Genomic DNA, 142,449 nt, shown 5'->3' with positions numbered 1-142,449 from the left:
CGGGGGGGCGGGCGGGGAGGGGAGGGGCTGTGGGCAGACGAAGACCGCGCACACCTGACTGCCTGCACCCCACTCCCCACTCCCCTTTGTTTCCTCACCTGCACCCCCCACCACCCCCGCGCTCCGCACCACTCACAGCTGTGTCTGCCGAATTGTCTTGGCAACCAGCCCTCATCATCAGCCATGATCTATCCACTGCTGGATTGGATGAAGGCCTTCCTCCCAAAGCGGGTAAGGTGATGTAACAATCAAACCAAGCTCATACACACGCGATCTGATCACATCGCTCCATCTCAGCGGTGGCTGTCCTCTCGTGCGTGTTCAATCCTGTGTGCAGCCAGACTTTATTGCCATCATCATTATATTCTCTCTCCACTGCTGAATGAAGGCGTCATCATCATCTAATGTATGTCCACTCCAGTATACAATAATCGTATTCACGTCCTTTGTTTATCCAGGAAAGCCTTGCTGACTCTGGCATTCTTTTGCAGGTTCCTGCTTTGTGTTCATTACATGAGTGGTTGGCGTGTCGAAATGAAACCAGAGTGCATGGAGAAAATCCCATGCATGCCGGGAGGTGATACGCAGGACTCCACGCAGATATATAGAACGCGTGGCTGAACTCCACACCTACCGATCAGCTCGCCTACCCAAGCCTGTAACACCTGTTATTTCCAGGCAGCCTCCAATGCAAGTGCTCAGCCGGTTCAACGATGCCTCTGATCTCAGAAGCTAAGCCGGCCTGAGCCTGTTGATTGCCCGGGAATCTCTCGGCGTTGTAGGCCTCGGCTGAGAGCTCAGCTGAGAGGTGGACAGGATATCACCATTACATGATTCAGAATCCGTATTTAATTATCAGAATCCGAATCTGTATTTATCCTGGAGGATTTGATGATTGAATCCGACTGTGCAGAGCTCTATGAGCCGCACGGTGGTGGCTAGGCACGCCGGTGATCCAGCAGGGTGGATGCAGCGAGGGTTGGCGGATCGCACGTAGAAGTTGCGAAACTCCCTTTGCGTGGGCGCCGAGGAAGAGCCACACCCTGACTAGCCAGGAGAAGGCAGTACAGCAGAGTGCGGAATAACTTCCAACTGAATTCCAGCGAGCATATACGTGGACTCCACTTGTTCTGTCCGTATAGGATAGAGTGTTTCTTCCTCGCACGCGTGGGGTTTTTCCGGATGCTCCGGTTCCTTACCACATATTATAAACAACTCGTTCAGTGGCCGATAACATCTTAATACATAGAGGACGGCACAGCCTGGGCAATTGTTGGTAGTTGCCGGCTCACCGCGTGGCTGCTGCCTTGAGACTCAGCGTGGAAATGTTTTTGGGACTGGAAAGGCCGTTCATTACAATTATGTGTGGGAATTCAACAGTTGATTGCACTCGATGTACTAACTCCCGCCGTATGAATGTGGAATTTCCACCGCTGGCTCGAGGTGCCCTCAACAGAAGATGGGCGCTCGAATGAGTGAGAAACCTCTTGGACAATTGTGACATCTCACCCTCGGGCCCGTGTGAGGTCAAAGAGTGTTCGGGCCTCTCTCTTGGGCTGCAATGTTCCTCGACAGCTCAGCATGGGCTATTGCATAGCGTTGTGTTATTGATTCATGTTTATTTATGTATGGGTTAGGTCGTTGTGTAGTATTTTGTCAACTTGCTCCGACATCCATGCTCCCCACCTTCACCAACCCGCACTGAGCAGTATGGTGAGGTATGGGTAAATAACTCTCGCTATCCACACGGCGTGGGGAGGCCCTCATTCAGCAGTTGATTTACAAAGGGGCTGTACGTGCGCTATGTTTTTTTTTTACTTTGTATTTGACCATGTAAGGCCCACTGAGATATATTCCTCTTTTCAGAAGCGACCTGGCCACAGATTATAGCTCAACGATGGGGCTAGATTGAAAACTAATTTCTTTAAAATATCTTTTTGTATTTAGTTTGTTGTCCTTCCCGCGCACCTCCGATGATCACGGTTGGCTACTACGGTGCAAAAGAAGTTCAACATACATACTATAAACGCATGTTTTTGAACGTGGAGGGAAACACTGGGAGACCTAGAGACAAATCCACGCGACCACGGGGAGAACGTTCAAACTCCAAATATACAGGCGTCAGGGTCGGAATCAACGCCACGACCTCCTGCATACCAGGTGAGGTAGTTAACATATCGCCACCGTGGCACTCACATGTAAGTCTGGCAAGGCTGCCAGTCGTGAGAGTTTTGTTGAGAGAGCGAGAGAAATGAGAGTGATTATGAAGGGGGTTGGAAAGGGAGACGAGGAGAGAGAGAGAAGGAGAGAACAACATCTGCTCCTATTTGTTTTTCAGCGAAAAGTGGCCGGATTTTCCACAGCATTGGCAATCCTATCAGCACATGTGACGTGCTAATGGGCCAAACAACAACCCACTCCACCATCTACACGGCGACACTCAGCATCCTGGCCAGCCTCCTCGATCAGCACCTTGGCTCGTGCTCATCCACACCCACTGGTAGCTATCCACGGTGCAACCCACTCCACCATCGATACGGCGGCCTTCAGCACCCTGGCTAGCGCCCATGCACAACTCAGTGGAGCTGTCCGCGGTGCTGAAACGTCACCACTGCCGATCACTGGGCAGTTTATCCCTCATCCCCTCACAGTGATTCCTGTCCAAGATACATTATTGAAACCAATCATTCACCTTCAGCTGGAAGACAACCCAGTCAATGCTTATTATTACGTAAAAGCGATGGTAATTATGCTTAGATTCATCAATTAAAATCAATAGATTTTTTTCTTGATATACCATATTTGTCCGTGAGCCCAGACCAGATATTCTTCATTGTCGATATCACCTGAGGTGACATAGCTTTAGCGGCTCAAATTTCTTTGTGGCCAATACAAGTGAATTATGTAATGATCATGTCAAATGAGTGCAGTTATCAAGTAAATTCACTCTTAGTGGCCCTGTAAATCAATCGAGACGACTTAAGGTTTCCTACCTTTGGTGGTACCAATTTCTGTCCTGGCCCATGAACTAATGTATCCTTTTGGCCTGAGTAGGAATCAAATATGTTTTGCTTCTCAAACATTCCACACCGATATAAAATACTAAGACAAATATCCTGGCGGGAGCGCGTCGGCGAAGTTTGTTGTGGGCAGTAGTGGGCAACATCACAACATCCCTTGCTCGACTGTACTTATATGGTCCCGGTCTATGCTCCCTTGCCGCCATCGACACTCACTGACCAGCGTGGTGAAGTATGGTCAAATGTTCCTCATGGCCCGCACAGTGTGTATGTGTGTAGGGGGGTTGGGGAGCGGTAGGGTAGCGGTTAGCGTGCTGCGCTACGAACCCAACTACCTGAGTTTAATTCCCGCCCATGACCAACACCAGTGACGATTATCTGAACTGGTTCTGGGCCTCCCCTAGATCAACTTAGCCTCAAATGAGTACCTGGTGCGATGTGAAAACATCGCCACTGGGAAGACAAAGGCGGCCGAGCGTAGTGCTGACCACCCTCCCCCTCGTGTGCAGTGCCGGTGGAGAGGTCAATTCCGATTAGCACGGTTGGCTACGTACGGTGCGAAAGAAGTTCAACACACACACGTGATATATTCATTATGGATTCACGTGGCTCATGTGGCCACTGCAGGCGCTGCATTCACCACGGTGTTACGAATATTTCCGTGGTGACGTTGCTGTTGCCACTGCCTTAGCAGTGGTGCAAAGGCACAAATAACAAAACAAAAAGTCAACACATTTGTCAATCATAACACTGTGGCCTTAAATGGAAAATACATGATTTAATAGGCGACGTTTCGAGCAATGGTCTTTATTAATATCCTATGAAACAGTATAATTGCGCAAAAAACACAACTACATATATTTATACATGTTATCCCTCAGGGCTGGCTCAGGTGAATAAAAAAACACATTTAGTTCATGTTGTTTCTATTTTCACAGATAAGGGGCAACCGGGCCGGTACTTAAACCTCACTACACACAACAAAATGGCTTGATCACGCATCACTCAAACTGGGAATTGAGCCCAGGACCTCTGAAATGTCTGCGTATGTGTGTCCGTGTAGTGATGTAGTAGTTAGCTAACCAATAACAGTAGCTAATATTTTAACCGGTTCTGAGCCTCCGCTAGGTCGACTCAACCTGAAATAAGTACCTTGGTGGGGTGTATAATCATCAGCTTTGGGGATACAAAGGTGGTAGGGTTGGCCATCCACCTCGTTGTTGCCGTGCCAGCCTTCATAAGTGTTCGCTAGCAGCACTTGCCCCAACACTGTTAAGGCGACACGGGGGATCATTGTCTTTGCATGTACATGCGTAACTAGTATGTGTTTGTGTGTTACAATGAATCGACTCTTGAATGGAATCATGAGCCTGAATCACGACAATTCAGCAAATTGTTTTCAACCACGTATTGTCGACAAATCACGTTACAGCCGGTCTTTATGGACGACTGTCCGTCATTACAGGTGCGTGTGTGATCCCATCCGTGGACTCTGAGTTGGCTTCAAACTGGACCCTCGGAATGAGGATCTGGGAGAGGACGCTTGCAAGCTCCGAGGACACCATCCAGGGCTCGCATAGTCATCTTACCTCATAATGCCCCAGTCTCAAGATGACCCAGTCTCAAGGTGACTCAGTCTCAAGGTGACTCAGTATATGACCCAGTCTCAAGATGGCCAAGACTCAAAGTAACTCAGTCTCAAGATGACCCAGTCTCAAGGTAACTCAGTCTCAAGGTGACCCAGATGTCAAGATGACCCGGTCCCACGTCGGCCAACCCCTGGCCCCAGGAGGCCTCAGAGCGTGTGCTGGAGGTTGGGGTGGTCGATGACGCGGCTGCGGTCAAGGGTCGTGTTGAGGTCGCGGGGCATCCCGCACTCCCCGAGGTGCCGCGAGAAGCTTTGCGACGCGGGGCGGTGGACGCACGGCGCCGCCTCGGGCCCGGGGCTCAGGGCGCCGTAGTCGTGCGCCGTGGTGCGGTAGAGCGAGGAGGCGGGCGGCGCGGCCCCGGCGCGCACCGTGAACACCGGGTTGCCCGGGCTCGGGCTGCCGAGGCCCGGCCCGGCCGGCCCCGTGCCCGCGTCCGACATCATCACGGCCTGCAGACCGAGATGTTTACATTTGGTTGCCAAGACGACGCGGGGGAGGGGGCATATGGAGCAGGGGGGGGAATGGGAGGGGGGAATTTGGGGGATGGGCGAGGAGGGGAGTGGGGGGAATGGGGAGGGGGCGGAGGTGGGGGGAATGGGGGGGGGTCTGCCCGCGGTGACGTAACTCGCGGCCACGTGACCCGTGGCGCCTCACTCCATGTTACTCGCAGCCCGGGGGAGGCGAGGAGAGGAGGAGACGCGATCCGAGCTCAGACGCGCGACGACGACGGCGGCGGCAGCGTCGGGGTCCCCCATCCATCCCACCGCTCCGCGAAGGCGTGCAAGCCGCTCCGTTAACCGACTCCGCCCCCCCTCCCACGACCACCCGCACCCGCCTCGGGTCTGGCTCGGTCTGCCGGCATCGGTGAGGGTTCTCCCGGTAGGGCGGCTAGGCAAGCGTCGGGGGTTCGCGCGCGGCCAGGCCGAGGCGATTTGCATTCGCAAGTAAACAAAGGGGCGAGCAGGGGGGAGGGGCGAGCGGGGGGAGGGGCGAGCGGGGGGAGGGGCGAGCGGGGGGAGGGGCGAGCGGGGGGAGGGGCGAGCGGGGGGAGGGGCGAGCGGGGGGAGGGGCGAGCGGGGGGAGGGGCGAGCGGGGGGAGGGGCGAGCCCAACGACGGCCTGAGACGTCCACGGAGGAGACGGAGTGACGAGATCAGCTCGTGGGGGGTCACGCAGGGTGAGACGCGTGCGGGGTTGATGCCCGTAAACAACGACGACAACGACCTACCCCAACATACTGAGTGGGGGGGGGGGGGTGCTGATAAGCCGGCAAGGTGGCCAGCTGCACGCACGGTCGCCTTTGTCTCCCCATTGTTTACGCAGCGCATCATTCAGATGTTCGCCGCTGTTGTTGGCCGTGAGCGTGAGAGTCGAACTCGGGTGGCCGGTGTTGGTGGCTCGCCACGTGAACACGCGGCTCGTGGGGACGGCGGGCGGGTCGGAGTCGAGCGAACGCGGGCAACACTCGCCGCCTTTTGTGTTGCGAGCTAAATCTGAATAACACGTGAACACGCCGATACACGTGCAGCCACACAAGTACACTCACTGAGTTCCATGTCGACCCCGACCTCAGGTCTGGCCTCCACCGCCGCCGCGATGTCGACTTCGGAGAGCGACAGCGACTCGAGCGGCGGGTGGACTCTGCTGAGCCGCGAGGTGAGGGGGGGGGGGGCCCTCGTGGGGTGGAGACCCGCGTGTTGATGGGAGCCCGCTGGTGTGAGGGGGCCAGAGGGGTGAGGGGGGACCCCCTCGTGGCGAGGTGACCCGCGGGGGGGGCGTAGGGAACTGGGCCCCCGTCTCCCCAATTACTCCCCCACGGACCTCGCTGCGCGTCGGCTCGGCTCTCTGACGCAACGGCCGCGATTTCCACAGCGGACGGCGCGAGTTTCATTAACGTCCGTGTGGCCTCCCGTGTGGCCTCCCGCGTGTGGTGCAGGGCCTGGACGAGGGGTGCGTGGGTGCCGAGCGGAGCCACCGGCTCGGCCCCTGCGGCGACCCCCAGGGAGACGGCGCTGAGACGGCGCCGCGCGGTGCCGTCCTGGGGGGTACGACGCGCACCTGCCTGGCGGGGTCACAGGGGTCAGCGTTATGATGGGTCGAGATCAGGGGGTCGCGTTTAGTGCGAGGGGTTAGAGTTAAGGTTTTTAGTTAGGGTTATGGGTTATGGTTTAGGGGTTTGAATGAGGAGTTGGGATTAAACTAAACTAATTTTTTATTTTAGCAAGGCCCACTTGAGCTATCTAGCTCTATTTCAGAAGCGACCTGGAAATCAATGATAGCTCAACAAAGTGGCTTCGGGGCCGTCCATAAATGACGTCACGCGATTTTTGACGATTTTGACCCCCCCACCCTTCATCACACGGCGTCACAAAAACTCAGACCCCCCCTCAAATATGACGTCACAAAGCTATGCCCCCCCCCCCCCAAATAAAACATGCTTCAAATCGCTTTAAACTATTGTCATTGTAGTACGTATTTAATGTGGCGCTGCACTCTGATGCTGTAGGAGAAGATATGTATTAAAACGTCTATTTAATTAAGTAGAACGTGTTGTTTATATTCATTTAAAGTTGCACATTTTCATGTGACGTCACATTTCTAAAACCCCCCCCTCCCCTCGTCACACATTGTCACAAATGTCTGACCCCCCCCCCCTGGGTGCGTGACGTCATTTATGGACGGCTCCTTATCGTGTGGTCATTTCTAACAGCCTAATTCTCTAAACGCGTGTGGTTTCTAAACGCGGAGGGGAATCCCGGAGGACCCTGAGTAAAATCCACCCGACCATGGGGAGAATATGCAAACGCCAAATAAGTGTAGTGTTCTTCACGGAGGCACACACTTGACTTGGAGGCAACCCGTTTATTACACAGCCCCAACAGGGTGAACTACATCAACGTACACACGCTAACTAGACCCCAACAGGGTAACTACATAACCGGCATCGTGGGTCAGTCAGGATGTTACTGACTGACCCACGATGCCGAGCGAAGACTGAAGATCGGAGAGACGTAGCGCCGAGGGTTGATTCCAGAGAACAGCCACAAACGCTCTCCCGGTGACTGCCCCTTGATGCTCCTGAAGGATCCCGACCGAGCATCACGTGTCTCTCAAGCCCCCTTCGCTACCTTGTCCCGGTCACGTGCCCTCTCGGGTTCACCCAGACTACCCTGTCCTCATTTGCCCTCTCTCAGGCCGTGACCAGGACTATGCCCCCAAGGGCCCGCTCACTTGCCGTACTCACCCTGGCCCTCGAGAGAGGTTCCAGACACAGAGTAGCACTCTTGTGACAGTGGCTAGCGCTAACACCATGGTGACGCCATTAACGTCACTACATTTGCAGGCATCAGGTTCCGGGATCGAACCCACGACCTCCTGTTTACCAAGCAAGGCAGTAAACATCTCGCCACGGTGACTAGGATTGCGGTTGTGTTGGTTCACGTTTAATTGTGCCACCGCTGCTGCGGCCGCCCTCCACACTCGGAGTGATCGAGGAGTTTGTGTCTCGCAGGGTTCCTGGAAGGGAAACTCCGGGAGGCGTCGGGAGCCGGGGGTGAGGGCCCTGAGGGGGTGGGGGAACCCGGAGTCCCCGACGTGGCCACGTGCACGGTGAGTAACAGCAGTGGCAATCACCACAGCAACCACAGCAGTAGCAGCAGCAGCATCAGTAACAACAGCTGAATCGTGGGTAATATTTACTCGAAACTTACATATGTTTAACAGTAGCATCTATTTAAGCAGAGAGTGATATGTTTGAACAAAGTGCTGTGTTTCCAGATGTTATCACTTAAGCTTGTGGCTCATCCTTCAAACACAAAGCAGCGCATCCATCAAACACAAAGCAGCACATCCTATCTTACAGTCACATACCTAAGCTGTGTGTCCTGGACTCTCCCTGAGACAAGTCGGAGCTTACATGAAATGTGTTTGAAATAGCTCCGAGTTATTTGCCTTGTTGATCTCAAATGTAAACATTTTGGACATTAGCGTTGCATATATCACATTCACTTGACGGTGAGGAGCGCTAACTGAGTGAACGAAAACAGGTGGAGCAACCTGCCAGACCTGAAGAGGTGAAGGAAGAGGTGAACGAGATAGTGGAGAAGGTGGGCAGCAAGACAAGTGAACCAATGGACAAGGTGTTGAAGAGGGTGGAAGAAGAGGGAGCCAACGTGAGCGAGGAGGTGAAGATGAGCCAGGAGGTGAGAGACGAGGTCGGCCAGGCGATAGATGAGGCGAGGGATGAAGTCGGTGGCAATATGAGGGAGGAGGTGAGTGATGAGATGGAGGAAGTGAGTGGGGAGGTGAGACGGGGGTTGAGCGAGAAGGCGAGTGAGATGGTGAGAGAGGCAGTGAGTGAGGAGGTGGGCGAGGAGTTCAGCGGGGAGGAGAGAGGTGAGGTGATGGAGGAGGTGGAGGTGAGAAGGGAGGTGAGCATGGAGGTAATGAAGGAGGTGTGTGGGGAAGTGAACCAGGAGGTGACACGGGAGGTGAGCAGAAGCGACAACAATGACGTCTTCGCGCTGGATCCCTCTGCGCTCGATGACGTTCCGGGTCCTCGCGCTTCCCCTGAGGCACCCGTGGAGATGCCCGACTCCGCAGTTCCGTCACCCTCGGCAGGCCTGCAGGACCCCCCTCCTCCCCGCTCCTCCCACCCCAAGGCATCCTGCTTCTCGTTCCCCCTGGGGCGCGAGCGAGGTGGGTTTATTTCGGTGATCTGCAGCGTCTGAGCCACTCACGTGGGAGCCGATACCTAGAAAAGACGAGTGACCAACACAGACGAGCTCACGGCACGTGCGTACAATCGCACGTGCAAACACTCGTGTTGTGGGCTCGCGTTTGTTGTACGTAATGGGTCAATGTCACCGCTACGGCCACGAGAGGTGTCGCCATTCACCATCCAGAGGTGCGGAAACCTGCACTGTCCGCTCTGTTGTTTCGATGAGGGCAGTGATCCCCTGCCATCGTAACAAGGATAACGAGAGTTGATGGAGCCGAGCAATGATGGTTCCCCTTGCGTCTCCTGCAGCCCCGTTGGGCGCCGGCTCCAGCACCGATGAGGAAGACCAGGAGAAGCTCGGTCGAAGTGATGATGACGAAATCAGGAGCGGCCCGATGGTGCCCAGGCTGCGCCGACGCCTCGCCCGCCGGCAACTCCCCACCGCGCTGGCCGACGGCACCGTACCTGGCACCGGGGGCACCGTGCCTGGCACGGACGCGTCGTTGACGGTGCTGGTGCCCGCCCTCGCGCTCATCGTGGTGCTGGGCCTGGTGGTCGCGAGCAACCACGGTGAGTGGCACAAACCCCCACCACCCCGCTCCCAACCACCCAGCCCCCAACCACCCAGCCCCCAACCACCCAGCCCCCAACCACCCCGCCCACAACCACCCCGCCCCCAACCACCCCGCCCACAACCACCCCGCCCACAACCACCCCGCCCCCAACCACCCCGCCCCCAACCACCCCGCCCACAACCACCCCGCCCACAACCACCCCGCCCCCAACCACCCCGCCCACAACCACCCCGCCCACAACCACACAGCCCCCAACCACCCAGCCCCCAACCACCCAGCCCCCAACCACCCCGCCCACAACCACCCCGCCCCCAACCACACAGCCCCCAACCACCCAGCCCCCAACCGCCCAGCCCCCAACCACCCAGCCCCCAACCACCCAGCCCCCAACCACCCAGCCCCCAACCACCCCGCCCACAACCACCCCGCCCCCAACCACACAGCCCCCAACCACACCGCCCCCAACCACCTAGCCCCCAACCACCCAGCCTCCAACCACCCAGCCCCCAACCACCCCACCCCCAACCATCCAGCCTCCAACCACCCAGCCCCCAACCACCCAGCCCCCAACCACACAGCCCCCATCCACACAGTCTCCAGTTATCCACACCGTCCAACCCCAGGTCCACTCAGCCTGATATGCGTGTCTGCGGCTTAGAGTCAGATGTAGTAACCAGAGCTCGCTAACAGAGCAGCGTGCCCTGTGGTCTCTGAGTATTTTATTTGCTGTTTGCTTATTGTCATTTTTTCGTACAGTCATTGGTGACCAGGTTGATACCATCATCTCGCAGCACTTGAGAAGCCAATTTAGTCACAACTCTAGTCTGAGTGAGTCTATAGATATCTGAGTCTATGTGACTCTACGTGAGTCTATGGATCTCAATATGAGACCATCGGCAACTGGTCTGAGACCATCATTTCGCTACATTTGAGAACCCGGTATAGTCGTCACGGGTGGCTCAAAACTGGATTTGAACTCAGGATCTCAGCGGTGCCGGCTCGGTGCCCCGACACGGCATTGTGAGCCCCCTGCATGTGTGGCCGTGCGTGCGTGAGCAGTGGCGAGCGGGAGGCAGGGGGCGCTGGTGCAGGAGAACGAGCGGCTCGGGGCAGCCGAGCGCCAGCTGCAGGTGACGGTGAACTCACACGCGCACACTCGCACATGTACACACGTTCACAAACACATATACACACATGTAGACTCACATAGGTGTATGTAGGTTGAACTTTTTTTGCACCGTACGTAGCCAACCGTGCTAATTGGAGGTGCAGGTCTACACATAGGCGTATGTATGCACACATACATATGTTATTCATACAAAGATCCCCCAGCTGGAATTTTAACAGACTGTTGGGGCAGGTGCTGTTAGTGAGCACCTATGAAGGCCGACAGGGCACATGTATATACACATACACATTAATACTCGCATATATGCACACGTAGACATGTACACACACATACACACGTGTTCACATGTGGTCTCCCACACATGGACACGCACGCACTCACATTGTCACACAAGTGAGGATACTCACACCTCTTTCTGGAGGCAGAAGGGATGGGAACGGCGGTCGACTGGCCCCGCCACATGCTGGAACTTGCGATGTGCATGTGCGTGTGTGTACGTGTCTTTGTTCGTGCACGTGGGGAGCAGTAGTGCAGTGGTAACCCAAGTTCGATTCCCACTCACGGCCATCACCTGTGACGATTATTTGAACTGGTCCTGGGCCACCCATAGGTCGACTCAACCTCAAATTATTACCTGGTGCGATGTGCCAATATCGCCACTTGGGAGAGGAAGGCGGCCGGGCGTCGTGCTGGCCACCCACCTCCTCGTGTGCTGGGCCGGTCTTCACAGGTGCTCGCTGACAACATTTCCCTCAACAGTCTGGTAAGGCTACATGGGGGATTTTTGTACGTGTGTCACCGTCTGCAGGCCGAGGGGATCGCCATGGCCAGGCGTTGGGAGGCCGAGCGTGGGGCCCTGTCCCAGGAGAACGTCGAGCTGCGGTCGGCGCTGGCCCAGCTACGCCAAGAGGCCGGGCGATCCACTGCGGCGGCGAGGCAGGAGGGCCCCGGGGCCGCCACCGCACAGGGGCAGGAGGCCGCACGGGCGGCGGCGCGGGAGCTGGCGGCCGAGGGCCGCCGGCTGCAGGCCGAGGTTCGCCGGCTCCACCGGGAGCTGCGGGAGGAGCGTGCGGCCTCCGCGACCACCCGCGGAGAGCGCGACGCGGCGGCCGTGGCGCTGGAGGCCGAGGGGCGGCGCTCGCACCTGTGGGAGCGGCTCTACGTGGAGGCGCGCGACGCGGCCGCCGAGCACGGGAAGAGGAAGGAGGAGGAGGGGGGGGTGCGAGGGCCCGACCCCCGCCACCGGCTCTACGAGGACGCCAAGAACTCGACGAGGAAGCGCGCGGAGCGTGGGGCCGGGCAGGCGGAGTCCGGCGCAAGCCGGGGCCGCGGCTGGGGAGGCCACGCGACCTCGGGGGCCGGGAGCGAGGCGAGGGCCGAGGCGCGGCAAGGGGACGGCCGGCGGGGGCAGGGGCAAGGTCAGGGGCAGGGCAGCAGGCGGAGAGGGGAAGAGCGGCTGAAGATGAAGGGGAGGGACTGGCGGGGCCCCGAGGAGTACGGGGCCCAGAGGGCGCATCCCCCACAGGGGCAGGGCCACAGCACGAAGCACACCGAGCAGCACAACCGGTGTCACGAGCAGCACAAGCAGCAGAGCTACAGGGCGTGGCACGGGAAGCCACGGCGCCACTGCGACCTGCACGTGGCCGAAGTGGAGATAGAGCTCGGGCCCCTCCCCTTTGGCCCCAAGTGTTGACCTTGCATCTCTGACAATTGGCACAGACCTCCCCATGCCTTCCCATACCTCTCCACCCGTCCACCGAAGTATTTCTACATCCCACATTGCTTCACGCAGCCCTTCACTGCTTCCCCGCGCTTCCCTAAGTCTCGTCCAGTTTTCTCATGACTCTCTTCCAGCATTTCCCTGCTTCCCTCAGATTTTGTAGTGCCTTCATTTGCCACCCACAGCCTCCCCCAGTCTCACGTTTTTTCCTGCCCCCCCCCCAACCCCTCATGTTCCCCGTGCCTCCTTCATCCATCTCCTCTTTTCCTGCCCTTTTATTCACTACTCCCGTCCTCCTATTGTCGCCCCATGCCTGCCGTATCCTCGCCCTGCTTTCCCTCTGATCTATCCCGCTGCCTTCTCTCCCCCCCCCCGAACGCCTTCCTGAAAACGTAGATGTTATGTTATCTTGTTTGGAGTGTTGTAATTGCTGTTTGGGTGTTTGGTTAGCGTGAATGAGTATCTGCACCCACTGGGATTCTACTCCCCACCCCATATGAATTGGACAATTGTTTCATGTTGTGGTTTAAAGTATGTTTCACGGACAACGTGCTCGAGAAGTGCCATCAACGCTACCTGCGGAAGATTCTTCGAATCCAGTCCGAATACAGACGCCCCGACATGAGTGCGTCCTCTCCCACACAAACACCACTAGCGTCGAGTACGAAACTAAACTATTTTTTATTTTACCAGGTAAGGCCCCCACTGAACTCTATAGCTCTTTTTCAGAAGCGATCTGGCCACAATTGATAGCGCAACGAAGTGGCTTATCACGTAAATTTATAGCATCCCAATACTCTCAAACGCATGTTTATAAACGTGGAGGGAAAACCCACAGCACACAGACAAATATCCACATGACCACGGAGAGAACAGGCAAACTCAAAATATACAGGCGTCAGGGTTGGGAGGGATCGAACCCACGACCTCCTGCATGCTTGGGGAGGGAGTTAACATCTCGCCACCTGGGCGTCCCACATCAACTTTGTGTTTCGTCGCCGCAGCACGGCGCTGGCGTTCCCCGCGCGCATTCGAAATATCTCCTGCACGGTATCTGCAGCCTCTGCCGCCCTCTACAAGGATCAGTGTTTTGTTTAACCAGGTGACACCTCGGGGAGACCAACCAAGGTGAGTCGTAATTGCAAGTCCGACCCACGTGCTGAGAACTGCTGGTTCGCATCATCCGACTCGCTCTCACAATCTGCACGCAACGCGTGCCGATGCAACTACAAGCAAGCTTGTTTTGTAACTTTAACGAATGCGAAATTAAAGGTTTAACCATTTGAATTTCACGAACGTAAAATGCTAATTATTTTTGACTGCAAAAGGTGCAACTGTGCTCAATGGATATGGATAAATCCTTCCCGTGATGCCGTGTGGCTCTCCCCTAGTCGGACATTGTGAGATATTCCTCTTTCACTTCCTCTCATTGTGTTCCGGTTTTTTGTATTTTGCGGAAATGGAAAACCCTGGAAGGCTATTTGATCAGTGTGGCCAGGTTTTCTCTCTGGTAATTAGTCCCTAATAGCAGGGCAACCTTATACCAACGTTTCATTCATGCTGGACCGTATAGTAAGTCACTGTAGTCTGCGATCCTTCAACGGAGGAGGAACCGAAAAACGTCAGAAACTCTCCTGAAGCCCACTCGTTGTGAACAGCACCCCTCCACATTGGCTTTCGGCTCCTGGACACGCTGCCACACGCAAGGGCAGAATGCGAGTCTCTCGGTCTTTATCCGAGTATTTGAGTTGCTATGTCAGTATGTGGATCGCTATGATAGTTTATAGGTCACATGCTAGTCTGTAGGGTCTCTATATGAGTCTGGGTTGCTACGTGAGTGTGGGTTGCTATGCGAGTCTGTAGGTCTCTATTTAAGTCAATGGGTCTATAATGTGAGTCTATGGATCATTATAAGTCTTGTGTCGTGGTTGTGGGGAGTGGGGGTGTTGTGGTTAGCGCTATGCAGCGCTACGAACCTTTCTCCCCGAGTTCGGGTTGCACTCGCAGCCAACACCAGTGACGATTCTCTGAATCGGCCTCGAGCCCTCGGTCGACTCAGCCTTAAATGGGGACTTGGTGCGATGTGTAAAAGCGCCACTGGGGAGACAAAGGCGGCCAGGCGTGGTGCTGGCTACCCACCACCTTCGCTGACAACGCTTGCCCCAAAAGTCTGTTAAGGATATACGGGGGATCTTTGTATAAGGCTACGGTTCTTATGTTAGTCCGAGTCTACGGTTCTTATGTTAGTCCGAGTCATATACAGGGTGGCCAAAAAAATCAGCACATACGGTTATTCTATTTTAACAAATGACATGGGTTTAGATTTTTCGTTTAAAATTAAAATGACATCAGAAAAAGAATTAACAAAATGGATATTACTAATGAGAATAGGTTTAATATTAACTTAAAGAATAAACAATTGAAATGTTTTAATGCCACTGTTTAAATAAATCAAATAACCCTGTGTCCTGACCTTTGGGCTGCCCTGTATACACAAAAAAAGTCAGGGGGGGGGGGGAATCGAACCCCCCCTAACCGCCCCCCCCCCCTCTGGATCTGTCATTTGTGAGAAGGCAGAGAGGTGGGGGGGGGCAGCAGGTGTGATGGGGGGTGGGGGTTGGAGGGGGGGGGTCACTATTCCCCGCCCGCCCCCCAGTCCCTGCTTTTTACGGATTTTGTTCAAACAACGGCGGCTTCCGCTATCAGCCCCTTGCACCTGTGCCGACTCCACCGCCGAGCGTGCAGCCGGCACGGACAGACGAGCTGAGCGCGGTGTCGCGGCTGCCGGGCAACCGCTCCGTGCTAATGATGCGACGGGGAAGGGAGGTGGAGGTGTGCGTGTGTTGGGGGGAGGGGGGTGATGATGTGGGGAGCGGTGGTGCAGTGGTTAGCGCACTTGCGCACGTAACGAACCCGAAACCGATCCGAATTAGATTTCCCGCTTACGGATACTATCGATGTTGGCCTTGCCCCCAGGTCGAGTCAGCAGCCCCAAGTGAGTAGCTGGTGCGGTGTGTTGACACCAGCACTGGGGAGTCGGTGCTGCTGCTCGCTAACAGCACTTGCCCCAATAACCTGTGTGGGCTACACTGGAGGAACTTTGTCTATGCCTGTTGCTGCTGCCTCGAGGGGGGAGGAGGATGGTGGAGTGAGTCACGGCGATGTGAGAGGGCTGCACTCGATGAGAGTTCTTGTCAAGGACTAACTCTGGTCTCGGAGAGAAATCAATAATGGTTCTGACTCAGATGAGCAACGTGGCCGGAAAACATAACGAGGCAGTCCGAAAATTCGGGTCTCTAAACGCAACCCCGATTAGACCAGCGGCCGCTTTCAGACTCTGGCTCGCCAGCCCTCAACTCACCGCCGTGGTCTTTGTGTGGCTCATCAACCCCGACACCTGCGGGGGGTGGAGGCCTCAATCCAGCAGTGGGTAGACAAAGGGGCGCTCTAAGTCGAGCCATTTAATGTCCCCAGGGATAATACGTCTGGTCGTTTATTTGTTATATTGCCCATAATCAGGCCTTGATTTCTCGCTCGATATGTTTCGCATGATCATGCCGCTATTGGCGTCAAGCGCCCCCACCCCCGCACCCTCGAGTCCTGTTTGCTATTTGCGTCTCTCGGTGCTCAATGGCCCCTCGCTGCTGCTGCTGCTGGGTAGCGATGGGGTTCGCCGTTGCTAGGAAACGGGACGTGCATCAATCGGAGCGGAGTGTGTGCACGGCATCTCCAACCCCTCCCCTCACTCCCCTGCCCTCCCCATCCAATCAATCCCTCCATACCCATTGCCTCCATCCATCCCTCCATCCCTCCATCAATCCATCCTCCATCGAATTATCTTCCCTCTATCGATCGCTCAATTTCTCCCTCAATCCCTCCATCCCCAAACCCCATTTTCTCTTCATCTCTCCATCCATCCTTTACTCTCTCTCTCTCCACCCCTCCCTCCTCCTACTCCCTGCATCCCCCACATGCCCACTGCAGTGCCGCCTCCACGTGTACATGCACAGCCCTTTGTCTCAATCCACTGCTGGATGAGGACCTCCCCACACCGTGCGTGGTCGTGGGGGTTGTTTGACCATACTTCACCACTCCTGGTCGGTGCGGGTTGGTGGTGGGAGTCAGACCTTTTCCTCCCCCTGTTGCTGCTCACCCGGTCTGACCCCCCCCCCCCACTCGAGGAGTTGAGTCACCAGCCGTCACTGGCTATGATTTGTGTGTATGCAATATGTTCCATTTCCCATGTGACGCAATTGCTTTTGCACTAATTTATATTTGCTTCATTGCTGCATTCGACGATACACAAAGATAAGCGCGTGGACATCCGCCACAATCGACAATAGCGCCCGTCGTTCGTGGCGGTGAGGTCACCACGGCGTCCTGTGCCAGGCTAGGTGCATCCTGAGGCTACCACGTGAAGTGCAGAAGGGTCGCTGCTGGCAGGAGGAGGACACGGGACAGACCCGGCAGGTGCCACGGGTGAACTGGGTGAGGTGACTGGCAGATGCCCAGCACCTGTGCTCCTCCCTACTGTGTCAACCTGATGCGTTTTATCCGCTCGTGAGCATCGCTCTGCCCTCGTTGTTGGAGGGCGACTGCCTCCAGCTGCCCAGCAGCGGCGTCCTTCACGAGCCTCCTCCACAGAGGCCGGGCTTGACACCGCTGGTACCAGTCATCGGCAAGTCCACTCAGCTCCACGTCCTGCACTGCATCAGCGCGTCTCTTCTCGAACCCATGTCGCCATACGTGGCGACAAAAGACAAAGGTCGCCCATATAGCTTTGACCAGACTGTCAGGGCAAGTGCTGTGTAGGAGCACCAATTAAGGCGGGAATCGAACTCGGGAGTCCAGGTTCATAGCGCAGTGCGCAAACCACTGCCGCCGCTTCCCGCAAGGACAGAAAAAGCACACAGAGTCGTGTCATCATCATCATCATCACCCTATTGACTATGACCACGTCCTTGCACACCAATCGCCTCCCTCTCCTTGACTCAACTGATTGTTAATTTCCACTCTCCTCCCCGCCACCCCCTCCCTCCCTCACTCCCTGCCCCGCACCCCCAGTTTAACCCCCCGCGCCCCCCCCCACTCAATACTCCACCAATCTCCCATCACTTTTCCATTTGCTCTGTTGCCATAGCGACGACTCTGACGTCATGTGACGTAAACTCGCTCCGAGCTGCGGTCCCTTCCCCCCCTCATCTCATTCCCTCCCCACCCCCTTCCCCATTCAAGTGTCTCACCCCGCCCTCCACCCCTCCCTCCACCCCTCCCTTCACCCCTCCCTTCACCCCTCCCTCCACCCCTCCCTCCACCCCTCCCTCCACCCCTCCCTTCACCCCTCCCTCCACCCCTCCCTCCACCCCTCCCTTCACCCCTCCCTCCACCCCTCCCTCCACCCCTCCCTTCACCCCTCCCTTCACCCCTCCCTTCACCCCTCCCTCCACCCCTCCCTTCACCCCTCCCTTCACCCCTCCCTTCACCCCTCCCTCCACCCCTCCCTTCACCCCTCCCTTCACCCCTCCCTCCACCCCTCCCTTCACCCCTCCCTTCACCCCTCCCTCCACCCCTCCCTTCACCCCTCCCTCCACCCCTCCCTTCACCCCGCCCTTCACCCCTCCCTTCACCCCTCCCTTCACCCCTCCCTTCACCCCTCCCTTCACCCCTCCCTCCACCCCTCCCTTCACCCCGCCCTTCACCCCTCCCTTCACCCCTCCCTTCACCCCTCCCTTCACCCCTCCCTTCACCCCTCCCTCCACCCCTCCCTTCACCCCGCCCTTCACCCCGCCCTTCACCGCTCCCTTTACCCCCCACAGCACTCCCCCTCACTGCACCCAAACCCCATTCAAGTTCCTCCCCCCCCATCCTTTCCACCCCCACAATTGGTGAACTTTGCTGCAAATATGACGATAGTAGTAATGACGAATGATAATTTACATAGCAGATGTTATCATGATAATACATCATAATTCTGCTTAGCGGAGATGCGAACTCGTGTTTGTTTTTTTGGGCAGGTCGGTGTTCAACCAAACTCATGTGCACCCCGTTTGTGTGACCATTCCACTTGTTTTCCCAGGAAAGCCTCACCGAGTCTCACGGCTTTTGTCCAGGAGGGTCCTGCCGAGTTTCTCTGACAGTGAGGGAGGGCAGCGATATTGCTGCTGTGTGTGATCGGAATTGAGTCATTTGAAGCAGGGCTGGAAATGAGAATAAATTACTGGGGGAACTCATCCCTCTACAGCCACTAGATCTGAGGAGGAGCTTTGCTCAGTGTGTGGGTCTCCGTCAGTCGAGGGTTCTATCTGCGAGTCAAATAAATACAAATATGAATCCTTGATTCCTTCCAGCCGGGTTCAAATTTCACTGCCACCACGGCGATCCGGTGTGTTCCGGCCCCATTTCCACCCCGCACCTCCGATTAGCAAGGTTGGCTACGTACGGTGCGAAAGAAGTTCAACATACTGTACATAAATTCACTGATTTGAAGGTAACTATTCGGTGCTGGGATGTCTAATCAATACCCTTTGCAATGTGTGTTTTAGCTATGGGAAGGAACCCAGAGGATATCCATGCAGAACGTGGAGAACACAAACTCCACACGGAAAAGCGCCCAATTGGGATATCAAACCCAGGGCGTTCCGGCTGCGAGGCACGAGTGTGGCCACTGCGCCACCACCCTTCTTCCACGCTTCTATTACATCAAATCGTCAAGGCACGACGTGTTTTATATGCAAATGCATTTATTACGTTCGGCGGTCTTTACACGATTAAAAACAAGAAGAGAAAACCAGCAGGCGCGTTCGGCAAACCATGGCCTCAAAGCAGCATTTAGAACCGTCTGGGGAGTGTCAGGGCGAGATCACTCACTACACGTGTCCCTACTGCGTGCAATAGCAAATCAAACTCATTTTGCATAGGTATAAACTACAGGCAGTCCGAATGTACATACAGCTCAACGTGTAAAAGAGTAACAATTCATCACAGAAACAGCAGCTGAACGGTAGAATGTCTGCATACGATGAATGAATGAGCGTCTACGAAGAGCCGTATTCTTAACTTCGGCTCAGCTCAGGCTTGAGCCGCTCGTTCGTTTTGGATGTCTATGAGCTGAGCTCGGGCTCAGCTCATACAGAATTAACGCAAATTTACATTCATTTTAAGATAATGTAACCAGCAGTGTACAAGCTACGTGTCCACAATACAGGTTTTTTTGGGTTAGATCGCGTAAATATATAAATGTGTTGTTACACCCGCCACCACCAATTAGTAAGGTTTGTCACGTGTGTATTTGTATTCGGTGCACAATAAATGCCGATGACCAACTCACTCGGAATACGCCTCATCGAAAGCAAAGCAGCGGGTGACCACCACCACAACCACCACCGTTTGGAGCTCTGCTTGGTGGCCAGCAGAGGGCAATGTCGCAAAACGCATTGCTGAACACTACACAAATGTGCTCCCACAACTCTGCAACTATTAAAGCTATTTTTTTTATTTTACCAGCTAAGGCCCGCTGAGCGGTGTAGCTCTTTTTCAGAAGCGACCTGGTCGCAAATAATAGCTCAACGAAGTGGCTTATCGCGTGGAAATTTATAGCAGCCAAATACTCTAAACGCGTGTTGATTCTAAATGTGGAGGAAAACCCCGAAGACCCGGAGAAAAATCCACGGGGAGAGAGAAAATGCACACTCCAAATATACAGGTGTCAGGGATCGTACCCACGACCTCCTGCATGCCAGGCGAGGTAGTTAACATCTCGCCACCCTGTTCCCGGCCTTCAACAATCCAGTCAAACGTGGTGAAAATTATGGTCTTATATTTCCCAAGTCCCGCACGACATGGGGAGGCCATCAATCCAGCAAAGGACTGATCAAAGGGCTGTCCATGTCCACAGTGAACGGACACGCCTACAAATCAGTGTGTCTTTTCAGCGGTGTAATTAAAACATAAATGCTCAGACTGGTACGTTCCTCTCACAACCAATGACTTGGCGTCACTGCATTGGGCAGTGAACTCATTCCGACCTCGACAGCGCGAGAGAAGTCTCCGGAAGGACCTCCCTTGGGCTTTTATTTAAACTTTTTTTTGCCAATTCACGAGCGCTTATACGCAATTGGGAAGAAACCGGAGCACTCAGATAAACTCCACGTGCGCCTGTGAGCAACTACGATCTCCGTACAGCTGGCGAAGATGGCGATTCGTCCACTTTGCTATACCGCCTTCTCCTGGCAAGTCAGGGTACGGCACCTCCCGGACGCCCACGTGAGTGGCGTTTTCACAACGAGTCCCATGGACGGTAAACGCGTGACCATGCGCCCCGCACCCGTCACTGGCGCATCGACCGAGTGCCGCGAGCGCCACCGCACTCGGAGCCCACGGCTCGTGGGCCGGGGCGCCAAGACGGCAGACGACGAGGGCTCGGGGTCAGACGACGAGGGCTCGGGGTCAGGCGACGAGGGCTCGGGGTGAGACGCTGCCTCGGGGAGTCCAATTCCATCCCTCGTGCCAGCCACGGCGACTTCCACGACACAGCCATCAGACAACTTTCAAAACATCGTAAGAGCAGAGAAGCGTGAGGGTTCATTAAAATGTAAACGCTTACGGTGATAGCACGGACTCAAGCGCAGTGGTACACGAGATCTGAAGCGACCACAAACATGCTTAGCCCCCCCCCCTCCCAAAAACCCCCAACAGGTATGACCAAACTGGTGTGATGCGGAGTTTCACGTGTCAGAGTCGACACGCTTCCCGCACGCGGGTCGTCTTAAGCCGGATGTCGAGATTACGCACGGCCGTTGTGAAGTCCTGGGATAATTAATGATACTTTGGGACGTCTTACTCGAAAATTGGTGAATGCACCACCACATTCTCCGTGACATTATAAATGTGCATGCTGGCCAAAAATGTATGCGGTGAATATCAACAGTTGACATCAGTTTATTGGGAAGGGATACAAATCATGACTGTTGTAGCCCCTCCCAATGTCTTCATGGTTTATTCCCTTATTCATGCAAGTCCCCGATATATCATGGAGGCTTCATTACACAACAGACAAGTGACGATAAAACATGACCAGTGGTACAATGCTGCTGCTCGTGTATCGGGAGCGCGATGGGAACGAGATAAATCCTCGCGACGCGCCCCACACCGCTTGGCACGCTGTCAGATCATCCATCGCTTCTGCTTGTACCCAAACTTGAGTTTCAAACAAAAAAAAAACCCACACACATTGCCCACAATGTTAAAGCAGGTTTTCAATACACAACAATATATGCATACAGTATATTTTAGCGCTACGATATAAACTATGACAAGCAGCGTCGACAAACCATGAGTAACATTATCGCATTACTTAAAAGAGTTGGGCAGCTAAGGTTGGTGCTATGCAACCAGGTAAATGCATATTCTGTTATCTTGCTCCCCACATTTTTGCACTCCAACATGGGTTTGATAACGGGTTATTGGGCATCTATAGTTCTTATTTTGTAAGCACTGAGGAACACCATTTGTAGAAAAAGCCTGGAACCCACATCGCTCCTACACGAGCCCCGTGGCTAATACATTATTACCATGGCATTTACAAAGTGTTTGTGCTCACCCCCGAATGAGGATTTCTCCCATCGCAGCACTCTATTCAAAACAGACATCTCTGAATATACCACCGGCCACCTAGAACTACGCATTCACATGCAATGCAGACGTATGCCATTAGGAACCCAACAGCCATCATTCATAAATGAACCCCAAACGTCTTAAGAACTAATTTAAGCGCATCAGCTGTTAATGCCGAGTAAGGAAAGAGTGAACTATGGGGAGAAAGTGTGAGGCGAGTGTTCGTCACAGCGGTTACTATCAAGCACCGCGAGAATGCCGTCGTGATTTCTCGGTGTCACTTCTCGAGATGGAACACTGGAATGCAAAATAATCACATTTTCAAATTCTGGCCATAGCGGCACAAAGAGTTGGGAGGCGTAAACGGTCAGGGAGCAAATTTTGGGGGAGAAGCGTGGGCCATGACACTCCCTCTTCTGCACAAAAACTGTCAAGAGTCACAGTCCAAAACGATGTTTTAACTAACTTCACAAGTGTATTGTTGTTTTTTGTCTCGAACCAATGCATTCCAGGAAACCACCTCGAGCGTGAAAATTTTGCTTTTCTCCGAAGATCTTGGAAAACTGGCGGCATGTTTAATAAGTCAGCTCTCCGAGCTTTCTGCGAGATCTTACAAAGGCAGCAGTTCATGCACACACGGAATGCTCCATCATGCGGCAAAGATGAAGAATGTTGTCTGTCTCTTTTAAAAACCATTGTACAGGCATACACAACGTTTCATACACGCTGTAAACTTTTAGACTTTAGGCACAGCAAATAAAAATGTAAGGCAGATCAACATTCAAGTAACCATAACATGTACATCCAATTTGCAATGCAACACCATTTAATGCCTTTCAGATAGGGATAATGCTGATATTTATATATAAGTGCTGATGACTCACCCTTATTACAAGAACATTTATCAATTTGTAATAGGCCCTTAAACAGTGTGCAATGGGTGCAATATTTGTGATATTGATATTGTGGCTTATGAAAAAAATCCTTAAATGAAAAGAAGAATACTTTAGATGTCTGCATATGCCAAACTAGAAATATTGCTGTCAGTATAAGGGATAACTCATAAGTTATGATAGTTACTGTTTATACATTTTAAGAGCGTCTTGAAAATCACTTCAAACAACAGCCAACACCAACTGTGGGCGCTATGTACAAAGATTCACACGGAGACTCATGCAGCTCCTGCAGCCGCGCACCGTAATGCCACCGCAAAAGAAAGTCAACAAAACCTGATCAAAGTGTAAGGTCCACAATTGTATGGCTTAATATATCCAGATGCGTCCACCCCTGTTCAAAGTCTCAATTAGAGTCTTCCCACAGATGACTGTCGGTGGCTGGAATGGAAGAACGTTAGGTACGAAATTAAGATGTTTGATTCCACCCCCCTCCCATCCCCAAACAGCCGATTTAATTAATGATCGATCTTGATGTCTCTTCCAGTAGTCGGGTGGCAGCAAGGTCCAGATCACCACGAGGCTCTCAATGCAGTGGGAAGTCCACACTAAGGAAGGCGCTGGAAGACTGCCGAGATGCGGCTTCGTAGAGTTGTTGCTTAAATTTGTTTTTTTTTATTCTCTCAGTGCCTTTTGTTTGCAGTTGCCCCCCCCCATCCCCCGTGTCTTATAAATCGAGCAAGTCACAGGAGTGTGCATTTGAAAAAGCTGGACTTCTTTGGCTGTTGCGTTTGGTTCATCTGGAGCACACTGTTGTCTTGGTGAGAAATGCCCTCCTGTAAAACAAATAAAAATACAACGTTGTATTTGTGAAGCACCTGAACACGGCCTACATCAAGACAAAGTGCAGAATTTATTTTCGAGAGAGAGGCAGTCACAGCCATGGGCAGATGCGACGAGGAAGGTCTCAAAAGCCTGGACTCACAACAGGAGCAGGGAGTCCGCAGAAAGCATGGCAGGGGAATAGAGTTCCAAACTATGATAAGAATTCAGAAAATGTGGTATTCAAGCCAATATTATTGCGCAGGGATATTTACAAAAGCATCGTGCTTCACGGACACAGTGTGCAATAGTTTAAACAGGAGGCAATGATGTTACTATGTGCGATCTCATTTGAGTACTGTGCTTTGTGGGTAATGTTTCAAATTATGCAAATTTGTACCATGATGCCGGCACACAATGGCCTACTCTTTTCACTGTAAACAGGAGATGTGCATTGTATTGTTAATAGACCTGCAGTATTAACCAGGGTGGTTTGCCGGATTCAAACTGTGAACTATGGGAGCAGCAGAGGAGAGTGATCATCCTCCCAATGAGCAACGTTTGACTTTACACAGATGAGCACCGCATTAGACAAACCGACACAATCCTGAGAAATCTAACACTGCAACTGTAAATTGTATTGCTTTACAAATACAAAATATAAACATATAGCCTTTTAACAGACTGATGGAACAAGTGTTGTATGAAGGCCAGCACAGAGCACGAAGGGGTGGGTGGCCAACATCAAGCCCAGCCACCTTTGTTTACACACCGCGCCAGGTACTAATTTGATGCCAAGTCAACCTCGGGGAGGCCCAGGACCAGTTCAGATAGTCGTTAGTGGTGGTGGTGTTGGCCGCGAGCGGGAAACGAACGCGAAATTCGCTGGGTTAAGTAGGACACAGGGCTAACCGCTACACTACCACTCCCCATATGCGCATTACAAAGAGTAGTTGATGCACCCGCATTTAGAGCAGATGCAGCCAACCACGCACACGAGAGAAAATACATTGCAGCAAAGTCAACTGTAAAGAAGGCATACATAGGTTATAGATTTAATGGTCTACCCAACAATTAATAGGTTCAGAATGCGTACTCAGACACAGCGCCATGGATACCTTGCTGTGATGATTCAGATATTATCGATACAAATATATGTCACATTTATAACACAGTAAATGTAAACGTATACACACTGACATTTATTTTAGAGATCTTCCACTCAACTATAGGTCACTGAAAAAACGTGTTTCTCAAACTCGTGACAACAGCATTTTGGCATCATAAATACTCTGCACTTCAAAAGTGATAGAAGTTAACGTTAACAGTTCACAGTCGACGATGCAGAAGTGCAAAAAAGTTTGAATTTGCTTTCAAAGGCTTTGCTCACTGTGCACAGGACTTACAAATTTCTTGTCCATTTTTGCCTTGATGTCTCTTGCTAGGGTGAAAAAAGCCTGTCGGAAACACACAACAACAACAGCGGCATTGGCTCCGAGAGATCACCTTACCACATCTATACCACTCTGACGATTCTAAATATAATTATACACAAGTAGGGTTAGTTCATCTCCAAAGATACCCCCCCCCCCCCCATGTCGCTTTACTCATCCGTTTTGGGGCAAGTGCTGTTACCAGGCACCTATGAAGGCCAAAAATTCGCACGAGGGGGTGAGTGACCAGCATCACACCTGGCCGCCTTTGTCTCCCCGGTGGCGATTGGCGATGTTAATACACCTACACCATGTGCTCATTTGAGGTCAGCCTCAAATGAGTACATGGTGTAGGACCAGTTCAGATAATCGTCACTGATGTTGGCCGTGAGCGGGACGCGAACTCGGCTCGCCGGATTCGTAGCGCCTCAAGGCTCTTCTGCCACCCACGCTACCCTGAAGTCCCCGCAGCCCCATGCCACCCTCTAAGCTTGGTGGCTGCCCATCCAAGCACGATCCAGGCTCAACCCTGCTTAGCTTCCAAGATCTGATGAGATCATTCCACTCGAGGTGATTTGTTCATGGGGAATTGTAGAAAACATCAGTAAATGTGTGACTTGGTTAAGAAAGTGAATAGTTTGCAAACCTCATGCCAAGTTAAGATCTTATAACACACCTCTCTGGTGTCTAACTGTACGGGGTCTGGTATGTGTGTGTGATGTCAATTAAAACAAGATGTTGACAACCCCAACACGCTGCGCTCTGCTACTAAAACGGTGACGTGGCCCAGCAGTCGTGCATTCGCCGTTTGTTGCCGAGATTGTAATGCGGCAGGCCAACACCCTGGGCTAATACTGTGGGTGGATTAACCGGAAATAAACGCGCCCTCAGCTTCGCAGCGGGCGGTAAAAGATCCCGTGACATGAATGGAAACTAGCAGGCCATCGTGTGCCGGTGCCTTTGGTACAAATTTGCCGAATTTAAAAAAACGACCGGCAAATGACTAATTTAATATTGCACGTGGCAACTCCGCCCCCTCCTCGCAGAATATATCCGTCTGTGAAACGGCACCCATAGCACCCATACGTAATAGCCCCAAGCTAAATGAATGGTGAATGCAAATTTATAAATGAAACAAATGATTGCTTACCTCCTCCACATTTATGCTCGCTTTGGCACTTGTCTCCATGAACTTAATCCCATACTCCGAGGCAAACTGTGGTCAGAATGTAACACAGAATCAGAACCTTTTCTTCATCTTGGAGAAATCCGAAGAGTTATGATGCTCTTTTTCTCACACAAAGATTGACATTCAACCGACTTTCACAGAAAACAGGCTCATGCAATCTAAAAAAAAAACATTTAAATACCACATGTACAATTTACTTTATCGCTTTTACTTGATCAGCAGTATGTCAATCCACTGCTGGAAGATGACCTCCCTGCACTGTACGGGCCGTGGGGTTATTTGAGGATACTTCACCGACACGCTGGTCAGTGTGTCGGTGAAGGCGAGAAGCACAGGCGTGTAACCACACAAGTACAGCACAACAATCGACGTATTTCCTTATCCAGGAAAGCCACCCCGAGTCGTAGGGCTCCCGTTGAGGAGGGTCCTGCTACACAGGGGTTTTCATTTTAACGTGTTTTCAGCTAATTAACCCAGAGCGTGTTTATTACTCACGCAGCAGGAAACCGGAGCGCCCAGAGAAAACCCACGCACGTGGGGGGGGGGGCAACACTCTTCAGTGCACCCACACGAGGGCGCATGGCAAGCTGCACGCCAGTCAGCGTAGTGCTACTTGCAGTGCCATCCCCACACCACCGTGGTGCGTCGCCAACGTTTAAGCGGCGAGGTGCGTGCGAGTGCCCAGTTCAGGGCTGATATTTAAATTCGCTCTGACCTTCTCGCCCCTCTCCCGGGTCACCTGCCGCCGGTCGTTCATGTCGCACTTGTTCCCTAGAATCATCCGCTCCACGTCGGCGGAGGCGTGCTGGAGAAGACAAAGAGGCGTGTGGAGTCATGGAGGTGACGTGGGCACAGTGGCAACACTCGTGCCTCGCAGCAATGGGTTCGCTTCCCACCTCGGGCGCCTTTCTAAACAGAGTTTACATTCTCCTCCCTGTTCTGCATCGGTTTTCTCCAGTTTCAATCAATCAATCATTATTTTAAGTGCCAATATCCCCCTCAATAAAGTATACATCAGTGCACATGACAATGGAACGGGAACGGTACAGGGGGCACGGAGCAGCAGGAATGGAATAAGAAGAAACAAGTCACGCCCTCAGCGGCTAACACCCGACTGAGATAAGTTAATTTGTTTTTCTGGTTTCTTCCCATAGTAAAAAAAAAGAATCATATAATGTAACTGGTATTTGCCAACCATCCCAATGCCGGAAAAAATGACCTGCAGCAGTATTAGACTGGGATTGCACGTAGCAACATCGCCCATTTCAGTAGAAAACTAGGCAGGATCCTCCCGAGTCTTGAGACTCACTGAGGCTTTCCTGGGTACACAAGCGAAATAACACGAATACAAACTAGATGAGTGCACCAAGTTGGGATCCCCATAAGTGCATTGCTTAAGTGACTTCTATACAAGCACAACCTACTGGCCTTTTGCCTGCAGGTTGTGGGGGTTAAATGTCCGCACACACTTAGCCCACGCTAGTCAGTGCAAGTTGGTGAACGTGGGGGGAGCCCAAGCGGGAGCATAGAAGTACAATGTCATGATGGATGTTGCTGTGCGACCCTCTGCTGCTAACCACATGGTCCCAGGGCAGGGGCCTACATAACATAATCTGAGGAGTATAAAACATTTTTACACACTTCTCCAGGCTCAACCCCATGTTGCTTCGCAGATCTGACGAGCTCGGGCGCATTGCGGGCGAGTGCGGTTGTGACGTTCACTACCAACGCAATGTACTTTCTTTAAAACGGTAACATCATCGTTCACGACAGATTGAGACCGTTTCTACAGTTGTGCATTGCTTCTGTAAGAGGCATAACACAAATCGATTTGTATGTGTAGAGTACAGTAGCAACTGAACCGTGAACATGTCATGCAATTAACTTAATTCTATTACAGCCTTTATAGTCGCAACATCCAATGTCATTTTAAAAACGAGCGAAATACAAAAAATGCTTGCGTGTGCGATTGATCAGCGGTGTTGTTACCTCTTCGATATTTCGTATCCAGTTTTTAATGTTTTCAAACGACTTGTCGTTTGTGATGTCGTACACGAGCATAATTCCCTAAGCACAAAACACACACACATTGTTAATGTACGCATGGCACTTAGAACGCATGATAAAAGGGTCTTGCCAAGATTCCACAGTATGGGGCTATGATAATTGCTATGTATAAGCAATTCGTGGGGAATTTTTACAAAAAATTGCCAAAATCTGTATCGAGATACTGGCACATAACGGCCTACTCATGTGAACGACATGGCAGGATCTTTAACGTCAACTGTGAAGCAGACGACGCGTATTTTTTGCGTTTAAAACGCCCGCAGTAATAACCAGGTCTGCCCGTAAGACTCGAACCACAAACCTCTGTAACGAGCAGCGAGCGCACAACCGCTAGGCCGCGTCACGCCGCCCAAGGACGCTGATGATGCCGATCTTTAGAAATACACGGGAGTGCACAACACAGTCGGCTCAGTACTGAGTCGACAAGCTGCTGCCGTCACAGTCCTGTACAAACCAACCACTGCCCCACGAATCTTCAGGCCATGCTGTATGGATATGGAACTGCCTCCCCTGAACACATTGTCGGCGAAATCACCGATTCTGGTCTTCAGGCCTTCAAAGGCCGAGCACATGGAAATCTCCTAACTTCACCGCACGCCTTGTAGGGACTGAGTCTTTGAGCTGCAGTGAACCAATGATCATGCTGGTTAGATGTACTAATGTTTGATATGGCTGTTGTTCACAACTACACCCAATAAAACTAAAATTGGAATAAAATGACATTTAGTGTATCCTGTCTTGTGATCGACAGTGACCACCAGGAGCCATCGGCTCTTAGTGGGGAACCCCCAACTTCAAGTGCGGCCGAGCCGCTCCAGCCAATTTCAATCTGCTCAGGCGTCGCATCATCAGTGAGAAAACCCGTAAGTCGCTCCTACCATGGCGCCCCTGTAGTACGCCGTCGTGATGGTCCTGAATCGCTCCTGACCAGCTGTGTCCCTGCAAATACGCGCGTCAAGAAAGCAGAAAATGGGGCCATCGTCATTGAGAAAGTGATACATCTTGAATAATGAACAAATAGAATTCTGTAAAAATTTTACAAGGTGTAAAGTGCAGTCAACTTGGTTTGACGAGAGGATAAAGACAAGCAAATTGCAAAAAAATTAAGATAAATATTATAATTGCATCATGAACATAGTTTACATTTGACAGCATATGCAAACGTTGTTAATACTGAATTGGTCACGGACTATTTTCTGCAAACATCACACCGATTCAAATTTTATTTCTGGGTCAGATCGCCGTGCGAGTTCAAATGCCAATGTGGGTGTACACCCTCCCTCACCAGACATGTACAAATAAAGTTGTCACGTGGACAAACGTACAAATTTACGGTTGCTTCAACACATCGGTATGTTGGAGAGCGATCCACCCAACGTATTAAATATTAAATAAACACATCAAGCATTTATGACGCTAAGCAATTCATTTAAATTAGTCTCTGGTTTCCTCACCATATTTGAAGTTTGATTTTCTTGCCATCCAAGTCGACTGTTCTGATCTTGAAATCAATGCCTTGAAAAAAAAATTACACATTTGTCAACTTACACATTGCCATGGTTCAGACACAGTGCAGACATGACGCCACCCGTAGAAGCAAATTAATCAACAGTTACAGTAAAAGCCTCCATTATAGTGGGGCCATAAAAGCACACCCATCATATAAGAGAACAGGTTGGTCAAGACCAAGCTGTTTGTATAAATATTCCTGCAATGTTCGACTGAGTGCAATAGTCGTTTACGCGTCCGCTTAGCAATGCTGCCAAACTACTGCCACGCTAAGCCGAAGAGTCCGTCCCGCTTTCATTCACGTTATCACCAAGAAATCTGGGCAGACGTGGGCCGATTCTGCGTGTAAACTAGCGCTGGGTAACACGAGCACCTACTCACCGCTCGACTGCACCTCAACATGGACACACAACGCCCAAGCGGCCAGCGCGGCTCTCCCGAGTGAGCACCTCACGGAGGTGTGGCCCCTGCCGTTAATTTGGAGCGTGTGTAATAGGGCGGCCTCCTTTTCTGCAACCTCGCATATTTTATGCACCGAGGATTCAAGAGCTGATGCCCAATGAGTTCAGCTCGGTGAGTCGTGAGTTTATTATAACTTGACAATTTATGTATGTAGAACTTCTTTCGCACCGTACGTAGCCAACTGTGCTAATCGGATGTACGGACAATGTATCTCAACACTGCTTCTCCAGTCCAACAATTGCACATGTATAGAGCCCTTCTGCCAATCCTCTGCTCGATGAGGGACTTGTGGGTCACAGGGGTTATTCGATCATACTTCACCAAGCTGGTCCTTGTGGGTAGGTGACGCGGAAGCGTAGAAGTACAGAAACAATGAATTTTTCTGCACTGAAATCATCATAGCACTGCCCTGTACTATACACCACATATCGCCGAAGTCAATGATAACCTATTTGTGCGAGTCAACTCTGCGTAGATTATCTGATGAGACCAGGTGCTACCGAGATAGTCTTAGGTCCAACACATACATCTACTCATTTAAACGTGAATTTGTGTGTACAACTCCTTCGGTGTATTAACTTTAAACATAAATAGCTCTACGAACTCACGCAATACACTGTACAAACATTTCGACAGCTGTCTCGGTCAGGCTGACAAACTTGAATGAAGTCAGAGAAGTCAAACTTAGAAGTTGTGAACGCGACAAACGGAATGTTAAATAACTATAAATAAATAAACCATACACGATGGCGTTGTTCCCCGTCACAATTGCCTCCAGCAGAGCGCTATTGTGCAGGGCCACGCCCCGTGGAGCGGTGACCCAGCCAGAGTTCACGCTGACCGAAGCAAGTCGCGGAAACACAACTACACTTCATCAACAGATGCCATGTGGCTACCCGATGGGCAAAAAAAATAAAACGCAAAACCCACGTTTGTGTAAAATGTAAAACCTCTCCTTCCACCCGTGGGTTTCGGCACGGCACTCCTTTGCTGCCCCGCCGTGCGTTGACACTAAACGCTTCACTAAAAATACTTGAGGAGTTGGTGAAACAAGCCAACGCAGAATCATCATGAGCACAAGACTTGAGACTCGAATCAACACAGTACGTACTTTGAATATCCGACCATCACACAACCACCCTGACCTAATTAACCACCTGCGCCCAGTGTAGTAAGTTGCGCAAGGTGTAACTGTGCTTCTCTTATGGGTGTTTATAAGTCTGACCATTTCACACGGTCATGTTCTACTTAATATTGTGTAAATTCACTCACTACTGAAGCACAATCAAGCATTGTCCCATGTTTGAAGAAGTTTGCATTATTTGTGTCCAGTGACCAATTTGTGAATGAAGGAGTAAACAATCTTTCTACAGGTGTTCACATATCCGACCATTTCACGTATCCGCCTATACCAAAGTCCCCAGCGAGTCTTCTACGTGTAATCTACAAGCCAAACTGGCTCCCCTGTTTCTGCCAGAATAACCATTCAAAGGTGCTTTATAAAAGTATTACAGTATTATAAACTCGCACATTACCTGTAATGAAACTGCAGTGGAGTCTCAAGATATATTTATGCCACTTCATGTATCTGTGAGGGTTTCTTTGTTACTCAATATATTTTAATGACAACACGTGTTCATGTAATTTCTTCAGTTTTTCAGGCACCAAAGTGAAAAATCTAATCTCCAACAACAAGCCAGCCTTTCAATCAGCTCTCTAGTTAGAAGGGCCTTTGCGTGAAAGTTTAACCTACTATATATTATTATTCTTTATTAAGTAGAGATAAATTGTAACTTGCGAGCTCAACTTAACGCCACAAAAATGTTATAAGAAAACATTTGAAACCTAATCAAATGAGCATTGGGGAGACACTCATCTCTTGTTTAGAGCCCTGAGATAATAGTGGAAATTCCACATTCCTCTGGCGAGGGAGCAAACCATAAACAACCATAAACCAGCCACGGTAAATCCACTGCTGCATGGAGCACCCGAAAATGACTGCTCTATGTCGTGATCATGCGATGTCACAAATCCACTGTTCATGATTAAAGACTACACAACTAAATATTATACTCCTGTTGTAAAACACTTGTGTATTATTGGTGTTTTAAGGCACCAGTGTAATATTTATAAATGTTACCAACGAATGAAACCTGAGAAAATGTGTTAGTAGTCTCGTTTAGACATCGAAAAACTGACACCTTACTGTTGACCCTAAACTTTTCTGTAAATCAATAAAAATCTATTGAAGGTAAAGTCGAGGACAGTGGTCTCCTGTCAAAGCGTTTACTCAATGATACCTGCTTGGCTGCTGCTACCAACATCATGAATGTGAAACTACAACTTCCCGTATCTTAATTTTAGAACTTTCGTGACTGCAGGAATTATTATTTGGTTCTTTCGGTTAAGTCACGTCTAAAGATAAAATAATAAATTAAATTAAATAATAGAATACGACGTTTCGATTGCAACACAAGCAATCATCATCAGGTATAATGAAATAGCGACATAATATCTAACCAGAAAACTATAGACAGACATATTAGCAGACAGATATCACAAGATACATACATAGCGAGAGCAACACAGGTGACAGAGAGGGGTGATCGTCTCTGTGGGGTGGCCTTAAATAGACAGAGGGGGGACGGAGGCAGAGAGAGGGAGGGGGGTTAGAAAAAATTAGCATATCAATGAGTGGTCCAAAAGAAAACGTGGTGCTGCGAGTACGATGGCACAGCAAGCAAGCCTGAAAATCAGGAGAAAGACACACTAAAATTAAATAACCTAGTAAAATATCGAAATGTAATGTAATACAACACAGAGGGTCGGTCAACACACAATTAACGCATAGCCTGGTTGATTGCGTATTTCAAAGATTGCTAAGTTAGAATTTAAGTGTGAACATTCTAAAGAGGACACAGGCAGAGAAAACAAGTCGCCAGAGAGAGAGAAAAAAGATAAGCTTAAAACTTCCCCGTAGAAGTGGTTCAATCTTAATTTTAGAACTTTCGTGACTGCAGGAATTATTATTTGGTTCTTTCGGTTAAGTCACGTCTAAAGATAAAATAATAAATTAAATTAAATAATAGAATACGACGTTTCGATTGCAACACAAGCAATCATCATCAGGTATAATGAAATAGCGACATAATATCTAACCAGAAAACTATAGACAGACATATTAGCAGACAGATATCACAAGATACATACATAGCGAGAGCAACACCCCTCTGTCACCTGTGTTGCTCTCGCTATGTATGTATCTTGTGATATCTGTCTGCTAATATGTCTGTCTATAGTTTTCTGGTTAGATATTATGTCGCTATTTCATTATACCTGATGATGATTGCTTGTGTTGCAATCGAAACGTCGTATTCTATTATTTAATTTAATTTATTATTTTATCTTTAGACGTGACTTAACCGAAAGAACCAAATAATAACTTCCCGTATGCAAGTCATATCTTCAGAAAAACCTGCAGATCAAATACCCCTTTCTGCGAGGTCCCCCTGTGAGTAGTTTGCCCAAGACCCCCCCCCCACCACTGCTCCCATATTTATTTTAGGTGAATATCTGCCTCGGACGGTCGGTGGCTGATATGCTATTTACATTGCAAAGCTCATTCGTGGATGGCGCCGATGATCTCTCTTGCCTTTGCCCTTCAATGTGTGGCACAAACCTCATTGGTGAACCTATCTCTCATATTTGTAACCTCTCCATCCAGGATTCTTCTGTGCCCAAGGAATATAAAACTGATTTTGTGTCGTGTTCCTAAAGGAGGTGCCACTGGAGACACAAATAACTGCTGAGCGATTTTGATGTCATCCTATTGTGATCAAAATGTTCAAAAAGCTACTAAAATACAATATACTGACTTATCCAAAAGGAATCAGGCTTTAGCAAAAGTTCAGCACAACACCGGCGGTGATAGACACTCCTGATTTTATCTTCAACATCCTGGATAATAAACACCACATTGACTTACTCTGAATGCAACTAAACGATTTAAAACGTTTTAACCCCTGCAAGATTAAACTATTGGCGTTGTCTCGGAAACGGTCATTTAACGTCCCCACTTCGAAATGTATGGCGCTCAACTTTCAACAAACTGAACTTGTCGACAAATGTATATACCTAGGTGTCATCCTCGATCACAAGCTATTTTATTTGCAAACAAATAAATGTGAAAATTGACTTCCTGTACAGAAATAAACTGTGCAATCCACCCAAACTACAATTATATATTGTTAGTGCCACTATACTCTCAATCTTCAACTACTGTGATATTATTTACAGACTTGGTGTTGGCCGAGCGGTCAAAGTCTGGTTCCATTTTCCCACTCCGCACTCCGTTTTGCCCTCGATGCTCCCGTACAGAATCCATCACCACTGTGAACGTTAAACGAGCTCCCCCTTGATCTACGCAGGAAAAGGCGTTGGGCCATCTTCATCCTCAAAGTCACTAAACACAAAAAGCAGTTCTAAAGAAATGAGCATCCGAAAGCGCGCGATGCAGTGTCTGTCTTTGTAAGGACACGCGCGGTTACCGCATCACGCGCTTTCAGATGCACTTCTGTGGCCGTCTGGAACGCTCTCCTTCCGAACTGCTGTTTGTGTTTAGTTTTCTTGTCCTTCCCCCCGCACCTCCGATTAGGGCCACTGGCTACGTACGATGCAAAATAAGTTCAACGTAGTACAAAGTGTTACAGAAATTCAGAATAAAGGTTTCTGGGTTAGATCGCGTAAGTATAAATGTGTCGAAACCCTCCACCACCCGACACGGCCAACCAATAAGGGATTTGTCACGTAAACAAAACGTCAAATAGTTACTTCAGCCCACACAATACCTTTTCGTACGAGCTGGTGGTGCCATTCGGAAGTTGACCGTGCACAACATTGTGTTCGCTGTTTCTTGTTGTTGCTTGAACAATGCGTCTATTGTGTAACCAGGTTCTCGTCGGAAATGGGCATTCATTATTGCCCAGTGGGATTTTCCCCGTGCCACAATGAATCAAACCGACCACGAAGAGGATAAACACTTCAGACTTAAACTCCGGGGATGAGGCTGCGTCACACGATTGCCTCCTTTTAATCACGGGTGGCCGAGCGGGCCACAGGAGGCCCGAACCTGCCAAGCGGCCGGGAACAAACAGCACTGTGCAACTTGTAAGAGACGAAAGTTGCTACGTTTATATTAATAAAAAAAATCTGTCATTTAATGAACATGCTAAAAAGATACGACGGGAGGGAACAATCTAAAAACAGTGGCAGCCTACACAGGGCTCACATCGGCACCCCCTCTACCCCAAACTTTCACGTAAATCTTGTTCCGCTCATTCGCCAAGCTTCAAACTCTCGCCGGACAACGCTTGCCGGGCAGCACCACAGCCTCGGCGCGTGTCCGTCTGCCTGCACGGAGATGACATCCGAGTTGGGTTGTTTATGTCGTGTCTGGGGGGCCTGTATCCACTTTCGCTAGAACACCGCTTCACCCGGACCGCGCCTGATTCTCGTCGGATCTCGGAAGCCACCACCGGGCAAGGGTTGAGGCTCCTCGGACAGCCCTAGCGAAGACCGACGAGCAGCAGCAGCAGGCAGCATGCACAACAAGCAGGCCGCCCGTGGGCTTGGCGGTGACAGCGAGGCACAAGAAGAAGAAGCCTTCCACCGACGGTGCCCGAAGCGTCACGCGTCGAAGCTTCTCGCCGTCAACTTTCGAGGCGGCGCCGAGCAGCGCACCGGGGTATGACGTTGTCCACGTGCGAGGTTGTCCACGTGCGAGGAATGTAACAAGCTGGTTGTTACAAGGATTATAACGAATCAAGGAGTATAATAATGATAACGTTGTACACGTACGAGGTTGTGGACGTCCGCTTCGCCCACCGGGCACGCCCTGCCGGCCACTGTCGGCCGCCTCTCGTTAACCAACGAGTTGCCAAAGCTGCCGCCGTCAACAACCGCGGCACCGACACGGCCACAACAACAAACGCCACTCGCCACCGAGTGGTGGTGACGACACCACGGCGCTTGTGCCAGGCTAGGTGCACCTTGAGACCGAGACGGCTCGCGCGCACAGATCCGCTTCTCCGTTCTAGGCGTCTCACCGATGGTGGAGATGAAGGTGGAGTTGAAGGCGTCCTCGGAGAACCTGAAGAGCACGCACGTCTTGCCCACGCCGCTGTCTCCGATGAGCAGAAGTTTGAACAAGTAGTCGTACGCCTTCGCCATCTTTGCTCCGCAGTGACGTCACCGGCGCGGGTCGTGACGTCATTTCACTGACGACGAAAAGGGGGAGGGGTGGTGAGAGCTCGGAGGTGACCTCATCGCAGCGTTTCGTGACGTCGTTTTTTACTGAAAGATTGAGACGTACGCCGCGGCGTGACGTCATTAAAATATATGTGACGTCATGTTGCTGGTCACAACAACATTTCAAATATTAGGTTAATGACAATGTGCGGCCTGAAAAGTCGACAATAGGCGACATTTCAGGCAATTACCCTTCTCCAGGATAAATCTAAATTCTGATATGTTAAGATGTCTCGCGAGATGACATCATCAAAGGATCCGTGACGCAATTTACTGAACACAGAGACGTCAAATAATACGTCAATTCGTCCGCACGTCACTGACGACGAGTATCCGTGAGAAGGGTCCGTGAGGTCATCGTAATGTTAACAGGTTTTCCGAACGCGGGACACGTCACCGTCTGGCACGTGACGCGCCTCGACGAATGCCACGCGCGTCACGTGACGCGAGGTGGGGGGGGGGTCTGACGTTTCGCAGCGGCCACCTCGTTCAGGCACAACGTGGCTTCAGTGGCGTTTTGGAGAGGATTGTACGAAATTAGTTGTCATCTTTTCTGATTATGAGTAACGAGCCGACAGCCCAAAGACGGGTGTATTGCAGTAAATATGAAATTTTCAAGCGAAAAGCAGACAGTGACGTCATATTCACACAGACGTTTTGATTGACGGTTATATCCCTTGTTCATCATGACGTCATTTTCTTCTATGTCTCAACAGCGTGACGGAGTTCGCGTGACTTGAGGGTTTCTGGCTTTTTAATGAGGGTTAAGTTATATTATTTGGGTCTTTCGGTAAAGTCACGTAGATAAGTTCAAAGAAAATAACAAAAACTACGGTCGACCGCTTGTGTTGCGATCGAAACGTCGTAGTTTTTGTTATTTTATTTGAACCTATCTACGTCACTTTACCGAAAGAGTGAAGTTCTCGGTGAGGAGGGAGGAGCCGCCTCCCTCCCCCACCCCATGCGGAGTGACGTCACCCGCTCATGATTATTAATGAGGGGAGGGTGCGGCATGTGGAGTGACGTCACCCGCTCATGGTTATTGTGGAGGGGTGCGGCATGTGGAGTGACGTCACCCGCTCATGATTATTAATGAGGGGAGGGGTGCGGCATGTGGAGTGCGTGACGTGTGTTAGTGTAAATTTCCACGCGGGCATGAATATTAATGAAGGGGGGGGGGACTCTTTTGCAGCGACGTCACGCACCGATGTAGCACTGTGCTTCGTAGATTAATTTTTTACCGTCACTTTCTGTAAAGAACGTCAGATTTGAAGCGGCTTTGCGTCATAAATTATTTAATTCAGCTCGACCTGCGTTAGTGTAAAATCCATACATTCATGAATATTAATGAGGGGGGGGGGGGTGGACCTCATGTGGAGTGACGTCACGCGCGGGACGGACAGACATTTCTGAGTGATTATAGTGGGTAATGAGGAAAACATTGAATGGATGTCAAGGCAGAATTCCCCAAGACAGACAAAGAGGCAAGCCTCAAATGAGTAACTGGTGTGATGTGCAAACATCACCACTGGGGAGACAAAGGCGGCCGGGCGCGATGCTGGCCACCCACCCCCTCGTGTGCCGTGCCGGCCTTCATAGATGCTCGCTCACAGCGCTTTCCCCAACAGTCTGTTGAGGCTATACGGGGGATCTTTGTCTTTTGGAGGGTGGGGGGGGAATTACCAAACAAAGATGTCGCGAATGAGAGAGTGAGTGATGATCATGATGAGAGGAGAGAAAGGAAGAGAGGGAGAACAGAGGAGCAAGCAGGCGTGAGTCGCACGGAGGAGCGGCGTCTGTTTTCACAGGGGGCGGGGATTCGGAGTGGGAGTGGCCACGCACGTGTCACGTGGTTTACGGGATGCTTGAGCTGATGGAGACAGATCACGCAGCACGCACTCGCACCCCCCCACTCACTCACAGCCCCCACCCACTCGCAACCCCCACCCACTCGCACCCCCCACCCACTCGCACCCCCCCCACTCACTCGCACCCCCCACCCACTCGCACCCCCCCCACTCACTCGCACCCCCACCCACTCGCAACCCCCACCCACTCGCATCCCCCACCCACTCGCACCCCCCCCCCACTCACTCGCACCCCCCACCCACTCGCACCCCCCCCACTCACTCACAGCCCCCACCCACTCGCAACCCCCACCCACTCGCACCCCCCACCCACTCGCACCCCCCCCACTCACTCGCACCCCCCACCCACTCGCACCCCCCCCACTCACTCGCACCCCCACCCACTCGCAACCCCCACCCACTCGCATCCCCCACCCACTCGCACCCCCCCCCCACTCACTCGCACCCCCCACCCACTCGCACCCCCCCCACTCACTCACAGCCCCCACCCACTCGCAACCCCCACCCACTCGCACCCCCCACCCACTCGCACCCCCCCCACTCACTCGCACCCCCCACCCACTCGCACCCCCCCCACTCACTCGCACCCCCACCCACTCGCAACCCCCACCCACTCGCATCCCCCACCCACTCGCACCCCCCCCCCCACTCACTCGCACCCCCCACCCACTCGCACCCCCCACCCACTCGCACCCCCACCCACTCGCAACCCCCACCCACTCGCATCCCCCACCCACTCGCACCCCCCCCCACTCACTCGCACCCCCCACCCACTCGCACCCCCCACCCACTCGCACCCCCCCCCACTCACTCGCACCCCCCACCCACTCGCACCCCCCCCCCCCACTCACTCGCACCCCCACCCACTCGCACCCCCACCCACTCGCACCCCCACCCACTCGCACCCCCCCCCCCCACTCACTCGCACCCCCACCCACTCGCACCCCCACCCACTCGCACCCCCACCCACTCGCACCCCCCCCCCCACCCACTCGCACCCCCACCCACTCACACCCCCCCACTCACTCGCACCCCCACGCCTGCATCACAGGCACTGGGGCGGGGCACTGGGGGGCGGGGCCTGCGTCTCGCCCACCCTGCTGAGTGGGGACGTCACCCGCCCACTGCATCCTCCAGGCTGCGGTCTGGAAACAGCTCGGAGCGCGTCAAGTCCAGCAACAAACTCACGAGCAAAGCGCCACACGCGTTGTCGTCGTCGTCGTCAGCAGCAGCAGCTTGGGGTGAGGTTGTTGTTGTTTTGTTGTTGATATGTTAAACTGCACGTCGACGACTAAGATGCCTTGTTGCACCTACGCGTGCGTGTGTAGGGCACTGCGTGTCTGGGCATGTCCCAGCAATCGCGATTTAAAAAAAAAACTTTTTTTATGATAGCACCGCGTGTACTACACACATATGTTACTCTGTTTTGGAAATTGTGCTCATGTGTTCAGCGTTCCTGTGACAATTCCGTGTCTACAGACGCAGCCTCTGTGCCCGTGAGAAACTCGAGCCAGTTGCGTGGCTGGGAAAACACCACGCAAAGCAAATAAAGCAAACACACCTCGTCGTGCTCAGGCTGCTGGGTAGTGCCGACGTGAACAACAACGACGACTGTGAAGCAACACCCATTGTTGTACTGTCATTCTATGCGCCCGGCTTTCATCGACCAGCGTGGGTTGATTATTGACGACTGTGTTGTGAAGAGCGTTGTCACTTTGAGCGTGGGGAAGTTTTGTTACATAACCCCCCCTCCTCCCCCTCGCGTTCGGTGCCAACGGGGTGATGGGGCCCTCATCCAGCAGTGGATTGACGGAAGGGCGCTGCTGTACAAAGAACGTAAAGACAAGTCGACTTTGCGCACCGCTGCCAAACGCCGTCAGTTAATGTGATTAAAATTTTAAACAACACTTTAAATAAATATATAACGTGCTACGGTGTTTGTACAGAATGTTGAACTTTTTTTGCACCGTACGTAGCCAACCGCACGCATCGGAGGTGCGGGGAGAAGGCACAACAAGCGAACACTAAAAGTCAGTTCTAAAGCAACGAGTTTGTCAATCTACAGGATGATGATTTAATAGTGGCGTAGCTCCAGTGGCTTCACAATCACGGAAGGGAGAGCGTTCCAGACGGCCACAGAAGCGCTTCTGAAAGCCACGATGTTGTCGACGCGAGTGGTGTAAGTTGTCTCATTTCTGCACCACTCTCAACGCAGCAGCAGCAGCAGCATTCGTTTAGTATTTTTCATCTCCATTTGATGTAACGGCGGGGAAATGTTTATCACTTGCCGCGTGTTGTAGTGGTGGGCGTGGTGGCACGTCACAAGCTCGCGTGTCTTGTGTGTCAATATCTGGTGTCATTGCGTGTCAGTGTCTTCTGTGCCATCTTCATCGTGTTCCGCTGTTCCTCGTGTGTGTCAATGCCTCGTGGTGTTAGGCCACGTGCGAGTGAGCGCGCTGCGAGACGTGGCTGCACGTGTATGTCGCCGCAATGTGGGGGTGGTGGCACCTCGACTCACGTGGCAGGTCAACTTCGAGGCGTCGGTTTGACCCCGACGTCGTTTCCATCATCGGCCATCGTCTATCCACTGCTGGCTGAAGCCCAACCACGAAAGCCGCCGCCTGTCAAACACGAGGCCGTGATGTCAGCAGATCCAGGGGGGGGGGAGTTCTGTTGATCAACAACAGACCTTTATACTCTGGTTTTTTCGGTTAAGTTACGTAGGTTAATTTTTTAAATAAATTAAATCACGACATCACTTCAGCACATCGCTTAAGCGGGGTTGTGCTTTCGCTAAGTTGACCCCACCTGAAGAAGGACGCTTGTGTTGCGCCCGAAACGTCGTGATTGAATTTAGTTAACATCTTTAGCTACGGGACTTTACCGAAAAAAACAGAGTATGAATCCTTGCAGTCACGAAAGCTTCTAATCTAGAACAGACCTTGAACCGCCTCGTAAAGGGTATGTCACTGCGTGGCAAGGCAGTGCAACACCTCCCGTCTCGTGAGCCATCCTTTATTTAACCAAGCAAAATAACGAGTCGGCATATACAGTCCATGTGTATAGCGCCTTCTGTCAATCCACTGCTGGATGAGGGGCCTCTTTACGTATGGTCATACGAGAGCTCGTATGACCATACTTCACCGCGCCGGTCCAGTGCTGCATGGCCAAAGCGGGGAGCATGAAGACGTGCATCGTATAAGTGCATTGCATTAAAAATGTTTAAATGACAATTGTTGTTGGGGCCAATAAGAGGCATTGCTTGCAACATCCGAGTCTCGTGTTCAGGGGGAATTGCGGGTTTTGAATTTTTTTTTACAAAGTTAGAAAAAATTGTCACTTTTTGTCTAAGTTTGGTTGGCAACCCGTGGTCACGACGAATCGCGTAATGGCAGTCGAGGGCAAGCGAGTTTGTTCTGCGTCGATGCTAAACTACGCGACTGCCAACACAGCCCCGCGCTGTTTGCGCACGGGCAGCGGCGCGTGTGTTCGTGCAGGTAAATGTTCACGACGACGCCGTAGGTTGTAGTTTGGGCTCAGAGACGCGGGGCGCAACCAGCAGGTGCAGCAGGTGCCACACTCGCTCGCTGTGCCACGGCAATGGCAGCTGCTGCTGCGGCCACGTGGTGCCCTGTGTGGCCACGTGGTGCCCGTGCGGCCCCCACGAGCAGCCCGTGCCCCGCTCCGTGGAGCCCGGAACCTGCACCGCCCGCGGCCCGCAGCAGCACGTGTTTACCACGGATGTGACGACACGTCGATTCCAGGATATGAGTAAACGCCTCTCGCGGGGGGTAGCGATTGAAGCAACGGTTAATCCCCTCACTTGCACGTTCAATAGGCGTGTAACGAACAATCGATAGGCGGCATCGATCATCAATGTCACGTTCACGGCGCCTGTGTGACGCATCCCACGTGCTCCATTAACGCCTCTTTCCCCCCCGCCCCGCCCCGCCCACTCCGTCCCCTGCAGCTCACTTCGGGAAACCCGTCCAGGGCGTGTGCGCATGCGCGGTGGGGCCCCTCCCTCTTCCCCCTGCGCGCCCGTGGAGTCGCGATGCCTGTGAGTAGCGCCGCGGCCTCGCGGTGTCCCCGCGTGGCGTCCTCCGCTCCCCTCGCGACGCCTCGGACCGCGCGAGTCGATGCCGGGCGACCCCGAGAGCTCGCCGAGCCGCGGCGGTCGACTCGGCCGTCCGCCGCGGTTTTATTTGAGCTCCGCGTCGCCCTCAGGCCCACGGGGCCTAGGCGAGCCCGGGCTGTTGATGGCGACTAGGCCGCCATTGGAATGAATGGGCAGGAGGAGGAGGCGGCTGCTGCCGCGTGAATTAGAGAAAGATAATTCGATAGTTATGTTGACGTCTCACGAGGAGACGGAGCGGTGGAGTCGGCTCCCTCGTGCGGCGCGTGCTCCTTAGATGTGTTGCATCGCGCAACTCTGGTGAGGCCTAGCATCGAGCAGTGGATTGGTCAGGGCCGATGTCGAGCCTCATGGCGCATGGACGCCTTTTGTCAATCCACTGCTGGATGAGGGCCTCGCCTTTGCCAGTTGCTCCAACACGCGTCCCCGTTGGTCAGCGCGTGTTTAAGGCAGGGAGGACAGACGTGTGACGGCGTTAGACGTGAGATGCTCACAGCGGACTCTATAACACACTGCTGGCCACCGCGGCCCTTGTGCACGGTGCTTCGCAGGCTGGACCCCGCATGGGGCGAGCGAACTTCATGAGATGGAGCTACATGGGATGGGGCTCCATGAGATGGGGCTACATGGGATGGGGCTACATGGGATGGGGTTACATGGGATGGGGCTACATGGGATGGGGTTACATGGGATGGGGCTACATGGGATGGGGCTACATGGGATGGGGCTATATGGGATGGGGCAACATGAGATGGGGCTCATTCCGCATGAAATACTAAGAGGCGAAACGCGTAGTGATGTACAATCAAAACTGCCTTTCTCCTGAGATTACTGCTCGGCTATCATTTCCTCTGTAAACAAGCGTAGTGAAAATAGTTTTGACCGGCAATTTTTATGATTCTATTATTGAAGAGATTCCAATGAGGGTTATGAAGTCAACGTAGTAACTTAGTATGATTTAACCCCCAGGTGTTAAAATCTTACAAGCAAGTGTGCGGCTGTATGTTAACGTTTACTGTTTTGTTGTGTGCGGATACACGGCCGCCTTTGTCAGTCCACATTGATAGTTGAATGCTTCCCCCACGCCACGTGGGAATTGGGGGTTGGATCACCCGCCTCAATGCGTTGCTGCCCGTTTGTCAAGTTGGTTTAGTAATTTCTGAGTGTGCGTTGAGTGAAGCGACATCGTGTAGACGACGTAGCGGCGAGGCCCCGCCATAGCCGTGACGCACGTGGTTGTGTTGTGGCCACGTCTCTCACCTGCCGCTTGTGTTTCTCAGCTCGCAAAGGACTTGCTTCACCCTTCCCTCGAAGCGGAGAGGAGGTGTCACAAGAAGAAGCGACTTGTGCAGAGCCCCAACTCTTACTTTATGGATGTGAAATGCCCGGGTGGGTAAACGCGTGCGACCACACCTTGCATCAGCTCGTCGATGTGCGTTCGGGATGTACCGCGGTTTTGTTCGGCGTAACGAACGACGTTTCGCTCCACTTGTTGGGAGCCGCTTTCAGGAACTATGGGCAGCTGAATGTTTTCACGTTTAGGGCAGGGGGTGAGGAAACTACAGCATGCGAGTTAATTGAATGTGGCTTGCAGCCACATGAGGGATTATCCATTTGTAAGGCCCGAAAATGATATCGTCGAGAAATTGTTGAATGCATGGTACAACCTGAACACACATTGGAGAGCTGTACAGCACAACTACTAAAACTTACGTTTTTGTACCTCTCACATCAGCTACTGCCTGCAGACACCTGGTTTATTGTTGACAGCCGCATGGCGTGAGACGTATAGATAGTAATAAATAGTTAGTCTTGTCAATCCACTTGGTTTAAGCTCCCCCCCCCCAAATTCATGTTGGTATTTGGGTTTATTTGGCCATGCTTCATTGTAGTGTAGATTGGTGAAGGAGGGGGGGGGGGTCTCTGGTGGTTCAAGACTGGCTGGTACACCTCTTGTTACTGTTAGCTGTGGCGAGGTATTGAATGCAGCAGGTAGCTGGGCTCACAGCAAAGTGCACTCGGGCATTGCTGCACCCCGAGTGGTACGCTTGTCTCGTTATGAACACCTCTGCGTGCCAGTGGTACTCGACATTTCTGGACCCGCGAACAGCTGTTGACCTATTATGCAGTAAAAGTAAATACGGTGTTTTATGGGGGAACAATATTTCAGCAGTTCACAGATAATTTCGCATGGCCTTGGGGAGCACAGGTTGTAAACTGGGCGCTCTATTCGATGTATAAGCCAATTGTGTTTTTATTAAGTTAATTTTGTGGAGGTCCTTAAATGAAAAAAAACAATTCCCAGCATAGGACTAGTATTGTGAAGAAAGAAACTAAATCTCTGGCTCGACTGTCCCCATGCACGTTATTGTTCCAAGCACAGTCCAGATTTCCATCCAAATGCAGAATTTGGGTTTTGTTGATTAAATATTAGAGGGCTTTGGTTTTCATGTAGGGTTAAGAGGTTTTGAGTTAAGGGTTATGGTCTTAAGGCTTAGGGTGAGGTGTTGGGTATCGTAATCGTTTGTTTTCTTTTCTTTCTAATAGCATTTTATTATTCGTGTTTAACGAGTTACGATTGATGTGACATGTACACTCTTGTCACGCGTGTTGTGAAAACAGGCTGCTACAAGATCACAACGGTGTTTAGCCATGCACAGACCGTGGTTCTGTGCGTCGGCTGCTCCACCGTACTCTGCCAGCCCACAGGCGGCAAGGCCCGTCTGACAGAGGGTGAGCACAACAGCATCGTCAACCATGATCAATCCCGAGTCATTCCTGCCTATAGCAATCCACGAGCACCTCCATATCTGTGGTGGATGCCCACTCGAGCGTGTTCGCTCCTTTGGTTGTCGTCGCCCTGTTCGCGATCTTCTACCCTGGGGCTCGGCAACCTGCGGCTCAAGGAGTGCTCCGTGACGTTATTTATCAAGGACCGCCGCCTTGTATTCACATGCATTGCGGCTCTTGAAATAGTTTTTTTACCGAATAAAAAAAACATGCCTCTTGTTTTGGTTGCCAAACCCCTGTTCTACCCAAACCCACCTAACCTGCGTGTGTCCCTGTAAGGCGTGTTTCTCGTCTTGATGTTATTCCAAGCTTGTATCTGGCTCTCCCAAGCTTCTTTTGTGCACTATGGAGCATTCCAACCTCATGTTACCCATAGCTCAGCACGCATTACGTTTGAAATGTTGGTGACAAGCTGTGTGTTCTGGTGTCGTTGATACGTAGGAAGCATTTTGGTGGCAATATTCAAACTTGTATGAACAGATGACTGTTTAGACCTTGAATGTGACAATTGAGTAGCATTACATTTGTTTAAATGCCTGTAATGAACAATGAAATAGCTGCATGCAAATGCTGTTTGATTTCACTATTGATTAGATTAAGCGCGAATTCGATTCCACGCTTTTCTGAATTCCTTTGATAATTAATAATGCTGTACGTTATCAGAACTTTAATGGAAACCTATAGACTGCCTGCCTAAGTGTGTGCCTGTTTGTGAACGTCTTTTTAAATGAACGTCTTTTGAAGCACCGCTTTGTTTGTGTTTGCAGGCTGCTCATTCCGTAGGAAGCAGCATTAAATGTGGAGGCGCACAACCATGCGAGGCCTGGCCGAGACGTGGGTGGTGGGCCTGGTGTGGCAATGCTTCCTCAGACCACTGCGGAAGGATTGATGCTCGGCCTGCAACAAGGGGACCCAGAAAGTGTCAGCATTGGCACTTTGTACCCACACAGCCTCAATAAAGTCTTTGATAGTGGATATGTTGTTGTGCTTGCGTCGTTTCTTGGCAACTGCTGCGGTGTAAAGACGGCGTGCTGCCACGCAATGTTCATTCTTGGAGAAAATAGAACGACGGAAACGCACGGAACCGTGAACAAGTGGGAAGGGAGCTGGATGGTGAGCTGGCGTCAACAGTTCTGCCATCCCCCCCCCCAAAGGTGTTTTGAGCCAATTCGTGAGTTTGCATTTTCGAGGAAACTGGAGCACCTGGAGAGAATCCACAAGGGCTAGGGGGGGGGACAACACTATCCACTACAGATGGAACAGGTGGAGTCAACATTTTTGCTGTCCCGCCTCTGAAGTGAGTTTCACATTTGTGATCCACCAATCATCTCTGCTGCAGCATTTGAGGCGTGCATCACCACCGCCTGGTAAATGACGTGGGATCAATATGCCTGCTGTACGAATTAATCCATGACACCATGGGGCCAGACCAAATATCTGCTTGGTATGACCCAAGTATGTTGAACTCGCACTGCACTTAGCCAACTGTGCTAATTGGAGGTGCTGGAACTTGAGTTGTATCAGCTTCTTTAAAATGCACAAAGTGATTTGTGCAAAAACATGTCATGTTCACGTTTATATCAAGTCATACAATAGTGTCGCCCATCTCTGGTGGTACAAAATATCCTGGCCCATTATGTGAGGCCAAAGATTGATTAGTTTGAGACTGCACTATGCTTCAAGGGCTCCATTGTGCACCTTGTCATTGACTCAGCCTCCACGATGAGAAGAGGGGGCCATTGCCAGAAATGTTGAATTGTTAGTACCCATGGCTTTTCACTCATGCTCATTTTACCAAGCTTTGCATGGGAAGGTTTACTTCTGGCATGCTTTAATATGTCCTATTTACTGGATGGACATTTCCAAACTCTTTAATTCAACATTGACACAACGCAGCGACAGGAATATCAAAACGGTGACATTCCCAAAGTGAACAATGCGACCACTTTTTGTGTACATTTTATTAACTTGCATGCAGGGTTTGAAATCACAAGATTACATCACATTGGAAAAGTAACAAACTACGGGGAGGGGGAAACTACAAGCAGTGTTAATATTGTCCCCAATTACTTCTTTTGTAATCTTAGCCCCGTACCTGACGAACCTGTGGAATTTAGTCAAAAGTCGTTCTCATTTGCAAAAAACTATTTAGTCCACTCTTGGTTCGTGAATGTTGATTTAAGTGTCAGATCTCGCCCCCCCCCCCATCAATCAGGTCGACCAAATAGTGAACTCTGAAAATATTTCGCCATGTTTGGACTTCCTCGTACTGAATGATCTGGGTTCAGACTCGTCACGGCAAGTCGCACTTTGGTCTGTGGTGGGCGGTCACCGTCGCTCTCCATGATTTTCGTCCACTAGCCAAAGTTCACGAAAAACTCCGCTTCGCCGATGAATAGTTTCGTCACTAATGTGAACACAATTAACACTGCCTACAACTATTTGCATACATGATTATCAACCAAGGAGAGGAATGTACGGTAAATGTATAATTTATGTGCAGAGGCTGCAGCATCATTTCAAATGACCATATACAAAAGTTGACGGTTCATCACACCGAGCAAATTCAGCAGCGATAGGCAATTTCGAAACCTATTACAACAAACGTGGAGGGCATCAAACTCGCCAAAATTAACACGACAATGTGGAAACGAGAACGAACAAGTCTGGATGAACGTGCTAATGGATTTACCCAATAAAGTTTGCACTGAGGACAGTTTTACCATTGCAGCAATCCCCCGAGTGTGGCTTTGTGGGTTGGGGCCACGAGTTGGGCATTTCTACTCTCAAGCTTTCGCCACGCGCTGCTGCTGCTGCTGTGGGGTGACATCTGCACGAGTCCATCCCGCACTGCTAAAGATGCCCGCGGCCCTACCTGGGAAACCTTCAATCGGGATACAAGGGTCTACCGAAACGCGCGTGTTGTACTGCGGTGCTCTGCCCGCGTGTTGTACCAACGTAAAGGTTTGGTGGCTCCGTCGTCGAGCTGGGGTGAGGACCCCCCTACTGGGTACAACAATTGGCCTTCACAATGCCACAACCTTCACGGTCGGCTTGAGCGGCTCCTAGGCGCTTGGTGCCGCCGACATCGAGTCCTGGCGATGCAGTTTTTAGACTCGGGAGAGACCTCAAGGAGGGCGGCCGCTTGGACCTCTCGACCTGTCTGCCAAATGCTGAACAGCTGTGAAAAGGTCTGCCCGCGGCTCATCGCGACCGACCTGCAGTGTTCAAAACGAGACGTGCTGGGGCACGACACTGCGGAATGCTCCACGCTCCGCAAATCTTGAGAACCAAGAAACACAATGAGCGCGTAAACTTTAAACAAAGGCCCATTTCCACCGCCGCATGTAGCACGTACAATGGCAGTTTTGTCGGGTAAACCGTTGGGTCCGTGGTGTCTACTTCCTGCGGTGAGGCTCGACTCAGCTTGGAGATATTCAACGGCACGCGGGAGAGCTTCGTATATAACGATGCCATCCTGCGGCTCATTACCCCGAACCAGTGGCTCGCTCACCTGGCGAGGTGGCTCAGCGGGAGGGAGAGCTCCTCGCCATTGGAAGGACGGACTCGGCCCATTACCCTCCAGTGTCGATAAAATGAGTGCCACTTGATGGGCCAGTCAACAGTGGTTGTCCTATGGAGAGACTCGCCGCCACCACAGGTAATGTGGAATTTCCACCACTGGTCCAGCAGGGATGTAAACAGGTGAGCACAAATGCCTCAATGCTCATTTGAGCAGAACATTGCTTTGACTTTTCTCCTGGACCGTCCACCCCCACAGCGGCATGTACAAGTGGCACAACAGCATATTGATCTCAAGATTTATCTACGTAACATACGTAAGGGTTTCCCGGATTATCGGCGGGTGAAACATTTCTATAAATTCACTCGTGCGCAAAACCACGTGTTTTAAGACATAACGGTTTCCAATCTGGAAAAGTTTAGAGAGCAAAAGTGTCCAGCCATACATTGGCGACACCTATGGACTGTACAATTTAAATTAATTTTTCTTAATTAGCTTCCTGGTAAAATTAAAACTATCTGAAATAACTTACAGAATATTTTTTTCTTGGTAATATTGTATCAATGACTATAAGGATTACCTGTTATGCCCAATACATTGCTTAAACTTGCAAAATAAATACAAATTACATCTTATTGTATATGCTTATCCTATCAATGTAAAATGTATTATTATTATTTCCAGTTTATATGACTGAAGAGATGTGGAAATCATGGAAGAGCATTTGTAACCAAGACAGCTTTTGAAGATGGACTGGAATTAAAATGATGAAGAGGTGAATGAGAGTAAGTTGGAGTGAATTTGGATGGACTTGATGTTGAAAGGTAAACGAGCAATGTGGCCTCTGGACGAACGTGCTCACTCAGCGCGTACCGCCTGCTGGAGCACGTGGTTCAGAAACAAACGAGCTGATGAACGACAACAAACATGGAACAACAGCTCAAGAGTCGACAAAAGGAGCACGGAGAGATGCACATTGAGAGACAATGAAGAGGAACGCGTGGATTAGAGAACACACACAAGTTAAACACCACCTTCAAGATGTGAAAACCAAGTGGGCTTTGGCAGGACGTCATTGCTAGCAGGAAAGATGGCCCATGGCCAAGAACGACGACACGGGCACCAAGTAATGGAATGGATCTGAGGGGACGTCCACCGAGGAGGCGGAGCCACGCGCTTGGCTCGTGCGTCGCAGCTGTGAGGCGAACTGTTACAGCGCAGAAGAACCGCGAGAGATGGGGACAAAGTTGGGGAGGCATTCATCCAGCTGTGGACTGACCAAGGCTGACGATGACATGGATTTAAGCGTGGAGAAATACTTCATTCTGGTCGATAGTTTTACCCAACTAGCAAAGGCGAGCGTGCTGCACCTGACTGACCGATCGTATTCATTCACCCCTGAAGCCCTGGGGGGAGTTTCCCACGAGCTTAGAGCGATCGCAACCCTAAAACACGCTACTTAGCCACTTTAAACTTTCAATGGCGTTTTTTAATATATTTGGTTTTACATAACTTACGTGAATTTTAAAATTGATTTCGTGAAGTGTAAATTGACAACAAAATGTTCATACTTAAATAACGTGGAACGGATGTAGATAGCCGATTGAGAATTGCCCATCACCGGGAGATTTGGTAGTTGATATGGGTTGACGCGGTTATGGCTCGGACAGCACTTGCTTCAGCTCCTGAAACAGCATGGAGCTGACGACCATTTTTTCACAGTTGACGGAGAGCTGAGCTACCCCCTCGGACTTCATGTCCACAGTCACAAGCAGCAGGCTGGAGGAGCTCACCGTCTTGGCAGCAAATCTGCAACACATCGGAACATCGCCGCATTATTTTGCCCCGTGTCCTCCTGACTGGTCACGTACCGCCACCGAGAACAGCCTTCCGCAAGATGATTCTGAACGACGGGAGTACAAGTCGCTCCTCTTCCACACGACAATGCATTCCCGGTATTACAAAAGAGATCTGTTGGGAATGAGGTCCGGAAAATTAAATATACAAGAAACCCTTGTTAATTCGACACATATAGGGCTCTGGCCTTGCCAAATTATCCAATATTCCAAATTATGTACAATGGTACTCCCCCCCAGTGACTCCTGCCCCATATTTGTTTTCAAAACTCTTCACACACCATACGCATTGACACACCTGCATCAATTATATTCAAATCTTTGGAAACTTCGGTCCCTTTCTACTACTTCTTCATGTAGGTGGAGACGACACTGCCGAGAGGGTTGTGGCTTGCACAGAGTGCACACACAAGGTAAAGTCCAAAGCAACAAGAGGTCTGCACCAACGCTCACCACGCACGCCGCCACTCGGCCGAGTCATTGCTTCGGTCGTGGTGTGCGGCATCACTCCACGTGCTATGCCCAAATTGGACCATTCGGTACGGAGATTCGACTCATGGCGAATTACTAATACACCGTATAAATACCGAAAGTGCAGCCGTAAAGAATTATTCCCAATTACGAAATAACGAGTTTTTACCGTATACACAATGCAACAGGTATTGGTCAAACATCTCAATGCTGAAACATTTCCTGTAAATTACTCAATTGGCATTACGTCGCCCCTCGACTGCATACAACTTGGCAGGACCCTCCTGAAAAGGAGCCATGAGATTCAATTCCTGCATAAACGAGTGGAAAACAAATGGTTTTGGGTCACGTGCTTTGAAACACCGGGGGAGAAAGCGAGTCGTGTAATGCAGAAAGCATGGAACGACGAAGCGTCACGATTGGTTGCGAGGTGCATTGTGTCACGACAGCGCACGCACCTGTGTAGGTTGTTCTGTCCCGAAGGCACGCTGCCCACATTCGCCACAGACGCCACTTTCTGGCGAATAACTTGGCTCGTTAAGTTGTGAGCCGGCATCTCCACCTTCGCGGAAGTCTCATTCATGCCAGACAGTTTTCCTGGAAGGAAAAGAAAAAAAAACAGGACAATGAAGAACAAATAGAACGTTAAAAACATAAAATAAGGACAAATGCTCTCGTACTGAATATATTTAAACAAGTGTAATTTATTATTTACGCTACTTTAATTATACCACTATTTACCATGATAGCGTTACAGTCTTGTACAATTCAACGTCAAAATGGGAACCAAGCGTCAAGATGACGATCTTACACAATATTTAACACTCGGTTTTCATAGAATTTATTTCATAATCAGCCATGATCTATCCAATGCTGGATGAAGGCCTCCCCAAGGTGTCTGCATCTCGCACACGGTCTGGCGACGTGACCATCCATATAGCTGCTGCACACACAAGCCAATTTCATGACTTGTAAAGAAGGCCGTCTCTGGTGTAGGCCAATCAGTTTCCAAGACAAAGTTTGTTTGGCCACAGGTGTATGTGGTTAATGCAGACTTGATGCCTTGCAAAAGGTTTATATCTGGTGTTTTAACATTTTAACACAACTCCTGTTTATTGCCAGAAGGGGTAAAGCCTATTCTTGTTTTTTTTAAAATCGGCCTCTCAGGAGCGTGTCCTCCTTTGGCTGCGACTCTGTCGTTAGTCTCCACCGCCGGGCCGTCATCACTTGGGGCGTTGGGCCTTGCCCACGCCTGCTCGTTTTGTTTTTATCTGCAACTTGCATACGTTCTCTCATCCACAGGTTCCCCTCCTCCTTCCTGTCTCTTGGTCAAGATCCAAGCATGCGCCTCTCCATCCTTCTCTGTGCTCTCTTCAGCCTTTGTACCATCTTCTCTGCCATCGTGCGTGTTTGTGACGATCCACGGCAAAGCGGATTACTTGGCGATTCTGCTACTGCTACGTGTTGGCAGTGGTGCACAAGCACCAATAATAATAATAATAAAAACTCACATTCGTCAACAACACTATGCGTGATACGCACGAAGTAAACGATCCAGTTAGGCATCTCGGTCGGCGAGCTGCCGCTCATCATGAACTTCAGGTTTTTAAAAAGAGTTCCAAACACAAATCAGCGGTCGGTACAATACGTATGTACGTACGTACGTTGAACGTATTTCGCACCGTACGTAGAAAACTGTGCAAATCGGAGTTGCGGGGGAAAGACAACAAACTAAACACAAAGAGCAGCTCTAAAGAAATGCGTTTTCAATTTACAAGCGAAACGAGTAAATACGATTCGGCGGCAGCAGCAGCAGCAAGAAGAAGAAGCAGCAGTGAGGTGTGAACCTTGTTCCTTCTTGAAGTCACTCTCAGTCATGGTGACGGGCAGCAGCAGCTCACCCACAGGAGTCTGGATGCTCACAGGAAACTTTCTATTTTTTGTACTGAAATGAAACACAACGACCGTGTTCACTTTCTTTCATAAATGTACATTTCATTGCGATGCTAGTTTACACCCCAGAGCTTTGCGGAGTCTCAAGACACTTTTTAGGAGGGTCCTGACAAGCTTTGGCAGTGAGGAGGAGGGGGGCGCTTGATGATGATGTTGCTGTCCGTAACTCCCAGCGGAGTCATCTGCAGGGATACTTCAGCATGGGGATGTTCTGGCCAATACAAATGACATTGTATGGGTGGTTTTCTTTTGAACCATAGGAGGAACCCCTCCCCCTGCCCCTATGGAATACTTTGTCCCTGATGGTTGCCCCTGCCATGGCAGGGCGGCGAGCCCAGGTGCTCTCGGCCGCTCCCTAACCACGGCGGTGTCGCGACTCGCCATTACTATTGGACGCTCTCTTGTTACAATGCACCGTCTCGCCCCCTCCCTTTCATAGTCCTCACTGTGTCCTTGGCTCTTGAAAAACAAAAAAAAACTATGGGAGGAAACCCATGGAGAATGGAGGGGGGTGGGATCGAGGGGGGTGGAGTGGAGAACAGAGAACTCCATGCAGAGAGGTGCCCGAGTCAGGAATGGCAACCAGGCACCTTCTTGCTGCGAGGTGCCACCCCCGCCACTCATGATTGTATGGGGTGGCAGCGCGGCAGAGTAAATATGTTACACCTAATTCTACACCTCGTATAAAACCAACGGTGAGGTCACGTAACCATCGTACAGTCACTTACTCTGAAAACAGTTTTACAAAGTATAAATAGGCATTTGCTATTTTTTCAAGTGAATGTAGCTGTTATTTTTTACTTTTAACTGTCATTATCTCGTAAATGTTATTGCAGAAAACTACAAAGTAAACGTGCAGCGATAATCACGAAATGACGATATTTAGAAGACGGACAATACAACCTCTGTGGACCCTACATCTTGGCCTTAGCACGATTCTCGTGCATCTTGTGCATTGCACTGCGTGATGCGTGCCCGTGACGCCGTGGCACGGCGGCCTGGCTCACCACAGGTGAATGTTTGCAGGCTGAGTGGAGTCGCAGAAGTCAATGCCCAAAGAAGCAGTCACCGTCTCGCCAGGAGGTAGAGCATCTGAAAAAAGAACACGTAGGCCCGACTTCTTCATTACGGCTTGGCTCTGAGTCATGAGCCAAACTATTTGAAGAATGTATTTATTTTGCCAGTTAAGGCCCACTGAGCTATACAGCTCTTTTTAAGAAGCGACCTGGCCACAAATAATAGCTCAACAAAGTGGCTTGTCGTGTAGAAATTAATAGCAACCAAATACTCTAAAACGCACGTTTCTAAATGTGGAGGGAAAAATTTGAGGACTCGGAGAAGAATTCACATGACCATGGGGAGAGAGACATGCAAACTCAAAATATACAGCAGGTGTCAGGGTAGGGTCGGGATCGAACCCACGACCTCCTGTATACTAAGTGAGGTAGCTTCTGAAAAAGAGTGAAATAGCTCAGTGGGCCTTACCTGGTAAAATTGAAACAGTAAAGTTTAAACAGGGTTCGCAATCGCAAGTAATGATTTGTCCGTTTCGATTTTTCTACAAGTCACACACTTTGTTGTTATTTTTTTTGTGAACCCTATCGTTGCCGCACCGATCTCCTTGAACTTGTGGATGCTCATGCCCGGCTGCAGTTTGGTCTCCCCGATGTGCACGCTCTCGACGGTGGCGTCGCCGCAGTTGGTGAAGGTGATCTGCACCGACACCATCTTGGCGTTGTAGATGCAGGCCTGGCGCGGGAAGCGGTACTCGGCGGCCAGCCCCTCCCCGCTCAGCCGGTGCAGCAGCTCGTGCGACTTGCTGGGCACGAACATGGGGCTAGACACCTGCGGCAGGGGCCACGCGGGGTGGTGGGGGTGGTACAGGTCAGTCGCCAAAACCAGGAGGAAGGGAAACGATTCCTTGCTGCCCTGCCCATACTGGACATCTCTGAAGCAGAGCTTCATAGCTCATCGGATTCCTCCCCCAGTCTAAACAAAGATTCTGATTCCGTCCCAATAGTCGCACAGGACCTTCAAATAGCTCTGGCGGGCGACCACTCACGAACAACACACGCATCTCGGTCACGTCTGTCACTGCAGAGAGGCCCTCGCCTTTTGCGCGCACTGTGCGTGTGTATATGGTTGCCTTATGCAGAATCTTCAGATGCTTGGGCAAACGTATCAACATAGGACCCCAGAGCACATCCCCGAGTGTTTGGAACAAGTCCGGCTCCTTTTGGACGCAAGGGGCCGGGAGAGCTATCTCATGGGGGTCGGGGAGGCACCACCACGGGGACGGACACCGTCAAGGAGGAGCCAACTTGAGAGGGCCCAAAGGGGTATTTGGCGGTGCAGGGCCCACCCCAGCCACCCCTGCCCCGTGCGTGCCGATGTCCGAGCGAGCTCACGTCGATCGTTGGCGAGTTCTCGGCCATGCTCAGGCCCTGCAGGTCAGTGGCGAGGTGCGTGGGCAGGAGGCTGACCGGAGTCGCCGGCTCGGAGGGACTCGTGCCGACTGCGGAACGGCAATAGGCATTACGGAGGTTGTGAATGTGGTTAAACGCCACCCCCAACGGTACTGCTCATAGTTAATGTGATTAAACGCCACCCAACAATAGTACGGATGTTGTGAATGTGGTTAAACGCCACCCAACAATGGTACGGATGTTGTGAATGTGGTTAAACGCCACCCAACAATGGTACGGATGTTGTGAATGTGGTTAAACGCCACCCAACAATGGTACGGAGGTTGTGAATGTGGTTAAACGCCACCCAACAATGGTACGGATGTTGTGAATGTGGTTAAACGCCACCCCCAACGGTACGGTCGTAGTTAATGTGATTAAGAGTCACCCCCAATGGAAAGATGAGTAACAATACAACTTTCATTATTTACCCGTGGCACACGTTGGGAAGGGGGGTACAGACGGTAATATAACGCGTGGAAAAATAACAAGGAACGAGGAAGAAAGAGAATGGAAAATAAGAGGAAAACGATGTAAGAGTAATGGGAAAAATAGCAGCAAAGGGCCTCGATGTTGCTGCACAGAGGGGCAGCATCCGTTTTCGGAGGTGGGAGCGGGGGGTCGTGGTAAGCGGTTTAGAGTGGGGGGTGGCCACACGGCAGCCACATGGTATACGGGAGGCCTGAGTGGATTTAGATATAGAAACATATAAACCACATAGACAAAACCCATCAGCCCAAGAGATCCAGCGTCAGGTGATGTCTGCGAGACTCTGCTTACAGTCGTCCAGGTCCAGCAGCGACACCTCCTGCTTCGACGAGCCACTTCGCTTCTTCACTTTCTTCACTTCGGCCTGTGTGCGCGCACACACACACACATCACCCCACGACGTCCCGTGCTCGTTCACGTGTTCGCAACACTTTGATAACTTCGTGCATTTAGTGTGGGCGCCATTCTAATAGCGCACGGCTATCAGAAAGGGACGGTGTCTGCACCGGTTTCACAGTAGAGGGGAGGGCAATGTTACTTTGTGTAATCCCAATAGAGTCATTCATCGGCATTGTGACGTTTGAACCACACCAGGTACATTGCATCTTGTTGTTTCAGCTTTGGGAGGAAACTGGAGAACCTCCAGGAAACGCGAGCAAAGCAGCGGGAGGACAACTTCCACTCAAAACGTCACCGAGTCGCCAATCGAACCTCGCCCCTCCTCGCCGTGGCACCCACGTGCTGCCACGGTGCTGCCCTGCCAACCCTCAGCGTCGCCGTACCTGCTTCTTCTCCGGTTTGACGGGGGCTTCGTCCGATTCGGAATCGCTTTTTGACGAAATCTCGGAGGAACTTTCTTCTGATGAACTCTCTTCTGAAGAATCGTCCGTTTTACCGGCAACTTTCTTTGTTTCCTCTTCACTTTTGTCACTACAAGGTGCACATTCAAGCATGATATCAGAAAATGTAGAACCCCCGAAAGAAAACGGAAAATGTAAAACATTTGTTTTTTTTCTATCTAAGGCTTCATTATGAGCTCCTGGACCCAAAGTCTACAGCAGCAGTTCCCAACCTTTCTGGACCTGCGACCCCATCAACCTTCAATTAATCATGGGGGAATAACAAATAATTAAACAAACAATGCAGTTCTAAAGAAATGACTTTTCAATTTAAATCTAAAAGTGTATAGCTCCAGCTATCTGGATGACGACAACAAAACCCGCAGACCAAATGTTTGTGTGTTTAGTTTGTCGTCCTTCCCCCGCACCTCCGATTAGCACGGTTGGCTACGTACGGTGCGAAAGAAGTTCAACATACGTACACACAAGTCAAATGCAATTCACCGTTCAAATGCACAACTGAAGAGATGCATGCAATACATACCTGTCAGTGTGGTGTGCCTTGACCTTGATGGTCTTGGCGTCTTCCTTATCGGACTCGGACTCAGACTCGTTGCTTTCCCCTTCCTCGCTGCTGGAGCCGCTGCCAGATCCGCTGCCGGACTCGCTCTCCGAATCCTCACCTGCGCACAACAAACAACGCGGGCGTTTCCCACCGGGGATGCAAAACCCACGACGATTGAGGCTGCTGTAGGACGACAACCTGCCGTGCCACGTTCGGGGCCCCCGTCTCCAAACGTCAAGTCAGTGTCAGGCCGGAGTGTCTCCTCCCGCTCACCCGCACCTCCGAATACCACGGCCGGCTACGTACGGTGCGAAACAAGTTCAACATACACACAACGCGTGGAGACGTTCGCATTTTTTTTGCTCACTGGTGTCGGCCGATTCCGTAGCCTCGGACTCCGACTCCGAGTAGAACGACTTTTCCTTCTTTTCCTTCTTCTTCTCCTTCGTTGACGCTTTAGACCATTCGGGAACCTGCGCACAAAATCCAGCCACAGTTGCCATTTTCGGAGACTTAAACCTGCAGCAAAGTATCCACGCGCGTTCTCATCGCGAGCGTTGCCAAAATATTACGAGTGGTTCGACGTTCGATTTGTGCAACGCGCAGATGGTGAGCGGACAGCAGAGGCCCCGATAGCGGCGGCACGATCACAAGTTCACCTCTCGCCAATGCTGTCCACTGGGTGTGGAATGCCCAGAATGTTATCGAATTACTTGGCGATTGCTGCTACAATGGTGCACAAGAACAAGTAGGAAAACAAAAAAAATGCAACATATTCGTTCATAACACCGTGGCCCTTGGAGGAAAAGAGATATACAAGCGACGTTTTGAGCAATGGCTCCTTCTTCATAGCACATCAATAGGAGAGGCTGGAGGGATAGAATATTATGGGGTCTGCAGCCCCATAATTGGACGACACTGTTCCTATGAGAACCCACATGACAGGAACAAACCCGAAGGACAACGCCCGACTCCTACGCCGTGAATATGACAAGAGACCCCCCCCCACCACCCGTGTCGCCTGGAACAGACTGCTGGGGTATGAAGGCCGGTACGGCACACGAGGGGGTGGGTGGTCAGCACCATGCCCGGGCGCCTTTGTATCCCCAGTGGCAATATATATACACCACACAGCAGGTACTTACTTGAGGCTGAATCAACCTAGGGAATGCCCAGGGGAACCAGTTCAGATAATCGTGACTGGTGTTGGCCATAAGCGGGAATCGAACTCAGGTCGCCGGGTTCATAGCGCAGCACGCTAACCGCTGCACTCCCGCTACGGCTCCCCACTGCCCACAAGGCATTGAATCACACATGTGCTCATGAACCAATGTATCCCACAAGGTCACATCACCAAGCTATTTAGGCACTTCCCCTGTTTGTGGTTACAATCTTTCCAAGCCAGCAGCTTTGTTTATTTTATAAAAAATTTTTGAAAGTCTATTGATCCATTTCGCTGGGGCGGTGACCTGGCCCGGCTGTAGCGAGTTTTGTCGATTGTTTTCAGAGGTTCCCGCTTCTAAATCCGGCAGGCCGCCCAGGTTAATACTGCATGGTGTGTTCACCGTACAATTTTAAGTGCTATCTGCTTCACAGGGGACGTTAAAAATGCCGTGACGTCGTATAAAAAGAGAGAGCCATTGTGTGCCGGCATCACGGAACAAATTACAAAAAAATACCTGCACATCACTCAATCGGATCGTGCACACAGCAACCTCGCCCCTACTGTGAAACTAGTGCAGACTGTGTCTGTGAAACACAGCAGCAGCCTTGCGCTGTAAGAACGATCGTGTCAACAAATGTCCTAAACTACTATCAATATTATTATTTAACAACTCAAACGATAACCCGCTCGCCAAGCTGTTGTTTTCGACGTGACGTTACCTCCACGTTCCTCACGGACGGGTCCGGTGCCGTCTCGGGCCAATTGGGCAGCTCCTGATAGCCCGTGGCCTTCAGGTTCAGGATGTGGGACAGCGAGCCCAGCTGGTAGTGATCACGGTCTGAAAACGGCAACGCGCTAGGGGTGAGTCGGGTAACAAAGTCACATTTTCACATTTTTAAGGATGGTTTAGAATCTTTTTTAGAATTTTGGGATAATTTCCACCTCTCATCATCATCATCGGCAAAATGAAAAACCCAACTCTGGGTAAGTGAATTGGGCACACATCACAATGTGGCAGGGCCCTCCGGGACAAGTGTCTTGACACTCAGTGAGGCTTTCGGAACCAAATACCAGGCTTCATGATAGTTATTACCATCCAACTCCACTTCTATAACAACGGGGGAGAAGAAACATCAATCTCTACTGCTACCATCCGATAAAGAGACCCCTATAGTCCAAAGAAGTTCAAAGTGTATGCTCGCTATCACATCTCTACATTGATATTTCACCATCTTCTTCGGATTGCAAGGCCCTCCAGAGAGAAAGATACACCCCAAAATGTTGGGGTAATAAAAAACTAGTTTTTTATAATCGGTAGATTAATGGTAGTGTGGAGAGCCGCCTTGTGGAAGATGATGATGAACACGCCGCTTCAGGATGGACGCCTTCTGGAAGAGGATTCTGAAAGGCTGGGCGGTGTCGTCCATCCTCTGGGCGGCGACGTGTCGACTATGAATACCCGTCTGACTCGAAGGACATTCTGAACAACTAGATTAAAACGCGTCTTCCCGAAAACAACTGGATTGTCCAGATGATAACACGCACACCCCCTCCTAAAACTCGGAGAGCACAGAGAGTCAGTCGCCGACGACCGTTGCCTCGTACCTTTGAACGGCGACTCCAACACCGGCGCAGGCTTCTGAGCCAGGAATATCTTTTTGGCGTACTTGCTCAGGGCTCCCGTTTTCTCCGTCGGGACAATGAGCTGACGGATGAACCGTGCCCGATCCCGGATGTCGTAATTCTGGTCGTACTTGGCCAAGTTCAGTACGTACTGAGTAAGCAATTTAGTCTGAAAGGTTAAAATGAAAGCAGTTTAATATACTAACGTGGTTCTCTATGCTGTGGGAGAGTTAAAACTACAGATTCAACTTTTGAACATTTTATTTTACACGCCCACACCCTCCACACACTGGCACCGGCGTGGGGCGGTGACACGCCCTGCGCTGGCGAACTTGGCCACCTGTTAAGAGGTTCGTGGTTCGAATCCAGCAGGTCACCAGCACACGATGACTGCTCTGTTTCGTCACTCGGTCGTTAACGTTCACTGCGAACCAGCCGGCCGTGTATTTTTTTTCTACCGTCGATTACACAAGCGGTGTTAACCAGGGCGCACTGCCGGATTCGCAATCGCCAACCTCCGCAGCGAGCGGCGAACGCGCGACAGCTCGGCCACATCACCGGCCAAAAAAACTTACGGCATCGTCAAACACTGGGTTTAGTTTGCATTACCATAACTCGGTTAAAAAAAGTAAAATGTGCAGCGGTTCTCCCAGCACAGCCTCACCTGCTTCGAGTTGGTGAGGTAAAGCTTGGCTGCCAGGTTCAGCACCTGCAGCTTCACAATATCTTCCTCGCCGATGAACGATTTGGCGACCTTCCTGAGAACGTCGGGAGCGATCTTGGGGACGTGCTCACAGTACTCTCCAATCAGCCACAGGATGCTCGCCCGAGCCATGGGCACCTGTGACGGGTCACAGGGGTACGGGAGATGCCGTCTTTAGTTTCCAGCACACTGGGAAGAGGGGCGGTAGAGATACTAAATCGGAAGCTGTCCGTCCATTCGGGCTCTCTGTTGTTTGTCCATTGGAGCAGGAAGCCGGTACCACTGGCATCCTGGGTTCACATCCGGGTTTAAGCCACCCACAATAAACCCCATTTCTTTTTGAAAGGGTTTCTTGCCCATGAGCGTCGGGTGCAGTGCACCAGCATTGGATTAAGCTGGCCTAAACCTGCTGATGAGACAATGAATATCGAAATCGGTTCATAGTTTTCTTGTACTGAACTACTGCTGCTGATACGATGCACTCCTCGAAGGCAGTGCAGCTGATGGGATGTGTAAATAGACATTTTTATTTAGAAACTAGCACAATTTGGGAAGGAGGCATTATGATCAATATTCTCTACAACTATGCTCACCTGTTACGTTGTGACATTTATTAAAACCTAATTCTTAAGTGGAGCGAGTTGGTTGGACTGTAGAAGTCCGGTAACCAACGAATGCACACACAAATATTATAATGAATCTGAGCAAATTAAAACCGTTTGGTTTGATTGACATGAGATGAACACTCTCTGCAGGGCATTAGCAAGGTGCTGCCTCGGAGTGGATAAGAGGCCTAGTTATGTGCCCCAACTCAAATATAACTGGAAAATTAAGCATAATGACAGGGTGACACCTGCCGGCCTGTAGGAGTAATTACGGTTATGGCTGCATGACATAATGCCTTATTAAAAGGGGGGCGTGTCTGGGGTAAAGGTGAAGGGCGGAGTCAGTCGAGAAGCTCCGGGAACCATCCCGAAGGGTCTAGAAGGTTCTGGCAGCTCGCGTAGTGGACGACCGAGATGGGCTGCGTGTTTGCACAGCCTATGTGTAGCCGCGTTACCAAGCGTATCGCCCCGCCTGCTCTTAGTAAATAAGAAGCCTTCTACTCGACGTGTCTCGGAAGTCGCTCACGACACGCGCGTGCGCGCCCAGCAGAGAAGCACGAATGTAACTAGAATCAACGCAGGTAGTGCACGCTTGTTGCGGGGCCGTCCTGACCGTGATGGTGTCCAGGAGCTTGGCCATGTGCTTGATGATCTCGGTGTGTTTGGACGGCTGGAGCTGCAACAACTTCTTAATCACCACCACGCTCTCGGCCACAACAGACTCTGCAGAGAGAGGGAGAGCACATAAGTGTCACTGCTGCTTATGGTGACAATGCTAATAGCAGCAGTGAAACACGCTGAATAATGTATATAATATTCTTTCGGTAAAAGAAAAAACACAAATTATTTGTGTTTTTTTCCTATCGTCTGTCTACATGACTTTACCGAAAGAACCAAAGAATATGAATCCGTGCAGTCACAAAAGTTTTAAGTCAAAATGTAAATAATGTTACTCAATGGCCCAGATTATTTAGAATCAAATTAGAAAACAGGATTTTGTAATGGTTAATATCGAAAATCTGACTGGTTGTTCCTGTGAGATCATGTTCTCCCCATGGGCGCGTGGATTTTTCTCCGGGTCCTCCAGTTCTTTCCCTCCCCATTGAGAATTAACATGTCTTTAGAGCGTTTGGCTGCTAGAATTTTCCACACAATAAGCCACTTCGTTGGGCTATCATTTGTGGCCAGGTTGCTTCTCATAAAGAGCTACATAGCTCAGTGGGCCTTACCTGGTGAATAAAAAAAAATAGTTTAGTTTTATAGTTTTAAAGGAGGCTCGCTCTATCAAACAGATCATCGTCGTTGTTGTTATGCTTCGAGTAGAAGAGCAGAGGCATCTCACCGTCCCTGTTGGAGAGGAGACCCACGAGGCCATTCAGGCACGTGTCCGTCACTTCGGAGATGTTGGTCGCACATCGGCCAATCGCGTGGATGGTGGCAGCCACGAAAGCCTTGTCCTGACTCTTCACGTAAGTCTGCCAAAATGAACAAGCAACCAAGAGAGCTTGAGTCTTCAAACTGAATGAACTCAAAATAACGTCAAAACACAATTCCACTCAGCCAACAGAATACAACATTTCATAGAAAGTAATAAACCCTTGCTAAAGTGAATAACATATATGAACATTCTATTTTCAAGTTTATTTTGTTTAACCAGGTGATAAGTCAAGAGACCATGATCCTTCTCATTTGCATAAGCAACCTCATGCATTAGTCAGCCAGGAGGAGGCAATGATTACGAGGCATAATCCCAATTCAGAATCTTTATCAGAATCTTGATTTAGACTGCAGGAGAAATCCGATAAGCCATGAAGCTGTTTTTCAGATTTCCGGTATGGGCGGGTCAGCAAGTTACATTTGCGGGTATTTTTTTATTGGAACAAACTCAACGTGCCATCCAGCTGCACAATGTCAAATCTTCACAAACTCAAACATTATCCATGCCCCCAGCAAAAGCATCTTCAAGCACAGGGCCGAGGCCGTCACACGTTTGGGCAGTGTCACCGCGAGGACCGTGGAACGATGGAGCAATGGACGTAATTTTGAAATGAGACGCGGCAGCACGGGGCAGTGGTGATGGTGTCCCCCACAACCAGCGGCAAGGAAAAGAACTTGCGCAGGAAAAAACGCAAAGTCTTTATGAAGCCGTGGTTGTTTATGGTCAAATAAATAATGACAAAAAATGGTCCAGAAAGTACAAACAAAAGAGTCTACCCATGGCACACCACGGGAAAGGGAGGAGAGGGAAGGAATGCCGGGACGCAGGGCGGACACGGCTCAAGATGAGCAGCAGGGAGAAAGGAGGAGGAGCGCCAGTGCAGGAAGGGGAGGAGGAATGATGGGGCCCAGCGAAGAGAGGCCGATGAGAGAGGATGATGGGAGGGTAGGGAAGAGATGGAGAAGAGATACGGAGCAAGCAGAAGTGAGCTGCACGGAGCGGCGTCTGTTTTCCCAGGCGGCAGGGAGAGGGGAGGGATTCAGAGTGTGGCCACACACAAGTCCGGTGATTTACAGGATGCTAGAGCCGATTTATTTCTGTTGAAGAACAATTGTAAGTTTAAAAAAAATCATGGAATGACAACGTAACATTACCTGCCTAACATGCTCCTATAGAAGCCCACTCATTGTGTGGATTGCCAATGCAGTAACTCACCTGGAATTCTCGCAGGATGATCGAGATGCTGGTCTCACTTGCGAGGTTGGTGAGAATTTCAAGCTGGAGATGGACACAGGCGGCCAACAAATACGGAGGTGAAATCACAGTACAATTAAAAGCAAAAAATAATATATCATATTTACACTTTCATTGCAGGATGCCTATGAAATATATCTATAATCTAGCATCCTTATAGCGCAAAGATATCATGAATGAAGGGGGCGATGTTGCTGTATGTAATTCTAATTGAGTGTCATTTTTTCAAATTTGCCCGTGATGCCGGCAAGCGACGGGCCCACTTTATTCGTGCGATGTCAACGAGATATTTAACGTCCGCTGCGAAGCGGACGACGCGTATATTCGTTGGTTCATCCACCCGCAGCAATGACCAGGGCGGCCTGCCGGAGTTGAACAGCGAAAAATCTCCGCCACAAGTGGGGGACAGCTGGGCCACTAGTAGTCCTGGTACTGCAGTCTGCTCAAAGTGTTTGGCACTCGGCCAACTGCTTAGGATCAGTGACATTAAAATCCAGTTGGATCTGGATCAGAGAGAGGAATGGGGTAACCTACGGTTCACTGCTCCCTACTGTTCATGATTACGAGGATGGCGTTGGTACCTTCAGAGTTTTGATCTGTGTTGGGTCTGTAGAGCGGATGTAAAAGTTCTTGAGGTAAGGCTCGAACATACCCTGCAACCAAGCCACACACGTCCATTTTACAGCCAGTGTGTTTCAATATAACCAAGAGTTATCAAAGAAAAAACATTTGGCGATAAATTGATATAAAAAGCATTAAAACTCTAAACATTCATTATTCATAAATGCGAATGTATGCAGGGCTCTGTTTTGTCTCTCTGCAAACAGATAAACATATATTACTATAATCCATTGGCCAAGTGGCTTTGCAGACCAATATTATCCAGCACCATTTGTATGTAAGCAAGGAAACGCTGGACAAGTTTCGACCTTCTGGGTCTCATCAGTGGAGTCAGCCTTGTTCAAAGAAATGCTGCTGGGCTTCCGGATGTTATTGGCAAGAGCATTCCATATAAACAATGGGACCCCGTTCAATGCAAAAGCATACGAAAAAACCACGATGCTTTGCTGTGGAGCACCACCAGGCAATGACATTCATTAGAGAAGAGCTTTGTATTGCACAGAATATAATTCACTATGAAACAAAGGAGCTTACCCTTCTTCTAATGGTCATGGTAGCAATGTTGTGCAATACGACGTATTGCACCTCCCTGTGAGGATACAAGGGATAGGCTGAGTGACAGTGCGAGCCAACAATATCCCACACGTGTTAAAGACAACGGGATGACCGCGAGGTGGTGTATGCCAGTGGAGACGATGGTGGTGGAACATTAGACACACCAACCGATGAGAAAGGCCAGCAAATAACAGTACAGAAAGTAGGTTGCTGATCACCTCTATCAGTGGCTCAGCGGTAGAGCCAGCTTCTCACAATGGGAAGGTTTTGAGTTTAAATCCGAGTTGGGGGTTGACTCAGCCCATCATCACTCCGGCGTCGTTTGGGGTAGTCAACAGCGGTTTCCCTATGGATACTCACCCCCCCATATAAATGTGGAATTTCCACCGGTGCAGAAATGTAAAATTGAGATTAACACTTTGCCTCAATGCTCAGTTGAGCAAGAAATCTCTTCATTTGCAAGTACAGGGCACTTACTTAATTGCCTCGGAGTCCCATACCGCCTGGCATCACATCTCAACCATTCTATTGCCTTGCTGCAGTCCAGCCAAGCGGATCCCGCCAGGGATGATGATGGGCTCAGTCAACCCCCAACCTGGATTTGTACCAGAAGTCGCAACCGGGTACCCGATACCCGTACCCGATACCCGGCTACCCGTACCCGACTGGGTACGGGTACCCGTTTGCGACCCTGGTGCGGCCGGGTACGGGTAGGACGTGAGTCACTGGTGAGTCACCGTTTGTCACTCATTTCCCAACGTCTTGTCTCTTCTCACAATTCAAGTTCCTAGAATCAACCCACCCGCGCCTGCATCATGGCTTCATCCCAGAGGTCGCAATCAGGTACCCGTACCCGGCTGGGTACGGGTATCGGCCGGGTACGGGTACCCGTTTTGCGACCCTGGTGCGGCCGGGTACGGGTAAGGAATCAAAACCCGTTTGCGACCTCTGCTTTGTACTCGTGTCCTACCGAGTGAGAGTGCGGCCCTCTGGCTACTTCACCGAGCTGCATACCAAGAGCAGAGATTCTATATTTAAATGTAATCACAAGATACATTCACACATTTCCGAGCTGTCAAATTGGCGAATGCCACAAAGGGCTTTTAGAACCTCACCACATTGTCTATTTTAAAAACAAGGTGAAATCCCACCAAGTTTAGTCTTTCAAAGGAGAATTATAGAAAGAAACATTGTAAAACTACAGGTCAGTATACAATGAGCAAACGTTTTATTATATGAGAGTATGCACTGTTGCACCTGTTATGAACAACACAAACAACAAACACGTGTTAACTTAAACAATATATTAACATATACAATGCAAAGAACTGAGTAACAAGACATAATCGACGTGTGTCATCCACTGACAAATCATCGAACAATACCGTTGTTCAAATCTGAGCTCCGTTTCGGGAATATTTTAGAGATGGACACTAAATCAGGGCCGTATTGCTTTCAACAATACATTAGCTGCAGCCCATCCGTGTTGTCGTAACATTAAGAATCAACATTGGCGGCAAGGTGGTGCAGTGGTATCACTTGTGACCGATAGCAAGAAGGGCCTGGGTTTGATTCTTGACCAAAACATCCCAATGCTGAAGAATTACATGCAAATAATTTAACCCTTTCCCGTTCTGATGACGTATGTGTGCGTGTACGTCATCGAATCCATTCCGAACGGAATTGGAAGTAAAAGGCCGTGCGGAAGGGCGTGTGGCACAGAAGTGTGCCACACGCCCTTCCGCACGGCCTCTCTAAATAAAATTTAGCGCCAACTGCTTGAGCGTTCCAAGATTCAGCGTTGAATGGGACACCAGCCCTGCAACTTACAGACGTCTTGGAGTGGGTGAATTGGTATTGCATATTGCACTGTCGCCCCTTAATGCAAAAAAAATTGTCAGGACCCTCCTGAAAGTGTTGAGAGTCAGCAAGGCTTTCCTGGGCAAATAGTGTGTGAACATAATAATATTAATACCAATAAGAAAGCTTTCCAAGCCAAAGGGCAGCTCACCTGTGGCTCCGCAAAAGCCTCACCAAGGGCTTGGCGATTACACCAAGCTCAGCTTTCGGTGACAAATGAAAGTACAGCTGAGCCACGGCCATCACCACCTGAAACAACACCACCATCACCACCACCAATGACAAACAGCCCCCATACAGCCTTAACAGACTGTTGGGGCAAGTGCTGTTAGCAGCACCTATGAAGGCCGGCACGAGATACGAGGGGGTGGGTGGCCAACACAACGCCCGGGTGCTTTCGTCTCCCCAGCGGCGACGTTTACATACTCATTTGAGGCTGAGTCGACCTAGGGGAGGCCCAGAACCGGTTCAGATAATCGCCACTGATGTTGGCCATGAGCGGTAATCGAACTCGGGTCGCCGGGTTCGTAGTGCAGCGCGCTAACCGCTACACTACCGCTCCCCATACCTCCACCACCATCACCACCACCAACTTCCACCACACGGACTCCAGGGGTCATCCACAAAGGTGGTGATGGGGCTCAGCTGGAGCGTGCTCGTCGCTTGTTGTAGAGGTTCGCAGTTTGAGCTTGGTGGTCACCCTGGTTATTACAGCCGTGGTATTAATCGTACAAACACGACATGCAGTCTGCTTCTCATGGTGGACGTTAAAAAGATTTCCTGATGTCATTCGCAACGAGCAGGCCATTGTGTGCCAGCGTCATGTTCCTAATTAAAGAAATGTGAAAGATTACCCACCAATTACTCAATTGGCATGACACAGCAGCGATCAGCAGCAACCATCACCCCCTACCAGCAGACCAATTCCTGCTTTCAGGCCAGGTGCCGAGTCACCCTGTACGACACGGGGACAGCTGTCACGGTGGAGCCGGGGGCTTCATATGTATGCTGAACTTCTTTCCCACCGTACGTAGCCAACCGTTCTAATCGGAGACGAGATGCGACGCAAAAGTCGCTCGTCGCCTCGTAAAGGAGGGGGCGGCTCTACCAAACGCACCGAATCGCTGCGGTCAAAGACACAACGGCGTGCTGCTGCCGGCGCGGTCCAAACTCACGGCCGTGTTGCGGCTCTGCAGCAGGGGCTTGGTGTTCCTGAGCAGCAGCCGGTGGTCGGGGTCCATCATGTAGGGCTTGCTCTTGGGAAGGGGGGAGTCGCTCGCTTTCTCTTCAGCCGCTTCGTCGTCCGAGCCGTAGAACGCCTTCTCGCTGTTCTCTTCCAGCAGGGACTCCTGCAGGAGGAGCAGGAGTTGGTAGAAACAACTACAGAGTCAATATATACGACTGTAAAGTCAGTAGATACTCCTGTAGCGCCAGATACTACTGTAGAATCACTAGATACTACTCACTCTGTTGTATGTAGGGTGTGTAGGTATATATACCTACGCGGGGGAACAAATATTTTTTGAGGAGGAGGTCGATAATTTTCGGAAACCTTCTATATCAAATATTTACCCCCCCACTTTCTATAACTTTTTGGACTTTTGCAAGCCTCTTGTAATTTTTTTGGTGGAGAAATTGACAAACGGCCCACCGGGCCTTCACAATATCTTAGTATTTACGTATGTATATGTAATGTTTTTAAGAGAAGTTTTTAAATACATTTTTCGCCTGGGCAACGCCGGCTACTTCCGGATAGTAATATATAATAAAGGGTACAGCACAGTCCGCAATAACACGTGAGATGCGTACGCAGGCTGAACAAAGATGGAGGCACGTGGGTAGCATCTCGAAGCAACCAGCAGCATCCCCCCTGCCTTGTGTTATACTACGCCAAGGCAGCCACGCAACTGCTTATTCCGATTCGCGCGACATAGTCCTGTTCACTCAATCACATTATATTGAATTCGCATCTAAAAAAAATGTGCTTCTTCAAAGATTGAGCGCTATGTCCAATTTGCGTTTTGAAAACACGCGGCGTTACAGGAGAACAGACTGTACCACACCGTGTGCTATGATGAAGGGCCCTTACCCGAGATGTCACCTATTAAACATTTAATTCAAACTAATATTGGTCTGCAAAGCCAAGAGGGTGTTGGACTATAACATATTTTGTTTAAATGTGGACACACAATGGAGTTTTTCCGACATGTGTTTTTATCCATAATGCTCCACAACGCATAATGAGTGTGTACCATATTGATTTTTGCGTGATATGGAGTGCTCTTGCCAACATGACTATTCTGCTCAGGAGACCCCGAAGATCGAAATGGGTCCCGTGTACACTCGCGTAAACAAATACTCTTGGACAATATTGGTTTGGCAAACCGAGAGCTTCGTGGACGAAACTATTTATTCATTTATTATTAGAGACAGAACAGAGTTTTGCTCATTTGTTATTTTACATTCAAAATTAAGACTGACAGCTTTATATATGTTAACTCAATGTACAGCGATATAATAATAAAACATCAGACAAACAATGGCCGACTCGTTTCGAGTGACAGCACGGGATCTTGAACGTCCACCGAGAAGCGGGCGGTCATCTACCGTCAATGCGCCCCGAGTATGAACCAGGGCGGCCCACCGGATTGGAACCGCAAAGCCCTGCAGCAAGCAGCGAACGCAGACCGCTCGGCCACTTCACCCCCCGAAAATGAAATGGCGGTCACGCGACCCTTGGCAGCGTCGCCTGTCGGAGGGACTCACGTTTTGATTGGGGTTGAGGAACTGCGTGCGAGCGTAGCGGGTCAGCATGTTGATGATGACCACCTGGCCCCACTCCTCCACGTCCACCAGCAGGTTGCACAGCTTGCGGTAGTTCTTGTGGATCAGGTCAATGCGCTCGGGGCAAACCTCCTCAAAGGCCATCACCACACTCCCTGCCACCAACTACACGACAAAGATCACCCGCATAGCCTTTAACAGCGCTGTTAACGGGCACCTTTTAAGGCCGGCACGGTACACAATGGGGTGGGTGGCCAACACGACGCCCGGCTGCCTTCGTCTCAATGCTGATGTTTACACACCGCACCAGGCACATATCTGAGGCTGAACCGACCTAGGGGAGGGCCCAGGACCGGTTTAAATATTCATCAATGGTGCCGGCCACGAGCGCGAATTAAACTTTGGTCACTAGCTCTATAGCGCAGTGCTCTAACCACGACACTACCGCTCCCAACCAACTACGAGAAGCACACACATACACACAAAACACATGCAATCTAACTAGAAAAAGATGTTTGGCTTGTGGCATTGTTCGTGAAAACGTGTGTTAAATACACAGGCACGCAGTAATGGCAACATAACGCGCACACATACACACGGTGAAACGTGCACAAAACAATCACCAGAGGAAACATTCTATTATTCTTCACCCTCGTCCATCATCCCTTGTAGTGGCGGCACGTCTTGCCCAAGCCCACTTTCCTTCACAGGTTTGGATGCTGTCATTAAGCTGCATTAAGGAACTGATTCCTGCATAAAATTGTTAAATGGTCCGAGGCAGATGTGAGATAAAAAATATAAACTGGACTTCCCTCGACTGGAATAAACTTTCCCTGTACATTAAGTCCCCCTCCTTAACCTCCCTCCATTCCTCCCTTAAAGCCTCACCTATCGCCCATTCTCTTCATCTTCCATCCCCTCACCCCTCCACTCCTTCCCATCCCTCCCCTACCCTTTCGTGAACCATAAGTACTCCTCGATTGCGGTTACCCATGCACGCCCCCCGCCATCTAAACCATTCCATTCTGTCACCGTTTTTTCAGACTACGTCAAGCGCCTTGACTAAAGGCGCTATATTGATACAAAATGAGATTAGATTTGTGAAGAACAAGGATTACATGGCTATGCATTTTAAGGAAATGTCGTTTATCTTGGAAACAAAGAGGGTCCCCACCATCCTACTTGGGTCATTTGGCCAGGACTGTTTGTTTCGGTTTGAACGAGTGAGATAAAACATTCAGCACAGCCACCTACCGTCGTTTTATCCGCCAACAGCCTCTCGATGACTTCTATCAGCTGATCCTTCTGATCTGGATCGAGACTGCAGGCACAATAACAAAACACGCATTCAAACATTCCACCACCTTCCAGCTTTCTGCAGACACGCCATGGTTACAAAACGTAAAAAATATACACCGGTTACACACTCCAGAGTATTGGTTTGGAACTTGCGGTTGCATAGAGAGATGATTTCAAATTACATTTTTTGATTAGGTTACATAATGATCCGGTCAAAGTTGTGTCTGTAAGAACGCTCCACCACTCGGCAACCAAACGGATGAAATTGTCACGTACACAAGCAGTGGCGGCTCGTGACATTTCCACAAGGTGGGGCTGTTGTGAGTGACCTCTGAAAATTTGGTGTTCTAAGAAAGAAAAACCTTGTCATGTTATTGGCCTTCCCGTGAAAGTGATCTACCAACGCTAAGCATTTATTAACAATACCAAACAAAACAACAAAGCACTCAAATGCTGTCCCCATGACCCTCAAGTCCACAGTACACAACCCCTTTGACACTGCCAAAAGCCTACAGGGTGTAGGCCGTGATCTGCTATATTTGCACAGTGCAACCTCGCGTTGAGACATCGTCATTACAGCAATGGGCGCCCTTTTCACCCCCCTGAATGGGTCTCGAACGGCGTGGCTAAAATGCGAAGCTAATCGCAGTGAATGAAGGGAAATCTCTCACTCGGACGCCTTCACAGCCGCCCCGAGACCTCTCTGAGGCACAAATCACACTGTGTTGCAGCAGTTTCTAATATAAACCTAAAATGTATGCACCTCCATGTGCTGTAAATTGCCCAGTGTTGTGTGCGATGCAGCTGCATAAATGACACTACGATATAAAACCTTATTGTCATTAACATTATTGCCGGTAAAACTGCCACTGCTATTCTTACCTGTAGAGTTTGGGGATGGCGTGTGCCGCTGTCTTTCGCACGTACGGCGACATGTCAGAGGCCGCCTCCTTGATGGAGAGCATCATGATTGGCACAATGATGGGCACTCGGATGCTGGACAGCACGCGCAGCGCGCTCGCTCGGATCAACTGGTTTGGGTCCTGCGAGCAATAGCATGGCAACAACGTAGGACACTTTAAATAAAAAAATAAACGGTTGTAAGAAAACGTATATCTTGATTCATGAGAGATTGTGGTTTTAGGCCACGTAATGGTCTGGCCAACTGTGTGTCGTCCTGGATTTTGTTCTATCCCGGATCTTGTCCTGATGCCGTTTGAAACGAAATGTCGTAGCCAATCGCCAGCTATAAAAAATAATTATCCAGGTCACCGGTGAGTGAGCTGAAAAAAAAAATCATCACAATTGGCGGAGCTGTTAAATGCTTGTACACCTGACGATTGAATGTGTTTGGCCGTGTCGGGTGGTAGAGGGTCTTAACGACCCAAATTTGGCGAGATCATTACATGGCCAAACCCAACAATCATTTATGGACGCGAGCAGATTATAAACGCCTCCCCAGTCGTGACCGACACTGATTTATAATCAGTTGGATGACGTTTACACAATGGCCACTTCTTTAGAGCGCAGAGAGAGGGCAGCTGTAATGTTTGACTGGTCTTAGCTGGTGACTGCATTTTCAGAATGCTTGAGTCGTTGAGTGAAGACAACTCTTGTTACTCGTGACTATTCACATATTTAAGAGATAATTCAGGAACAGTTTTGGTGACAGAAATGCGTACGTGTCTTGGTCCGAGTCCGTGTGTCTATCTCCGTGTCTCTCAGTGCCGAGCTTCAACTGTAAAAACCAGCATTGTGAAATGACAACCCGTAACCGTTTTTCGATTCTGAAATTCAGGAACTGGTGACAGTCTCCAGTGGAATGTTCATAATGAATGCACCGATTGGCCCGTGAGAACGTACAAAGCACGTGTTACATTGGCCCTCGTTTCTCAGTCAAAAGGTAAAGGTGCAGCTCTGCAATTGCTTGCCTTCTTACTGACACCACTGCTGGCAGAAGGGCCTCCACTAGAGGCAGCTCTAGAGGGTATTTGATCTGCTCTTCCACGCTGACCAGACATATTGGAAGGGGTAGGTCATGCCCACACTTTACCCCACAACGTGACCTGCCGTTTGATGAAATGTGATGTACCCATTTACACCGATGGGTGGGACAAAGGTGGGGGGAGGGGAACGTGATTTTAAGAACGGTCCACGTTGTTTTGCATCTCTGCAGATGGAACCGAAGTTGCAATCCTCTTGCCTGCTCACTCCTATGCCACTCATGGGGGGGGGGGGGGGGAAGGGCCTCCATTAGAGGGACCTGTGGAGAATACTTGGACTACTCTTCTACGTTGGACCACAAGTCCAGTGTGCAAACCATGCTCCGCCATCACACTAATGTGGCAACTCTCTCGGTTTTTCGGTTAAAAAGATAGGAACTTTGTTCATTTCCAGACATGTCTGCGCGGGAAACCAGTTCACACCGTTATTTTCATGCGGTCACCGGTGACACAAAAAAATAAGTTTATCAATCCAAGTGAAGACGAACAAACTCACATCTTTAAATAACTCCGTGGTCTTAAAATAAAATAATATATAGTCGGCGATGTTTCTCACAATGCCTTTCTTCAGACCACACGAAGAATGCCCAATGCGTGAAGTGTCACATGTTCATTCTTTTCCTTCAGGGCCACGGTGTTACCGACGAACGCGTTCGAGTTGTTTGTTAGTTGTGCTTGTGCACCACTGGCAAGGCAGCAGCAGCGTCGCCAATCAACGTATCCAGTTTAGACTGAAACACGGTCCGGCCCCGTGTACACGCTTCCTACATTATTAATGGGGTGGGACGAATAAACGTCACCAGACAGTTGGGGTTCCAGTAATATTCTGCGATGAAAAGCACCAAAGTCCATATCACGATTACCTTTAAAGCCCTTTGGAATGTGCTGATGGACAGAAGGGCCAAGTCCTGCTGCTCCTCTGCGTAGCGCACGAGGTATACGTAGACCAGCTTCTTCACCTGAGAAGCACAGCAGGAGAAGTTCTCGATCACCAACGTTATAACTCCCATCCCAGATTAACTCACCCTCCCCCCGCTCCGCGTGATACAAAGTGTAGACACGTGGAAGGAAAACGACGTGAACGAATTTGGCGCCACGTCACCGCTTGGCTGCCATCTTCCCTCTCGTCGGTGGCTCCTCGCGCCTCTGAGTTGTTCTCTTTCTTTGGCAGCGAGCGAATATTGCATGGCGCCGTGTTGCAAGTTAAGATTATTAAGGCAAATGCCGCGTCCAGGTGCAGAGAACGTCACACGCAGGTGCATCCGTATCGCATTCCGGGTTGCAGCGATAGCAACACAATACTCGTTCCCATTCAGTTCTCGGCAGGACTGCGTAACGCTCACACGCTCACTCTCACTGGGCCGCTCAAGTTTCAGAGTTAGAGACTACTTGTCTCATTGTGAAAAGAAAGACACTCAAGGAAATTAAGCGCATCAACTAATTCAACTGCAATTTAACAATGACGCGTGTAGATGATGCATAGGGCCTGATTGATTGCAATGGGCAAGTTAAATTGCATTAATTATGATGAACGGATGTGAGCTTTAACCAAATATCAAATGAGAAGCCCAAAAGGACATCCTTTAAGCCGTGGCCTGATTTTGAAAGTTCCAAACAACATTCACTCGGTGGAAAATCCAATGGGGGCAATCACCCCCCCGCCCTCCCTGAGACCACAAAAGTGGTATTTTATTGATATATAGAGAAAATGTATTGCATTTTTTTCTAAACATTAATGCCGGGCCATATTTTTAGAGTTCGAGATTTCAGGAACACCCTCGCCTTGGGAAGGTTCGAGAACCAGCTCTGTATGCACGACAGCAACCTCCAGACAGGGCAACACGTGTTTACTGAAAATACACCGAGACTCACAAATAATCCCACCCTCCCATTTCACCTACAATGCAGACTAAACAAATGTACAGCAGATGCACTTCACATGAAATAGCGCGAACGTGAAGCACGCCAAGGCCCGTTTGGGCACAATGACAAACAAGGCTGTGTGATCAGTGGAAGCTTAAATGTGGAACACAACATGTCTCAGAGGGACAGTTTTTCACACACCGTGGGCCGGTGAGTGTGCTGCAATGGGCTTTGCGGGAATCTAAAATGTTTGATCACAGTTGCGGAGTACAGCCTGATAAGTATGAACAAAAAATCCAAACACATTCATGAATAAGATTGCCTTAAAAGAAAACAATGATTTTTACGTGCTATTCCCGAAACGTCACCTATTACATGTTTCCTTTTAAGGTCACAGTGTTATTGACGAATGTATTGAGATTGTTTTAGTTGTGCTTGAGCACCAGTACTCATGCAGCAGCATTACGTTTGGACAGTACCCAACAGTCAGATGAAACAACTAAGGTTAAACTAAGCTTCATCAGCTAAGATTATCAGAACATGCAATATGAATCTTAGTTGTTCTATCTGACTGTTAGAAGGCATCGTTCTAGGTAACGTTTTATTTTTGTCAGTGAAAATTTACTGCAAAATATGAGCCTAAGAGAGGCTGGCCTTGTCTTTTGTGCCAAGAATTACGGAACCAGATTCATCAGTAATTTGTGGAAATTACATTTAGCAGAAAACTGTTTGCAAAGGCTCTGGCAATTGACCAGAAAGAACGAGAGCCAACGGGACAGGATGCCAGTATAATCCATTTGCGATTTGATGGTGAAGTGGAACAGGTTGGGGACTCCTGTTTCCCTACACTGGAGAGGGCAACACCCAGGAGAAGACTCCCAGCGGAATACACGGGGGCACAGAAGGCAAAGCACGTCAAAGGACAAAGTTCAAACTATTTCCTGCGAAGACAATAACTTCAATCTTTCGTGTTCATTTAAGCGGTGTTTATTTTTTACATACACACAGATACAATTCCCTTTTGTTTTACAACCCACGCAGGTCGTCCGTAAAAAAAATTAAATGTCAAGCATGAGATGTACACAAGAACTCACCTCTAAGTTCTTACAAGCCACGTTCTTTACAACAGCTGGGAAGAGTTCCGATGCATTTTTTCCTCTGGCCACCATCTGGTCGATACGATAAAACCACTTGTAATGAGATTAAACATTGACAGGTTGATGAAATTACAGCCTTTATAATGCATCCCATGTTTGATTTTAATTGCCTCTTTGGTTGTGTTCGAATTGTTTTTGTTATTTCCGTCATTTATCAAACTGCAGCACATTCTACATAGCAGACAGCTCCCGTGAAGGGTAATTAATCACGTCTGCGAATGACGAAAATAACCGCATAAATGGATAATTTAATAGGCCTGAAAACCATGAGTTTCAAACAACATCACACAGAAGTTTGTAAAAAGCATACAGCCTTTGTGCATTATGCAAAAAATCATAATAATTTCCTGAAGAAATGCATTGTGGTTCTCTTGCCTGGGGCCAGCATCACAATAAATGTGAGCAAATGGGACTAGCTGCTAGCAGCAGCGATGCAGTGATGGACAATTGTTGACCGGTTTTGTCCAATACCCTGCTGATGAGTCGTCATGACGTAACAGGCTGTGTGCTTTTTTACGTGTCTGTGTTGAAGCGTCATTGCCTCAAATGTCATCCCACCGTATCTGTTGCAATGTGGTGTCAGTTATCAATGTAGTGAGCTGTACCGATTCTTGCTTGTGTACCACTGGCAATGCAGTTATTTAGTTTGCTTTGAACAGTATTTCAAATCATACACATTGCAAATTCACATGATGATTTATTTACAAAGCAGGATCCGGAAAACCAGTTCATCGTACCGCGACAATCCTCTTCATGGCCTCCAGCTTCAACGAGTCTTTGTTGCTGTCCAGCATTTCCTTCAAGTCATCGTGTCTGAAAAAAAAGATGAACATTACATAACGTCGCAAAGCAGCACACAACACAAACGAGACAGTGCAGTAATGATCTTGTGTTCAGGGTACTCGTACATAATAATAACTGGCAATTATGGTGCACATTTGGCACTCTCACCATTCTCATACGGCAGGGCAATCACAAAGGCGCTAATTTTGACAGCCTGATATAGTCTGCCAGTGGGGAGTAAAGTTGATGGATGCTATCCCAAATGAGTAATCTCCGGGAAATGTTTCAAACTTGCCAATTTGGACCATGGTGCCGACACACAACACCTACCGTTTTCAGACGACGTCACAGAATCTTGTACATCCTCAATGAAGCGGAAGGCACGTATAATAATAACCAGGACAGGCTGCCGGATTTGATATCACCAAACAGGGAGATGTTAACAACCACCGTGTATGTTATATTTTATACACTGTAGTTAGGTTGGTCAGTCACACCCATCCAATCCCGACTGCTGCTTCCAGACGCTGAACACGGATGGCTCTTCCTGCTGCGATGCCGATTCGACCCCGACCCAAAGTTCAAGACTCCACAACACGGATCCTTAGACCCCGACTCCCAGCCTGTAGCCTTGGCCCCAAGACCTCGACTCCAACCCTGGCCTCAAAACAGTGACCCCAACGCTAACCCACGGACCCCGACTCCCAAGTACAAAACACCAATAACACCAGATCTGAATCCTCGCCCCAAAACGCTCACTCCAAGAACCAAAGCATGGTCTCGAGACCACGACTACCGGTCGCTCCCCCAACCTCCCCGGCTCCCCCCCCCCCCCGAGACTCACTTCTTATAGTCGGCAGTGAAGATGCCCCCGCTGGCCGGGTCGTGCCCATACTCGGGCTCCCCTGTGGACGAGGAGCCCTTGTCCTCGTTGTACGGAGTGGTGCTCATGGTGCCGCCGCCTCCCGAGAACTGCGTGAGGAGGTGACACGCGCGGGATGACAGCGGAGGCCCTCTCTGTTTAGCGTGCGCTCTGCCACAGATGCTTGTTACGTTGCTGTTACAGTGTGTACTAGAACATGTTACATAGCTGTTACATTATAACACGTGATGCGGTTATTGTAACGTGTTATAACACGTCACGTGGCTGTTGAAACGCGTTACAATACGTGGTTGTTATACCATTCGTGATAGCACATTCCATGGATGTTATACCACGTTACAATACCCGTCTCGCTGCAACAGATGCAAGTCAATACATGTTAACATACATGTTAGCATACGTGTTATTACAGCTGTTGTAACAGATGTGTCACAGTTACTGTAGCTGTTACATTGTAATCATATCCGTCACCATAGCTAAAACGTTAAACAGTGTAATATTATAACAGCTACTACGTTGTAATTGATATTACAATAGCAGTTGTCCTGCGTGTTACATCGCATGCTGCAACACACGACACACGAGCCGCTACGCTGTAGAGGAGCTGTGATGTTACAATAGATATTGTCTACAGCGCTGTGTATTGTTACACAGCTGCCGAACAGATGCTCAAAACGCAAAACGGCCAGCAACACGACTGCTGGATGTTAAACTAAATGCTGCAGCGTGTGTTACAGTCGGCGTTGTTATAATGGGGCTAGTAGCTGTCAACAAAAGTGATTTCCTGCTTGGAGCATTCCCCAAGCAGCGGCCCTGGGCCAGAGGCGGACATTTGTCCCGGAGACTCTCTCGACAGAGCACAGCCGGCTGCTGACTTCCCCAACAAAGTGGGTACTCGATTTATCCACCCCGGAGGTGATGGTGATGATGATGATGTGGGGGCCCAGAAGTCGACCACCACCGCCGCCGCCGTCACCCAAGCCGGGATCTCGACTCGCGGCACCTTCCCGGAATAAACAACACAACGGCTCTGACAGTGCCCGCAGGTCACGGCTACACTGATCTGTCATCGCATTCGTAATAACGCAGTGGCAACAACAACAACCACAACAACAACCACAACAACAACGACGACGACGACGACGAGGAGGAGGAGCCGCATTACCTCGTACAGTGCGAAAGTGGAGTGGGGACGCCGCGCCTCTCAATGGAACATGGCGAAGTGCGGCGCGGTCACGTGGGCGCCACGCGCCACTGGCGGAGGGCAGGGGGCGGGGTCGGAGATTTGGGGCGGGGCTAGGGGCGGGGCTAGGGGCTGGGCTAGGGGCTAGGGGCGGGGCTAGGGGCGGGGCTATTTTCAGAACCAGAATATTTACACTGCAGGAGGAGTCCGATGAGCTATGAAGCTCTTTTCACAGATGTCCAGTAGGGGGAGGTTAGAACGTTACAACAACAATACAAAACATACTCGGAGTGCAAATCACTTTAAAATTTTTATTTTATTATACCAGGTCAAGTCCACTGAGCTGTAGCTTCTTTTTCAGAAGCGACCTGTCCACAAATGACATCCCAACGAAGTGGGTCCATCATGTGGAAATTAATAGCAGCGAAATAATCGGAATAATAGGTCATATTATATGCTTGCGTATGACAGCTATACGTTCAGAAGCTAAATGGCAAAGGTCGAGGTCTGCTCGCCACGAGAGGGATTCGGGGGGAGAGTTTCTGTGGAGTGTTGATTTCTACCCCTCGACTGAAGGAACGCAGAGCACAGTAGCTTGCTATCTGGTCCATAGTTTGTGTTGCATGGCCACAGTCGCCCTGCGGTGCCTTGTGTCTTTACTCTTCCATTTGTGAAGGGGATGTGAGCAGCGCCATGTTGATGTCCTGATGCGGTTGATGATTCCACCACCATCCTCTTCGAGGAATGTCGAGGCCAGGGTGCGATGTTTGGATCTCGAATGAGATGTTTATTCTGAACGTCCGCGTTGTTCCACTCCGTTCGGCAGCGTGTTTCCGGATCTGTGCGAGGTTCTAGGATGGTGACACGATCATCCCAGAAGGGGATCAGGGCTTGAGTCGGCAGCAGCGAAGCACATTGATGAGGTCTTGGTTGATGATGGGCAGATTTTCATTGGCAAGAAAACGTGCAAACTCCTTTGTAGTTTGCGTGTCTCTGCAGATATTTTGTGTCAGATTGTTCACCAGAATAGGGAGCCAGGGGATTTATATCGGTTTCAGCGTTCCAGTTATGATTCGCATTTTCGTTATTTAATTGTACATCTTGGCAATGTTGTCTGAGTAGATCAGTGAGAGGGCAGCACATCACCTGAGGTGCCCCGGCTTGTCCCTGCAAGTTTCTGGAGCAGGCGATTGTTGATTAGTTTATTGTTACAGACCTGTTGTATACGGGGCTTGAAGGTTGGGCTTCTGCCCGTGATAACCACGAGATGTCTGGGAGTGGTGCCACAGGCCACGAGGCTGCCACAGAAGGACACCTGAAGGGCGGCATCTATCGCATGATAGTTCAGGTGGAAAGCATTTGTGGTGGTTTTGGAAGGATTTGGTCGGAGTCTGCCGCGATGAAAATATTCCTCCAATAAACGGGGAGGTTAGGGGCGGTGCTAGGGGCCCCGACAGCCAAAGAGGTGGGGGAGGGGCCATTTCCTTGTGGACGCGATGACGTCACGACATCTGTCGCCATCTCCCGCACGGCGAATGACGTCATGACCACTTTCGCCGTCCCCCGCATGGCGAATGACGCCATGACGTCATGACCACTTTCGCCGTCTCCCGCACGACGAATGACGCCATGACGTCATGACCACTTTCGCCGTCTCCCGCACGGCGAATGACGCCATCGCGTCGGCCGGTGACGTCACGCGCTCAGCTGCCCCGAGCAGCAGCAAGTCGCTCGGCGCGCGGGGATTCATATGTGCGGGATGGAGCGGGCGGGCCGCGCATCACGACGCCGTCCCGCTGCGGCCTCCGCTACCGCGCTCCTGCCTCAGCCTCAGCAGCAGCCGCAGCAGCAGCAGCAGCAGCCACCATTTCGCGGCGCGCCCACGGCCCCGAGGCGCCGCGACGAGGCGGGCCCCGGTGAGAGACGCGGAGACGGCAGCGCGGGCTGAGTGGCGCGAGCGAGGGAATCGACTCCGCGATTCGCCGGTTAGACGGCGAGATCGATTCTTGCTGCCGTGTCGCAGTTCGGGTTGTTACAATAATGTTTCGTATTAACGGTCACCGAAAGGGCAAAACCCATTACCGAATTGTCGCACACATAGAAATGTATCTCAACAAACGTTGCATTTAGTTTTTGAAGTGAATAATGAATGGAGCTGCCGTGGTCGTAATTAGCGGATTGGAATCGATTGGTAATCGAATCGGTCTACCGGCGCTGCAGTTAAATAAAATAATGGCAAAAGGTGGCTAAAGTATGAAGAATGTAAATTGTGAGGCGCACAATGTTCCACGGACAAAGCGTGACCGTGACCGAGGCGGCGCGGAGCCAAGGTCAAGTGCTGCTCGAGAGCCAAGTTCAAGTTGAGCGAAACGTGTCGACAACGTCTGTCGCCTTGGAGTGATGACGAGTCTGTCGCCTTGGAGTGATGATGAGTCTGCGTCGTTGGGTGTCCTCGCCCGCGGGTCTTCGTTTGTGCGCCACCGACAGAGCGGCGTCACTTGCAGAGAAGCAGAGACGCTGCTGCTGGGCGCTGAGAGCCAGCCCCCCCCCCTGTCCACCCAGATGTTTACATGGCTACGTCACTGTCGGATTACCGATTATATTTAATGTGTGACCCACATGGCGCTTGGCTATACAATGCGCCAACCATTCTTCCACTGCGGTGGTGGGTGCCCATCTAGGACCCCATTCAAACCCACCGTGGTCTCTCTCGTCTATCCGATGAAAGTTGCATCGCTTGCAGCTGGGGTTGTTGGCATTATCCACCCTCCCCCCTCCTGATGTCGAGGGGAAATGGGTGAGGTTCAGGACTGTGGCTCACGCAGCTGCACAGATTAGCACGGTTGGCTATGTACGATGCGAAAGAAGTTCAACAGACATGCTGACCCAATGACATTTATAATTGTCATTATCAACTTGTTTACCCAGGCAAGCCTTGCGCCTCATTTTTCAGGAGGGTCCTGCCAAGATGTCTCGAGAGGGGGCGATGTTGCAGCGTGTCATCCCAATTGAGTCATTTGTCGGTACGGGCAACCATCGATATACGGAATATTTTACCGAAAACGTGTCCCTAAAGCAAAATTCCGTTTATCAAGCCCTATGTTCTCATTGGCTTCCATTCTATCATTGATGATGCATTCCTACAGAATGCATCATAATAAAATCACGCTTTAGAATGCAGTAAACCTTTTTAAAGCACATATTTAATAGAAAATCGATCATTTTATGATAAAATATTGATAAAAAATACTCGAAATAAGTCGCGAAAAAAGATCTGGACAGTTCTTATGGCCTATTGTTGTAGTTCTGCTAACACTTGCACTCCATGGCGTCTTTCTAGACATCTTGACTTTTACTGAAGTAAGAACGTTGAAAAATTGTGAATTCCTGCACAGTGATCAGCACAAGGGATTGAACCAAAACCAGCCAAGCTTGGGTGGCATGAAGAGTGCGGCAAACCAACACAGTCTGAAATGCATTGCGTGCAAACCACCCGGATCAGTGTTGTGAAATGCATGCTCGGACAAACGTTATAATTTAAAGATTCAAAAGTCAGTAAATGCATATTTAATATGCCGTATATAAAATTCGATCCCTAATTTCTTGGTTACGTTTTAGCCGAATTCTAAATATTGAGTTTGCATTTAATGAGGGATGGCTGCATTGGGAAGTTTGGCCAATACCAGTTACATTTTATTTTTAGCTATCGGAGGAAACTGGAGAAACTGGATGAAATCCATGCAGGACTGGGGGAGAACATACAAACTCTACACAGTCGGAATGGAACCCAGGCCCTTCTTGCTGCGAGACACAGGTGCCTCTATTGCACCCCCCTGCCGCCACTCGACTGTTGACCACTGTTCTCTGCGCATTGTTGTGGCAGGGCTGGAAGTGGAGGGCAACATGCGCGCTGCCCAGCGGTCATCGAGCTCCCTGGCGCCAGCCTGGGCACGGCGCGTGTCCGAGGTGGAGGCCAGGACCCCTGGCCTCGGAGCTTCCCACTCGCAGGCCCAGGCGGCGTTGATGCTGGCGCAGGGCGCGAGACGGAAGGAAAAGAGAGGCGGCGCAACGAGCGGAGCGACGGCAGCAACAGTGCCACGTGTGAGTGCAGGCACACGCAATGCCACGCGCGCAACGCAACAAAAGTATCCACTGATTCGTGATTTGTTTGTGGTCAGATCTCGTGAGTAATATGCCAATGTGTGTGGTACACCCTCCTCCAGCTGACAAAGTCGGATAAATGTCACGTGAACAAATGTGAAAATTTATTACTGATTCGGCACAGCAGTGTGAAGAGCAATAATCCACAATATTCAACAATTTGATACGACGTTTTACTGGTAGTTGCAACCAGCATAATCAGGCGATTTCCAGAATTGTAAAAATCATTAGCATATTACTCAAACGATGTGACCCAAAAATCCGTTATCAATCAAGAATTGGTCACGAAAGCCTGCATGTTAAATGTATCTGCTGCAAATGCCAATATTGCATTCAGTGTACTTGTGTACATACATTCGATGAGGAAACACACCCAACATTTGTTTTAAATTACAGGGGGAAACGTGCGTCTTCTAATCCGGTGAATAGCTCAGTAGGCTGTTGTGAGTTGTAGGCCTTCGCCATGAACACGTGTGTTTCTGCATCCTAAGTCATCATAATCAGGATATATTATATGTAATTGCATCTTCACCTAATCCTTGATTTTTTTCGACGATTATATTTCTTGTTTTGTACTAGGGTTGTAAAACGACAACCCGTAAACCGGTAACCGTTTTTACAATCAATTCCTGGTTCTGAAAGTCAGGAAGTGGTGAGCATCTGCAGTGGAATGTTCATAATGAATGCACTGATTGGCCCGTGAGAACGTACAAACCACGTGCCACATTGGCCATAATTTCTCAGTGAAAAGGTAAAGGTGCAACGCTGCAGTTGCCTTCTTACTGATACCACTGCTGGCGGAAGGGCCTCCACGAGAGTGTGCTCTAGAGGGTACAGTATTTAGTCTACTCTTCGATGTTGGATTATAAGTCCAACATGCTAATCATTACACCATGCCAGTTCCTTTCATCTCTCAGTCGATAAGGTAAAAATGCCACGTTTGTTCTATACATTTCCTTATGTGCGCAATTCGGTAATCGTTATTTTTCACTTGGTTGTAGGTAATGCAAAAAAAATCTATTTTAACAACACGAACACGAAATGCGTTTTATTTGCTCATTCACTCGCGCGCACGGGCTGTATTGTCTCTACTGCAGAGTGCAAGACACGGAGCGAAGCTCGAGTCAGGCGCAGACTGCGAGGAGGCGTCAGGGGCAGTTGGGGCGGAGCGGAGACCCGCAGAGAGGGCGGGTGCCAGCAGTGGAGCGGTGGGCACAAGCAGTGATGCGGTGGGCACGAGGAGTGGGGCGGCCTGCTTGAAAGACTTGTGTCCCGAAGATAAGCGTCGCGTCGCCAATCTCGTTCGAGAGCTAGCCAGGTCGGCAAACAACAACGGCAACTTACATTTATATTGCGTCGGTAATATAACGAATGTCTTTATGGGTGTGAACGTTGTGTGTTTATGTCTCTGTATGGGAAAAGTTGGTGTGAATTTTGTGCGTGGACATCTGTGTGAGCGTTATGTGTGTGTGTGTGCACGTGTGGCTGCAGGTTGAGTGAGGAGAAGGAGCTATGTGAGGACCGTCTCTCAGCGGAGACACTTTCGTATCAGCAGAAGCTCCAGCAGGTGGAGGAGAGGCAGGAACTCATTCTTAAGGAGAGGGAGGATATCCTTTCTGCAATGCCGCTCAATTGACAACTGCCAAACTGTGCTGTCCACACCCATGAGAGGGCTAGACTAGCGCATGGATCTGGTAAAACTAACGTCTTACAAGCTGCAGTTAACACGATCTCGGCCTATTTCCCAATGGTGAAAAAATATGATTTAGGTCTTTTTGGCAGGAATATCAAACTACCTTTAATATAGCTTCATCTAGATAAGTTAGATCCTTCGAGGATAACCACCGAAGTCCTACGATGTCCCGTTTGGACATGCCACAGTGTCATTATCTCTTCCCTATTGGCATCTCTCAAGAAACATTCCCATTGGGCAGTGACATGGCCAAGCGGTAGTGCATTTGCTGCTTGTTGCAGGAGTTGGCGGTTCGAGCCCCCCAACTGCCCTAGTTAATATCGTGGGCGTATTAACAACATTTACACTCCAAATCTACCTTTACAGTGGACGTTAAAGATCTCGTGACATGATTTGAAAAAAAGTAAGCCATGTCTGCCTTCGTCACGGTTGAAATTAGAAAAATGACATGCAAATTTGTTCATTGGGAAAAAAACACACGGTGATATTGCATCTTGAAGGCGAACTGTACCCATTTGCAGGCAGTTGCTGCGTAGACTTTGTGCCATGTTGGAACAATTGCCAACAGAGATCTCCTAGGCTAGACCGCCATAGGGAAGTGGATTGGTTGAGGTGAAATGTGATGTGAAGCGCTTTGAGATATTTAAGCATTTATCGCACCATAAATGAAAATCCTTCGGCCGTATTTTAAAGCCAGATGCGCATTGCCATATAACCCTATTGTGAAAATGTATATGAATATATGAATGTCGTATTCACGTGGTGCTAAAGATTCCGTGAGATGACACCACAGTCATTTGGGCGAAGGTTGTTCAGTTTTGTGGTAGTGTCTTCTCCTTGACAGCCATCCCACCCTTGCGATTGCAGTACTCGGAGTGCCAGCAGCTGCTGCTTGCGTACCAGGAAGAGCTTTCTACGCGCACACACTTGATCGGCATGCAGGCCCGTGCAGAAAATCACGCGGTCAGTATTCACACGCGGCAATTGGCATCGTCATTTGCCGAGCTGAAGTGGCTTACGCCTGTTGTTCGGAGTTGGGGAGGCAGTGAGGATTGGGAATAACCAGGGCGGCCTGCAAGAATCAAACCTCGAACCTCTGAACAAGTGACAAACACGTTACTACTGGGCCATGTCACTGCCACGTGAGATGAGGTTGCTATGGAGCACGAGTTTTGTGCTTGAGAATTAGATCTAAATGTAATTTTAAATAAGCAAGTGGAAAAAAAACGAAATAGAATTCATACGTACAACCGTACATGCACCAACACATTTGTTTACATAGTAAAATTATTGCATATTATGGATAACGATAAATGTAAAAAATAGAGTTTGAACATGAATTTAGGTTCCTGATCAACTTGATTTTAAAACAGCTGTTGAAATGAACTCTATCCTTTTGCCGATCACATCCGGCAGTTCACTGGCATTGGTTTCAACAAGCCTGAAACCAGTCTCAGCGTTTGTTCTGTTCTCTTCCAGACAACTCCAGGGGCCCAGCCCTTTCTTGGTGCTGCTGATTTTGGCAGCCCTCCCTCGGGCAGGCCACGTATTGCGCTTCACCCGGCTCGAGACACAGACAGGCAAACTGAGACGTCGATGGGAAGTCAGGCAGCAATGGCACGTGGCTTTTACTCCCCGAGGGAATATGGAGTTGCCTATGGGAACCGCACAGGTTCTCCAGCTGTAATCAATCCGGTAGTTCCTGCTGGAATGCGGTCTGGGAATGCACAGGGAATCACATCACAGTTATGTCCCCCTCATCATGTGTCTTTATCAGTGGGACAGGGGCAGGCAAACAGTTCTCACCATGAGGCACCATCAGCACAGGGTGGTGAGATAGAGAGCAGGATGCTTGCTACACATCCACCAAATGGGTTCACACTGCCGCTTTCTTTATCTCCCTCGCAGAGTTCCCACCACCACGTAGCACGACCCAACTCCCAACAGCTGTCGGCGCACACCGTCCATAATGCACCCCAACGTAATTCAGCAGCACACAGCCCCCTGCAGAGACCGACACGCAGCCATGCACGAAACGGGGGGATTGGACAAGATGGCAATCCAAGGTTTGGCCTCGAGGCAGGTCCTGTCAGAACGGAGACACAAAAGGGGGGCTTCCAACCGCCGGGGTCGGTGAGTGTTGTTTCTTCCCTAGTGCCAAGACAAGGGACTACAGAAGCGGGACTGGTACCAGAAGTAGGAAATAAAGGAACCCTTGTAAGAAGTGACGCTGGGATGTTAAACAGCGACAGCAGGAATCATGCTAGAGATGAAGGGATGATGAGGCAGAGTAGAGGTAGGAGGAGCGACACAGACTCAGGGTGGCAGTGTGAGGAGGTTGGAGTTAACGGACAGAATGAGGAGCAGGGGGAGTGTGTTCCTGCTGAGCACTCTGCCATTCCAACAGCAACTGTCCGGAGAAATGTTCATGAGCAGGGAGAGATGGCGAGGGTTCCCGAGGACATGCATGAGAGCAGATCGCGACGAGAATACGAGAGATTAGCGGACGTCAGTCAGGGAAGGGGCGGCATTGAGAGGAATGGCAGGATGAAGGTTCTGCAGGAATGTGAGAGAAATGCCGGGAGAGAAAATGTGAGCGAACTAGAAGAGGCAAGACCTGCAGTGCAAAGACAACGGCTGGAGTTGGATGAGAGGAGGCAAGTTGAGGTGGGAGGTGAAGGTGGTACAAGTGACGGGGTGCGGAATCGTGCGAGGGAGGTGCAAGAGGGGTGCGATGGTAGTGGAGCCGTTGGGTCCGCACGCGCAACCAAGGCAGACGTGGAGAAGCAGCGGCGGGAGCTTGAATGGGAGAGGGAGCGGCTGAGCCAGCTGCTGGCGCAGCAGGAGGCGCGATTGGCAGCTGCACGAAAGCGACATGGAGCACCCCCTCACTCGCGGTGAGTGCTCGCGCGTACCAAGTGGTCTCCTCCTTCCGTACGGCTGATGTAGATGCAGAGGAAGAACTACAATTTCACATTCAGGTGGTCAAGCCAGATAACCGCAGCAGGAGCAGTGGAGTTGTATTGCTGTGATGTCTCCTTCGTATTTGTGAATCGGGCATTGCGTCGTTATATGTTGTACGGTCTGTTCTGGATGACCACAGTCGCACACTACTGGAGAGTTTTTAATTTTACATTTGTGCATCAGGTATCTGCATCCACCATGGTTTGTGCAGATGTGGGTTAGGGTGGACCCTGAGCTTCGTGGAAGATGAAACTCGGGGGTGTTCTGTGTTGAGTCTTTCACAACAAGGTGTTTGTGAGTTCTTTTGAACTCCATTCAGCTCTCCAAGCTTCATCGGGGTTGAACTCGCATTATTGGAGGTTAAGCACCATGTGGTGACGTGGCGGGATTTACTTTGTCCATCTGTTTTGTTGGCAGTGTTATCCGTTTACAAAACATGATATTTTACACTTCATTACGATAACTACGTTTTCATTTTGTAGGTGGTCAGTACGTTAAATTTAACAGTTAGGCCACTCTGTGCTGGCATCATTGTCCACATTTGTCAAATGTGTTTACATAGCAATATCGTCCCCAACTGTGAAGCCTCTGCAGACTATGTGAAACGTATCACCTTTCTTCATGATAGCCTTGCTCTATATAAATAGTAAAAATACCAAATGTTCTACGTTATTATTGTCTTCATAATCTATAAGCAGACTATAGAAGGCTATTAGCACCTACCCCATGGCCACCCTCCCATGAATGCTCACTTGTTGCCCTGCCTCCATATCCCAATCACCATCGTCTGTGCTGCTTCATATTTACCAACAGTCAAGAGACGGCTGCAAGTTCCCACGTTCCCAGTTTCCTGCCAGTGCTAACGAGCTCTCCTTCACCCCAAAGGTAAACTTGTGAGCCTTTTCACTATTTGGTTTTTACGATTCGCATAACATACCAAGTGGCCAACTGTCTGATATACGGACAGGCATCAAAGCTATACATTTTGAAAAAATATGAACATTTTTTTTACGTTAAAATATCCCCCATCAATAGTAATGATAGTACATTTGGTATTGGCAACTGGTTCAAGTTATAGGGTTACTTAAATACTAAAGAGTGGTAGTACGTGATTATTGTTGCACAAGATTGTGTCTAGTCTACGTTGTGACTGATTTGTTTTTCCACAGGTACGACGGGTTGGTGTACTCGCTGGGCGAGTCGCTGACTACCTCTCCGAGTCGTGTCATCGGTGAGTGTTTCTTCAAGCCAACGAGACGACGCGGACCTGCGCCGGAGCCCTTCCATCCAAGTGCAGTGGCGGGGATCTCAGGGGACAACTATGAGGAAACGCAGCTGCTGGAGGATGTCTTCTTCATTTGCTGACTCTGTTTGGTGTGCGATTGGCTACGCTGGTTCAAGACCAATGGGTGTGAGCCTGGGATGTCTACATCCTGTCATTTTGCTCTGAAAGCCCAAGTATTTTCCAGCTCAAATTAGCAATGAAGCGTTGCTCATCACCTGTTAACAACCCTGAGCCAGTGGTGGAAATGTCACATTCACCTGGTGGGGCAGAGTTTTTTCCATTAGACAACCACTGTTGACTTCCCCACAAAGTGGATTCTCTTTTAAAGACCCAGGAAGAATGTTGAGTTGAGTCGACCTTTGACCTAGAATTGACCTCGGGGCCTTCCGATTGCGAGCCACTCACTCTCCATCTGAATTACCTGGCTGATAATGAGAATAAAAGCCTTTGCTGTTCTAGTCAGATTTTGATATTATAACAAAAAACGATTGCTTCATATTTTGCATACTCTGGCATTTTCATCACAATTGGATGATGTTAACATCAATAATAAGTTTATGCTCGTTGCATTTACAGTTTTATTATCCTCAAGATTTTGATGCAATATTTTCATGATTTTTGTACATAACACTGTCGTATTTTTGTAAATTGTGTTCAATTGACCTATGAAGAATAACATTTTGTATATTATGGATGTATAATTCTAATTGTTTGGAAATGTTTTTTTAAGAGTAAAATATTGTTAATTAAGCTACTTTTGTTTTTTAAACGTTTTTTTGAAAAAGTCAGTCTTACTTGAGAGTGTAACGAAAGTAAAATATATTGCACAATCACCGTTACTCCGGGGCAAGGGAATGCAACCAAACTAACGAGAAGAGACAGTTTTACAATTCGGTACAAGAATAATTCAAGAGTTGTGAATACGCGAAGGTGGCCCTGAATATCGTCACGAAGGTGGCCCTTGAGCTGCATGCGGCTCCGGAGCCGTCTGTTAGCGACCCCTGCCCCCCAGGGACTCGCACAGTATTTATTATTGTGAAGTTGACGCTTCAAGTTGTCACCCTTGAACGTGAACAATCTGTTCTGGTCACCATTCTAAGTGTGGTGATGGGCCTGGAGATAGGTCTGCCAACCGCTTGCTCCACCCACGATATCAACAGCCACGGTTGTGACATCACTGCACAGCTGATTGACAATACATTTCTTATTATTGAGCCGTAAAAATAATTTCATTGTGTCCTGTCAAGGACGAGATATGAACTTTGGAGTCAACTTTGTACAAATGCAAAATGGAGGAACTAATAGCAAAAAAAAAAATTGCCCACTCGATTCACTGTGTTAAGGTTTGAGCATGGGGCAACTTGGACCATCGAAATGAGTGGAGACACGGCGGTGGTCATCCCACTCGAGATTGGGATGCAACTGCTGCTCTTGTGTCGATGAGTCATTGAAGACGCGAGGATGGAAACAAGCGGAGTTGCGTTCACAACCAACATTGCTCGCGGTCGCTTGGATGGTCTTTGCCGCGCGAGTGCACAACTCAATGTGTCCACACGGTGGCGCTTTGTAGTCGCGGAGCGATCCAGTGTTGCCTCCGTTCTGCAGCCGGGGATGCGTTTCAGGTTCAAACATTTAGGATTGTGTTTTTATCGTCTTCAGATGTATGTATTTGCATACTGTAACGTGCCTTCGTGATTTTCAAAGTGACGTCACCTGATGACATCACTTTTGGAGGGAAGAGAATGAAAGTGAAGTACCTTGGGTCTAATGTCTGCGTTGCTATGAATCTGAGAGCTGGGGCAGATTCCGATCCTTGAGTGGCATCTTAAACGTCCACTTTTACTGTCTGCAGGATTCCAACTGCGATCTATTGGGTCAGCAGGGGGCATTTATCAATCTCCCATTGAGCAAAGGTTTACTGCGCACACAGATGAGAAAACTACATTACAAACCTAGACATAAAACTGCAGCATTCTGTAATAAAGTTCAACACAAAACCATCAGATATCGGTAGAAATCCGTTCCTTGGTCGGCACAGATGTCAATTCCCAGACGGGTTGGTTTCCTAAAATACTGAAATTTTTATTTAAAATCTTGTGGGTGTTATAATACGTAACGCAATAGTCATGTTTGTCGTGGGGAATCGAAAATAGATCGGCAGACAATGTCATATCTGTCTCGACATAAAATATATTTTACACAACCCATTGGCCCCACAGCCTTCTGTGAGTGCATCATTTCAGCAGTCTTTGAAGGATACGTTTTGTATGCTTACCAATTATGTGGGCAGTATATTAGGGTTGTCACCTGTCCCGTTTGATCTGGACAGGTACCCATAGGGCAGTGCATGAATCAGGGCGGCCTTCCGGTTTCGAACTGCGAATCTCCAATAAGCAGAGAACGCGCTACCGCTGGGCACTCAAATGGGCCAGCATCACCATTCACCAGTGCTGCTGTCCAAACACCACTCTGCAGGTCACCCAGACGACTTGCCCAGTCGCCACAGTGCAGGTCACAACAGCACTCACCCACCCCACTCATTCACCACGCTGAAGGTCACAGCACTTCTCTTTCTGCAATTCACTCCCTCTTATCTTCGTCTTGTTTTTTTCAAAGCTCAATAAATATAGTAATCTTGCTCAATTCAATACAAAAACGTGTTGCCTCGTCAACTAGTATGATGATAAAAGTGCTGTGTGTGCTGGCCGTTAGACGTGCCCTTTTGGGTACAGTGTGTGCTCAGCAGTTGTGTAAACAAGCCAAAGATTGAGTGAAATTCCACTCGAGCTGGAGGAGTAGTGACCGCATGCGTGGGTTTGAGGTTTTTTTTTAACCCACGGTGGCGAGATATTAACACCGTCATATTTGTAGTTTACACGGATCTCCCCGTGGTCGGACTTTTCTCCGGGTCCGATGGTGTTTCCCTGCACATTTAGCATTAAGACATGCGTTGAAAGTATTGAGCTGCAAATACATTTTTCCACATCGTAATCCACTTCGCTGAGCTCTCATTTGTGGCCAGGTCGCTTATTAAAAAGAGCTACATAGCTCAGCGGGCTTTATCTGGTAAAATAAAAATAGTATTTCTTCTTCCTATATCAAATTCGTTTCGGGTTAGATCGCGTAAATATGAATGCGTCGTTCAACCCGTTTGTCACGTAAACAGAACGTGCCAATTATGACGTTCATCACACCCGTGTTTTGGAGAGTAAACCCACATTTACAATTCGTTGGTGATCACAACCAGCTTCATCGGACGACAACCAGAATTGTGATTTAACCCCAAAAGAGAAAACAACCACACGCCTTTATTGTGGATGATAATTGGCCGTGAAAGGCCCGCTACGCCTTACACCACCAACTCGTTTTTGGTGAATTTGTTTTTTGACCGAGGGCCCCTCCATGCCATGACGCCCCCCCCCACGCCATGACGCCCCCCCCATGCCATGGCGCCCCTCCCCCCACGCCATGACGCCCCCCCCCCCCCATGCCATGACGCCCCCCCCCAATGCCATGACGCCCCCCCCCCATGCCATGACGCCCCCCCCCATGCCACGCCCCCCCCCATGCCATGACGCCCCTCCCCCATGCCATGACGCCCCTCCCCCCATGCCATGACGCCCCTCCCCCCATGCCATGACGCCCCCCCCCACGCCATGACGCCCCTCCCCCATGCCGTGACGCCCCCCCCCCCCATGCCGTGACGCCCCCCCCCCATGCCATGACGCCCCCCCCCATGCCATGACGCCCCCCCCATGCCACGCCCCCCCCATGCCATGACGCCCCTCCCCCATGCCATGACGCCCCTCCCCCCATGCCATGACGCCCCTCCCCCCATGCCATGACGCCCCCCCCCACGCCATGACGCCCCTCCCCTATGCCGTGACGCCCCCCCCCCCATGCCGTGACGCCCCCCCCCCATGCCATGACGCCCCCCCCCATGCCATGACGCCCCCCCCATGCCACGCCCCCCCCATGCCATGACGCCCCTCCCCCATGCCATGACGCCCCTCCCCCCATGCCATGACGCCCCTCCCCCCATGCCATGACGCCCCCCCCCATGCCGTGACGCCCCTCCCCCTACCATGACGCGCCCCCCCCCCATGCCGTGACGCCCACACGGCGCGTCCCCTGTTGCCTAGGAGACGACGGCCCGGCCCGCAGCGAAGAAGCCCGCTCCACCCTCGCCACCACCACCACCACCCACCCGCGTCAGCGTCAGCGCTGTTGTGTGAATGTTTTATTGTCGTTAGAGTTACCTGTGAAGTCGTCGCCATTCCCCCGGGGAATTCGCGCGACTTTCTCTTCGAGGAGGAGGAGACCTCGGGCCAGAGCCGCGTCGTCGCCGCCGCCACGGCGGCTTCGCGTCCTCGGGCAGGTGAAGCGACTTTAATGGCGCCCACAGCTGCGTGTGTGCGTGCTGCGGCTAGGTCGACTCAGCCTTAAGTGAATAGCTGCTGCGCTGTGGAGTAAAACAAACCCCATCAGCACTCGGGGAGACAAAGGCGGCCGGGCCTTCGTGAGGTGCGACCTCGCGGACAGCGCTCGCCCCCACAGGTTGCGCAAAGCGCCACAACGGGGGCAGGGACCCCTCGTGCTGGCTGTGGTCTCGAGGGGTTAAACAACAACAACAACAACAACCACGACGCTCTGTGAGGTAATGAGTTCATTCAGCACAGGGGGGGCGAGCGAGCTTGGCGTGGTGGAGAAGCGAGGAGGAGGAGGAGGTGGGGAGTGATGGCGAGAAGACTCTAAACACTAAAAGCTCCGTCAGCAATGAGTTGGAGGAACTTTGAGTCACTTTGTGGCTTCCGCCGTGACGCGTTTAGACTCTTTCTAAGCTGAGGGGTGCTTCTGTTGTCTCCCGCGTCGGGGAAGAGTGTTCGAAGTCGCCGTAATGGTCGCCGCGATGTATCGATATGTCGCGATATATAGCAGTACGACATCGGATACACGATACTCGTATCGATCCGTTTTTCATAACATCGTGATTTAAGTGCCTCGTTCACCTTTTATATCCCTCCTATATTACATTTCCCTGACAGAATAGTGCGTTTGTGAAAATAACTATTATTGCAGTTCACAATCATAGTTAACGTCCAAACGTTGCATAAGCCATAAGCATAAGCTTCAAATCTAGAATTTTAGCCATTAGAGTTGGTGCTGTTTTGTTATAGCCCCGATTACAAGACGCGCTTTGTCCCCTGTGCGCCTTGTCGACGTGGGGCCACTTCGTCCCACGATACTGAGGAGCGGGAGGAGGACCACGGCTTTGTTGGGTGCCTCTTCCTTTCCGGTGGCGAGGGGAAGCCGTGGGTGGGTTCCATCCCAGACCCTGACGACGATGCCTGCTGTGATTTTTGGAATTCGCGTGATCGCTGCCCAAGGGTGTAGCGTGGATTTTTCTCGGGGTTCGCATGTATAATCGACATGCTTTTAGATCGTTTGACTATAAAACCCCACGTGTGACGATATCAACCACTTGGATGAGCCGCCACGTGTGGCCAGGTCGCCTCTGCAAAAGAGCCAATAGCTCAGTAGCCTTTACCTGGTAAATAAAATGCAATACTAAGTGGGAATGACAAGATCTGTATTTCCCAATTAAGTAATTTGCAATCAATATCTTATATTTTGCTAATTCGGACCTGACGCTGGTACACAATTGTCTACTCTTCCTCCAATTAAATGGCAGGACCTTTAACTTCTACTGGTGTACAGCGCATATTTTATGGTGAATACACCTGCAGAATTAACCAGGGTGGCTTGCCTGATTCAAACTGCTATGCCACACTTTCTAAGTATTAGGGAATCTATGTACATACAGAAGGATGATGTTGAAAGGAACGGTCACTTGACCTGCCTATTATTTATACCTTTGTCATGCTCACATGGGTTCCATAAGAGAAGCCTATCAAGAGTTTGCTTGTCTTAAAACATTGCCGATATTATTCACTCCCAGAAGGCACTGGCTGAAGGGTTGTGTAAGAAATATTTGGTATTTATATGTGGAAACGTATTGTCGCCTAATTTTGTTATTTTAATATTTCTGGCATCGTCTTTCAGAGCCATGAGCCGGCAAGCGCAGGGAGTGCAAGAAACTGCCTTCTGGAGCAACAACGGTGCGTTTGAGGCCGACCCGCGGGAACCGCACGGCTCCGAGGCAGCTGGCGGGGGGCTCAGCCAGCCGGGCTCCGGCAGCTCGAGCTACGGGAGCGCGGAGAGCGACAGCACGAGCCAGAGCGATGGCAGCAGTGAGCCGGCGGCGGGCCTCTGGAGGGGGAAGGTCTGCTGGGGCAAGGTCGTGGGGCTTGTCCGACGTAAGTGCCCAAGTGACTCCCATGGCCCCCCACAGACTGAGAAGTATGGGTGTTATTATTGTCACTCTTGCTACCCAGGAAAGCCCCACCGAGCCTCAACACTTTCTTTTTTAGGAGGGTCCTGCACATTTTTTACAGCGGGGGGGGGGGGGGGTGATGTTGCCGTGAGTAATTTTGCAGGTGATTTTTTGGCATTTGAATGTTTTAGCCAATACCAGTTACATTATGGGTTTTTTTAGCCATCGGAGGGAATTTGGGAACCCAGAGGAAACCCATGCAGAACAGGGGGAGGACACACAAATTCCACACGTAGAGGCGCCCGAGTCTGGAGTGGAACCCAAGCTCCCCTGCTACTGCGAGGCACGAGCCTTGCCACTGCACCACCCTGCCGCCCAACATCACGCCACATACACATTAACAAGTGGTGGGGTGCGCTTGCTTGTGCATGCTGCGTGTGCATGCTGCGTGTGCATGCTGCGTGTGCATGCTGCGTGTGCAGGCCTGTGGGCGACACGCTGGACAGAGAGCCCCGTGCTGAACCGCGAGCGCTACGTGAAGCTGGCGATTCGCGAGGCTGTCACCTTCTCCGTGTTTCTTGCACTGCTCTGTGTGGGTGAGGTCTTCGCGTGCATTTATATGTATGCTGTACACTTGGGGATCCGCTTCCTATTTAAACGTGTCGTATATTGTATATTTAAGGACAATTCCTGATGTTTTTCAGAATCTTCTGATAATTTACACGATGTAAACAAATTAGTGTGCCTTCGTGGATGTCACTTTTGTATCTCAGCCCGATTTTTTTATTTTTTCCCATTAACCCAAATATTGGGATCACATCCCCACCACGCACATTAACACGAGCATGCATTTCTGAAAAATCACATTTCGATCAACACTTTCATATTGACACAAAGCACTCGTTCAGTGATATGAGGGTGTGCGAGGGCAATTGCTTTGCAGCCGGTGTTCCGCCGTGGCACATAAGTCCCAAGTGCGCCATGGTATTTGCAGAGTTATAGGAAAGGAATAAACTCTCCTCCGTGCCGTTCAGTGGCCATTCCAGCTCCCACCTCCCGCCCTCCCCTCTCCATTGGTCGCGCTTTCGTAGCGCGGCAGACGGCCGTCAGCCCCCACCACCGGCCCTCTCAACTCCCTCGGTTACGCCACATGTGCGAAGATCGAGCAGGTTCAAAAGTGAGGACCGTGGAATGAAAAAGGTTGAAAATCATTACGCTAAGGAAATTCCTGATGGCAGCCTCTGATCAATTTGATTACACAGAGGGGCAGGCACAAGCAGGATGGAGTCCTTTTGGAAAAATAGATTTGATGATGAAAACACCGTACTTAAGTGCCTAAAGAAGAGCATTTTCAATCAATGCATCTTACCTGCTGTTACATATGGTTCAGAAACATTGACGGGAAAAAACATGAACTACAACGCAAGCCTTTCCTGGACCACTGAGCCTGTTAGCCCCCAGCGCCGTGGAGATGAAGCACGGAGGGCTTTGCGCTCGTCGCTAGCTTTAGCTTGCGTCTCAACGCTTACAGCTGCACACTCGCCTCTTGTCGATTCAGTGTTTACTGAGGGCAGAGCTGCCTTCTGTGAATTGTTATTCCATCTCCATTTTCTAGTCCGTTATCCTGTCACTCGTTCACCCCCGGGAAAGCCTCACTGAGTCTCCTGATTATTTTTCAAGAGGGTCCTGCCATGCCTTTTCACTGTCATATGCCAGCAGCATCTTATCCTGTGGCGTAAAAAAATTCCAAAAAACGATAAACATTCAATATTCGAAATTAAAATATTAAGTGACTTGGAGCATTAAACTTAACATTAAAAACACATTCCTGCGGAGGGAGCTGGTAGGAACGTTGGGTTGCTCGGTCAATGGCCAGGGTCAACGGCGGCGTGGTGTATTCCGCTAATATGCCCGACTGTGAGGGCGGGCACAAGCCGGCGTGAGTAGGTTAAACGTTGAGTTTTATAAGGTCACCACGGGGTGACCAGCCCCTCCCCACCCAGCCCCACCCCACCCAGCCCCACCCAGCCCCTCCCCACCCAGCCCCTCCCCACCCAGCCCCTCCCCACCCAGCACCTCCCCACCCTTCCCTTCCCACCCAGCCCCACCCTCCCCACCCAGCCCCACCCTCCCCACCCTCCCCTCCCCACCCGACCCCTCCCTTCCCACCCAGCCCCTCCCTGCACGACGAACACAATAATCCCCTGTGGGCTGGTGTAACCAGGAGGTTCCTACCAGTAAAATTGTAAGGCTTGTAATGATCCTTTAATTCATCGCTTGATTGACAGTGATTTGCATGTATCGGATAGTGCAAGAACTGTTTGATGGTTTCCTGGTTTCACAGAAATGTGTGCATTCTTGAATTGGTGCCCGGTTGACGTGAGAATAGCCGAGGTGTGCCTGCACTTCCACATTCCTCACCCCTCCTGAGCTCGAAGTATGTGATAAAGACGTTCTTGTGTGTGTCTGTGCTGTGTGTACAGTGGCCTATAGTAGTCGCGTTCCATTGGCTTACGAATACACGCATGCTGTGTCGGAGATATTCACGTCATCGCCGCTTTCCAACGCTGACCCAACAACGTTCCACAACCTTGCGACAATAGAACAAGTCTGGCAGGTATTCCACCTACGTACGCACGTGGGTGTCTTTGTCTAGTGGTCTGGAGAGCAGTAATCTCGTGGTTAGTGCACTGGGCTACACGCCTGACCAGCTGAGTTAGATTCCCGTACACGGCCAATATTAGTGATGAATATATCTCAACCAGTACTGGGCCTCCCCGAGGTCTACTCAACCTTAAATGAGTACTTGCTGTGGTGCATAAACATCAGCACTGGGGAGATGAAGGGTGGTGGTGTTGGCCACCCAACCACCCGCTTGTATGCCTTGCACTTTCATAGGTGCTCGCTAACAGCCCTTGTGCCAACAGTCTGTAAAAGGCGCTAAGGGGATTTTTCATCTTTGTCACGTGATGTGTGGGATTTGGTGCTTGTATTGGATGTGTAAGGACTATGCAAATTGAAAATAATTTATCTTGTTAGGACCATTCTGGTATTTAAAGAATTACCTTGCAAGTGCGTAAATGTGTCAAGATAAATAGGCTAATAGATACGTGAGTGGGTGGGTTCATATGTGAATGGTTACATTGGGAGGTGAGCGTAAGTTAATAAGCAATCAGCTAGGTGAGTGTGTAAATATATTAGGTAAGCAGTGAGTATCAGCTGTTATTTATGAATAGTTTTTTGAAATTATGAAACTATGCAACTGATAATTTGGTAGTGATTGATAATCTATGTGCATGTGCTTTGGTCAATAACGATGCAATGTGTCTCTCCCCAGTACCTTACCGGCCCATTGCTATGGGCTTTGTATAACTCCGGCTCCAGAAACCTAACCAATGCAATGGTTAGTGGGGAAAATCTGGTTGTGGAGCCTGTGATCATCTGGTAAGAGCCTGCATGTAGCACGAGACCTACGCTCAATCCACTCGTTAGGGTAGCACGATAGTGCAGCGGTCACGCTCGTGCCTTGTAGGAAGAAGCGCCTGGGTTCGATTCCTGACTTGGGCATCTTCTTGCGTGGAGTTTGTATGTTCTCCCCCTGTTCTGCACAGGTTTTCTCTGAATTCTCCAGTAAAAAAATAAATGGAACTGGTTTTGGCCAAACATTCAAATGTTGGAAAATGACCAGCAACTTAATTAGCATTACACAAAGCAACATCCCCTCTCCCACCCCCCCTCCCTACTGAGAAAACTTGGCATGCCCCTCCTTCACAAGAGTCTTGAGACTCGCTGGGGCTATTCTTGGGTAAACATTATACATGCTTGTAATACTTAAGGTTTTGCATGGAATAAAACAAAATGTATGGAGAGTGCTCTGCATTATGACCCTGGTGAGACCCGGGTTTGTGTCCCGGCCATGGCTAATAACATAGAGCGAGTTGTGCGCACAATGTGCTGTGTGGAAATGATGTTTCTTAGTGGACATGAGCGTTCGTGCAATAATCACGAAAATCCACGCTGACTTTTATGCCACTTAATTTTGTTATGATTATTTTTAAAACGTTATTTGTCCAAGGCAATTATCCACTGCAAGAAATGTATTTGAATTCATTTTTATTTATGTTTGTCCACTGTTTTCAATATTTTGTATCTTCTTGTTTTTGCCCTGGTATGTATTTGGTTATTTTTTTCTCTGATATTTATTTGACATCAGCAGAGTCAGGATTGTTTAAACTAATGTAGGTGAAGATTTCAGTAGTAATTGGTCATCGATAATTATCGACTCTTCTCCCCTGCCTGTACTGAAGTCGAGCTTCAATACAGACAATGCTGGAGCATAGTGCCGTGATATATCTCTCATGTGTGCCTTTAAAATCCTTGCAGTGTAGTGATTTGTAATATCAGCCAGGCTATGTTGCTATGCATGTGGCCTGTAATTCACCACTGTGGAGGTAAGGGTTGGCAGATCGCGCAAATGTTGTTAAACTCCATTCCCGTTGGTGTCGAGGATGAGCCGTACCCCTGGCTTGCCAGGAAAAGACTACAACAAATTGCATGGGTTTTCTCCAGGCACTCTGGTTTCCTCCCACATGTATAAACACTCCTTAATTGGCTGAAAAAATCTTAATCTATATGCCTCTGTGTGCTGCAAATAGCCAGCATTGTGCATGATGGAGTTGCATCCATGATACTACGAAATAAAATTGAAACATCTTATTTTGCCACTGGAGATGTCTCCGTGCTAAAAAACACAGGAGCCAAAGCGTTACATTTCAAAAGTCATTGCCACAGCAGATGCACAATGGTTTTACTTCACAGCAAGCAGCACCTTGTTTAATTTGAGGGCTTATCCAGCATGAATGAAAGGAATGTGACAAATGAATGTTTGGATCATTTTAGGTGACCATGACACGATAATCGGTAAGACTACTACTTGCCCAGAAATGCAGCCTCATTTGAACACAAACGACATCTCGATAAAGCGCTTCGACAAATTTCTGACCACCATTTTTTTTGCGTATGGCTATATATGTTGTGGAGCTAAATGCCAATGTTGAGGTCTGCTAGCCACGAGAGGGTTTCAGGAGAGGAGAGTTCGTGTAGTTTTGCTATTCCCCCATTATTGAAGGAACACAGACTAAAGTTGTATGACCTTAAATACCCCTAAAAGTAATTTGAAAGCTTTGCCAATAAATGTTCCGTGCCGCCGTTTGATTGTGAGTGTCGGTGAGATTCTTAGGCAATCATACATTTATTCTGGCATAAAATTCCTCTTAGCGGTGAATAAGTCTCTTGTCTTCTTGGTTCTTTCGGTAAAGTCCCTTCTACGTGAATTTACCGAAAGAACCAAGAAGATGAATCCCTGCAGTCACGAAAGCTTTAAATCGAAAAGTCTCTTGTCCTAAATAAACCTCTTGAGTTGTATCTCCTCAACGGAAAAAGTAGGTCTTGGCTTCTGATTGGATCTGACTCAATGATAACAATGGTAACTTTTAACGTACCACATGTTATTCTCTCGCTCTCGAAGAGGGAGCATGACTCGAAGGCAGGAAGGCAGCCACGTGGTGAGCTGGCGTTAAATTTCACCACGAGCTCTGGTACTATTAAGGTATTATCCGGCCAATTAGTTAGTGGTGTTTTTACACGTGGGAGGAAACTGGAACAAGTGGTAGGAAACTGGAGCATGCGATGGGGCAGCGCTGTTTCATACAGATGGGACAAGCGGTGTCCACATTTTGCTGTCACATTATATATGGCTCCTCGAAGCCCATGGGAAGGAAATTTCACAACATTTGTGTGATCCACCAACCCTGGCCTCCACAGTGCTGTATTACAGGCATGCTCCAAAACCGCCTGGACAAGTCTACTGGTAAACACGTTTCTATCGATGCATTAAGGATTTGTCGCAGCCTGCTCTGCATACACGTTTGTTGTAAATCACCGTTAATCGAGTTCTTTCAGCAAGGCTTTAAGTTTAGAAATGTGTAATTATTTGCTGATGTGTGCACGCACATGCATGTGTGTTTTCAAGGCAAGCACGTGTTCACAACAACTCCTGTTGGTCTTTGTCCACCAATTTGGGGACTGGAACGACAGAGTGTTATGGGCCGTACTCATCGGCAAACGAAAACAAGGATCCGTTTGGGCCTGCAAACAGCACTGTGTAAGCCGCACGCATTCCAAGTATCGCTGTTAAAATCTCACTTTTTTAAATTTACTGGCAACAGCAATAATAAAAACAGTTAATACCGGTTCGTTGCACATATTGTCTAAGAGCAATAACGACAAAATGTTCAGCTTTTAATTGAGAGATGCAGGGAGCTGCTGCCATAGTGCTTTCATGGTTGGTGCACTGGACTTGCCGTTCAGAGGTCGTCGGTTTGATTTAACCTCTCGGCGCGACAGTTGAAACGACGATGCAAGTTTTCAGTTGGTGAATTCATTCATTACATGCTGCTGTAGACCGGTTCCTGACTTTAAAACCGGGAATTGATTCAGATAATGGTTACCGGTTTACGGGTTGTCGTTTAACAACCCTAATCTCAAGTGTACACAGAATTACAGCTGTACACATCTAAAAGAAAATCACTGTTTGCACACGTGAGTGGAAAGCCCTGGTCCTGCACTATAAGCGTCGCGTGAACACCAAATGGACATTTTTTGTTCCAAACAATTATTATTGTTAAGCGTTTGTTGTACGTGGCACGCGCTGGCACTGTGGTGTGCAGATGGCGGTTTGATTCGGAGGCGGGCGTTCCGTGGCAAGGAGCGCTGGGCTGGTACGGCCCAGGCGGGTACGCCGTTAGGCTGCCGGCCGACTCGAGGGCCGCTGCGTGGCGGGAGCTGGCCACGCTGCGCGACGCCAGCTGGTTGGACAGGGCCACGCGCCTCCTCTCGGTCGACGTCGCGCTCCTCAACCCAAACCTTCGCCTCTACATGGTCGTACGGTACGGGGAGCAGATTTGCTTGCAGCCCTTCCTCCCCCCTACAGCTACGTGCCATTTTGTGATGAATCACGGATCTGATTTAGAAAATCGATGTTTTTTTTGTTGGCGTTGGATAATATTTTCATATAATTTCCATAAGTTACAAATAGTTCTTGAACGTGATTCAATGCATGTATGCATCATGGGCGTTAGATTAGATTATGATCGATGTTTAAACGATGTCTCAATGAATCATTACGTGTGTGCTTGCTGAACTCCGTGACGACTACAATGCCTTTGACTCTCTACTCGGTGTTATAATTACCATCCTTGCCAGAACCTTTCCATCGTTTGCCGAAAATTCTATCACGTTTTGACAAAGCACGGTCTAGTCTTCACGCTGACACATGCACACGGTGCCTATCGTGTGCCCTGCTGTTTTGACAGCGCCGGTTCTAATCTTGCCGATGCACATCCAGTGCCCACCTGTGCCCGCTGTGCTCTGGAGTGATACTTTTCCCCAATACTTTCGTCAATGTCCCTAGGCTGTCTATGGAGTTTCCCCCGACTGGAGGAATCCTCACGGCCTTGTCCTTGACTCCCGGCCGCCCGCTTGGCACCCCCCTGTGGGATGCACGCGCCGTGTGTGGCCTCCTGGCTGCGTTGCTCACCATCTACTATTTGGTGGAGGAGGTGCTGGAGCTCAGAAACCTGGGTCCCGCTGGCTTTCTCTCCTCGCCGTGGACCTTCCTCGACATTTCCATCATTGCTGTGAGGACCACAGACCGCCGTTGCCACCATCGCTGTTAGCATCACTACCATAGGGTGGCGCAGTGGTAACCCTCGCGCATCACAGCATGAACCGCCTGGGTTAGATTCCGAGCTCAGGCGCCTTTGTGTGTGGAATTATTCTCATCCTGTTCTGCGTGGGTGTCCTATGAGTTCTCCGTTTTCTTCCCATAGCAAAAAAAACACAATGTAGCTGGTATTTGCTTTATTTGGTATTTGCCCTGCTCTTATACCACAGGGCTATCACGAAGAAAGGTGCGACTCAGTTTCCCAGGCACAGTTTGGAGTAGTTTCACAGTAGTGAGTGATGTTGCAGTGTACCATCACAAATAAGTCATTGGCGATGTAATATCTCAAATTTTGACCACGACGCTGGCATGCAATGGCCTTCTCGTTTTTAATGATGTTGCGGGACCTTTGATGTCCACTGTGAAGCAGACAGCACGTGGTACATTAATGTGAACACACCCGCAGTAATAACCAGGGAAGCCTGTTCAAGTCTACATGTGGAATCTTTGTCTTTTGTTTGTGACGTGTGTGTGCAGCTGTGCGTGGTGGGCACGGCTTTTGGTGTCCACCACGGAATTCTTTCAAGCTCATTACTCGGAGAAGCGTCTTCCAGTCGAGCCATGAGCTTCTCCTCCGTGAGCACCGTTGCCGAGTGGGAGCAGAATTTCATCATCATCACAGGGGTCATCGTGTTTGTGGCCTGGATCAAGGTAAGGTTCCCGCACACACACTCATTTCCCTGTATAATCTCAAACAAGAAAAGATGGAGCTGTTAGCTCTCGCTAACAACACTTGTCCCAGCAGTCTGCTAAAGGGATGCGGGGGGGATCTTTGTCTTTGCGCTTACTTCCAGGTGGTGCGGTTTGGATCCATGTGCCGCACACTGACGATGTGCGGGTGTGCCCTCACCCGCTGCGCCTGGGACTTACTCGGCTACACGTTGGTGTTCGCCACGGTGTTCCTGGCGTTCGCACAGCTGGCGTTTCTCATCTTTGGCGGCGCGCTTCCCGACTTCAGCTCGTTCAGCTCCTGCATGTGAGCACCATGGCACCAGCGCCAACATTGCCAGGCACTTGCGGCCTCATGTGCACCCACCACGGTCATTTCACGACATTTAAAAATAAACATGTCGGCGGACAACCCTGTAAAATCCCAAACAATGAGCCTGTAAATTAGGACACACGTACAACCTGCAACGCCGAGCAATGTGTTTATTGTTGGAATGCACCATGCGTTGGAAACATGAAACAAGAAAATATTTAATGTTTAAAAAAAAATATCCTTCTGGACACTCGTGCCACCGTGGCACCCCATGGTAGTGAGATCTTCTGGAGGAAAAGTATTACAGACAGCAGGAGCAGAAGCAGAGAAGGAGTGACCTCCCATTTATATATACACCTCTTAGTAGATGTTTCTGGTGTGTATCCTGGGCAATGAGTGTACTTATCCCTCGCTTAAGGAGGAAGATGCGTTCCAACGAAAGGGCGCACAAAGTGAAACCGCACGAGACAGCTGCCTGCAGAGGAGCACATACCACACACACACACAGACAACGTTCTCCCACGGTCGACCACATAGCCACACATTAGTGAATTCACCGAGCATATAGTGAATTTTTGGTAGAAATAACTTCACAGCATATATACAAAATCGCATCAACCCAATCCACATAAATCAATGGAAAACTGAATGTGATTTTATGATTATTATTTTTTACCCAAGAGAGCCTTGCCAAGTTCCACGACTCTTTAGGAGGGTACTGCTAAGTTCTTGCAGAAAGGGCCAATTCATTCATTTTTTAGTTCATTTTTTTAGAGCACTACGCCGGCACACAATGACCTTCCCTTCTTCGAACGCAGTCACGGGATCCTTAACGTCCATTGTGAAGCGGACACCGGTAGCCCTGGTTAATACTGCAAGGTGTAATAACCGCATCTGAACTAGCACGCACCCCGAATGACGACGATGTCCTTGATTCTGTCCCCAGCCTGACACAGGTGCGTATTTTGCTGGGAGATTTTGACTTCTCATCTCTGGAGGCTGCAAGTCGGATCATGGGGCCAATCTACTTTGTTTCCTACGTGTTTTGCGTGGGGCTCATCATGATGGTAAGGGCCTGCTTACAGTCGTCAATCTGTACCTGACGAGACGAAACTATCATAACAGATTCATCGCGTAGACCTGAACTCCACATGTTTAAACCAAAACAACAGCAGTGAGCATTGGTAACTATACTCTGCTGATGAATGCAAATAAGAACGAACCTGGTGCACAGTTGTCTATCACTGCATCACTGCTGCCTGCCTGTCGGTCGGTCGGTCGGTCACAGTTGCACAAATTTATTTTGATGGTGACCAAAGATAACAGCACCGTAATGCACTTCTGATTTTTTGACAATGCACAGAGGCTGTGTGCCGTTTACTTGTGTTGTTTGAAACACTCGGTATTAATCATGTTTTATCAATTGCAGGGTTTAGATTTTGTTTTAAAGGACACCCCCTTCTGCGCCAGTTGAAACCAAGAGAGCAGAGCAGCACAACTTGAGACGTTTTTCTCGCAGCGCGTTGTGTTTTCGATTCGTTTGCTTCAGTTTGGATGGGCTAAGATGAACGGTTCTCTCTCCACTTGAGGGAATTGTGCAGCCGTGGCTCGACACGTGGCCTGTAATCCAGCACTGGAGGCAGCGAGGGTTGGTGGATCACACAAATGTTGTGAAACTCCCTTCCCGTGGGCATCGAAGAGGGAGTCAAAACCCTAGCTTGCCAGGAGAAGGCGGGACAGCAAGAATGTGCTCTCTACCTCTTCCGCCTTTATGGGATGGGGGGGTTTCCCCCTTGCACATATGGGTTTCCTCCAGGTGCTCCGGATTTAACACTCATTAATTGGCTGATTCCACCTTATTATGTGGAGAACCACAGAGCTCGGGCAATTGTTAGCACCGGTTCATCGCGTGGCTGCCTTCCCGCTTGTCTGTGGTTCCCTCCCGCCTCTGTGTCTTTTTCTCTCTTCACTGTACAACGAAGATGACACCACTGTACCCCAGTGGTGTCAGGACTTTTCTCCCCGAGTTCTTCAGCCAACTCTCGGTGTCGTTTTCTGTATTTAAGCGGTCCTGGTAGATCTGCCGTCCATGAGTTTATTTTCATTTGGTGCCGATGACCAGGGTCGAGCCAGGATATCGCTCGGATGGCCGACCGAGTGCAGACAGCATGCTGTGTATGCAGCTGCTGCTCTGGCGCTACATCTTTGGCAGCAGAAAACCGTGCAAAATAAATAAAAAATAAATTACATACGGTACTATTTTTCCACAGCTATGCTCCTCTTCTTCATAAACCTGCACTCACCAGCACAGTGAAGTATGATAAAATAACCCCATATGGTTCATATTCTTAGGTTTTTTCGGTAAAGTCACGTAGGTACGTAGGTACGTGACTTTACCGAAAAAACCTAAGAATATGAATCATTGCAGTCACGAAAGCTTCAAATCTAGAATTAACCCCATATGGCTTGGGAGTGGGAGGCCTTCATCCAGCGGTGGATTGAACAGAGGCGTCCACGCACGCTTGCTTATTTATGTGGGGTGCGCATGGCAAATTATCTGGGTCAACGCTTACAGGTTTTCCCACCTCCTACCCTGCACTGGACGTTAACTACCTCCCCCCCCCCACCTCTAGGTGATGTTCCTGGCTATAGTGAGCGAAGCGTACTCTGAAGAAAAGAGCGAACAAGCCCACAGCCAGCCTCAGTTTCAGCTCTCCAGCGTGATCAAGCAGGTGCGTGCGTGCGTGCGGGGAGCGGTCGTGTAACGGGTAGTGCACCGTACTAAGGATCCGGCGACCCGAGTTCGATTCCCGCTCACGGCCAACACCATTGACAATTATCTGGACCAATTCCTGGGCCTTGCCAGGTCGATTTCGTCTCAAATAAGTACCTGTTGCGGTGTGTAAACATCACCGCTGAGGAGGTGCTAGCCACCCACCCCTCATGTGCTGTGCCAGCCTTCATTGGTGCTCGTTAACAACACTTGCCCCAACAGTCTGTTAAAGGCTACACGGGGATCGATGTCTTTGTGCACAGGGCTGGATGAAGGTGGTGGACAGACTGAGCTGTAAGAAGCCACGTGTTGCAGGAATACAGAAGACTCTGCCCCCCTCTGGTCAAATTAACTTTGCCACATGGAGACAGAATCTGAAAGGGTAAAACAAATCTGCTTTATGTTTGTTGAACTTCTTTTGCACCGTAGCTAACTGTGCTAACCTGCTTTTAAACATTTGGCAAATAGTATTCGTACTATGATGCATGTTTACCCAGGAGAAGCCTCACTGAGTCCCATGATGCTTTTTAAGGAGAGCCCTGTGAAGTTTTCACAGTAGGGGGCAGCAAACGCTATGCTTTATCCAATAAAGTATCATTTTTCTAAATTTGGCAAATTAGGACCATGATGCCAGTACATAACGGACTACTCTCCTTTGAATGATGTTACGGGATCTTTAAAATGGCCACTGTATACCAATATTCAATTTTTTTAAAGGTTAAACACGCGCAGTATTAACCTGCCGGTGTATTCACCTGCCTGCCGGATTAGAATCTCGAAAGTAACAAACAAACTGTCTTCTGTGGTGGTGCTATTGTGGTGGGAACTGGTGGTGAAGTGGTAAAGTGTTGTGGTGATATGGTGGCGAGATCTTAACTACCTCACTTGGTATGCAGCAGGTCGTGGGTTCCATCCTGACCCTAACACCTGTATATTTGGAGTTTGTTTGTTTGTCTCTCTCCCTGTTTAGAGTATTTGGTTGCGATACATTTCGACGTGAAAAGCCACTGCGTTGAGCTGTCACTTACAGTCAGGTCGCTTCTAAAGAAGAGCTACGTAGCTCAGTGGACCTTACCTGGGAAAATAAAAATAGTTTCGTCATAGTTTAAAATAAAATAGTTTAGTTTGATGTGGTGTGACGTGGTTTGGTGAAGTGGTCAATGGTGACGTGGTGTGACGTGGCGCTGTGACATTGCATCGCTGTGGATGCAGACAGGGGTTTGCTGATGCTGAGATCGAGGCGGTGTTTGCGCGGTATGATGGCGATGGAGCCCTCACTCGTGCTGAGCAGCTCCAGATGAGGCGGGACCTTCGTCTGGAGAAGGTGACGTGGATGTGATTGAAACCAGAACATTTAAATAACTCACCAATTGGCATAATCGTGCTAATTAGGAAATGTAAACTCATCATCTTCCAGCAGATGTGGCGTGGCTGTGCGGCGGATATGTCTGATGCACCATCCTCAAATTCCCTGCTGTGTGCCCTCTCTGGAACTCCAGCCTTGGTCCTGTTGATCTTAAGAAGACACTCTTCTTAGACATTTTTAAAATCTAAATCATCTCGAGCCTTCCGTAAATCCCGTGACGTCGGTGTGGCCACCCCCGCTCTGAGTCCCTCCCTCTCCCCGCCACCCCCTGCGAAAACACATGCCGCTCCTCCATGCTGCAGCGTCGAGGCCCTGATGATGCAATCCCCCCCCCCCCAAATCCTCATCTCTGCTGACCCATTTGCTCGCGTTTTTATCTGTTCCTCTTCCGACCATTTTCTCGAATCTCCCATTGCTTTCCTTCTCTTGTCCCTTTCCTGTTGCTTTGTCTTTTTTGCAGACATTCTATCCTTGACTCCCCTCCCCCATGGTGTGCCATGGGCACAAAGTTGTATGTATGTTGAACTTCTTTTGCACTGTACATAGCCAACCGTGCTCATCAGAGGTTCAAAGTTGCTTGTATCCATCAATCAGGCTCTATTTATACAGTCCACTTCACATCAATATTAGCATGGTTGGCTACGCACGGTGTGAAAGAAGTTCAACATACATAAAATGCACCCAAGGTAATATAATTTTAAAATAATGTTGAAGAGATTAATGCCGCACAATTCCTTGCTTGAAATAAAGAGACACGATGGATTTTACTTCATGTAGAGCGCTATCCTGCGGATGAAAGGGCTTACTGGAGGGTGAGATGCCCCCCCAAGTTTATCGACCAGCAGACAATACGTCTCCTTCACATTTCCATCTTTCCACATGAAAAAGAAATCTAGAATTTTGTACGCAACCCATCGGCCGCACAGCCTTCTGGGAGTGCATCATTTCAGCAGCATTGGTTCAATACAAGTAAACTCTGGAACGGTTTCGACATTACAGTCTCTCATCAGCAGAGCCAGGCTTCGTATGTGTTCATGTATCTTGAACTTCTTTCGTACCATACGTAGGCAACTATGCTAATTGGAGGTGCTCATAGGAGGCTTCCTTGTATCAGTGCTGGTGAGCTGCTGATCTTACAGACAAGGACCCTGTTTTTACGATATGGGTCTGAGTTTGACGCAAAAGTATATAATACCAATCTCAAAATAATAATTGGCGTTGCGGAGAATATACTTTACGAATAAATACGTACATAGACTCTTAACTTTAAAAGAATCGGAGAATCCGGTGACGACGCGACAGCCGTTTGAGTTTTGGTCGTTTTTCCAGGAGGCTCTGGGAGGCTCCGCGGACGAAGTGGGGGACGATGTGGACACCTCCACCTCGCGCTCCCGTCACTCGCTGCCCAGCCAAGTGACGAGCCGCGACGACGACGAAGACGACGATGACGACGGAGACTCGGATGAGGACGATGACATAACCGTCGTCCGTCGTGGAAATCACCATCAAGGCGGTGGCGGCGGCGTCTCGCGGGAGGAGTTCCGAGTGTGAGCCCCTACGAAAGCACAAATGTCGTCGCCTGTCTAGTAGCTGTGTGCGGTGTCTGTTGGTCATGGCTCGGTTGGAGCGATCAGTTTGCGCGTGCAGGAGTGAGGTGCATTCCTTCACGTTGTTGTCTTAACCAGGCGAGAACTCTGGATAAGTTTAATTGGCAAGAGTGACCTGGGTGACCAAAATTGAAGTTGGAAAAAAAAATCCGCGTTACAGAACCAATAGAAAATGGTGCACAAACAAATCGATATTAAGTAAAAACGAGCAAACCACACGTGACCATCAGTCCATCCCACCCAGCTAACCAGCCTGCAAAATTGTTCTTGTTATACTGTACAGAGCCCGGTCTGCACCTTGCTCTTGCCTTCTCTGTACTGTATGTTGCGATTTATTTCAGTGTCTCACTTTGTCTCATTCCCCTGTCCCCTATTCTGCCTCTCCCTCCCTCTATACTCCTCCCTCGCTCCACTCTCTCTCACCCACTTCCCTGCCGATATCTTTCTCCCTGTTTCTCTCACCTTCACTCTACTTATTCCCACCTCTCCCTATCGTGTGTCTCAATATCTTTTACCTCTCCATAATCCTCTCTCCCACTGCTTATCACAATCTCCCGCTGTCCTCTTTCCGTTTTACTCTCTCTCTCTTTCCTCTGCTCGCCCCTCTCCACTCTGTCTCACCTCCCTTGCTCGCTCGCTCGCTCCCATTCCTCCTTAGTATGAATATGATACTGTGAGTATAATTGTATGATACACATCCAGGGTGGAGGGTGGGTGAGGGGGGAGAGGCATGACACTGGTGCGACGCAGGAACCCGGCTCGACGCTGTGGGGTGCGGGCGACGTGACGGCACCCAGACAGACAGGAATCCACCCAGGTTATCACGCCATCAAAGTTTTTTCTGATATAGTATGATACGTGGATTATAATTAATTTGAGCTGAACAAGTTACGTTTATTGTTGCACATCCAGACCACGGGAGATAGTGACAGCTTTGGGGGAGGCCTTTATCCAGCAGTGGATAGACAATGACTGATGATGATGGTGGTTCATCGTAGCATGCTCTGTCATGGTGATAGCACGTTGCGTGTTGCCCGTAGGTTGGTGCGTCGTGTCAACCAGATGGAGCACTCCATCGGAAGCGTGGTCTCCAAAATGGACGCGGTGATGGTGAAGCTGGAGGCGATGGAGCGGCAGAGGCTGCGGCGGAGGGATGTGCTCTCCCGGCTAATCAGTGGGATGGGCGAGGTGACGCGCGCCACACTGCGAGCACACGCCGTCACACGCGCGTCGCACGCCCTCGCAATAAGCTGGCGGCTCTCGAGCTGCGCCAGGCTGACTTGGCATGGTTCTTTTGTACGGTCGAAAATATCTGTGCTGGGCCGGGGCGGTGCAGGTGTGACACGGGATAGGGGGTCTGTGGCTAAAAGACGGTGCCTTTAGTGGATCGGACCACATCAGCGCAGGGTCACGGGGATGGGCTGTTTTGGTAACCCCTCCTCTCCCTCTACTCAGTTGAGCCTCCCTAAGTGTGCAGATTCACAAGGGAGCCCTTACGTCCTCAGCATCGGTGCAGTGCTGCTGCCGGTACACCCCGTTCACCACGCTTGCGCTTTGTTGCACAGGAGGAGAGAGGCTCCTGGCCCGGACAGGAAGTGAGGCGCGACCACATGGAGCGGCTGGTCCGCGACGAGCTCAAGCGATGGGACTCGGACTGCTCCATCCGCCCACCCGGCGTGGGGGTGGTGGGGGGCTCGATCCCTTCCTCGCAGGTCGTGTCCACCGGTGGGGCGCTCCGCCCGTCCTCTGGGGGATCGGCAGTTGAGGGCTGAGTGCACGCACACCCAGGACGCTACACCCTACTGCACGCACTACCACCGCACCACATTGTGCCTGCACGCCCTGGTGTGAGATGGAGCCGTAAACAACCCTGTGCCCTCGTTACATCCGAGGACCATATTCTTAGTCTTGGCTCGGCCCTGGCTCGGCTCAAGTTTGAGCCGCTCGGTCGCATTTCGAGAGGCATGAGTGAGCGGCCGCTCAGCCACGGTTCAGATCAGGCTCCTGGGAAATCCTGAGCATGGCTTAGGGCCTTTCATCAGAGCTGGCTCAAGTTAAGCGCGTGGTTCACGGCTGGCTCTTTTGGGCCAAGCCTGAGCTGAGCCATGGCTAAGAATACGGGCCTAGGTTATGTTGCGCAGTCGGCATCTGGAGTTGGGGCCAACGTGTGAATGATCCCACCTCGAGCCACCCAACTTAGCGTTGCATTTGCAGGACCGCTGCAGTAAGTTTTTGTATCTAATTTTTGTTACATTTACGTTTCACACGTGAATAGGGACCACAGTACTGCAATGGCACGTATTATCACGTGTGCTGTTTACAAAAATGATGACCATGTGCCAACTGACCCTGCGTAACGTTAACACAAAACAATCATGAGCATCGCTGTGGAGAATACTCGTAGCAGACAGTCCACCTCAATATATATCTATGTCCACAAGGGCTTTTCGGAGTGTAGAATGTCAGCAGCATTGGTTAAATCCAAGCAACACTACTACTTGTGGAGGGACGGCTGTATACGGAGGAGATTTATTGTCTGCTTAGTTATTTAGTTTTATAATTGCATAAGGATTCTTGAGTTAAAACCACATGCATATCTGCCTCGTCTGGTTGTTTAGTGGAGTCTGGCCTTGTGAAACAGAACCATTCTGTTGAAGATTGTGGTGGTGGGGTGGTTTTCAGCGACCTGGGGGAGGGGGAGCGGTGGCGCAGTGGTTACCACTCCACATTTCGAACCCGGCGACCCGAGTTCAAATCCCGCTCACAACCAACGTCTGTGGCGAATATCTGAACTGGTCCTGGGCCTCCCCTAGGTCAACTCTGCCTTAAATGAGTACCTGGTGCGATGTGTAAACATCGCCACTGGGGAGACAAAGGCGATCGGGCATGGTGCTGGCCACCCACCACCCCATCGTGTGCCGTGCCGGCCTTCATCGATGCTACTTGCGAACAGCACTTGCCTCAAAAGTCTCTTCAGGTTATATGGGGGATCTTTGTCTTTGTAGTGAAGCGGTGTTCTTGATTTGTCAGCAGTTGTCTCGTGTATGTTGTGGAGTATTGCCATGGTTCAGTATTGCCATGGCCATGGTTCAGTAGTGACTCAAGTGATGTGGCCAGAGTTCATTGCCAATTCCACAGGTGGTGTTTGCTTTAGATGATGATGTAAATATGTAGGGCAGGTTCGCTGGTTTTAAAACTATTTAGAGAAAAAAACGAAGGCATGATCTGTACTTGTATTCATGCCACACGATTATAATCTTGATACATTTTTCAGGAATAAAACATTCACGTAACAGTCTGAAACGTAACAAATATAAAATGGCAGTTGGCAAAATATAACATTTTAAATTAATGTGCAGTTGGTGTTACGTTCGTTTTGTTACGCGGAATTGGAATTTTAATACAGTATAATTTTCAATTTGGCGGTGACGGCTATGCATGTGGCCTGTAATCCTGCACTGTGGAGGCAGCGAAGGATGGTGGATCGCACAAATGTTGTGAAACTCCCTTCCCTGTGGGCATCAAGGAGGGTACCATACCCTGGCTCGCCAGGAGAAGGCGGTACAGAAAAGTGAGGCCGAATCTCAATCTGTTCCATCTGTATGGGATATTGCTGCCCCCTCACACACATGGATTTTCTCTGGGTACTCCGGTTTCTTCCCACATGTAAACACATGATTTGGCCGATAACACCTGAATGGATAGAGGACCACTCACCGGCGGTTCCTCCTCGCGCCAACGAGTCGTTCTGTCTCTCGAGAGCGAGGAGGGATACCATTCGGCACGTTACCAGTATAAGTTGTTATATTAATCACGCGTTCTTAGGCTCGATCGATGACAGAAAGTGTCACAGAGGCTACTCTTAATTACCTTTGTCATGAAGGGGCGATCTCTGGCATGGGCAATGAATTCCTTTCATCGTCTGCGTTTGCCATGCGCTGGGTTTTTGCACTCCATCCTCGCTTCTCACGTCAGAGCACCACCTCCAGTGGCCCTCTCTGCCCTGACAGATGCACGGCACGACACCAAACACGCGGACACAGCCAACGGCACAACCGCACGACACGCAGACACGCATCGTGAACACCACACCTGGGTTTATATTATAATCTATGTTGCATAGATTTGTTTTAAACAAGCTCCTTTTTTGGAGTGCCTTGTAGCCTAATGTGAAGTAGGTACATCATTTGTACTCTGTGTGTACTCGAGGCTTGCAAGTATAAATATGCAGGCCATCTCAAAATGATTTCCCAACCCATTTTTAGGTAGTGAACAATTTAAGTGCGTTGACTTCTTTACTCGGTGGTATAATACATTTAAAGACACGTGATTTATGTTATTATAGAGACAGCAGCTCCTGGTGTCTCAAAATTTGTGGCCACGGCCGGCGGGTTTAGCCAATTTCAATTTAGATCACCCACAAACTATTTCACCTATTTCACCTTTAGGGAGGCCCCCAGTGCAGATGCAGCTTCAACGTCTTTCCCACTTGGCGGTCTATAGCAGCACACTACCAATATGTGTTGATTATTAGGGAGAGTTATTTTGAGAGCCAGACCTTCAAAGCAACATTTTTTAGACAAGGAGTGAGCTGGTGAACATGCAATAGTATTACGAGCATAGATGGCAATTCCACCTCCTTTAGATCCTCGGTCAAGCCGACAAAGGTTGTAGTTGTCAATCGTAATCTGCAAGTCATTGACGGCAGGAGTGAGAAACGTTTCTGTTAGGAAAAAAATGTCCGAGTCAAGATTTGCCACTTCTAGTTTTAGTTGACTTAATTTAATCACAAGCCCTCTGATGTTGACATGCAGAACACCAACACCTTTTCTGCCAGAAAAATCTACAGAATTATACGAGTTCTTTACATTTGGGCCAGGATGAAGCTCAATACCACCCAGAAATAAGAAAGTAGAATTAATAGTTTGCACAGGTATTTTCTGTGAAAGGATGAAGAGCGACGAACCTTGGACGAATAGCAGCTCGCAGATGGTGTTATTTTTAAGAGCAGAATTACGTTTGGAAGGAGTGCTGGTGAAGTAATGGGACAAAGATAGGGTTTAAAAGGATCCAATGATGGAGTATAGAAGTGTCTATAAGCTGTTTCATTAGCAGGTGTAGTGGCAAATTGAGCAACAAATATGGACGCAAAGTAACAAGGGTAGCTGTTTGTAGAGTTGAGTGTGGCACTAGATATGGCCGGGCGGGACAGCAGTAGGATACACAGCAGGAGAATTGCCATCTTTAAAATATCCGGGGTACACAGTTTAACACACAAGCGGGAAAACAAATACATATACTTGTAGTCCGAGTGCGTGAGAAAAAGTCTTGCCGCATTCGTCACCACATGCACGGCTTCTCGCCCGTGTGCACGAGTCGAACAGCCCCCCCCAGTGGCGTAGCTAGGATATTTTGCGCCCGGGGACGAACTATAAAATTGGCGCCCCCCCCCCGTTTAATCACATGCCAAAATGTAATTACATGACATGTAGGCTGTGTGTGGTGGATATATAAACTTTTAGGTTGAGGTGTAGATGTGTGCAGTAGTTTCAGGCTGCCGCGCCCGCCGCAATAAGTTATAATGTAACGTTGTAAGCCTAATTTTGGCGCCCCTTTACCTTGGCGCCCGGGGACATATGTACCCCCCTGCCCCCCCCTGCCCCCCTCTAGCTACGCCTCTGCCCCCCCAGACAGGGACAGCAGATTCTTGGCTGCTGTGGGCTCGGCTGTACCGCTTGCACCGCCTCCTTTCCTCGCCGCAGGATGGTGCTCGAGCTCGCCCTCCTTGAGCTCAGCCCACTGCTGGAGAGGCGCTGCTTGGCCTCTCGTGACTCTGCTGCCCGACCAGACGGCCCCACTGAAGCCCACACGGGGGACTCTTCATTCACGACCATTGCCCACGGCCGTGCCCACCTTGAGGAGGATCGATGAGGGTAGATCATTTATGTTGGCCGTTTCCGTGGGAACCATCGCCGTGGCGACGTGGTCATCACTGGCCGGTCCCTCCCCATGGCTGAGGCAGGGCAACTTTGTGGAGGGCAGTGAGCCAGGGTCATCCCCACCGTCGGTGTTGCTGCAGGACTTTCGTTTGTCGCCCGCCAGCGGCATGTCATGGTTGCCATGTTGCTTTGTCCATTTTGTATATGAGTTTATATGTTCAAATATATTTCTGAATAAACAGATGATGATAAAAAAAACCCCAACATGCGTGTTTCTCTGCTTATATGGGTTAAGCTTAGGGGCAAGCTCCTGATTTTTCATGATGTTGAGGCACTAAGGACTTTTATTTAAAGTCCCAAAAAAAGACAAAGATCTACCGTGTAGCCTTTAACAGACTTGGGGCAAGTGCTGTTCACGAGCATCTATGAAGGTCAGGTAGATACGTCACACTGGGTTATATTGACAGCATCACGCCTGGATGCCTTTGTCTCTTCATCAATGCTCATGTTTACACCAAACCGGACACCCATTGAAGGTTGAATCAACCTCGGGGATATTCGTTACCGATAGTTGGCCCTGAGGCGGGCATCGAACTCGGCTCACCAGGTTTGTAGCGTCGTGCACTAACGACTGCGCACACGGCCCCCCACTCGGCACCACTCAATCGTGGTTGGGTACAATTAACAAAAAAAAACCCCAACATATTTAGTCAAAAGCACCATGGTCTTCAAAGAGAAAAACATGTAACGTGCGACGTTTCGGGCAACGGCCGTTCATCGTCGCGCACAAACAATGGTTGGGTCGTGTCCGAGGATGCAATGTGACCACGTGTTTATTACAACTCTTGCCCAGACGGTAGAGACACATTTATGCGATGTCTAATGTCGTACTGCACCTAAACCTCATGTTCATTTGGAAGCGAGGGATGGCAAACGGGATGGGAGAGGCTTTCATTCAGCAGTGGATAGATCACGGCCGGTGAAGAACGTCACATCTTGCTTATCTCAAACGCAGTGCGCAAGGCCTTCACCACGTGGGCTAGCCCAGGGATTTGTCATGCTGGCTCTCCGCGGCTGCTTTGTCCACGTCTGGGCGAGTAGTTGTGCAGCAGGAACATTTAACGGCGCTTTCACCATTGTGTTGCAACCATTCGTAGATTCGCGCAAGCAATGAAATGTGTGCTTTGAAGAAGGGCCATTTCCCGAAACGTCACCTATAATATATTTTCCTTTTAAGGCTGCGGAGTTTTTAATGAACGTGTTGACTCATTCGCGACGAAGTGCGTCGCGTAGAATCGCCGAGCAGACCGATGTTTGACGGGAGAGTCCGTCTCGACTGATGATGCTGGATGTAATCCCCAATGAAACGTCGGACAAAATAGTAAAGAAATTTGCTTGGCCTTTTCAGCGTGCCTCTGATTTTGCTGAAAAACCAAATCAAGTGGCAACTTGATCGTATGCATGTTGAACTTCTTTCGCACCGTACGTAGCCAACCGTGCTAATCGGAGAAAGTTGAAATATTTGCGTCCATTGGCTTCAGACTTTTCAACACGAAATGTGTCCCGTTTAAAGCGAACTGGGTCTGCTTTGACCTTCTGGGTCTCATGAGTGGAGTCACGCTTCTTGAACTTTGTTCCATTATCTCTGCTGCGTTGGTGGTGTGTTCCAGATAAAGATGTGGCATTATACCTACACGACTATCTAACCCCCCCCCCCCCATTAAACGTATTATGATTCATAATATTGGTCGAGAAAGCCTCTGTATAAAATTTAGTTTGGTGTCATATTGTGGATTTGTTTACAATGGCTGGATATGTACTTTTCCGAACGCATGCGGGTACATTAATGCTGCCAATTCTATGCACACGTGATTTGAACTTCTATCGCACCGTACGGAGCCAACCGTGCTAGTCGGAGGTGCGGGGGAAGGACAATAAACTAAACACAAAGCGCAGTTCTCACTGAGTGAGTTTTCAATGTAGATGCTTTTAAAGTGCATTGCTCCAATTGCTACTCAGCCAGGGCATGCAAACACTGATGATTTAATGAATATATGTTTGCTGAGCACAGACACGCGAAGACCGAATCGGCCAGCAGCAAACAGCACTGACAGAAGGCCGGCACGGCACACGAGGGGGTGGGTGGCCAGCACCACGCCCGACTAACTTTGTCTCCTCAGTGGCGATGTTTACACACCGCACCAGGCACTCATTTGAGGTTGAGTCCACCTAGGGGTAGCCCAGAACCGGTTCAGATAATCGTGTTGGCCGTGAGCGAGAATCAAACTCGGGTCGTTGGGTTCCAAGCGCAGTGCGCTAACTTCTGCGCTACCGCTCTCCACAAAGGTGCTCGCGAACAGCACTTGCCCCTAATGTCTGTTAAGACTATACGGGGGATCTTAGTCTTTGTTGTGGACCTGCTGCAAAAAAAGTAAATTAATATTGACGACAAATACTGGGACACAAGCGACACGGTGTTAATGTAGTGAGCATGTATTATGTTAATGACGGAGTGAAATCCACAGAATAAGTCATCGTCATGTATAATCTCACAATAGGTTGTCGTGGCTACGCTGCTGCGCCTGGCCGCTGCCTGCGATCCACAGCGCTGTGGAGGCAGCGGCGAGGGTGGTGGATCGCACGCAGACGGGTGCCGCGGTGGCTAGGAGATGTTAACTACCTCGCCTGGTATGCAGGAGGTCGTAGGTTCGATCCCGATCCGGACGCCTGAATATTTGGAGTGTGCGTGTCTCTCTCTCCCCGTGGTCGCGCGGCGCGCTACAAGTTGACATCATAATCATGATTGCCATTGGTCTGTGGCTTTCTGTAGGAATCCGTGGATTTCTCTCAGAGTCGATGGGTCTCTCCGAGAATATGGGTCTCTGTGAGTCGGTGGGTCTCTGTGAGTCGATGGGGCGATGTGCGTCTATGGGGCTCTGTGCGGAGTATGTGGCTCTCTGTGTGAGTCTTAGATCAGATGGTGGCGTGACATTGCCATGCGAGTTCATGGAGGTGGGTGCGTGTCAACTACGGAGGGGAGAAAGCGTTGGCACCGAGGGGGTGGTGGTGACATCGACGCCTTTGGCCATGGCACATCCGAATCTTGATGTTTAAAGCAAACACTAAAGCGCTGACTGGGGGGTTAAGCCTGGCTCTGGTACACGCCTGTTCACGCTTCACCTTGACAATATACTGCAGAGATAACGTGCGCGCTTGTCATGACATGCTATCTCACGATTGTATTTATTCAGCCCTTATCGCAGAACTACACAGCAATATCAGCAGCGACAACGATGGAGGGGGGGGGGTCGGGGGGGTGTCTTGTGGCCCCCAAGTAATGGACCCCGAATACTGTCTTCCTTTGTAGAGAATTAAATGGGGCTCAGAAGACGTCAGGGTCACCCTGCACATCCAGTGGCTTCGTGCAAGACACTGCACGAAGCCACTTTGCCAGCCGCACGCACGGGTGGTGCCACAGACATTCACTCCACGTATGGCTGCGCGTCGCTGTGTTACACACGTTACAAAGTGAACATTTACAAAGGTTTTCTTTGACGACGTGGCCATAACGTGCTTGCTACACCCTGGGCCACCCTGGCAAACGAGACGCTCCATCTCCAGGGATGCAACTAGGCGTCATCGTCACCATTGGCTGCAGCGGCAGCAGCAGCCATGATCAGTCCACTGCTGAATGAAGGCCTCTGCCACCTCTCACGATCCTGCGACCCAACGATACAATCAACCTGGGATGCCCTTTCATTGTATTTCATGAATTAAATAAGCGTGAGCCTGGCACTCACTGCACACCACTGTCATGTTACAATTGTCAAGCTTATGCGAATGTAAAATTATATTTACGTGATGTAACCCAAAAACCTCCATTATGAATAATATTGGTTGAGAAAACGTGAAAGAGTGCATTCGCGAATGCACGATGTTGCACACATACCTTTGAACACCCGTGAACGTTGTCACCGAGCAAAGCTGACATTACAACATTTAATTTGAAACACGGGTTTATGTGGCTTTTATTATCCTTCTGCACATTTATCATGCGGCTTGAGCCAAACGCAGGCAGCTCTGTCTATATTGCAGGTTAAATCTGAGCTGCCGATGTATGCCAAGGTTCAATGCCGACCTCGACTTTGATTCGTGTGACACGTGGGAGCGACACAAACGCCGCAGCCCCCTACTGAAGCAGCCCAGTCGTGGGGCCTTCTTCAAATGGGGGGCAGCCGACAGCTAAGTGGGGGTCACGACAAATGTTTACTTATTTACTTACCAGGCATGGCACACTGACCTATATAGATCTTATTCAGAAGCGACCTGGATATCACACATGATGGCTCAACGAAGTGGCTTATCATGGTGTGGAACTTGATAGCAGAAGCCACGTTCTCTAAACACGGGACGTTGATTCTGAACGGGGAGGGAAAAACCCGGGGGGGGAAATGCGGAGAGAAATCCACGCGATCACGGGGAGAAGGAGAACGAGAGAGGGAGAGAGAGAGAGGCATCAGGGTCGGGATCGAACCCATCGCCTACACACCTCGACACACTAACAGTGTGAGCTGCTTTTGACTCTCGTGCAATGGTGGCGCTAACAGAATCAGAGATGCCCAGTAGGAGATTTACTTGTAGCTAGAAACAAAGTGACCAGGCACCTTACACATTAGCTCACGCTGTGCCTCGGATACAGTCAATCAATCAAACACAACAAGACAATTAACTTCGATAAAATACATCTCTGCCATACACAGCGATGTCTGGCCAGCCACACAATGCCCAGAGTGGCGCCCGCTATCTCCCTCGACTCATGTAGGCGGGAGGGGAGAGGGGTGGAGGAACCTTCCGCCAGCAGCGACGTGAGCCAGCAACTGCATGTCCGCGCCTTTGTATTCTTCGCTCGAGTCTCATTCTTGTTCTTTGGGGAGTGCCGCCAGCAATCTCTGCGACTGACTCACGATCTCGAGGCAGCTGACGCTGCACTCCTCGCCTCGCCTGCCGCTATAAATGCTGCGGGTCTCGCAGCCAGGAGCTCACCTGCCACTTTGCTTCCTTTCCCACCTCGTCGCCGCAGCCGCCGCCTCTCCGCCTTCGCCCAGCCATGTCTTTCGTGGGGAAATGGAAGATGTACAAGAGCGAGAACTTTGAAGAGTTCATGAGAGCATGCAGTAAGTGTCGGGCGCAGTCCGAGAGCGCCTCGCGTTGACGGGGCGGGTTTTTGTTTCAATACAAAAACTACTTTTCAGCTCGCGCGGCGCACGTGGGTGGCATGCCCACTTCGTGTCGGTCCTGATCCTCCTCCTGTCTCTGCGAGTCGTTGGCTGCGTGGACGCCCGCTCTGTCAGCAGTCGCGTGAGCGAGCGGTGGCAGGGCTGCACCCTTGAACCATTACGGTGGTGGCGATGCAGCAGCGAGGGTTGGTGGATCACACAGAGATGTGGTGAAACTCCCTCGCCGCGGGTGGACGTCGAGGAGGAGCCGTAGCGTGGCGCTGCAGCAGAATGTGGACCCCACCTGGTCCGGTCTAGTACGGGATAAAGTTTCACACGCAGTAGGCTTTCGCCACCAATATTATTCATGATAAAAGTTTTTGTGGGTTAGATCGCGTAAGTATAAATGTGTCGTTAACTCTCCAACACACCGGTGGGCTGAAGTAGTAACTAATTGGCGCGTTGTTTACGTGGCAAACCTTACTAATTGGCTGTGTCGGGTGGTGGCGGGCTAACGACACATTTATACTTACGCGAACTAACCCAAAAAAACCTCTATCACGAACGGGACAGAGTTGCCTCCTCGCACGTGCGGCGGTGGTGGCTGAGGGCTGTGAGTTGACATCACCCTGCTGATGACTGTTACGAGAGAATTTGCCGATTACATTGTCGCGTGTGACGTGGGGGGTGTTTGCTCTGCTGTGGTGTGGGGAGCGCTAATGGAGTGGTTAGCGTGCTGACTTGCTAACCAGCTACACGAGTTCGATTCCCGCTCACGGCCAACACCAGCGACGATGATCCGAACCGGCATTGGGCCTCCCCTAGGTCGACTCAGCCTCAAGTGAGTACCCGGAGCTGCCGGGCGTGGTGCTGGCCAACCTCCACCCCCTCGTGTGTCGTTCCGGCCTTCGTAGGTGCCCGCTTACAGCACTTGCCCCGACAGCCTGCTGACGGCTATACGGGGGATCTTTGTTTCCTTCTGTCGCGTCGGCAGAGTACGATGAGGATGTCATCGCCAAGGGAAAGACGGCCGAGATCGAGGTGGTGTACGAGCGGCAGGGCGACGACTTCACCATGCACCTCTTCGTGAACGGCAAGGAGACGGTGAACCACTTCACGCTGGGCAAGGAGGCGGAACTCACGGGGCCCCTCGGCACCAAGGTCAAGGTGAGCCACCAAGGTCAAGGTGGGCTACCAAGGTCAGGATGAGCCACCGAGGTCAAGGTGGGCCACCAAGGTCTAGGTGGGCCACCAAGGTCAAGGTGAGCCACCAAGGTCAAGGTGGGCCACCAAGGTCAAGGTGGGCTACCAAGGTCAGGATGAGCCACCGAGGTCAAGGTGGGCCACCAAGGTCTAGGTGGGCCACCAAGGTCAAGGTGAGCCACCAAGGTCAAGGTGGGCCACCAAGGTCAAGGTGGGCCACCAAGGTCAAGGTGAGCCGCGGGACCGCCTCGGGGCTCCCTCCGCGGCTTCCCGGGGGCTCGGGGGTCGTCGGCCGCACCGTCGATTCCGGGGCGGGCTTCTGCCAGCGCAGTGTCGAGGGTTGGTGGCCCCAACTCGCTCGCTCACGACTCGCAGACGTGAGATGCACGATTTAGCGCGTGGATTTTCATTCCGTTTGGATCATTCCAGGTCTGGGAGTTAAACTTTTACGGTTGATTCCGGCTCAATTCCTGCGTATGGCAGCAATATGTTCAGACGCTCAATGCCAATGCCGAGGTCGGCTTGCCATGTACGTACTGTATGTTGGACTTCTTTCGCACCGTGCGTAGCCACCCGTGCTAACCGGAGGTGCGGGGGAAGGACAACAAACTAAACACAAAACGCAGTTCTCAACAAATAAGTGTCCAATCTCGATCAATGAGCTCCAGTGGCTTACGGAGATCGGAAGGAAGAGCGTTCCAGACGGCTCCAGAAGCGCACCTGAAGGTGCAGCGCGACGCGGCGACTTGCTTCGCTTTCCTCCACTCTGCACTCCTCTCTGTGTTTGTGTTGTTGTTGTTGTAACTTTCTCACCCGCCTCGTCTGGACATCTGCGAAAAAGAGCTTCATAGCTCATCGGATTCTTCCTGTCGAAACGCATCGCCTCCACCTTCCCAGTCAATCGCTTTGATTGACGTCGTCTCGATATCCGTCGTTGTTTCACTTTTCAGGAACGCATCCCCCACGTAAACCGGGGTATTACAATAACAACTCTATGTTATTGTTGTTGTTATCATTATTAGTGTGCGTTACGTTGTTGTTGTTGTTATTATATAAGTGCATTGCCGATCGGTCCCAGGACCAACGAAATCCTCACCTTTCTTTGCCCCCAGAGTCTCGCTGATTAAACTAAAATGCAACAATTGTTTTACGTTAAACTATTTAACCAGGTGTAAGGCCCAACTGAGCTATGCAGCTCAGAAGCGACCTGGCCACAAATGATAGCTCAACGAAGTTGCCTTATCACGTGGACATTTATTGCGGCCAAATAATCTAAACGCCGTGATGTTGGTTCTGAACGTGGAGAGTGGCCATGCAAACTCCAAATATACAGCAGCAGCAGCAGCAGGCATCGCCAGGCTCGGGATCTGAAGCCCACGACCTCCTGCACACCAGGCCAAGTAGTTAACATCTCCCTCGCCACCGCGGCGTCTCTGCACTGCAGCCATCGAAGCGAGTTGCTCTGTCCGCCCCCCGCCCCCCGCCCCCCGCGCAGAGCACCACGGTGCTGGAGGGGACCAAGTTGGTGTCCAAGCTGGAGAAGATCTCTCACATGCAGGAGCTCGCGGGTGACGAGCTCGTCGAGGTGCGTTGTTGACAAACAAAGACCCCCCCCCCCCCCATAGCGTTGTTGACAAATAAAGACAAAGACCCCCTATATCGTTGTTGACAAACAAAGACAAATACCCCCTATAGCGTTGTTGACAAACAAAGACAAATACCCCCTATAGCGTTGTTGACAAACAAAGACAAAGACCCCCTATAGCGTTGTTGACAAACAAAGACAAAGACCCCCTATAGAGTTGTTGACAAACAAAGACAAAGACCCCCCCCATATATGTTGACAAACAGACTGTAGGAGTGCGATGTGTAAACATCACGGCGAGTGAGACGAAGGCGGCCGGGCGTGGTGCTGGCCACCCCCAACGCGCGCCACTCGCTCACAGCACTTGCGCCCAACAGTCTGTTGAGGCTACATGGGGGATCGTTGTCTTAGTGTGCGCGTGTTCTCTCTCTCTCTCTCACAGACCTTGGGCATCGGGACCGTGATGATGATCAGAAAGTTCAAGCGCGTGGCGTGAAACCCTCCATGTGGACACGAGCGGCAGCAGCGGCAGCAGCAGCAGCAGTAACAGCAGCAGCAGTAACAGCAGCGGCAGCAGCAGCAGTAACAGCGGCAGCAGCAGCGGGGTTTGCTGTCTCCCCCCGGTGATGGTAGTGGCCGCCCGTTGCACCAAACAACCAAATAAACAACAGCAACCATCGAATGTCGCGTCTCCGTGTCTTCTTCTCGTGTGTTGCCCCTCTCTCTCGGCCTCTCTCGGCCTCTCTCTCTCGGGGCAGTCAACGGTGGCGGTGTCATGTGAAGTCGGACGCCCCCCCCCCACGTCCATCCAACCATCCCGCCATAAGAATGTGGAATTTGCTACCAGCTGGCTCACCTGCCCACACTCACCTGCCCACACTCACCTGCCCACACTCACCTGCCCACCCTCACCTGCCCACACTCACCTGCCCACACTCACCTGTCCAAGTTCACCTGTCTATCAGGGCGGGGCGGGGGGACAACAACAAACATTTAAATGATATCAAGTCAAACTCGTGCCTTGCTGCGCTGAACTCCAACACGAATAGCGGGCGACTTAATCGCGTTCCGGTTGGAGCCCAGCGAGATCGCAAGCTGCCGGGCTAAGTGATTTTAAACGAGGATTCAATGCCATTGTGCGAGGTTAGGTCCGCCGGTTAGCCGTTGCCATGGGCGACGGGGGTACACAGAATCCCTGGGATTTGGGGGTCAAGCTCTTCGCTTTGGCTGCGTCTAATCGCGGCTTTACTCGAACAAAGTTCCACGGCCGACCTCCCCCCCCCTCTGCCGGGGGGGGGGGCGATGCCAGAACGGGGCCCGCGGACTGCGACGGGGGCGCCCCTCCACGTCTCGGCCGAGACTCGCGCGAGACGACAAACTCCGTCACGTGCAGCACGCGCACACAAGACAAAGACCCCCCGTGTAGCCTCAACACACTGTTGGGGCAAGTGCTGTTAGCGAGCACCTATACAGGCCGGTACGGCACACGAGGGGGTGGGTGGCCAGCACAACGCATGGCCGCCTTTGTCTCCCTAGTGGCGATGCATACACACCGCACTAGGTACTCATTTGAGGCTGAGTCGACCTAGGGGATGCCCAGGACCCCGGGACCGGTTTCAACGATTCGTCACTGGTGTCGGTCGTGAACGGGAATCGATTTCGGGTCGCCGGGTTCGTAGCGCAGCACGCTGACTGCTCCGCCACCGCTCGACGCACACGCGCACACACACGGTGTGGACAAGGACACGAAGGGGACCAAGATTGCGACTCTGACGCCTGCCCTATATTTTGAGTTTGAATGTCTCTCCCCCTCCCTGTGGTCGCGTGGATGTTTCTCTGGGTGCGCCACATTTAGAATCACGCGTTTAGAATCACGCGTATAGAGTGTTTGGCTGCTCTAAATCTCCACGTGATGAGCCACTTCGATAAGCGAGCATCTGTGGCCGGTCGCTTCTGGAGAAGAGCTACACAGCTCTGTGCGCCTTGCCTGCTAAAGTAAACAAAACAGAGAAACAAGTCGCCTTGTAGAGACTCGTTGGGGCACGTGATGTTCGCGAGCACCTCTGAATGCCGGCAAGGCACACGAGGGGGTGGGTAGTAGTTAGCATCACGCCCGGCCGCCTTTGTCTCCCCCGTGTTGATGTTTATACTCATTTAAGGCCGGGGATGCCTAGTACTGTGTCAAATACTCACCACTGTTATTGGTCGTGAGCGAGCATCGGACTCGGGTCTCAGGCATCGTGCACACACACTCACTGACGCATGTGCCCACGACTCCCACACAGCGCGACGCAGCCGATGAGAGATGTGATGCCGCTTGACCGGTTCAGAGTTGAGACCTCTGCTGCCGAACCGGTGTTGGCCATGAGCACATTTAGCCAGGTAGGATCACTCGTCCACTCTCTCCACAACTGCTCATTACTCACGGACAGTTCACGGGTGGAGGGTTTGATCACACAAATAACCCAGACAGGCGCATTGTTTTAGTGGGGCTGATGGGAAGGCCCCATCATATCTTAGTAGAAAACTCTAGGTTCAGTAGAGCAGTCACCAACTTCTTTCAGTAAGAAACAATTGCCAGATCATCAGCCTACACATCAGGGTTACTCCGTCGGGAGCCATCCCCTGACCGCACACGGGCATCGATCAGCCTCCCACTGCATCTGTACCAGATGGGAATTCTACAGGTAAAGTCATGGAAAGTTGATCGAGCTACGTGGTTATAATATGTGAAGTATTGGAAAATGACGGCAGGAAACTCCTTGACGGGAACACACTTCTTTTATTAAATCTTGACTTGTAACAATACAACGCGTGGCCTCTCTTCTTCACAATGCGCTTCTCTTGACTCTGGATTCTGTGCTGCTGGCTCTCTGTGCCTCGTGTAGACTCCGCGCCTCGGCTACACTCCTCTCTCGCCTCGTGTAGACTCTGCGCCTCTGCTACACTCTCCACTCGCCTCGTGTAGACTTTGCATCTCTCTCTCTGGCTACACCGTATGCATACTCGGCTCGTGTAGACCTTCCTCTCTCTCTGGCTACACCGTATGCATACTCGGCTCGTGTAGACCGTTCTCTCTCGCTGGCTACACACTATACATCACTCAGCTCGTGTAGACCGTTCTCTCTCGCTGGCTACACACTATACATCACTCAGCTCGTGTAGACCGTTCTCTCTCGCTGGCTACACACTATACATTACTCAGCTCGTGTAGACCGTTCTCTCTCGCTGGCTACACACTATACATTACTCAGCTCGTGTAGACCGTTCTCTCTCGCTGGCTACACACTATACATTACTCAGCTCGTGTAGACCGTTCTCTCTCGCTGGCTACACACTATACATTACTCAGCTCGTGTAGACCGTTCTCTCTCGCTGGCTACACACTTATACCTTACTCTCCTCTACTCTCCATTACTCTCCATTACTCTCCTCTCCGGGCTCTATCTCTGCACCTTCGTCTTCATTCTTAGATGGTTCCACTTCTGCCCCTGCTCCTCTGTGCATCACCTTATATACCCCTTCTTCCCGGGAGACGGAGCGGATGCGGACCTCAACGTCGGCACCGCTCCTCAGTTACCCAATCCCCACGCGCTATCCCTACGATCCGGTTCCGCTCAGCGCGTGTTTCCACTCCCCGACCAATCACACCGCGCTGCTACCCGATCACTCCTTCTGGGCGCGTCACCGGCACACAGCCAATCAGCAGCACTACCCCCACCCGCGCACTGACGCCTGCTCCTCCCCGTCAGCGCGCGTCACCACACACACACCCGTACATACGCGCTGGCACACGACATATACACCCAGCGCGTATCACCACTACATCACCCCCTCCCACATAGCTCGCAGCCGGCCCGGCTGCTAACAACAACCAACCGCGACGATAAAACGACAACCAACAAAAAAAAAAACCCCGTAACCCCCCGAGTGTGCCCCGTAACATAACACAACAACAACAACAACAAGAATAACTATGTACAGATTGACAATGAACCCGAAAAGTCAACAATAACACGATACGAGCAAATTCGAAACGAACGCGCCCCACGTCCCTGCGACTACACGCAGTGACGAGGCGCTCCAACTGCCCCGACTCCTCACGAGGCAGGTCATGCAAAGTAGCACGACCTGGCGCGAGTCCGTCTGGCTGGTCCATCGTATGGGGCGGGACACTGACGACCGTCCGGCGGTTCCGGCTGCTCCAGACGGCGCGGAACGGGCCTGAAAGGGCCGGCCCCGCCGCGGAGATCCGGCCGCCGGTGATCGGCAGCTGTCAGTTCCGAGACACCTGGGAGCAGATCAGGCGAAAATACGTGTGGATCAGGCAGAGACATTTCCCCCTCTGGGTCGCCGGTCACGTCACACGCCCGGCCATCACGACACAAGGGGAGGCCATATGGAGGCGAGAACGGTTTCAGTCGGGAGGGGTGAACGTACCACCGGCGCTTTCCCCACTTTATCTGAACGCACTGGGGCTGTGCAACGCGCACGACCTCCACGGGTCCCCTCCACGGTCTCAACAATTTAGGCGACGTAGCCAAGGGTGCCTGAGGGCAATGCAGCCAGGCCCTGTCACCTGGTTTCCATTCGTGCATGGACACCTTCCGTGCCCGCAACCGTTCATTAGCAATTTGGCGAGCCCGCGAATTAAGCCGCGCGGCCTCCCTCGCCTCTGTCAGCTTGTGAATATTAAACTTAATATGTTCTGCCAAATTAGAATCAGTTCGTGGAGCGGACAGGCCAAGTTGCGTTTCTATTGGCGGGTCAGCTTCCCGACCGTACATCAAATAGAATGGGGAAAACCCCGTAGCTGCATGGGGGGGCATTCTATACGCGGCAAGGACTCCCGGGACCTGCAGGTCCCAATCTACATGTGCCTCGCACACCTGCTGGCACAGCATGGAAGTCAAGGTTTTGTGGAGTCTCTCCACCATCCCGTCAGTCTGCGGGTGGTACGGGGAGGTACGCACCTTCTTGGTACCCAACAGATCGCACACCTCTTGCAACAATTTACTCGAAAATGTTTTACCTTGGTCGGTCAGCAGGCGTTCGGGAGCCCCCTTGTCCAGGACATAGCCCTGGACGAAGGCATCCGTCACAGCCGCTGCCGACTGGTTAGCGAGAGGCCACGCCATAGGCCATCGGGTAAAGTATTCGACCCCACTTCTGACACCAGATGAAGTATTGGAAAATGACGGCAGGAAACTCCTTGACGGGAACACACTTCTTTTATTAAATCTTGACTTGTAACAATACAACGCGTGGCCTCTCTTCTTCACAATGCGCTTCTCTTGACTCTGGATTCTGTGCTGCTGGCTCTCTGTGCCTCGTGTAGACTCCGCGCCTCGGCTACACTCCTCTCTCGCCTCGTGTAGACTCTGCGCCTCTGCTACACTCTCCACTCGCCTCGTGTAGACTTTGCATCTCTCTCTCTGGCTACACCGTATGCATACTCGGCTCGTGTAGACCTTCCTCTCTCTCTGGCTACACCGTATGCATACTCGGCTCGTGTAGACCGTTCTCTCTCGCTGGCTACACACTATACATCACTCAGCTCGTGTAGACCGTTCTCTCTCGCTGGCTACACACTATACATCACTCAGCTCGTGTAGACCGTTCTCTCTCGCTGGCTACACACTATACATTACTCAGCTCGTGTAGACCGTTCTCTCTCGCTGGCTACACACTATACATTACTCAGCTCGTGTAGACCGTTCTCTCTCGCTGGCTACACACTATACATTACTCAGCTCGTGTAGACCGTTCTCTCTCGCTGGCTACACACTATACATTACTCAGCTCGTGTAGACCGTTCTCTCTCGCTGGCTACACACTTATACCTTACTCTCCTCTACTCTCCATTACTCTCCATTACTCTCCTCTCCGGGCTCTATCTCTGCACCTTCGTCTTCATTCTTAGATGGTTCCACTTCTGCCCCTGCTCCTCTGTGCATCACCTTATATACCCCTTCTTCCCGGGAGACGGAGCGGATGCGGACCTCAACGTCGGCACCGCTCCTCAGTTACCCAATCCCCACGCGCTATCCCTACGATCCGGTTCCGCTCAGCGCGTGTTTCCACTCCCCGACCAATCACACCGCGCTGCTACCCGATCACTCCTTCTGGGCGCGTCACCGGCACACAGCCAATCAGCAGCACTACCCCCACCCGCGCACTGACGCCTGCTCCTCCCCGTCAGCGCGCGTCACCACACACACACCCGTACATACGCGCTGGCACACGACATATACACCCAGCGCGTATCACCACTACATATGTAATATTGTGTAGGGGGCTAGAGGATATCCCATTCGCCTCGAAGGTGAACAGGATATGACTCTGACTCCCTGCCACACAACTTTACCCGGTCCTGCCCACCGTCACGAAAGTCCTTAATAATTATAATTGCAGGGTTCGGGACCCCGAAAGTCTGAAGAATAACCCAGAGGCCTGGCCTATTGATTGTAGAATCGCCCTCAACTAGCTTAATAAAGTAGAGGTGAAGGTCCTGTTGAAATCCCCGACAGTTGTCACGTGTACAAAGACAAAGACCTCCCGTATAGCCTCAACAGACTGCTGGGGCAAGTGCTGTGAGTGAAAAGCAGCACCTATGATGTCCAGGATGGAACACGAAGGGCTTGGTTGGTCAGCACCGTAGCCGACCGCCTTTGACTCTCCAGTGGCGATGTTTACACATCGCCTAGGGGAGACCGATTAAAATATTCGTCATCGATGTTGGTCGTGAGCAGGAATCGAACTCGGGAATTGGTACCCTACCGCTCCCCAAGCACGATAACACACAATGTGACACACTGTGACACACACAGTGACACACTCACTGTGACACACACAGTGACACACTCACTGTGACACACACACACACACACAGTGACACACTCACTGTGACACACACACACACAGTGACACACTCACTGTGACACACTCACTGTGACACACACTGTGACACACTCACTGTGACACACACACACAGTGACACACTCACTGTGACACACACTGTGACACACACACACTCACTGTGACACTCACTGTGACACACACTGTGAGACACACACACACAGTGACACACACACAGTGACACACACAGTGACACACACAGTGACACACACACAGTGACACACTCACTGTGACACACACACACACAGTGACACACTCACTGTGACACACTCACTGTGACACACACTGTGACACACTCACTGTGACACACACACACAGTGACACACTCACTGTGACACACACTGTGACACACACACACTCACTGTGACACTCACTGTGACACACACTGTGAGACACACACACACACAGTGACACACACACAGTGACACACACAGTGACACACACAGTGACACACACACAGTGACACACACACAGTGACACACTCACTGTGACACACACACACACAGTGACACACTCACTGTGACACTCACTGTGACACACACTGTGACACACACACACAGTGACAAACACAGTGACACACACAGTGACACACACACAGTGACACACACACAGTGACACACTCACTGTGACACACACACACACACACAATGACACACTCACTGTGACACTCACTGTGACACACACTGTGACACACACACACACAGTGACACACACACAGTGACACACACACTGTGACACACTGAGCCCTCTCATTAAGCTGTTAAGCCGCGCTAATTCGCGTGAATCGCGGCGCCCTCCCCGCGTCTCATTCACACCGCGGCCACTGCGGCCACTATGGGGCCCGGGGCGACAGATGGCGTGACGTCACGGCAGAGCGTGTGAACGCGGGCGGTGACTCTCCATCAGCAGCATGATGAGTAGCAGGCATCATCATCAGCATCATCATCAGCAGCAACAGCATGATTAGTAACAGGCATCATCATCAGCAGCAGCAACAGCAGCAACAGCATGCTTAGTAGCAGGCACCATCATCAGCAGCAACAGCAGCAGCAACAGCATGATTAGTAGCAGGCATCATCATCAGCAGCAACAGCAGCAACAGCATGATTAGTAGCAGGCATCATCATCAGCAGCAACAGCATGCTTAGTAGCAGGCATCATTATCAGCAGCAACAGCATGATGAGTAGCAGGCATCATCATCAGCAGCAACAGCATGATGAGTAGCAGGCATCATCAGCATCATCATCAGCAGCAACAGCATGATGAGTAGCAGGCATCGTCATAAGCAGCACCATCAGCGGCATGATCGCTAGGGTGCGTCTTCATCATCAGCAGCAGCAGCATAAACGATTATCCATCATCATCACCGTCGCCATCAACGTCACCATCGTGATATACTGGAGTGACATCAGTCACCGCGCCTGCTGTGCGTTAATGGGGAGGTCCCCCCCACCCCGGCCCACGTGACTGCCCCCCTCCCCCCGCTCCCTGCTCCAGCTCGAGCTGCCAGGGCACGGCCGAGTCTGTCCGCTCCACGGCCCACGAGGGCAGGGCGAAGGCGCAGCCCTGCAATTGCGCCCTTACGCCACTCTCTAGAGAGCGGTTCGTCTACTCTCTCAACTCTCTCACGCTGGCTAAGCTGGTTAGTCTCGTACTCGCTTTGCCAAAGAGTCGTCGGTTCGATTTCCAGGCGCGGCAGTCGAAACAAACCACACCGAATGGCAGCTTCCACGTACACCGCTGGGTGAGACGTCGCTTCAACAAGGGCGCCACTCTCTTCTCTCGATCACCTCCAGGCTGGCTTGCAGAAGGATTCTCTGACGTCATGCACGGCTACTGCAGATGCAATGCATCGCCTATCAATAATAAAATCAATCTTATATCACTGCACACCCATATTCCTCTCATTCTACCAATAGGATTATTTACAACAAAAAAGATGACCACACAACAAGGCGAGATGAGTGACGTGGCCCCTGTGTGTGTGACTTGAATTCCAGCCCATCTGGATTTAGACTTTTTTTTTATAACCGAAAAATGCATCGGATTGAGACTCGCCCGGCACGGTCACAGATCGCCGTCGACACGTCCGGCTGAACTGGACGCGGCCGAGATCGCACACGGGTCAACACGCACGCAGAGTCGGTTTTGTACCGAGCCGCCCTCCCAAGCGCCCGGTGTGTCTCAGCGAGCGCTGTTCATCGCGCACTGTACCATCATCTCCACGCATTGGAAAGGGGGCACCCCCCGTGGCAGCTGCCCCTGTGTGGCACAAGGTGGCTCAGCACACCTGGCTGGCAAACGAACAACAGTACCCATAAGAGGTTGTTTTGGATTAGATCGCGTAAACATAAATGTGTCGTTACTGGCGAAACGTCACGGCACTCGAATTGTAAATGTCGTGGGTTTACCCTCCAACACACAAGCGGTGTGCTGTACTAGTGACGAATTGGCACGTTCTGTTTACGTGACAAACCCCTTACTAATTGGCTGTGTCGGGTGGTGGCGGGTTTAACGACACATTTATTTTACGCGATCGAACCCAGAACACCTCTATTGTGGACACAATTCTACTTGTAGGCGGTGGTGGTGCTGTATGCCGTGTGCGTGATCCCAATTGAGTCTTTTAACGTCCACTATGAGCGAAGCAGACGACGCGCAGTATAACCATGGTCATTACACCCGCAGTATTAATTAGGGCGGCCGCTACGTTCGAACCGCGAACCACTGCGACAAGCAGCGAACGCGCTGCCGCCTGATGGCAGCAAACACGAAAAAGATGAAAAACTTCCCCTGCTGCTGCTGCTGGCAGTGGTGCAGTCTCACGGAGGGCGACGGGTGATGGATGGTGGTGGATGGTAGTGATGTCGGATGGTGAATGATGGTGGGTTATGTATGAATGTTGAACTTCTTTCGCACCGCACGTAGCCATCCGTGCTAATCGGAGATGTTGGATGGTTATCTACGGTGATTGATGGATAATGTTGAATGGTGGTGGATTGTAGATTGTGATGGTGATCATCGTCATTTGAATGATATTTTGATATTTTTTTCACAGGAAGGTCTCCTCGTCAGGGGGAGGGAGGGGGGAGCAGGGTCCGCGTTCACAGCCGTGGCGGTTTGGAGTTCAAGGTTCGATCCCAGATCGCGCAGCGCGCTGCACGCGGTATCCCACGTGACACAGCTACCAGGAGCTGGCCATTGTGCGTTCATTGCGCAACACAAACCATTCCATTAGTACATCGGATGCTGCTGCTGGGGCTCGTGGTGCTGGCGGTGGTGCTGGTGATGGTCGTGCTGGTGGTGGTGTTCGTGCTAGTGGTGGTGCTGGTGCTGCTGGTGGTGGTGGTGCTGGTGGTGGTGGTGCTGGTGCTGGTGGTGGTGCTGGTGGTGGTGGTGCTGGTGCTGGTGGTGGTGCTGGTGCTGGTGGTGCTGGTGGTGTTGGTTGTGCTGGTGGTGCTGGTGCTGGTGGTGGTGCTGGTGGTGGTGCTGGTGGTGCTGGTGCTGGTGGTGGTGCTGGTGGTGGTGGTGCTGGTGGTGGTGCTGGTGGTGGTGATGGTCGTGCTAGTGGTGGTGCTGGTGGTGGTGCTGGTGGTGGTGGTGCTGGTGGTGCTGGTGGTGGTGGTGCTGGTGGTGGTGCTGGTGGTGGTGATGGTCGTGCTGGTGGTGCTGGTGGTGCTGGTGCTGGTGGTCGTGGTGGTGGTGCTGGTGGTGGTGCTGGTGCTGGTGGTGGTGCTGGTGGTGGTGCTGGTGGTGGTGATGGTCGTGCTGGTGGTGGTGCTGGTGGTGCTGGAGGTGGTGCTAGTGGTGGTGTTGGTGGTGCTGGTGGTGGTGCTAGTGGTGGTGCTGGTGGTGTAGCGTTTAGCGCGCTGCGCTACGAACCCGGCGACCCAACTTCGACTGCCGCTCAAGGCCAACACCGGTGACGATTATCTTAAGTCATGGGCTTCCCCTAAATTGGCTCAGCCTCAAATGAGTACCTGGTGTGGTGTGTAATCAACACCACGAGAGAGACAAAGGCGGCCTGGCGTGGTGCTGGCCACCGACCCCTTCGTGTGCGTCCCGGCCTTCATAGGTGCTGCTCGCTAACAGCACTTGCCCCAACAGTCTGTTAAGGCTATATGGGGAAGCGTTGTCTTTGGTCGTGGTGGAAGTAGTGCACTCGTGGTGGGAGCATTCATGGTGGTGGTGGCGGTGCTGGGCGTCTAAAACGCAGAGAGTTGGTTTGGTGAGAAGCATCAGCCAGGCATCTCAGTCAGTCAACCCACGGCATCTGGGTCTGCGCCGTGACCTCCTGCCACAGCGGGCCTTCGACACTTCACGTGGCCTCAAAGTGCACCTAGCCTGGCACGAGCGCCGCGGTCACGTCACCGCCACGTCGTGGTGAAGGGCGGTTGTTGAACTTGCTTGGAAGTGTCCCGTCGAAAACTCATTTCATGAGAACTTCCTGTTCGTGTTTCGTTTGTTCTTCTTCCTCCGATTAGCGCGGTTGGCTTGGTACGGTGCGAAAGAAGTCCAACGCCGACTCGAGCAAACCGTGGCGGTGGTAGAGGAGGGGTAGAGGAGGGGTGGGGGGGGCAGGCAGGCAGGGAAGGAGGCAGGGAGGCTTTTATGAAGCAACACAAACATCATCACGCACGGGGGAGACAAAGATTCGAATCCCGCGTCCAGATGTCCCCGGACAAAGGTGACGCGCGGCTCACCCGGCCGCGCGTCCCCGCGCCGCGTTTTGTCCTCGGCACTTGAGTTAGTGGGCAGCGCGGCGTCCCGACGGGTAAGGGCGATCACTCAACACGGTGGGATGTTTGCTCATCCCCATGTGCCCGGTGTCCGACGGCTCGAGTCCCTCCCCCTAGAGCAGTAAACACGACTTAATTCTCAAGTTTGGCTCGGGTCGGAGCTTCTTCCCGACAGCTGCCGCCACGGACGGATTCATCCCGAGTCGGGAAGCGCTCACAACAGCAACAACAACGACAATAACAACAACAACGACGACAACAACGACAACAACAACAACGACGACAACAACAACGACAACAACGACAACAACGACAACAACAACAACGCGCACATTCTCGGCTTGTCTCACCATACTTCACCACGCTGCTCCACAGTCTCATATTTACTCAAACTCCATCGCCATATCCTACAACTGGTGTACACCAATAGCGTACACAACTAGTGTACACAACTTACTAGTGTACACAACTCACTAGTGTACACAACTCACAACTACAGTGTCCACCAACGTTGTTTTACAAGTGTACACATCCAACTGGTCCATCTCCTAACACGTGTACACATCGAAGTCACGTGAACATCAAAGACAAAGGTCCCCCGTATAGCCTTTGCCAGACTGGTGAGCCAAGTGCTGTTAGCGAGTGGCACCTTTGAAGGCCAGCACGGAACACGGGAGATTGGTGTGGCCAACACCACGCCCGGCCGCCTTTGTCTCCCCAATGCTGATATTTACACACCGCACCAGGTACTCATTTCAGCTGAGACGACCTAGGGGAGACCCAAGCCCGGTTCAAATAATCGTCACTGGTGTTGGCCGTGAGCGTGAATCGAACCCGGATTCGCCAGGTTCGTAGCGCGGCGCGCTAACCACTACACTTACACTGTGTACACCACACACACCACACACACTACACCCCCCCACACACACACCACACACCACTCCACACACACAACACACCCACACCACTCACACTACACACACCACACACACACCACACACACTCCACACACACACCACACACACACACTACACACCCCCAAACACAAACACCACTCCACACACACCACACACACCACACACACTACACATACTCCACACACACACACCACATACACCCCACACACACCACACACACCACACACACTACACATACTCCACACACACACACCACACACACTACACACACCCCACACACACCACATACACCACACACACACCACACGCACTACACCACACACACCACACACACACTACACACACCACACACACACCACTCCACACATACCACACACACTACACACACTACACACACCACCCACACCACTCCACACACACCACACAAACACCACACAAACACCACACACACTACACACACCACACACACTCCACACACACCACTCCACACACACCACTCCACACACACCACACCACACACACCACACACACACCACACACACTACTCCACACACCACACACACACACACTACAAACCACACACAAACACCACACACACACCACACACACCACACACACACCACACACACCACACACACACCACACACACCACTCCACACACCACACACACACACCACAAGCCACACACAAACACCACACACACCACACACAACTCTACACACACCACTCCACACACACATACACTACAAACCACACACACACACCACACACACTCCACACACACACACCACTCCATACACACCACTCCACACACGCCACACACACCACACACCACACACACACCACACTACACACACCACACACACACACCACACACACCACACAAACACCACACACATTACACACACCACACACACCACACACACTCCACACACACACTACACACACCACACACACTCCACACACACCACATACACCACACAAACTCTACACACACCACACACACCACTCACACACCCCACACACACCACACACACACACACCCCACTCCACACACCCCACACACACACCACACACCACACTACCCACACCCCACACACACACCACACCACACACACACACTACACACACACACCACACACAACACACACACACGTACACACGTCTGCTAACTCGTGCACACGAGGCGAGGCGCAGTCTTTAAACAAACCCCGCAGAGAAAGCGGGAGACTTGGAGCTGCTTCCCGGGGGTCTCCATGGAGCGGGCGACGTCGCCTGGTTAAGTCGCGTGGAGCCATCGGCGATGAAAGGGCCCCACAAAGGGAGCGCGCTTCTCAATGGGAGCCCCCCCCCTCGCCAGGGGCGGGGCTGCTGGGCGGTGGGGGAGAAAGGAGGGAGGAGGCGGTGGTGCAGAAGGAACCATTGAATAATTGTCGTGAGATTTCACGCGCCATATGTTGCGGAAATTCGCGCGTTCAGAACGTGCGGGGGCAGTGGGGGTGGGTGGAGGAGGAGGAGAGGGGAGGGACGGGGGTCACGAGAGGCGGTTCGGTGCAGCCGAGCGCATAGCCATGCATAGAACGCCGCGTAACTCGGGGGGTCTGTGTGCTAGGGCTGGGGGCTGTGGAGGGAGGGAGGGGGGACACGCAATCTGGCGCTGCTCGGAGCACGGCGATGGATGCGAGTTTAAGAGCGCAGCGCAATCTGTGAGCGCGATGGAGCCAGGGGGCAGCCCCCCCCCCCTCACGCCCCCCTCCCTTCATCCCCTCCCTTCATCCCCTCCCTTCATCCCCTCCCTCGCTAACGTCAAACAAATGGTCCACGTCGCGCACTCAGCTCCCTCAGTGTCGCCCCTCACTTTCTCTTTCTCTCTCCACCACTCTCCCTCACTCTCCCTCGCTCTCTCTTTCTCTCTCCACCACTCTCCCTCACTCTCCCTCGCTCTCTCTTTCTCTCTCCACCACTCTCCCTCACTCTCCCTCGCTCTTTCTTTCTATGGAGAGACCATTGCTCTCCCCTCATTGCGGCCGCCCCTCAGTGGAAACAAATGTACAAGTCTCCCGTACTCTTTGGTTCTTTCGGTAAAGTCACGTCGGTGAAAAAATAATATACAAAATAAATAAAATAAATTATTTAATAAAATTCTAATTAATACTTTAAATCATTGATTAAAAAAAATCCTTTCCACCGACGTGACTTTACCGAAAGAACCAAAGGTTATGGATCCTTGCAGTCACGAAAACTTCAAATCTAGAATGAAGTCTCCCGTAGCCAGACGCTGCGGTGACCTCCAGTGGAGGTTGGCACACAGCAGCGTCGCCCAACACGTGGTTTGTATTTGCGCGGATGTTACACTTCGTTCGCACCGAACGTAAACAACCGTGGTACCTATACTACTGCTACTACCGTATTCCCCGGATTATAAACGCACTTTCCACCTTCGTTTTGGGGGTACCTAATAATACCGTACTATCCGGTAGGGTCTTGCGTGATGCCAGATGTGTACGACTTTATTGAGATCGGGCACAGGTTGAGTGCGCGTCTTGCCGGAGCTTCTTATACCCTGGAGACTCCAGGCATTGCCAGCCCAAGCAGTGCTCCCGGAAAAGAAGAAAACTCCCAACTCGTGTCCCCTACCCCGGCACGCCACGTCCAGTATACCCCCCCTCCATGGCTGGTGCTGCGAGTCACGTGCCTCCTCTTGGCCCTCCCAGCGTCACCTGGAAAGTCTTCAGTGAGGAGTGAAGCCCCGAGTGGAAGATGTGAGGAGGGTGACTGGAGCTGAGGGAGCAGGGAGGATCACGGACTGTGTGAGAGCGGGAGCGTGGACGCAGGGATCTGGTGGCAGCCGCTGTAAGACGCCTCCTCGAGCTGCGAGATGTCTTGTGCACAGCGGGGGGGGGGGGGGCAGCCCAAGCTGGGGTCGCATTTGGTGGGAAATTGCACAGGAAGTTGCATAGGTGGTTAAACAATCGCACGTAAACTTTATCTGAATCACACGTAAATTCACTCATACGTATGAATGCAATAATACGTTAACTCAATCATACACAAAGTCGAACAAAACAACAAAACAAACGTAGAAAATGAATAACAGCAGCAGTTAAAAAATATAAAAAATAATTTAAAACTTCAGATGCAGGCTAAAGTTGCATGCGGCCGCGAGGCGAGTATCGGTGGCCCGTCTGTTGACCGTCGTCACCACCATGGGAATGTGGAACTTCCACCGTTGGCACGGCGGCTCGGTCTGTGAGCGTGCACGCCGTGACTTGGCGCCGTGACCCACGTGGCCTAGAGGGGGATGCGCGCTCCCGTAGAGGGAGGGAGGGAGGACGACTCAGAGGCGCGAGGAGGAGGAGGAACCACAGGCGGAGCATGAAGGCAGCAGCCACATTCCCCTTCCCCCCAAGCTCTGCGGTCCTCTCTATGTGGAGGTGTTATCGGGCAATGAATGGGGGAGGAAATCGGAGCACCCGGAGAAAACCCAAACTACATCCTATACAGATGGGGCGACACTACATCCGATACAGATGGGCTGACGCTACGTCCCATACAGATGGAACGGGTGGAGTCCACGTTTGCTGTACCGCCTTCTGTCTCTTCCTCGACGTTTCCCAGTATCTGTGTGGTGATCCACCAACCCTCGCTGCTGCTGCCTCCACGGCGCTGGACTCCAGGACACGCGCGGCGGAGCCACCACCGCCCGGAGTTGACCCCAGACGTGTGCGCGGTGCACGGGGCTTTACGCAAACGCACGTGTGCAGGGACACACCACGTGGGCATGTGTGCGCGCGTGTTCATTATTATTGTTGTCGCTACGACTACGCCTGCTAACCCATGAAGGCCTCGCTGAGTCTCGTGACTCTTTTGTTTAGGAGGGTCCTGCCAGGTTTTCGCTGAAGGGTGAGAATGTTTGCGATGCATAAACACATTTTTTTATATTTGCGAATTAAACTATGAAACTAAACCTAAACAATTTGTTTTTATTTTACTCGGTAAAGCCCATTGAGCTATATAGCTCTTTTCTGAAGTGACCTTCTGAACGAAGTGGCTTATGTGGACATTTATAGCAACCAAATACTCTAAACGCACGTTGATTCTAAAAGAGGCGTCAGGGTCGGGATCGAACCCACGCCCTCCTGTATACCAGGCGAGGGAGTTAACATCTCCTAGCCACCGCGGCGCCCCCAAATTTGAAACGTCACACCGACACGCAAACTGCCGACTCTGGCGAATGACGTCATGGGATCTACAACGTCCACCGCGAAGCAAACGGCGCGGATTGTTACCGCGAATACACCCGCAGTCATGACCAGGGCGGCCGCTGGATTCAAACCGTGAACCTCTGGCCCCCGGAATGACGCAGCGGCACCGCGAGGCGCCGTGGTGTCGCGCCAAGCGCCACCGCACCACGAACCCGGCGACGCGGGTTGGAATCCCGCTCACGGCCAAAATCAGCGACGAATATTTGGACCGGTTTTGGGCCTCTCCTAGGTTGACTCAGCCTTCAATGAGTAAGCGCCTGCTGCTGCTGCCGCCGCCGTGTGTAAAACATGAGCACGGGGAGGCGGGGCGTGGTTGGTGGGCACACCACCCCGTCGCGTGCCGCTCCGCACTAAGTCGGTGCTCGCGAACGGCGTTCGCCCCGACCCTCCTGGCCGCGCTACCGGGGGGACCTTTACCTTTGTTGTGTGCGCAGGGCCCAAGTATGCGTCCTCGTAGGGGACAGATTGAGCGAGGAGGGAGCGAGGAGGGAGCGAGCGAGGAGCGCGCGAGGCGATGGAGCGGGGCCGGGCGCGGGTTAAACCGCCGCTAATCGGATCCCCGCCCGCCTTTGTCTCTCGAAATCCTCCGCTTAGGCGCGAACAAAAGCGCGAGGGGGGGTCAGTGAGGGTGAGGGGAGGGTTGAGGGGGGGGGGTCGGGGTGAGTGGGGGGGGTGGTCCCCCGCGTGTGAATGCGCGGTCGTGGGGGGCTCTGTGCGAGAGTGGGAACGCGTGCGCGCGGGCCCTGAGAGGGGATTTGTGGTGGTGAGAAGGGGGGCGAGGGGGGGGGGTGGTTCGCCCCCACCGCCCCCCCCCCGCCCGCCCCCGCCTCGCTCGGCGCGTCTGTGTGGCCGAGTCGCGCGCTTTGTCCGGCGTCGTCTC

The 142,449-nt window shown here is 50.7% G+C and overlaps 7 protein-coding genes and 1 pseudogene across 13 annotated transcripts; 5 read left to right on the top strand and 3 right to left on the bottom strand.

The window, feature by feature from the left end:
- The first annotated feature begins 2,338 nt into the window (after window positions 1–2,338).
- Window positions 2,339–14,099, top strand: LOC144949233 (uncharacterized). Of its 4 annotated transcripts, XM_078879130.1 has the most exons (9): window positions 2,447–2,500; window positions 5,340–5,533; window positions 6,242–6,324; window positions 6,605–6,713; window positions 8,180–8,277; window positions 8,715–9,366; window positions 9,698–9,958; window positions 11,023–11,093; window positions 11,901–14,099. In XM_078879130.1, the coding sequence occupies exons 3-9, from the start codon at window positions 6,265–6,267 to the stop codon at window positions 12,783–12,785; spliced, it is 2,136 nt and encodes a 711-aa protein (XP_078735256.1). In that variant the 5' UTR covers window positions 2,447–2,500; window positions 5,340–5,533; window positions 6,242–6,264; the 3' UTR covers window positions 12,786–14,099. The 4 variants fall into 4 exon arrangements, with proteins under 4 accessions (XP_078735258.1, XP_078735256.1, XP_078735255.1 ...); XM_078879132.1 differs by lacking the exon at window positions 5,340–5,533 and having other exon boundaries at window positions 2,339–2,500; window positions 9,144–9,366; XM_078879129.1 differs by lacking the exon at window positions 5,340–5,533 and having other exon boundaries at window positions 2,471–2,500.
- LOC144949236 (piercer of microtubule wall 2 protein-like) lies at window positions 4,007–5,148 on the bottom strand. The gene has a single exon (XM_078879134.1). The coding sequence runs from the start codon at window positions 5,110–5,112 to the stop codon at window positions 4,816–4,818; it is 297 nt and encodes a 98-aa protein (XP_078735260.1). The 5' UTR covers window positions 5,113–5,148; the 3' UTR covers window positions 4,007–4,815.
- A 5,220-nt stretch (window positions 14,100–19,319) lies between the features above and the next one.
- Window positions 19,320–37,060, bottom strand: LOC144949232 (ras-related protein Rab-8A-like). The gene is made up of 8 exons (XM_078879128.1): window positions 36,904–37,060; window positions 30,283–30,343; window positions 29,707–29,767; window positions 28,751–28,828; window positions 27,477–27,566; window positions 26,723–26,788; window positions 25,546–25,596; window positions 19,320–24,153 (listed from the first exon to the last, which is right to left on the bottom strand). The coding sequence occupies exons 1-8, from the start codon at window positions 37,025–37,027 to the stop codon at window positions 24,061–24,063; spliced, it is 624 nt and encodes a 207-aa protein (XP_078735254.1). The 5' UTR covers window positions 37,028–37,060; the 3' UTR covers window positions 19,320–24,060.
- A 3,025-nt stretch (window positions 37,061–40,085) lies between these two features.
- On the top strand, window positions 40,086–46,873 carry LOC144949231 (small ribosomal subunit protein eS27-like). The gene is made up of 5 exons (XM_078879127.1): window positions 40,086–40,214; window positions 42,944–43,033; window positions 44,389–44,497; window positions 45,731–45,841; window positions 46,666–46,873. The coding sequence occupies exons 2-5, from the start codon at window positions 43,028–43,030 to the stop codon at window positions 46,692–46,694; spliced, it is 255 nt and encodes an 84-aa protein (XP_078735253.1). The 5' UTR covers window positions 40,086–40,214; window positions 42,944–43,027; the 3' UTR covers window positions 46,695–46,873.
- A 968-nt stretch (window positions 46,874–47,841) lies between these two features.
- AP3B2 (adaptor related protein complex 3 subunit beta 2) lies at window positions 47,842–79,905 on the bottom strand. 2 transcript variants are annotated; one of them, XM_078879125.1, is made up of 28 exons: window positions 79,821–79,905; window positions 78,617–78,744; window positions 77,727–77,802; window positions 76,927–77,001; window positions 74,833–74,928; window positions 72,849–73,009; window positions 71,922–71,988; window positions 70,650–70,832; window positions 69,059–69,232; window positions 68,035–68,132; window positions 66,003–66,057; window positions 65,429–65,500; window positions 64,809–64,871; window positions 63,498–63,630; window positions 62,769–62,878; window positions 61,512–61,688; window positions 60,830–61,016; window positions 59,944–60,062; window positions 58,427–58,532; window positions 58,039–58,177; window positions 57,438–57,585; window positions 56,947–57,019; window positions 56,110–56,216; window positions 55,315–55,546; window positions 54,709–54,793; window positions 53,596–53,693; window positions 52,207–52,345; window positions 47,842–51,230 (listed from the first exon to the last, which is right to left on the bottom strand). In XM_078879125.1, the coding sequence occupies exons 2-28, from the start codon at window positions 78,721–78,723 to the stop codon at window positions 51,077–51,079; spliced, it is 3,234 nt and encodes a 1,077-aa protein (XP_078735251.1). In that variant the 5' UTR covers window positions 78,724–78,744; window positions 79,821–79,905; the 3' UTR covers window positions 47,842–51,076. The 2 variants fall into 2 exon arrangements, with proteins under 2 accessions (XP_078735251.1, XP_078735252.1); XM_078879126.1 differs by having other exon boundaries at window positions 79,828–79,867.
- Window positions 79,906–81,523: 1,618 nt separating this feature from the next.
- On the top strand, window positions 81,524–90,594 carry KIAA1328 (KIAA1328 ortholog). The gene is made up of 8 exons (XM_078879124.1): window positions 81,524–81,754; window positions 83,722–83,939; window positions 85,097–85,317; window positions 85,491–85,606; window positions 86,546–86,655; window positions 87,172–88,589; window positions 89,470–89,541; window positions 89,826–90,594. The coding sequence occupies exons 1-8, from the start codon at window positions 81,589–81,591 to the stop codon at window positions 90,019–90,021; spliced, it is 2,517 nt and encodes an 838-aa protein (XP_078735250.1). The 5' UTR covers window positions 81,524–81,588; the 3' UTR covers window positions 90,022–90,594.
- Window positions 90,595–94,177: 3,583 nt separating this feature from the next.
- Window positions 94,178–116,989, top strand: LOC144949227 (polycystin-2-like). Of its 2 annotated transcripts, XM_078879122.1 has the most exons (17): window positions 94,178–94,319; window positions 96,005–96,258; window positions 96,758–96,871; window positions 98,759–98,892; window positions 99,613–99,719; window positions 102,307–102,438; window positions 103,004–103,222; window positions 103,747–103,972; window positions 104,536–104,709; window positions 104,853–105,034; window positions 105,987–106,107; window positions 107,674–107,772; window positions 108,077–108,195; window positions 109,026–109,137; window positions 110,509–110,726; window positions 111,827–111,974; window positions 112,352–116,989. In XM_078879122.1, the coding sequence occupies exons 2-17, from the start codon at window positions 96,009–96,011 to the stop codon at window positions 112,556–112,558; spliced, it is 2,562 nt and encodes an 853-aa protein (XP_078735248.1). In that variant the 5' UTR covers window positions 94,178–94,319; window positions 96,005–96,008; the 3' UTR covers window positions 112,559–116,989. The 2 variants fall into 2 exon arrangements, with proteins under 2 accessions (XP_078735248.1, XP_078735249.1); XM_078879123.1 differs by lacking the exon at window positions 96,758–96,871.
- A 4,749-nt stretch (window positions 116,990–121,738) lies between these two features.
- On the top strand, window positions 121,739–125,296 carry LOC144949162 (fatty acid-binding protein, liver-like; annotated as a pseudogene). The gene is made up of 4 exons (XR_013640253.1): window positions 121,739–121,899; window positions 122,936–123,108; window positions 124,640–124,729; window positions 125,172–125,296. The product of XR_013640253.1 is annotated as a fatty acid-binding protein, liver-like (transcript).
- Window positions 125,297–142,449: the final 17,153 nt, after the last annotated feature.

The sequence above is a fragment of the Lampetra fluviatilis genome, chromosome 53, assembly GCF_964198595.1.
Source record: "Lampetra fluviatilis chromosome 53, kcLamFluv1.1, whole genome shotgun sequence".
Taxonomy (NCBI): domain Eukaryota; kingdom Metazoa; phylum Chordata; class Hyperoartia; order Petromyzontiformes; family Petromyzontidae; genus Lampetra; species Lampetra fluviatilis.
This window is presented reverse-complemented; position numbering and strand designations above follow the sequence as displayed.

Excerpts from the sequence above, each read along its gene's own strand:
- LOC144949236 (XM_078879134.1), bottom strand. The coding sequence starts at position 5,112 with ATGATGTCGGACGCGGGCACGGGGCCGGCCGGGCCGGGCCTCGGCAGC.
- LOC144949233 (XM_078879130.1), top strand. The coding sequence starts at position 6,265 with ATGTCGACTTCGGAGAGCGACAGCGACTCGAGCGGCGGGTGGACTCTG. Across the intron at positions 6,325-6,604 it reads GGACTCTGCTGAGCCGCGAG|GGCCTGGACGAGGGGTGCGT; the intron begins GTGAGGGGGGGG and ends CGTGTGGTGCAG. Across the intron at positions 6,714-8,179 it reads GCGCGGTGCCGTCCTGGGGG|GGTTCCTGGAAGGGAAACTC; the intron begins GTACGACGCGCA and ends TGTGTCTCGCAG.
- LOC144949232 (XM_078879128.1), bottom strand. The coding sequence starts at position 37,027 with ATGGCGAAGGCGTACGACTACTTGTTCAAACTTCTGCTCATCGGAGAC. Across the intron at positions 29,768-30,282 it reads AAAATCAAACTTCAAATATG|GGACACAGCTGGTCAGGAGC; the intron begins GTGAGGAAACCA and ends GCGTATTTGCAG. Across the intron at positions 27,567-28,750 it reads GGATACGAAATATCGAAGAG|CACGCCTCCGCCGACGTGGA; the intron begins GTAACAACACCG and ends TGTCTTCTCCAG.
- LOC144949231 (XM_078879127.1), top strand. Across the intron at positions 44,498-45,730 it reads TATGGATGTGAAATGCCCGG|GCTGCTACAAGATCACAACG; the intron begins GTGGGTAAACGC and ends TTGTGAAAACAG. Across the intron at positions 45,842-46,665 it reads CAAGGCCCGTCTGACAGAGG|GCTGCTCATTCCGTAGGAAG; the intron begins GTGAGCACAACA and ends TTGTGTTTGCAG.
- AP3B2 (XM_078879125.1), bottom strand. The coding sequence starts at position 78,723 with ATGAGCACCACTCCGTACAACGAGGACAAGGGCTCCTCGTCCACAGGG. Across the intron at positions 71,989-72,848 it reads GCCATCCCCAAACTCTACAG|TCTCGATCCAGATCAGAAGG; the intron begins GTAAGAATAGCA and ends TTGTGCCTGCAG. Across the intron at positions 63,631-64,808 it reads TCATCCTGCGAGAATTCCAG|ACTTACGTGAAGAGTCAGGA; the intron begins GTGAGTTACTGC and ends TCATTTTGGCAG.
- KIAA1328 (XM_078879124.1), top strand. The coding sequence starts at position 81,589 with ATGTGCGGGATGGAGCGGGCGGGCCGCGCATCACGACGCCGTCCCGCT. Across the intron at positions 85,318-85,490 it reads CTCGTTCGAGAGCTAGCCAG|GTTGAGTGAGGAGAAGGAGC; the intron begins GTCGGCAAACAA and ends GTGTGGCTGCAG. Across the intron at positions 88,590-89,469 it reads GGAGCACCCCCTCACTCGCG|TCAAGAGACGGCTGCAAGTT; the intron begins GTGAGTGCTCGC and ends ATTTACCAACAG.
- LOC144949227 (XM_078879122.1), top strand. The coding sequence starts at position 96,009 with ATGAGCCGGCAAGCGCAGGGAGTGCAAGAAACTGCCTTCTGGAGCAAC. Across the intron at positions 96,259-96,757 it reads GGTCGTGGGGCTTGTCCGAC|GCCTGTGGGCGACACGCTGG; the intron begins GTAAGTGCCCAA and ends CTGCGTGTGCAG. Across the intron at positions 104,710-104,852 it reads TGTTTGTGGCCTGGATCAAG|GTGGTGCGGTTTGGATCCAT; the intron begins GTAAGGTTCCCG and ends GCTTACTTCCAG.